Genomic DNA, 144,179 nt, shown 5'->3' with positions numbered 1-144,179 from the left:
CCCTGCTCTGTTCTTGGAGGTCGGCTTAGCCGAGGTGTGTTGCTCCCATGTTCCTTCTACTTCACTGAAAGAAGACCGCTTAATGATCTCTGTGATGTTAGTGGGCCGCGAAAATTTAAAAGCCTCTACAGCAGCTGTCCTACTCTTTGTCTTTATATACAATATATATTGCGAGGAAGGGCCAGCATCTTCACCTGGCCGGGATGCCTCCTTAAAGGAAGGACAGGGGGGAAATGGCTTTTGAAGGGCATTGTCTACTCCTAACTGTTACTTGGCAGACCCCCTGGGTTGCAATGGCATCTCGGATTCCCACAGGGCTGTATGGGAATTACTATTTGTCGGCACAGCACTGTTGTGTTCCGTGGATGTCACCAGGGGGAGCTGCAGAGCCCTACTTTGGGCTTCCTCCACACTTGGGAGTAATTCCAAACATCCAACGAGCCACCTGTAGTACTCCTAGGCGTGGCTTAAAAGGAGCCAACTGCCTTACAGAGAGGAGCCAGAGTCGGGAGGAAGAGTGATAAAGCTTGCTTGTGGAGGAGTGGCGACAGACAGACAGACAGAGAAGAGAGTAAAGTGCTGTGTGTTTTACACTGCGTTGCTATGGGGAGTGAGTGAGAAGCGCTTCCCCACTATAATAAATGTTTGTGTTGAGCAAATTTGTGTCTTTGCCTGTTGTGTTTGGGTGTTTGGAGAGCTGTGTGCCCCCCTGGTGGTCACAATATATATCTATATCTATCTTATTTTTTTCCAAGAAAGATAAAAAAAACTGCAACTATAATGCTTGTTTTGAGAGATTTTTTATGTGCAAAAGTATAAATGTTTCCAAAAAGGGATACTATGTTTCAGAACAGGGGGACACCTTGTGCCAAACAGTATAACGTTGCAGTGCTATGGGATATGACATCTAAACAAGGCACAATGATAGCTGACAGATTTGGGCACAAAAGAAACTTGATTCCAGGGTTGTGAATCATAAAATGTCTTATGCAAGTACTGTAAAATCCAGTTTATTGGAGAGAAATCTATAAAGCACCAGATTTTCTTTGTATTTTACTTAGAAGGTATTGGTGTAAACAAAGGTTTTAAATCATATACTGTAAATATGTTTTTTTTTTATTTATACTGTTGTCGCTACTTTTCAGCCATTTGCTGCTCCTTTATTACATCAGAATAGTAATAGGCATTTATTGTGGGGTTTATAATTTAGGTGCAATAATACCAAAAAAAAATTTGGGGTGGAGGGAGGAGGCTTGGCTTTTAGTTTCAAGGACTGCGATACACTAACATTTGACAGAGGAGTTGGGAGGGTGTGGTGGGGGTTTCATGGGTGTGGAATTTGTTCACTGGGTGTTTCTAGCAGAGTAAAATAATATTCAATCAAAGGATGGGGTTTTGTTGCTTCAATATACAGTATGTGATGTATGATGATAAATTTGAAAACACTTTCAGTACATACAAAACACTTCTAGTATGCAATTGCTACAAACTGAGAAATGGTACGTAATGGTTAATTTCAAGCCCTGATTTTAAATAAAATGGGGTTTAAACCAGAATAAGGAATGTTCAAAAGAGGTTGCTCCAGGAGGAAAACACATCTGATTTTCCTAATCAAGAGAGAGAAATCTGGGGTTTTTTTCTATTAAATTAGGCAATACTGTCTCCCTCCATAATAACTTTAATAAACTTCTGCCAGCTTCTCTTCACTAATCTTAATTTGACAGTTTAACTTTTTGTTGCTATTTTGAAGTTATGAATTGTTTGTAATACTGTTTGATATTTAATGCATTATTTGTAATACATGTATATATTTCAAAACATTTCACTGTATTATATTTATGGTTTGAGTTTATATTACTTATACATCACTGAATTTCCATAGTTTTAATTTAAAGTGATTTTGATTTGGGCCAGTTAAGGTTAGTTTGTATTGCCAACTATTAGATCTAAGTTTTAAATCCATCAAGTGTGGTGTTTTTTTCCAACAAAGAATAAGTCAGTTTTACAAGGAAAATAAAATCTGTAAATCTCAATGACACAGTTCACTATCCCCTATTATGTGAAGATATAAATCTTTTTTTTTATAAAAAAAAGATATGTGAAATTAGGATTCTCTGTGTTAAACTGACCATGCCTCCATACATTTTCTGAACATAATTATTCTATCCCAGTATAGGTTACCAGACTATTATACTCACACTTTCACACATTCCTACACTTTCACACCTTCACCACCTAATAGATAATGTGTGGAGAGTGCACTAGCACAAAAACGGTTGCTGTTGCATTGTGCAGATATATGTGTCATGTAGGTGGTGGTTGAAGTGGCTCCCCACTCTCTCAAAAAGTGCTTTGAGTAGTGAGAAAAACACTATTCCTCACTTCTACATGCACATTTAACCTCATTTTTATTTTCTTAATTATATTACTTAAAAACTTTGCATTTATACATCTACATCCATCTGAATAAGTCATTTCTCATGATCAGTCTTGATCACTATGCCACAGACTATTGTCTTCACAGGATAGGAAAAAACAATATCCATCCATCCATCCATCCATTTTCCAACCCGCTGAATCCGAACACAGGGTCACGGGGGTCTGCTGGAGCCAATCCCAGCCAACACAGGGCACAAGGCAGGAACCAATCCTGGGCAGGGTGCCAACCCACCGCAGGACACACACAAACACACCCACACACCAAGCACACACTAGGGCCAATTTAGAATCGCCAATCCACCTAACCTGCATGTCTTTGGACTCTGGGAGGAAACTGGAGCGCCCGGAGGAAACCCACGCAGACACGGGGAGAACATGCAAACTCCATGCAGGGAGGACCAGGGAAGCGAACCCAGGTCCCCAGATCACCCAACTGCGAGGCAGCAGCGCTACCCACTGCGCCACCGTGCCGCCAAAAAACAATATACACAGTAGTTTCAGAAAGTATTCAGACTTCCTCACTTTCTACACACTTTATTGTGATGTATATATGATGATTTCATTTTAACTAAAGTTTAAGTAACCCATAATGCTAAACTAAAAACATGTTTTCAGAAAGATCTGCAGATTTATTAAAAATCAAAAAGTGAAATCTGTCATTTATAGACAGCAAATATTAAGACCCTTTGCTGTGGTACTGTATATCATAGTCAGGTGCATCCTATTTACTTTAACTATCCCTGAGATGTGTCTAGAACTTGATTGGAGTCCACTTTTGGGAAACTAAATCAACTATGGCCTTGTGTATAAACGGTGCTTATTCTCAAAAATGTTGTGTACACCTATTTTCACGCTCACATCACAATGTATAAAAACTAAACTTGCCATAAAACCACAAACTTTTTCTTGGCAGTCCTTCCCTGCTTGCATAAACACTTTTCTGCTCAATTTTGCAAACTGCCGGAACCCAGTGTCAAAGCAGTGCTACTGTTTCTGTGTGGTCTCCCTTTTTTCAGATTTGCATCAGTGACGCAGGATTAATCAAATACACCATAATTAATTACATATTGTTTACAAATTTAATTCACTTGATTGTAATCATTCTGAAACAATATAATGGTGCATGCACTGGCCAAACTATTCCATATACCATAGCTGCTTTAGTGTTGTTACTCTCAGTGCACCACTCAGAGTATTTTAACCAATTTTACCTATGTGTGGTATCATAGCTGCACAGCAGCTGATCAGAAAGGTCTACAGTGCTTTCTCAAAATGTATTCACTTTGTCATTGGATCAAGGCCAAAATGACTGTTTTCTTGTTGCAGTTTTTTTCAGTGCTCCAGCTCTTAGTATTTTGTATGGACGTTTTCCTACATTCACTGACATGACAGCTTTAAAAAAATACTGCCTTTATTATGGCAAACTGTTGTTTGTTTTGATGTAGGCCACTAGGAAATATGATTCACATGCACAGATTGATTTTTCTTATATGAAGAGCAATTAAAATACGTTTCAAATCAGTTTTGCATATATTGTGTGGTGAATTTACATATATTTTTTTTGTATTTAAAGTTATTCTGCATATTTTTGTGTTGCTTTCCATGTTTTTTTCTTTTGGTGTTGATTATAGTGTGCAGCACTTAGGAATTATGAATGGTAATACTATAAATACTAGTGAAGAAATACATGTTTTTACTTTGTGTACAACTGCTATCTATATAATAACATATAAATACTATTTAATTAGCAAAAACAATCAAAGAATATTAAATAATAGTTTATCTTTTTCATATTATTTATTCAAAATATCACCTATTAAAAATCTGAGGGTCATAACACATCAATTTTGTCTTACATGCTACCTTAACAAGAAGCTTCAAAGGAGACTTTATTGTAATTAATGAGTCCGTTGTCTTTAAGTAGCTTAGACTCCCTCATTTAACTTCTACTGAGTGAAATGCCTGGAGCCAAGTTTTCATTTCCAAGAATAAGGCTGTTTCTGTGCGATAAAGCATAATGTGTTGCTTTAACTTGACTGCTTTTCCAGGCATAGTTTTTGTTTCCTTTTTTCATTGCCCATAACGTAAATGTTAGTAAATCATAATATTCTAGCAAGTCAAAAAAGTAAAAGGTTGAGGCATGCATACTAGGTCTGTTTTTAGTATGAACTTATCACAGAGATATTCACTTTGCAGAACTAGAATTAAAAGGTAATTCAGAATTATAGGTACTGGCTTAAATTAAAAAATATAGTAACAGGCAATGGTAATTTATTTCATGGTTTCTTTTGAAAATTTTGTAATTTAGGTGATGACTTTGAAACATTATATATTACACATAGATACACCCACTTTATGAAAGCAGAACTTCAGAAAATGACAGGAATTTAGTCTTAACGGCATATAAACTCTTTGCAGTGCACTCAGTCTTATCTAGAGACTTTCAGAATTTAGCATCATCAGCTAATCTAATTGGGTTGATAGACTCATTTGGGGGTGACCACACTGTTCAAAAATCTCACATAAGGGGACCAGATGAATGCCTTGCTAAAATTCAGTTAATTGTCATTACTCAATATATGCCTAAATACAATTTAATTATACTACTCAATTTATCATTGTTAAACAATCAGTATAGATATAATAAATTAATTATTGCTTTGTACCAGTAAACTTTATTTCTCTAAACATTGTATAAATCAACATATTGCTGAAGCCCCTTGAGTGGCAGCACTTGTGATTAGCAGACTACTGATTAAATAACAGTGTTTTTCAAGTTACTGCACATTTACTGTTAGTGAAAAAAGACTTCAGTAAAGCACACATAAAAAAAATACCTGGACTTATATGGCTAATAACCAGCTCATCAAAATCTGGAGTGAGTCTCTGAGCAACAACAACTTTCATTGTGTCATTCAAGTATCTTTGTGTTAGGGGAAAGCACAGTTTTGGTTTATTTATGTTCAAAACAGAAAATGCTTGCTCACAAATGTAGGTGCTTCCAAACATGTTGAAAATCACTGAGGCAAGAGTTGTCAGCTTTGGATATTTTAGTCCAAGATACAGATAAAATGTGTCCTTATGTTATGTTAGCAAAATTGTCCTTCAACACTGAATTGCACTGTAAATCAATCGATTACATTTGCAGGTTCTCTAGCACATCAGATTGGTTCATGGTGAATGGTGAAGTAAACACCCTAATTTTAGCTCAGGTTGATTCAGGACTTGCTGCTGAAACTCAGTCTTTGTCATGGAATGGATGGACTGGGCCAACAAGGATGCCAGGTGCAGTTCATTCCCTCACATAAGAGGTGGAAGTGTTTCTCTGGACTAATCACTGTTAGGGTGCCACCAGTGGGTGCTGCTGGGGGAGGACTGCCATAAATTCCACATGACCTGGAAGTGCTTTGGGCAACCTATGCCATGACACCAGAAGCAGTCACAGGTCCACTTTAAAAGAAGCCTCCCGCCTCACCTCAGGAAGTCAGAGTTGGCAGGCAGTAGATGACATTTACCAGGATTGCAGAAGGAAGGAAAGAAACTTATGATTTTGTGTTTATTTGCTGTGTCCATTGTGGGAACTGGTTGGCAACAAATAAAAATTCTTTTTGTGTGAGTGACATTGTGTCTGTGGTTTGGGGATCAGTGACACCCCCTTCTGGTTACATTATTAACTTCATCATATAAATAGAGTATATAATACGAAAAATATATAAAAAAATCCTCTTTACATACCCAAGCAATTTTAGCAAAAATGAACAAAGAAAATTAATTAGTTCCATGTACTTTGATTAGTTCCGCTTACAACATGAAAAATCAGGAAAGAATATTTGTAAAACCTAGCATTTCTTTCCTCTAAAAATATAAATCCACATGATTGCCACTGTATACTTGTTAATTGTTTTACAAATATAATTATGTTTATCATGCTGATAGTATTCTCAGTAATTTGTATATATTTACAAATTTTACTGATTTATTATATGATTAAAACATGAAACTGAGCAAATGCTTTACATTTTATCAAAAGGTATGAGTATCTTCACAGCCTTCTTTGCAGTCTGGTTATTTCACAATTTAGTAGCAATTAGATCTGAACGTTCTACACAAGCAGTAATTTAAGAAAGATTGTATGTTCTCATCAGGGTATGTTCTTATTTTGTGTTTAAATTCATAAAAAATGGATTTTCAGTTGGGCAAAAAACCATGGTAACCTAGCTAAAATATGCTATTTTAAAAATTTTTCCTATTATGATAGCCTGGCAGCCTGGTTAAGTATGCATCAATCAAAAGGTGGTGTATATCTTGTGTTTTAGCCTAGCCAGGTCTCCAGTAAAGTCAGTGAATATTGTTCTTGATTTCTGTCAAGCTGCTGTTGACAAAATGAGAAATTATTTGTATCAGGTTTTTGTCAGCCTGGTTTTGGTTGTGGGTGGCAGCTTATTGTCCATGTAATTTGAGCTTCTGGCTTTAAGCCCTGTTCTTTCCTGAACTGGATTCTGGATATCCTGTGCTGAAGATACTCTGTTGGCACCAGTGGTGGCTGCAGCTGAAGCAGCACGTATCTATTATATAATGCCGTTCACATATATTTATCTGTTATATAGTGCCTTTCACATCTGTTTATTATATAGTGCCTTTCATATCTCTCTATATATTTCTGGTCATCCCACATACTCTCGTCTTCATCATAGTGCCAGTTATCATCTTGGCCTGTCCAGTAGCAGACCCATAAGACAAATCCAGGCTAAAATGTATTATACTCTTCGGGCCACATCCTCAGAAAAATCTGAAAGCAACCAATTAAAGGGGACCCTAAGGTCACATGCTTGCCAAAATACCAAGGACCTACATAGACTCTCATTTGGCTGGCGTCTTTCACTCTGGAAATATAGGCATTCACAAAAAATTTTAACAATTACAAGTTGGAAACAGTTTTTAATAGATTTTGACACATGCTGACATCAAACATATAGTGCAAATAAACAAATTTATTTCATGATTATTTCGCATTACCTAATTAATATAATAAAAGTTTTTTAAATATTTGGAGAGGGATGTGAAGCCCCAACACGCCACTGGTTGGCACACACACACACAAATAATTCTGGCTGAAGCACAAAATATGTTGCTGAGTAATTTGTTGAACTTGTTGAATTTGTTTTTGTCAGAATTCACTTCTGTTTCATAGACTTTTGATACCCATCTGGCTTACCTGGGTAGATGAATTGACACATCCACAACAGCTCTGAAATTTGCACTCATCAGTAACCCACAAGTTTTACTCACCAGTGTACATCAATCAATTTACCTCATGCTCTGGATAATAATCTATATACTGTATAATGGTGACATAACACAAGACTTGTAAGAGTATTACATATAACAAGTGAATTCAGGCAGAATTGATAATTGTATGAGCAACCATCAGTACAGTTGAGGATATAGAAAAAAATACAATGGAGAGGTTCTTAAACTGAAAGTTTACACTAGGGGAGGTTTTGTATACTATACTTTTACAGTATATGAAACTCAGTCCAGGATAGACGGTCACTGCAATCAGTATGAAATTCACAGTCAAAACCAAGCTGAAATTTGTGCAGTTCTTTTCTGTTCCTTTTTGCTTTCCATTAGGTACAAAATGGTATTATGAAAAAATGGTTACAAATGATTTTTATATATTCTTTATTAATCCCTGTGGGGAAATTATCTTTTTGAATGCCTTTTAGGGCTCAGAGCACAGGGTCAGCCATCATATAGCACCCTGGAGCAATTTTCATGCTAAGGGTTTTGCTCAAGGGCCCAATGGAGTAGGATCCCTTCTAGCGGTTATGATGCCTACGGTGCCCCATGTGCAATGGTACTGATTCACAGTTTCAGACTCTGGGCAACTGGAACCATAACTGAACGACCAGGGGATGGGAGAACAGAGACATAGACAATGATGACTATACCAAAAAATCAGAATTCTGTTTTATTCTACATGTAATAATTATTTATTTATTTGCATTTATATAGCGCTTTTCTCACTACTCAAAGCGCTCAGCAATTGCAGGTTAAGGGCCTTGCTGAAGGGCCCAACAGAGCAGAGTTCCTTTTTGGCATTTATGGGATTCGAACCGGCAACCTTCCAATTGCCAGTGCAGATCTCTAGCCTCAGAGCCACCACTCCGCCACATGGGCCACTAAGTATTTCCAATAATGTCTTGCAAATATATACAGTTCATTGCAAGAACATTAACAAAAACAAGAAAAATAAGTGCAGGTGCTATATACAATAATTACAGTGACTACAAGGGAGAAGGGATGAGACAAATCCAATAAAAATAATCAAAAATGATTTTCTTCCTTCTTTTTCTTTCAAAGGCAGCTGAAAAAGGATGGACAGAAAATTAATCAAAAAATAAAAGTGAAAAATGTTATGCACAAAGACAATGATGAAAAAGTGAACACCCATAAATACAGATTACTTCCACCCAAAAAAGTATATAAAAATCAAAAGTAAAATGTCCTCAGTAATATAAGGGACGTTCAAAAGGTTTCTGCACTATTTTTTAACCCTATTTATTAAGAATTACAAAAACAAATGATGTCACTTTTCTACATAATCACCGTACTTTGCAATGCAATTTTCCCAGCGTCATACCAACTTTTTAATGCCCTATTACTACTCCTCCCACCTTCACCATTTCCAACAAAATTACGAAAGTGCGGAAACTTTTTGAAAGTCCCTCGTACATACAAACTTTAAACACTCTTTTTTTTGCTCTACCTACTCAGCAAAAAGTAGTGTCTACAAGTCTGAAGACATGTCAAAAGGTGACCACTGGTGGTCTGGACTTCAGATTTATACCACTAGCATGTTTGCTTATCCAATCATTATTTACATCTTCCAGGGATCTCCAATAGAAAATGATGCTGAATCATGCACCCCACATCCTCCTTTGATCAGGTGTGGTGTCACTAATTTAAACATTTCTTTCCCTGTGCATGCATATTTGTTTCCATCCACATTGTACACGCTGTTCGTTCACCTCTTCAGACAGGTAAGTAGCGTGGTGAACTTTTACCTATTTTGTTTTCTATGTGCACATTCTCTCTTTGCCGGCAGACTCTTAATTGCAGCACTCTGTTCTTGCCACGGCGGCTTCGGGCATGTGTTTGCCGTTGAGACACTTCAGCTCTTGAAAGTGCACCTAGATATAAAACAGCACACCTTTGCGTGGTGCCAGTTCAATCCAAGAGAAGCCCAGAAAGCCATGAGAAATCCTGAGATGTCCTCTGACTCACAGGTCTTTATGGTAGGGGGCAACTGGGAAGGGGAAACACTAAACACCAGTATAACATGCCCCACCACCATGTTCTCACTTGCTGAACTGCTAAAAATCGTGATTATAAGTGTCTGCTTTGCTTGGCTTATCACAATGTCAATAACAGCATTCTTTCAAAGCTACATCTGATAATGGCTAATCATTTCCTAATTGTATGAGTTATGATATTTAAAAATGTATTAATCCTTAGATCATTTTTCTCAGCTTTTGAAGATGATTTTGTTTTGTTAAGTTTATTTTGTTTTCCATTTCGATGTGTATTAACGCTAGAATTACCAAAGCCTGCGATAAAACTCATATACCCAGCCCACCTTAAATCTGTTCGCACCTCTCCGTCAGCATCTTTTCTGTTGTAAATGTGTCGATCAACACAAGCAGCAAGCAGCCTGCTATGCCATCCCCCCACCGCAAAAAAGCTCTCCCAGTTCAAGCCTTGTTTATCTGGGAGTGAGGTACAAGGAGCTGTAGAGGGTAAATAATATATCGTTATTTGGAACATATGCATTTCATGTGTGCTCTGTGTCTACAAAGATCTATGTAAGTGTAGCATGACCGAAATGTTGAACATATACCTAAAAGACAAACTTTTTTCATGTTTTAGTATTAACAACAAACTTTTGGCATAAAGTGTATAATGTGTGAAGTCCAAATATCAAATAAGCACTTTCACAAAAGGTACAAGTATAACAAAAAAAGTGTGCTTTTATTCAAGACTATAACCGAAAGAAAAAGAAATCGGGTTAGTGTACTTCATTGTCACAACTACTCTGGTAGTACAGTGGTAAGAACTGCTGACTCATAATCAATAGGTCGCGGGTTCGAGCCTTGCAGCAACACAAAATATACGTTTTAAGAAGTGAGCTGCTCTTATTCTCTCAGTCACGTTCACGCTCCCCCCTGATCTGACACTGCTGTTTTCAAATAAAGACGTGCTATAACAGAGGTGAACTCAGATGAGGATGAGGGTTCTACATAGGAGAAAGAGAGTCCTCCCTGCAAGAAACATTCATTCACATATAAGAAAAATGCAGTTGCACCAGGTGTAAAGGCTGTGGCACCCGGCTGGGGTTCATGCCCGGCCGGGATGCCCAGGAGGACAGGAGGAGGGCTTGTGCCTCCTCCAGAACACGAGGAGGCAACCGCCCTGGTTGCTTTGGGGACCACGGGTACAGAGCATGTAAGCTCTACCCTGTAGGGGCCTGTGGCCACCGCCAGGTGGCGCCCCAATGCCTTGGGAGCCCTGGACCTCAGCACTTCTGCCACACCCGGAAGTGCTGGGGGGAAGAGGAGCAGGGACACCCGGAGTCCTTCCGGTTGTGCAGCCAGCACTTCCGCCACACAGGGGAGTTTCGACGGAAGAGTGTCGGGAAGCACCTGGAGTCCATCCGGGGTGTATAAAAGGGGCCGCCTCCCTCCAGTCATTGGTAAGAGTCGGGTGGAAGAGGACAAAGCTTGGTGGAGAGGAGTGGAGGCAGACCAGAGACTGAAGGCATTGTGTTGTGTGACCAAGGACTTAAGGGGTGATTGGTGCTGCGGCACTGGGTTTGTGCTCACTAATAACTGTAAATAATGTATAATAAACGTGTGTGTGGTGAAACCATCGTGTCTACCTGTCTGTGTCCGGGCTGTTCCCCACAAGGCGAAAGATGGCACCGTTTGGATGCAGCAACAGGTTGGGCACCATTCTGCCAGTTAGTCTGCCCCACACCTGTCCTTCAACGAAATAGCATGGCTTACAGAGCTCGCCAAGTTATCGTGCAAAGCCCAGTTTGTGATTATGTTTTGTGATGGTCTTTATATAAAACATGTATATGTTACTTATATAAAAGTCAGATTGAATGTTATTAACCTTGATTTATTTACTTATCTTCCTACAGCATAAAGTCACAAGTAGACTGCAGAGCTTCCTCTGTTTGATCGACACAGGGATGCTGACAAAGTGCATGTGTACTGAAGTGACTTCAGCTACAGGTGGAAGCCCCTCCTTACCCCCAGATAAACAAGGCTTGAGCTGGGAGAGCTTTTTGTCCTTCCTGCAGCAGTGGGGGTGGGAGTGGGGGGGGGGGGGTTGAGGTGTTGATGGGATAGTAGGCTGCTTGCTGCTTTTGCTTATTGACTCATTTACAACACAAAAGACGCTGATGGACAGGTGCGAACAGATTTAAGGTCGGCCGGGTTTATGTGTTTTTTCGTAGGCTTTGGTAATTCTAGTGTTAATCAAAGTCAATTTTTATTTTGGATTCTGTAAATGATTACCACTCTGCCAGTTTATTTTCTGGTGGACACTGCCATTTTGGGACCATCATCACGACACAACTTTCCTGGGCGATGATTGTGCCATTAACATGACAGTGTTAAAGCCAGTGTCAAAAAAGCTTCATTAGAGTTTCTATAGTGCATTAGTTTATGATCTTGTGGTATTGAAAATGTTGTTGATTACTCTTAGATTTCAAGTTTGGTTAATGTTTGATGTAGCTCTTGTAATAAGGAGACAGAAACGTATAAAGGTTTGGGGTTTCCGGCCCCGTATACTGTACAGAAATTGCAATAAACAAAAAATTCGGTCAATGCTCTGACTTGCAGTCATTACAAAAAACACCCTTGTAGTGGATAGAGGGAACTTAAATAAGGAGGGACCAGAAACTGATGACTGGAATGTTGGGAGGAACCGAAGTGTATTATGGGAGTTGTGACGTCATCAAGGTGAGATCCGAGGAAGAGATGGAATGCGGAAGTGGCAGCGCGTGGCTGAGTGAGTCCAGGGAAAGTTATGGCGGCGTTGTTTCTGTCTTTCTGTGCGAACAAGAGAAAAGCCAAGCAAAATGACACCTTTAATTGGCTAACTAAAAAGATTACAATATGCAAGCTTTTCGAGGTAACTCAGGCCCCTTCTTCAGGCAAGATGTAATACAGAGACTGAAGTTCCCTATGTTTATATACTCACTCTAGGACAAGAATCAACATTGGTAAATCTTTAAATGAGAAATTTTAAATGTAAAAAATTGTGCGAGCAAGAGAAAGAAAGGTCAGTACCCTGCCTTAATTCCCTGGCACGATGTGTTACGCTACTCGTCGGGTCTTTTTGCAGCTCCCCAAGCGTGCGTGCGTGACACTCTCTTCACAACAACACAGACATAGGTCAGTTCTTTGAAATAGGTGTTTATTGCTTGTGCTTGTTTTACTCACGCTGTCATGCCTCCACGCCGTGAGAACTATAAGGTGAGTAATCAGTACTAAACACATTAGTGAATACACAGTAACTTGCGTGTACACAGGATGAAATACAAAACATTCAGTGCAACATGAAACAAAAGATGTTTTACAAATAAAATACCTGGTTGGCCGCTTGTCATGAAAAGAGGTCCTTAAATCACTTTGATTGTCTGTTTTAGCTTCAGACATTTATAGTTTGAAACCCTTAATGCAACATGGCAGAGCCTCGTGAGAGACATCCACCCACCTGCGGTCCATGGGGCAGGTTTTTCTCATGTTGTCCCGATAACTCCTAAGTGCATTCTCACGAGACACATTACTTTATATACAGTACATATTATCTTTAAGTCACTTAACAATAACAAACAAATTCTAACATATACATTTACTATACACATCACATTTTATTCTACAAATTTGATTCTGTTCATCTGGACATAGTTTTTTTCTGATACGTTTCATCACTCATCCAAGTGACTTCCTCAGTCTCAGCTGACTGCAGGTTTCTCCAACCTTATAAACAGTACCTTGGCCTAATGACCAATCTAGCACCATTGACTAACAATGGGCCGTGTGATCAATGATACGCAAATTGTCCATTGATCAATGGCCATGAGTACCATTCACAGAGAGTTGGGGAATGGCTGCAATTACTGCATTGTAAGATGGTGAAAGATGTACTCTTAGGCCCCCTCCTCGGTTCAGAGATGGTCGTTCCTTTTTCACGTAAATGGCCTCTTTGCCTCCTCGCTCAAACCAGCGTTCCTCCCTGTCCAGGATGTGCACATCTTCATCACTGAATGAGTGACCACTGCTTTGTAGATGTAAACAGACTGTGGAGTCCTGGCCTGACGAAGTATCGTTTAATTATCATTTAATTGTCAGTTTTAAAAAGCTTAATTAGTGACAAGTGAAAAAATGCAGAAAACCTCAGGTGGTGCAACCTAAACAAATTCCCAAACAGCAGAGCAGTTACTCAGGTTTTATAGTTGAATGAAGAAAGATTTGCTTCAATTATCTGTCACTACATGGGTAGTTCATAACAACTTTTTCTAAATTTGTAGATGAGATAATGGGACAACTTAGATATTAGCTAAGCAAATAAGCTCGACTGACTCAACATTCTCCTCTTGTTTATGAAACCTTTTATGTTGCTATGAGAAATGTGAATATCTGTCTAAACTTACACTACCTTCTACAGAGTAAACAAAAGACATTGCCATACTGTAACAGGTAACTACATTAAACAAATACACTAGAGCACAAAACAACAAAATCTTCTTAAAATGCTGAACAAATTATCATGAAAAACATTTTATACCTTTTTGAAATTTCAGATGCATTGGTAATGTGCTGGAAGACACAAACAATTTGTTAAGAGTATTCCATTTTTACACAAAGAAGACTAAAATGAAACCTTCCTCAAGCCCCATTGTACTGTGTATTTAATACTTCTTTGATACAGAATATCCAGGGCATTGAGAAATATTATATTGTAAAAGCATAACATTCTCATCTAAGCTAGTGAGTGTTATATGCACCTATGATACTCACTTCTCAACACAGTGACCATAGATATCATGTTCTAGGAGTCCAAAAGTATGTAAGTCCCAAAAGTTCTTCCAAAAATGCCCACTAGAGTTAGAAATCCTGTCAAAAACCCTAACTAGAGACAAAAGGGCCTTATAGAATATTTATAAAATAAAAGATTTATTCTTCACAAAAATGTTTTCCTATCACAATGAAGCTCTGGGGTGCAGAAAGGCAAAATTAGTAACAAGAAGGTAATGAAAATAAAACAAGTCCAAGTTCAAAACACAGGGCAAGAAGTCAAAATTCCAAAATCCAATAAATAATAAAGAACAATAAACATAACTAAATGCATTGACTTCCTTGCACATTCTGAAAGAACCACCAGTGACTGTGGGAGACTGTTTAGATTTATAAGGTGGAGGGCAGTTCCTGGCAGTGATTGTTAGGTGGCCACGCCACTTGGGGAAACCATCCACAAAATACATGGAACATAGGCAGGCTTAGATACAAATACGTAAAGAATACTGCAGATCTTAAACAAAAGAAACAGTAACACATACAAATAAAGCAAAAACTTGCAACAAAGACACAAAACAATCATTTGAATCCCAGCTAGGGGAGGAGTGCTGGAAGTGGTAAGGATGATAAACAACAGTAATGCCTCAGGTTAGCCACAGACTCTGTGCCCTATGTGGACATTTTAATTGAAAACTACTACTACTATTATTATTATTATTATTATTATTACTATTAATAGTAGTAGCAGCAGTAATAGTAGAAGTAGTAGTTTTGCAACATGAACAGAATAGAAGAGAATTGGTACTTACAACCAACATGCAACATGTCCACACTCCTAGACATCCTGATAAGGAAGGATGTATTAAAATTCATAACTTGTTATTACTCCAATAAATGAAATATGATCTCTGTTGAATTACATTTAATTTGTTTCCAGCACTGTCACAGATTAAAGCTAAAACAGCATGGCATCTAGAATTCAGATCTACATCAAGATTAATGGATGCAGTGAGAAGCTCAAGCTTAATTCTAGACAATATTTTTGTAGTTCAACTCTTCTATATAGTGCCAGTGAAAAAAAAACTTAAAAGAATATTGTTCCTTTCAAAACCAAACAAATTACAGCATAAAAAAAGTAAACTTAACTTAATGATGCAGCTTACAACGGAATACCAAAAATTAAAGTGTCTTCTGGAGGCAAGAAAATAACTGTATTATATTTCATAATAAGATAAAAATTTGTTTTATTTAAAAAGAGGATGTTGTAATGTGAGAAAAATTAAATTTTAGTGTTAGATGTACTTTAGATCATACAAAGTGATATACAGTATGAAAGATTTATGTAATGATACAAAGAGAAAGAAGAAATAGCTTTCTGTAATAAACCAAACTAACTAAAGTATCTGCAGTTGTGAAGCCTCGTCCTTCCAAGTTTAAAGATTTTCACCCTCCACAGATCCTGACATTAGTATTGTAGCAACCTCAGTCTCTTAACCTGTGAGGGACATGATACTCAGTTGACTGCAAACTGCCCGAGGAGGCAGGAATACCTGAAGAAGCTGGCATGAAGCAGCCCCATGAGGGGTAGAAAAAGGGGGGTGCGGAAACAGCATCTACAGAGCATTTTGATCATATCTCCTGGCTATTGCAGTGCTTCAGGCCAGACGCTTTACTGCCGGTGAGTCTCGGTTTGGACTTTTGGGTTTGCTCACAGAGAGACTAGGGAACACTGCAACATGCAGGTTGCCTCTGACCCACATAGTAAGGTGGAACCATGTGGCATACAAGAGGTTACAAAGGGACAAAGCAGCTGGAAGTATGCATCACCTCTGTAGACCTGAGTGGCATTGCAGAAACAGTGCTGTAGTGAAAAAGCCAAACAGTCCTTTTCAGAGCCACTCACCAGCAATCAGTGTATTTTCATTCCCCCATCTCTCACACCCCCTGGAACTTTATAGTATTACTGAGCATCCTCCAAAGCGTCAAAATCTGTAATCAGAGTGTTAACACAGTGAGAGTGTGTGTGTGAGAGAATTAATTTCTATTTTCTCTATAATTTTATTTTCTACATGTACTTGCATTTCAAATTATCTGTGTTTTATTGTATGTATTTCTGTTTTAGGTCATTAAATAAAAGCAATCTCTAAGGTTTGAAAGAAAGAAATATTACGTTGCTGTAAGCATGTGCTATGTGATTAGACATACCTGTTTTGCATCTGTACTGAACATGCACATACATTTTTTTCCTTGGCATTACTCCCTAAACAATACAGCACTGTCTAATAACTATTTACATAGAATTTACATTGTAAGTAGTTTACAGATGATTTAAATTGCACGGGAGGATGTGTGTAGATTACAGTATATGTAAATGCCACGTTGGTTTACTTTATCTCATGAGGGACTTGAGCATCTGTCATTTTGGGATTTTAATACAGAGGAGCAACTGTATAAACAAACAATAATACTGTAGGAACATGCATGTACTTTTACATGATAGTGTTGGAGCCATTTTGTATAGAAAGTGTGGTGGGCAGGGCTTGTCAGAACTTTGCTCACTGAAAGCAAAGAAAGAGAGACTCTTTTTGTGTGAGAAGTCATTTAGTGCTTGGAAAATATATAGACCTAAGGACAAAAAGTTAATAAGATAGCAAGGTTAAACAAGAATATCAGAACCCAAAGATTATAGAGCCTTTTTATGTGCATTCACATATGATGCACAAAGTATCTATTTTGAAAGCCCTTGTCTACCAGTCTGTCTGTCAGCATGAAATAACTTGGCCCCCCATGGACCAATTTGTAGAGATGTGATAAACTTATTGTTCAAAGAAATTTGTTGAGACAGTTCCATTTTCATTCAGATATCTCAAACAGATTGCGCTGTACAAACTTTTATATTTTCAAAATTTCTCTTTGAAAAGCATTGATGAATTTGAGAACTTGTTGATCTTAAAATGGAGACATGTTCTATATAGCTTCAACTAGGAATCAGTTCACTGTTTCATGTTTTACCTTAAGAGTGGATGCTTGAAATTGAATATTTTGTATATTTTCCCCTTTTACTCATCTGACAGCCTTTCGGATACCCGATGCAAGTGAGTCAAATGCCACGCAGAGTGCATGCGCAAACAGCGCACACAGCAGTTCCCTTCTCCTGCTGCTTTAGGTAAGTTAACTAACAGAATATAAAAAAGGGTCACCTCTGTGGAGACAAATGGAAGAGGAAAACAGTTATGTAAGCATTTATAAGACTGAATTGATTATCTGCAGATTATTATTGTAAAGTACCAATGTTATCAACCTGAAGCTAAATGGTGTTTGAACTAATTAATTACACAGGAAAGGCGCTGCTGCACTCACTGATATACACATAGAACAGGTTTAAAAAATGAACAGTGATGTCAGAAGGTGCAAGCCAGTCAAAGGATACTCTCATACATACTTACAGACACACATTCATTCTAAAGTGCTACTGATTATACAGAGTCCTTTCTGATGGTGGATACTAACTTTAAAGTTAGTTCTTCAACTATTGCACAGGAGGCAAAGATGGAAACTGTTCACATGTAATTTTTCTACATACTGGACAAAACCTCTCTTTATTTAGAAAGAGAACCATAAATATATTTCATTACTATTCAAATCCAGGTGATTTGGCTGTATAGCATGCCATATAAGGTCAATTTTGTATTCAAAAATAGCTCTGTATGTGTGAATGCTTATGAGGTTGTTTCGTTTATTGCTTTCCAGGATATGTTCTAACTTCCAAATTTCTGGTAAGAAAGTAAGTTGAGCAAGACCTGCATACATGAATGACTAAAAATAAAGCAATCATTTTTGAAGTGCCTGCAGTATTTCATGGCCTAGAATAAGATTGCAAACCTACCACTTTTACTCTTGTACCAGACGCCTGTGCCATACGTGTGCCCAGCATCATTGCAATAAATCTAAACACAGACGTAAACTCTCTGGTTTATACTAAATAGAAAAATAATTTTCAGTTGCTCATTGTAAGCAAAAATGTTAGTTATATGTTTGACATGTTCAATATTTTCCACATTGATACAGGCATGTTGCACGACTAGCTTGTTTTCCTCAAATCAGTGATGTCTTGTTTACTTTGCTTGTTTCAATGTAGTGACATTGCACAACTTATTAAGTTGAGTATCCAATATAAGCTGGCATATAATCAATGCATTTTCTGTGACAAGCTGAAAGCTGCCGGATTGAAGTGATTGACTGCTTTCTAACTTAATTTGCTTTTGTTTATTATGAAAGATTTTATAGAAAAAAAAATACTATTATTGTACCATTTATGCCTGGTGCTGAATAAGTATGGTATTTTTCTTATTGCTAAGGTGATTTTCAATACATCCTTTACATTTTTTTCCATAATAAACTATCTTCCAAAACACTCCCCAAAAAGATACTCAAAATCAGTAGAAGTTCATCATGAACAGACATACCCACAATTCAAAAAGTTGCTGAACATAAAAAAAAACAAAAAAAACAAAACAGTGCGAACCTTATCCAGGCTCTGTGGGTGTGGGCACAGCTGAGGAGCTAGGCAACCCTGAGGTGTTTGTTGTGGACAGCGAACTGATTGCTGGATTAGGTCAGATGTTCCACATCAGCTGTCTTTGGATAGTAATTAGGATGCGCCACAACCATATGGGTATAAGGGAGAGCCAGAGTAGATCAGGGAGAGAAATGAAAAGATGGAGAGAGAAGTTAAAGGAAAGGAGTGGGTCAGAAAATCAGAGAGACAGAATCTCAGCTGAGCTGGTACTGCTACAGCGAGGAGGTAGGTGGTTAGGAATGTTGCTCCAAACAGAGCAGTGGCACTCTGGGGTAGGGTCGCCTTCTACTGAGTACCTAAGGATCAATAGCAAACAACCCCTTCAAGTGGGCTCCCACTGAAGGCCCAGTGATGCTGGCAGGAGATAGCAGCAGGGCTTGCAGGGTTCCTTGATGAAGGCCATGGGATGGTGATGGGGACATGAGCCGGATAAGATGGCTGACTATGCCTATCAGAAGATGTCTCCTCTTTCTGAGGAGGCTGAAATAGGGGAAAAGAAGACACATCGGTTTTAGAAGGAAGCACAAAGGCTCAGGAGTGATTTGAAATTAACCATCATGCGCTATTAGCCTTTGAATTTAACCTGTTCATAGATCATTTATTTATTGTGATTTTAACCTCTATCATGGCACTGGATTTTATTAGGGTTCATTTTATGACTTAGTTATTGTGGAAACTGCACTGCACTTGCTTTGATTTTGGAAATAATTTTGTTAATAAAAAGCACTTAGCACTTGATGCATCAACCTTTATTGTGTGATATGTCCTCACTGCCCAAATCATCTTGGTTCAGGGCTATCAATGTCTCAGGTTCAAATGGGTGATGCCAGCTGCAGGCAACCCAACATCACATGTATTTGTAAGTATTTTATATATACATATTGCATATATTGTATATGTAGTAATAGAAAAAATGTATTACAAGTACATTGCTAAGTACTGTATACTTTTTATTTATTTTGTGTTTTATTTATGTCAACTATTCTGAAGAGCCAATCAAGTATGAATTTCATAGCAGTATTTTATAGCAGTAGTTGTTTTACAAAGATACATTACAATGATCAGCAATAGATAGGATGCTATCTAGCAACATGAAATCTGTGGCATATTTATAACTAATATGGCAAAATAACTACAGAGTGAGTGAAGGAGGAGGAGAAAGTAAAAAAGTGTCCTTGATGACAAGCAAAATTTTAATAAAAGGCTATATAACAGCAGCCCTCAATCAGAAATCAACAGTGGCACATAAAATCAGTTGAATGTTTGTAAGGAGCTGTGCTGCCACTAATTTCTCAAACTAAAAACCTCTGTTGCTTTAATGTGCCCTATAAGGCCCTAGCATCAATCGCATAGAGGCACTCCAAAAATGCACAGAATGTTGAGCTGTTGCATTTTTATACTAGAGAATTTCTGTGCTGTACAAAATCTGAGCATGCATTGCTAACATGTTCATGAACTTTTGGTAAATTAATGATATTTTAATTGAATAATTTTGTGTAGTGGCCTTTAGTTTTTGTGCTGTTAAAGACCTGGCAGTTAAAGACATGAAGTAGTGGAAAAAATCCAGATCTGCAATGGTACAGTGCCAAAAACATATTTCATCTTTATATCTCATTGCCTCCTGCAATTGCGTTCAAAGATTTTCTTTGGTTTCTTAATCTCTCAGTTTATATTTTCCATGCCTGATTTCCAGTAGTCACACTTGATGTAATGTGAACAACCTTAAAATAATCAGGCTGTGAGTAAAATACAAAGCCAAAAAAAAAAGAAAGAATATATTCCAATTTTGGTTTTCAGGTTTTTAGTATTGGAGATTTTGCTGGTGTTTACATCTCATTGTGTAGTGCATTTCCAGTTTCTCTGAGAATTTTTGTTTGTAGCTGTAGAACATTACATTAGCTTTTTACATTTCTCTTCTTGTTCTGTCTGAGATTCTGATGAAAACAAAATTAACAAGCAAGTAAAATTGACAAGCTAACATGTATTAACCCTTTCTCTGTGTATCTGTAGGCTGTTTAGTTAGCACAGATGGAAAACTGTAATCTTTAATGGACATAGTTCTTTCGTCTTGCCTTTCTGGTGTATTTGACTGTCCCAAACCATCCACTGGCTACTCAACACCAGTTAGTCTGTGGACCTCTCCCATTTATATACTGTAGGTATGAGCTGAAGCCATTTTGTTTAAGCAGACTGCCAATTCAGTTTTGTGACAGCCGTCAGAATTGTATAAAAATGTCCTTGGTCTGATTGAAATTCTGTTTCCCTTTAATAATCCCCTTTTCTTAATGTGCCTTGCCATAAAAGATTCCTGGTTTTGACCCCTCCTGCTAATGATCACAATTCTGATCCCCCAGCAGTTAAGACACTTTACATTGTTTGACCTTTGCTGACACCGAGTTTAATAATGGTGTGTTTCTGGAACTGTCTAGCTAAAAACTTGGTATGATTATTAATGATTCTATCTTCCACTTACATATTTGATACCTGCCCTCAAAAAAAAAAAAAAACAAACTTGTGAATATCCTAAAAATAAAAGTCGTGTTTCTGTTCTGTTCTTATTGGCCCAGCTGGACTGTGAAACATCCTATAAACAGTACAAAATAAAATCTGATATGTCTTAATTTGTTTGAAACAAAAGAAGCCTTCCTAGACTTGCATTATGCTTCATAATTGGATTGACTTTTATATTCCCTAGTCTAGTCCCTTAGCCTCCTATTCCTGGCAATGCTGTTAACTAGGTGGTGTGGTGGCTCTGAGGTTAAGGGTTTGTGCTGGTTGGAAGGTTGCTGGTTCAACTTCCATTACTGCCAGAAGGGATCCCACTCTGTTGGGTCCTTGAACAATGCCCTTAACCTAAAAATTGCTCTGGGGCACTGTACAATGGCTGACCCTGCACTCTGATATCCAAAGGTCATGTGAAAGACAATATCGCCTCGGGGATTAATACAGTGTACCAAAAACTATTCCACTGACCTGATGTTCGCTAATCATACTGTAAAATATTATAAACTGCACTTTTTACCTAAAATTATCCTATGCAGTTCAAGCATTGTGTACTGAAGAGAGACAGCTGTGGATCACGCTGAATTGACAAAGACAACTTCTTATTTTTAGTAAGTAAGTACAAATGACAAACTTTGAACATGTCGTTACTTCCCTTCTCCCCCAAGAATCCCTTGTTTTTGATTGTACAGCCACCTACCAAAGAACTTCACTCACTGAACAATTACTGAAAGGTCCTGACTTAACAAACAAACTTATTGGTGTCCTTACAAGATTCAGAGAGGTGCCAGTGGCATTAATGGCAGACATTAAATCAATGTTCTACCAATTTAAAGTCCCAGATAAAGACACTGATCTTTTACGCTTTTTGTGGTGTCCTGAAGGTAATCTAAGTAAAGACTTGGAAGCATTTAAAATGACAGAACATGTTTTTGGTGCTACTTCTTCACCCAGTTATGCTTCTCATGCTTTGCATAGAACAGGCAAGGAGAAACATTTCCTGAGGAGGCCGCTAACACCGTGCTTAGTAATTTCTATGTAGATGACTGCTTAAAGTCAGTTGCAACAGAAGAACAAGCTATAAAGTTGGCAAAAGATCTCCAAGTTCTATGCTCTAGAGGGGGATTTCACCTGACCAAGTGGGAGAGTAACAGCAGGGCAATTCTGTTGTCTATTCCTGAAGAATTCACAGCTCTTGAATAAAAGGACTTAGATTTGAGCCATAGTTTGCTCCGAACATAACGTGCCATGGGTGTCCAGTGGTGAATTGATATAGACAGTTTCAAGACAAGCTCACTACAAGGTGTGGTATTCTATCTGTTGTTACTTCAGTTTATGAACCCCTCTGATTTTTAGCACCCAGTATACTGCCAGCAAACCATATCTTAATAGACTTGTGCAAAGAGAAATGTAGTTAGAATGAAGAAGTGGACATATTCAGAGATGGAAAAAATGGATGGATGACTTACAGTTACTAGTGAGCTACAATGTGAGCAGATACATCACACCTGCATGATTTGGAACCATAAAGTTAGCACAAATGTACCATTTGCAGATGCCAGTGAAGATGAATATGGCACTTCCAAATATCTTTTCAAGTCCAACGAAAGAGGGGAAAAACACTGTTCACTCATCATGGAGAAATCAAGAGTGGCTCTACTGAAGCATTTCACAATTCCAAGACTGGATCTAACAGCAGTCATTGTAGCAGTCAAAATGGATAAGATGCTAAAATATGAACTTCCAATGCCCTTACAAGAATCTACATTTTGGACTGACAGCACCACAGTGCTAAAATGTATTTCAAATAAAAACACTTGATTCAATACCTTTATTGTCCAAAGAATGACAGTGATCAGAGATTACTCAAAGCCTTCACAATGGAAGTATGTCACATCTGTCCTAAATCCAGCAGACCAAGCATCAGAAAGATTTCTCAAAATAAACACATTGTCTCAAGGTCCAAGCTTCTTGTTAATGCCAGAACATGAATGGTCAAAAAGATCAGATCAACTGAATGATTCAATTTCTGAAGAGGATCCAGAAATTAAAATCTGTACAGTTAACATGACCAGTGCAAAAGAGAACATCGAACCTGTGAATTCACCTACTTCTCAGGATGGCATGCCTTAAGAACGCTGTGACATGGTTTATCAAGTTTAAAGATATACTGCTGTATTTAAAAACTGAAAAAAAGACATTTCAACTTGAAGTCAGTCAATCCGAAAAAGTAACGCAGAAAAATAAAAAACGCAGAGCACATGAAAAGATGCAAACTAACACTGAAACCAAACTCAATTTCTTCAGAAGGCTTGCCTAAAGCTGAATCAGAGCTTATCCACCTCAGTCAACTGTAAGAAGAAATAATGTCTTTAAACAAGAAATAATGTTTTTAAAGAGAAATTACCATGTGATAAAGAACAGGCAAATCTTTAAACTGGACCTGATCGTACAAGTTGGAATACTGAGAATCGAACACAGACTCAACAAAGCTGCAATGCCACAAGAAGTTAAACATCCTGGGATTCTCCATTAACATTCACATATTGTTTCTCTTATATTGCAGCACATTCACAAAGAAAGCAAGACATTGTGGGTGCAATTATATGCTTCTACAGTTGCACCAGAAATATTGAATATCTCAAGCTAACTAACTATCAGGAAAATCATTTCAAAGTGTGCAACATGCAGAGGATACAATGTGAAAACAGGTGAGCAAAAAATGGCAGATTTGTCAGAAGATCTTTTGTTACCAGACCAACTACCCTTCTCCGATGTTTGAGTTAAGTACTTTGGACCCTTTCAGGTTAAAAGAGGACGAAGTCTGGTCAAGAGGTATGGAGTAATTTCACCTGTCTAACAATAAGAGCTGTACACTTAGAGATTTCACACAGCTTGGACACTGATTTTTGTACCAATGCCATACGTTGATTCATTTGCAGAAGAGGACAAGTTAAAATCATGCGCTCAGATAAAAGAACAAAATTTATTGGAGCAGAAAGAGAGCTACGTGAAGCAGTTAAAAACCTTAATGAAGAAAAAATTTGTAATGCCGTGATGAAAAAAGATTTTCAATCCACCATCAGCCTTTCACCAAGGTGGTGTATGAGAAAGACAAATCCGAAGCAGATGAAAGATTCTAAATTCAATACTTAACCAGCAAACACTCAACAATGAAAGTCTTCAAACATTAAAGTGTGAAGTCAGATCAATTTCAATAACAGACCTCTCACAAAGACATCTAATGACACAAATGATTGGAAGGCACTCACATCCAATCACTTGCTGTTACTGAAGACAAAGCCCAACATGCCTCCTGGTCTCTTTTCTAAAAACGACCAGTATAGACGAAGATGCTGGAAGCAAGTTCAATATATGGTTGATTTGTTTTGGAAAAGATGGTCTAAAGAGGGGCGGCACAGTGGCGCAGTGGGTAGCGCTGCTGCCTCGCAGTTGGGAGATCTGGGGACCTGGGTTCGATTCCCGGGTCCTCCCTGTGTGGAGTTTGCATGTTCTCCCAGTGTCTGCGTGGGTTTCCTCCGGGCGCTCCGGTTTCCTCCCACATTCCAAAGACATGCAGGTTAGGTGGATTGGCAATTCTAAATTGGCCCTAGTGTGTGCTTGGTGTGTGGGTGTGTGTGTGTGTGTGTGTCCTGCGGTGGGTTGGCACCCTGCCCAGGATTGTTTCCTGCCCTGTGTTGGCTGGGATTGGCTCCAGCAGACCCCCGTGACCCTGTGTTCGGATTCAGCGGGTTGGAAAATGGATGGATGGTCTAAAGAGTATTTACCAATACTTCAAGAATATCACAAATGGATTGCACCAAGAAGAAATTTTGAACCATGGTACATTGTTTTAATAGTAGATGATGCGTCACCCTGTAATTCTTGGGTAATGGGTCAAGTCATCTAGACCAGGGGTCCCCAACCTTTTTGACAGCAAGGACCACTTTATTAGATGCAAATTTTTCCACGGACCGGTCGGGGGGGGGGGAGGGGGCAGTTTTATACACAATTTACATAACATTTCTATTATTATTAAGTTATTAAGCAGTTCGTATACGTTTGCAACCCGAGATTTTTCTTCTTTTTTTGCATATAACAAAGACATATGCTTTGTATTTGCCATTCCAACAGATTGCACATCACAAACATTAACACTGTTATCGTTTTTTTCGTGTCTGCCGTTTCTATAGGAGGGTGACAATGAGTTAAATTCCAATGGATGTTTTTCAAATGTTGACAAGCAATAAGCAAAAGGTATCACTGAAAACCACAGAAAACAAAAACAGCAAAAAAAAAAACAGTACGAGGAAAGTTCGAAGAAAGAATTTTTTTTTTACAATGTTTCTGTTTTGGGATCGTTGTGCAAACGTGCACATCTGAGCTGCGACCACAGATCTAACTGCTCTGTGGATGATTCATTCAGGCATTTCAAGGTCACTTCGTTGTAATGAAAGCATCTGCTGAATGTACTTCGTAGTAACGCGATTTCTATAGACTCGTGTCATATGGAGAAACTGACGGGACCGTAACAATACTGTGTTGTAATACTCTCTCCTCTCTCTGCGGCGCTGCAAAGCCCCGCCCGCCATGCGTTCTGAAAAGTCTGAGTGAGTCTCCGTTGCCGGCAGTTCTCTCGCGGCCCGGCTGTCAGACGGCTGCGGCCCGGTAGTGGGTCGCGGACCGGTGGTTGGGGACCCCTGATCTAGACAATGCCAGGTGCATTCAGAAGAGTTCGTGTGCAGACCAAAACCAGCACACTAGACAGAGAGGTGAATTAAGTGTGCCTTCTACACGAAACAGCCAACAAATGAAATAGGGAAATTCTTAAATGTTTGCTTGCAATTAATTATTTGAGACTAATACTTAGAATATAATAATAGAATGTAGCTCTTTTTGAAGTGAAATATAGTAATTGTCTCTTCTCCTGTATAAACAATTAGGGTCTGGAAATGTAAAAGTCAATCTTAAAATGTTTAATGGTAATGTTAGAATTGGTTAATTTCAATAATTGAATATCAGGTTCTTATAGCTACTTAGAACATGGTATAGTCTTTTACACTGTGTAAGTTAATATGAAACAGAAATTTCTTACTTAGGAAATAATCTCACTTCATTGCATGGATTGTTAGATAAGTTTGCAGTTTGCAAATAGGAGATGCAGTTTTCAGACCATGCTTACCATGCTTAATGTGACTAAAGTACGACTGTATGAGCAAACTTAGCGAAATGAAAGCCTTAAACAGAACTTTTATTAAATATTAATTTTTCCTTACTTTGTTATAAATTTGTTCTTTGTTTTTTGTGTGAACTATTTGGCTTTGAATTTTACTAAAAGATTTAAAATTAAGATATTTGATCTGTGGAATTATTTGGAACACATGCCAATCATCCTATGAAGCAAACTTTGGTAACTTTTGTAATTTGGGACAAACGCAGCTACAGTCAATATGCACAAATAATATTTATATGTCATACTATATATGTCACATAATGACATTATAAGAACATATATATTTTTTTTATAAAAAATAATTAATTACTCCATGCCAGTTTTACTCTTATGCTAGTTTTACTAACAAGAAGCCATAATCTCATGGCTACCACTGTTTTTATACTCCTTCCAGTGACCTTTATATTTCAAAATTGTGTTTTTCTTAATAGCTCATCTCTTCTTGCATCTGTCATAATTTGGCCCAGGTCCCAAACCTGGCTTTAGTTTATTTGTTTTCACTAATAGTTTTGTGCCTTTTGATAATGTATCTATTTGTGTATAGTACTTCCTTCATGATATAATCATGTTTAATGTAGTATGCTCATTTTGTTAATTATTTCATTATATTTCCTTTTGTGTTTTAATTGTTTTGTTTTATTTTACTTGCTTTCTTCACCTTTTTCAAGAGGCATGGCCTCCCAAGTATGCACGTGTGCAGGTAATTGGGCTGCCACTTGAGCTCTTAAGTAGGGCATGCCCCAAAAATTGAGTTAGAACATTAGAACACTCTAGACAAGAACAGGCCATTCAGCCCAACAAAGCTCGCCAGTCCTATCCACTTATTTCTTCCAAAAAACATCAAGTCTTACTGTCTACCACACTACTTGGTAGCCTATTCAATGTATCTATCATTCTTGGTGTAAAGAAAAACTTCCTAATGTTTGTGCGAAATTTACCCTTAACAAGTTTCCAACTGTGTCCCTGTGTTCTTGATGAACTCATTTTAAAATAACAGTCTCGATCCACTGTACTAATTCCCTTCATAAATTTAAACACTTCAATCATATCACCTCTTAATCGTCTTTTGCTTAAACTGTATAGGCTCAGCTCTTTTAATCTTTCCTCATAATTCCACCCCTATAGCCCTGGAATTAGCCTAGTTGCTCTTCTCTGGACCTTTTCTAGCGCTGCTATGTCCGTTTTGTAGCCTGGAGACCAAAACTGCACACAGTACTCAAGATGAGGCCTCACCAGTGCATTATAAAGGTTGAGCATAACCTCCTTGGACTTGTACTCCACACATTGTGCTATATAACCTAACATTCTGTTAGCCTTCTTAAAGGCTTCTGAACACTGTTTGGAAGTCGATAGCGTAGAGTCCACTACGACTCCTAAATCCTTCTCATAGGTTGTACTCTCAATTTTCCAACCGCCCATTGTGTATTCAAACCTAACATTTTTACTTCCTATGTGTAATACTTTACATTTACTGACATTAAATTTCATCTGCCACAAATCTGCCCAAGCCTGTATGCTATCCAAGTCCTTCTGTAATGATATAACGGATTCCAAATTATCTGCTGTTCCACCTGTCTTGGTATCATCTGCAAACTTAACCAGCTCGTTACTTATATTCCTATCTAAATCATTTACATATATTAAAAATAGAAGCGGCCCTAGCACTGACCCCCGTGGAACACCACTCTTAACATCAGCCAATTCTAATGAGGTTCCTCGCACCATCACCCTCTGCTTTATGTGTCTGAGCCAATTCTGCACCCTTCTAAAAACATCACCCTGTATTCCCACTTCTTTTAATTTGATGCCCAACCTCTCATGTGGCACCTTATCAAATGCTTTCTGCTTTCTGATTTAGTTTTCTCTTGCCAAACATCAGATCAATTAAATCACATTAACTAAAGATTAGTTTGTTTGTTTTCTTTTTTGTAGTAAAAGTAAACTGCATGAAATAAAAAGTATCTTCAAAGGAGGAAATCTTCAGATGTGATGAGTTTACATGACCAATGCACAGACGTTTGTAGTTTTGTAAATCTCCAGCAAAAATAAGAATAAACTCCACTTTCTAAATATAGCAGTGATATGCCTAAAAATGTACAGGTAGTTCCACTATTATGAGACTGTTTATTCCTCAGTAGATGCTGGAAGCAGAAATCAGAATCTGTAGGTAATAATTAGCAGTTGTCCAGTTTGCCTCACTCTACAACAACAACTACATTTATTTATATAGCACATTATCATACAAACAATGAGCTCAAAGTGCTTTTCAAAATGAGATAAAAGGAAGTTAATATAAAACATAAACAAACAAGATTGGGCAACTGACAACAGGCATCTAATAAGAGATCCAACCTACTATAAGGGCCCCAGTAAGTGTGTACTGAAAAATTTGATGAAAAAGATATGTGGGTTCCAAACTAGCTGGTGTTGCCAGGAAACCCTATGTTATATGTATTTTTGTTTCCTCAAGGGATAAAGTCATATCACATCTTATTGTATTATGGCACGTGAGGGAGATTTTTTAATTTAATTTATTACCTGATAACCTTGATTTTGTCAAAGCTAAATAGAAACAAAAGGGATAAACTTCTTAATGCAAAATTCAAAATAGATGAAATACTCTCAGCTGTGACTATTTAAAATCTTAAGTATAAATAAGATAAAAGAACATTACAATCTTTGCAGGCTCATCTATAGTCCCTACAGACTGATAATATAAATCCATCAAGGCTATATAATGGCACCTCTACCAGCAGTTCCATTAACAGTATTGCTGCTGAGGGGAAACTGCTTTTTACCTGTCTATAGAGACAAAGTGCCCTACATTTTCTGGCTCACCTGAGAGCATACTTACTGTGTACTGAGAAGTATGAGGAAAAGATGCAGGCCCAAGGTATTTGCTCAGAGCAACCTAACTCTATATTCCCGATTGTTTCTCCAAAAATCCAGTAATGTGGCTGTATTCGATACATGCAATAGAATGAGCAAGACATGTCATCTAAATGACTTTGACTACAGTATAATTGTTGGTCAATAGCATGCATCTCAGAAATAGCCAGTCTCCTGGTACAGCTTCTAGTGTTTCTAGAGCAGGACTATTCAATAACAAATTCAGCTGGGCCAGATTTTCAAAACAAGAAATTTAGCTGGGTCAGATGTTTTCAGCAGCCGGTAAGCAGCAGGAAATGACAAATTTTAAACCACCACAGACAAACGTATTGAAAAACAAATAATGCTTATTTATTGTTTTACTTTTAAATATGGTCACATCTGCCACAGAAACATCAAACAGTGCATAAAAAAACAATAAAAAGGCTATAACTGAACAGAATCTAAGGTAGTAGCAATATCTTTTTTCCACCTTTGAAATAAAAAATAAACATTTCATGGTCATGGTCATATCTGACCTAGGGACATTTTAAGTGCATATAAACAAAACAGTACACAGTATTAGTAATAACATTTGTTTCCCTTTTGAAATAAAATAAATATTTTGGTCAAATATGACCCAGGCACATCACAAAGTGCATTTAATACAATAAAAAAGAACTATCAATGCTATCAAAGCTATCAGTGCACATGCCCATAAATCATCACGTGTTATTAGCATTGCCATTTCTATAAATAAAATGGTGGCAGTATGCATATGTTGCATTTGGGTCAAGTTTGAGGTACTGTGAAGGTATATAAAGGCAAAAAATATAATGTTTAAAATTTGAAATTGGCAAATCGTCTAGTATAATAATAATTCTTTACATTTATATAGCGTTTTGCTCACTACTCAAAGCGCTTTGCAAACTTCATGCAGGGAGGACTTACTGCAAGGTGGTGGCACACTGTATACATAATATTGTGCATGATAGTTTAAAATTACAAGCACAGAATTTCCAAAATCAAAGAATATCAACGCAGGTTAATAACGAACTGTATATTATACAAAACATTGTTATGTAGTCCCTCAAAGCAAGCAGTGCTTAATTTGATTGAGTTTTAAAAATAATTCCAAACTGTTTGCATGTTTTCATCAAATGCAGTCTTCCTAATTTATTCTTTGCTTTGAGTGTCAATGACTGATTGTCATCCTTGTAACAGGCTTGAATCCACAGGACTGAAGCGTGATAAGTGGAGTGCCAACCAATCACATAGAGAAGTAGAGACAGTGTTTGTCAGTAACAAGGCTCTGATTGGAGTAACAATCAGACTCATTTGCAAAAACCCATGCGCTCTCTTGATGAAACTGGAATACAACTAAAACTCAGCACACAATTTATTATAGAATCACTTAATATGTAGTTGATGCCGCAATCAGCTGTCATGGCTGAGGTACCAGTACGACGTACCGGCATGTATCATCACAAAAAAAAACCAAAAAAACTGTTTCATTCGCTTCTGGGCTGCATGTGGCCCGTGGGCTACAATTTGAATAGACTGGTTCTAAACCAATAAACAAAAAACATCCAGTAACTGCCAGTTATGTCAGTAAAACAATCCTTATTAATGACAGATTCCAGAGTTTAATTACAAGAATAATTCAAGCTAGCAGATAGGCTGGAAATGCTCAAATTATAGCATTTTACAACAGTGGCATCTATAAATGCACAACATATCTTACGTTGAAGCAGATGGGCTACAGCAACAGATGAACACAATGGGTTCCACTCTTGCCTGCTGACAACTGGAAGATGAGACTCAAGCATTTGACTAACAGTCTGTTACTTGGTGTGAAAAACCCATATTTCTGCTGTGACATTTAGTTGCTAGGGTCACAGTTTTTGTAAAGGGTATGGATCGGTGCATCTATCCTTCCTTGTGTTTATACTACATGCTAGTTGTGGCAGTATAATGGTGTGGGGAATGTTTTCTTGAATGGATACTTTCAGCAGGATCATCAACTTGAGCGTGTTCCATAAACTGACAGTGGCCTCAAAGAATCAGCAGTTCTGCAGGCAAAATCAGGTTCTACTTAGTTACTACTAATCTTCATTATAAAACACTTAGTTCTTGGTGATCCTGAGGAAGATGCAATATCTCTGATAACATTTTGAGAAGAAATAATTAGTAAAAAACTGGCTAATTTTTGACATTATGTCAAAATATACACCACCTAACTCATTTGTTACAGTGGAACCACGTTTCACAACTATAATTCGTTCCAAAACTCTGGTCGTAAACCGATTTGGTCATGAACCGAAGCAATTTCCCCCATAGGATTGTATGTAAATACAATCAATCCGTTCCAGACCATACGAACTGGATGTAAATATATATATTTTTTAAGTTTTTAAGCACAAATATAGTTAATTAAACCATAGAATGCACAGCATAATAGTAAACTAAATGTAAAAACATTGAATAACACTGAGAAAACCTTGAACAACAGAGAAAACTAACACTGCAATAGTTTGTGCTATAGCGCTACCAACCGTTGGCTAAAAACACTTTTTTTTTAATGAGTTTTAAGCACAGGGAAAAAAATGAACATTTGAAAAAATCTAATTTAATAAACCACCAAGAAAAGTAACATTGCAACAATGCACACTACGAACCGATCGCTGTAAACAGAAGTGAAAACAAAATCAAGCCCAGTGCATTCTTTAACTGCCTTCCTACCTTATGCGTCCAGCTCTCTTTCTCACGCTGCCTGTGTGTGTGCGTCTGTCTTTCTCTGGTGCTGCCTGTGTGTGTGCGCATTTCTCTCTCTCTCGCGCTGCCTGTGTGTGTGCGTCTGCCCTCTTCTTTCTCTATATCTGTCTCTATTTGTATCAAAACACTCTGTTTCTCCCATTTGTCAAGTTACCATGCTCATTTGCTGTCTTTGAGCAAATTGTCTTGAGATGGCTTTAAACACCATTGTGGATCACAAAGCCTTGAAATGATTATGGTGTACGTACTACAATACTTTTGAAACAGGAATGCTGAATTACAGCTTTCCCAATAGTTCTGGTTGTTGAGCCCATATGAATATTCTAGGTCCATATTGACCTATAGCAGCTGGGAGATGTTAACAATCTGGCATTTACTTCCTCATTATCACTATAAGGATGGACAGTCAAGCATCTGTGGCATTTGGGTAGCCTGCTTGTTCTCCAGTAGTTCTCTAGTATTGACCATCTCTTACTAGGTCATGCTCTGCACTCTGTGTGGCTGCCCTCTCTCTATCCCATTAAGGCGTTCAATATTGTCACCACATACCACATTCCTGAAGTTAATGAGATGCTACGTAAATAAATATATATTATGTTAAGGTTACAAATGTTTACATAAATGTAACAATAATATATGATAACATGGCATAAAAAATTCTACACATAAAATTTTACATATATTGTAAAATAGTGGTGTGATCTTGGAAGTTCATTGCAAAAATTCCTATAAAGACAGGGTCACCTTTCATTAGCAAAATGATTGCTAATGCAAATTTAACAGTACCCTAATGCTGCATTTATTGTAAGTGCATGGCTTAGCAATAATTTTTCAGACCTGTCTCATTAACCTCTAATTGTTTCTTTACTTTAGGGTGTTAATATGCTCAGAGTATCTCATCTCACAGTTTCTTGTTTAGAGTGCAATTATTGAAAATGTACATTGCTGAAAAGATGCCCTTTTCGATGTCTTTTTTTAGACTTCTTTTTGACATCAGAAGTTTTAAGTAATAGTGTATATAATTTAGAAGTTGTTTTGTTTAATTTTTCCACTGTCACCTGGAAAGCTGTACAAAGGTAACTGCTATCTATTATTAATACTCTATTGACAACTTACATTTAATTTGCTGACACTATTTATCGGGAAATGAAAAGTACCAGCTTCTATGTAGTCTGCAATTCACAGAGTAGTGTGAAGATAGATAAAATTCAGTTAACAAAAAACACAAAATGAAGACAAAGGGACTTTGCTTATTACATTCATTTCAGTTCAATTCAGGTTACTTTTGTATAGCATTCAACAGTAAAATCTGTGCTTGGCATTATAATATTATGATAGAATCTTTCCATGCTCTGATTCCAATTCTCCTAGGACTTCAATAGCTTGGAAGTAGCCCAATGGCACCAAGTGCTACAGCAGGACACCTACAAGAGAAACAGAGTAGAGGAGGGTCAGCTCATAATTACAGTACAATCCTTCTTAACCAGCCACCTCGGGACTGGACCCATGGCTGGTTGCCATTTTGGCTGGTTAATCCGATGCATACCTATTTTCATGTAGAAAAATATTTCTAAGGTATGTACTGTACCTCTTCGACGTTCCTGAAGAAACCATATCCACAAGGCTTCATCCACGATTTCGCACATGGGTTTTTTCTCGTACAACGACTGGACAGTGTGGTGTAGCGGGTCCACAGCTCAAGTCAAAAAGGCCACTTTTTAAATAAATAATCGCGGCACTTGCGGCTTAGCGAGTATGTGTGGCCGATCGGCTCCCTGGGAATTCGTGATGCGGGCGATCCTAGCTTAATTGCACAGGTGAGGAGTTGTCCGCATCCGTAATTGTCCCCATGATAAATAGAAGTGCGAGGCGGCTAGGGGGAGAATAGGAAAGAATGGGCGGTCAATGGAGAAAGAAGCAGATAGAGGAAAGCCGGTGCAGGAGAACGAGCGAGCAAGAGCAGATTCGATGGAGCAAAGGCAGGCAGCTGGGAGGTGAACCCCTGCAGATGAGTGTTTAGCCGACACTCGGTGGGGCTGAAGAAAGCGGTCGCTCCAGCTGAGTGATCACGGAGCTGGAGTGACCGGTATTGAAGACGACTGGCCATCGAAAAGCAGCGGCAGTCGTGGAAGCTTTGGGCTGGTTTAGCCCCAGCGTGAGCGCCCTGGCCGCTGTGGAAAGAACCCAAGTTTTGATCCGGATGGAGCCCGATGTAGCCAGGGATTGGAGGTAGGGCGACTTCCCTGTTGTGAAGCCCGATGGGAGAAGCATGGGAGCCGCCAGGTAGAAAGAAGAAGGCAATGTGGAAAATTCATAAAGGATTATGTAAACGGAAATCACTCTGAAAGTAGGAGCCCTCTCACCTTCCAGGAAAGAAGGAAGTGCATACATACAGTACTGTGCAAAAGTTTTAGGCAGATGTGAAAAAATGCTGTAAACAAAGAATGCTTTCAAAAATGGAAGTGTTAATCATTTATTTTCATCAATCAAGAAAATGCAGTGAATGAACAAAAGAGAAATCTAAATCAAATCAATATTTGGTGTGACCACCCTTTGCCTTCAAAACAGCATCAATTCTTCTAGGTACACTTGCACACAGTTTTTGAAGGAACTCAGCTGGTAGGTTGTTCCAAACATCTTGGAGAACTAACCACAGATCTTCTGTGAATATAGGCTTCCTCACATCCTTCTGTCTCTTCATATAATCACAGACACATTCGATGTTGAGATCAGGGCTCTGTGGGGGCCATACCATCACTTCCAGGACTTCTTGTTCTTCTTAACGCTGAAGATAGTTCTTAATGACTTTGGCTGTATGTTTGGGGTCATTGTACTGCCTCAGAATAAATTTGGGGCCAATCATATGCCTCCCTGATGGTACTGCATGATGGATAAGTATCTGCCAGTATTTGTCAGCATTGAGAACACCATTAATCCTGACCAAATCTCCAACTCCATTTGCAGAAATGCAGCCCCAAACGTTCAAGGAACCTCCACCGTGCTTCACTGTTGCCTGCAGACACTCATTATTGTACTGCTCTCCAGCCCTTCGACGAACAAACTGCCTTCTCATCAGTCCAGAGCACCTGCTGCCATTTTTCTGCACCCCAGTTCCTATGTTTTCATGCATACTTGAGACGCTTGACCTTGTTTCCACGTTGGAGGTATGGCTTTTTGGCTGCAACTCTTCCATGAAGACCACTTCTGGCCAGACTTCTCCGGACAGTAGATGGGTGTACCTGGGTCCCATTGGTTTCTGCCAGTTCTGAGCTGATGGCACTGCTGGACATCTTCCTATTTCGAAGGGTAATAAGCTTGATGTGTCTTTCATCTGCTGCACTAAGTTTCCTTGGCCGACCACTGCGTCTACGATCCTCAACGTTGCCCGTTTCTTTGTGCTTCTTCAAAGAGCTTGAACAGCACATCTTGAAACCCCAGTCTGCTTTGAAATCTTTGTCTGGGAGAGACCTTGCTGATGCAGTATAACTACCTTGTGTCTTGTTGCTGTGCTCAATCTTGCCATGACATGAAACTGTCTTCCACAAGCTCACCTTGGTAGCAGAGTTTGGCTGTTCCTCACCCAGTTTTAAGCCTCCTACACAGCTGTTTCTGTTTCAGTTAATGACTGTGTTTCAACCTACGTGTGACATTGATGATCATTAGCACCTGTTTGGTATAATTGGTTGATCATACACCTGACTATAATCCTACAAAATCTCTGACTTTGTGCAAGTGTACCTATAAGAATTGATGCTGGTTTGAAGGCAAAAGGTAGTAACACCAAATATTGATTTGACTTAGGTTTTTCTTTTGTTCGCTCACTTTGCATTTTGTACATTGATAACAATAAACAATCATTATTTATATTTCTGAAAGCATTCTTTGTTTACAGCATTTTTTCACACCTGCCTAAAACATTTGCACAGTACTGTATAATATAAAGAAGGATTAAAAATTTCATCCATCCATCCATTTTCCAACCCGCTGAATCCGAACACAGGGTCACGGGGGTCTGCTGGAGCCAATCCCAGCCAACACAAGGCACAAGGCAGGAACCAATCCCGGGCAGGTTGCCAACCCATCGCAGAGGATTAAATTTTTTTTTTTAAATTTTATTTTAACAGGCCGGTTAATCCGTTGGTTTGTTAATGCGAGGCCAGTTACGAGGGATTGTACTGTATTGTATTGCGTATTATATTTTTATACAAATTACTTACAAAGACGCAATATACATGTCTAATCACCAAATCTAATCAGATTATGTTAGACTAACAATAGGACATCTCTGATAGTAGCAGGCAGTTTCAGCGCCCTGTAACTAAAAGCTCAACCTTCCACTGTTATTTTATAAATACCTGGAATACTTAATAAGGTGGCATTTTGAGATCCTTATGTGTACTCAGGTTTGTAAGTAATGATAAGTTAAGATTGGTACAGTAAGAAAGGCAGTGTAAAAAAGTATTTTGAAATCAGCTTTTAATGACTTAAGAACAGGAGTTTTGTGGTCTTACTTTTTAAGTTTTGTGATGACTATTGCACCACCATTTTCTATTAACTGAAAGCTGTCTAAACAATGGCTATTGCTGTTGAACTGATTTCTCAGTAGTCTCCATATTTAGAAGCAAACTAAATTGTCCAGTATTTTTCAGCTGGAAAAAAATCGTTTTTGTTATTTTTGTAATGTTTGTTTTAAAAGACATATTGTTGTCAAAGGCAGTGTCTAGGTTGCGTGCTGATTCAGTAAAACTAATGTTTACACCAATTTATTTAAATGTGATGGAATATTCTTCTTTTTTATGTAGAGACAATTCATTATAATCCATACTGTTTTAACTCACTGACGCAACTAACTAAGAACACTATCTGAGAAGTGCCATTTGGTCTAAATCAGTGGTCCCCAACCTTTTTGACAGCAAGGACCACTTTACTAGAAGCAAATTTTTCCAGGAACCAGTTTGAGGGGTGTTGAGGATTCGTGGCGGGTTCGTAGGGCAGTTTTATACACAATTTACATTACATTTTTATTATTATTAAGTTAAAAATCGTAATAGAAATTATACAACTTACCATAATGCAGAATCAGTGGGAGCCCTGAGCTTGTGTTCCTGCAACCAGACAATCCCATTTGGGGACGATGGAAGACAATGACACACGAAATGTGTTGCTTATGTTCAGTCTACTCCGTAATCTCATTTTGGTTGCTGTCACTGCAGAAAACACTGCCTTACAAAGATAGGATGTTGGAAATGGAAGCAGAGCTTCAGTGCTTTTGTGGCAACCTCAGGATATTCCGTCTTGACTTTAATCCAAAACGTATGGAGATTTGAAGTTGTCTCAAACATACTTTTAAGGCCACCATCATTTGCAACCTCAAGCAGTTGATCATCTTCAAGCACAGACAAAGTTGATTCACCTGGCTTATTCACAAATGGGTCACAGATCCATTCCTTCCCATTTCAGGGGTCTTTTGTGGTTGGGAATAATGCTCAAACTCTATTGAGAGCAGAGATAGGTGATCAGACACCAGCTGGGAGAAAGAAGGCCCTGGCTTGGTATCTTTAACAACCTCTGCTAACGTTTGAAACATACCAAAAATCCCAATGTTCACTTGTCGGACCCATAAGTCAAGTTTGGCTTTGAATGCAGCCACCTTATCTGCCAACTTGAACAACAGGTATCTTCTGCCTCTGCCCCACGTGATGCTGCTCCACCACTGCCTCAGATTTTCCTTCTCAGGCTCCTCCAGCACTCCTCCAGCCTGGCTGGATACTGAGTCTGCAGAGTGGGTAAAGGTGGGGATGCCCTAGTGCCTGAATGCCAGTTCATATTGTGAGTTTTCTGAACTCTTTTGGGATCCCCCCCACCCAACAGGAACATCATGCTGAAGTGCGCCTGAAGCTCGATTGCTTCACAATAGAGCTGTGAGCCTGCTGTTGCCCCAGCAACAGATAAACATTAAACAGACGCGGTGATCGCATTTCGGGATGCTCTTCGGCATGTTGTCCGTTGACGGAGGTCCCAAGAGAGTTTAGAAACCTCACATTTTCTTGAATGAGTGCTGCATTATTAGGAATGTTTCTTGAACGAGCATCACTGAACCACATAAAAACTGTCTTCAAATGCAGCAGTTCGCATACGTTTGCAACCTGAGATTTTTCTTCTTTTTTTTGCATATAACAAAGACATATGCATTGCATTTGTCATTCCAACAGATTGCACATCACAAACATTAACACTGTTATCGTTTTTTCATGTCTGCCTTTTCTATAAGAGGGTGACAATGAGTTAAATTCCAATGGATGTTTTTCAAATGTTGACAAGCAATAAGCAAAAGGTACCACTGAAAACCATGGAAAACAAAAACAGCATAAAAAAACAGTACTAATTATTTTTAATGTGAGAGTAATAGTGCACTTTGAAGGCTTTCTCATTTATATCCACATCAATTTCCTTATGTTTAATTTACAAAAATATACAGTTTAAAGCTTGCATTTCATTTGTGCCTGAGAGGTAGGCGGCACCATGGTTGGATTAACATTTGTTGGCTTTCAGGGATTTCAATGTGAGATTTTTAAGCAATGATATAAACATTGTGGTCTACTTTATTTACCTTTCATGTGTATGTGCTAAATTTATCAATTTACAAATTCTGCACATTAAATTAAAACTATGCATGTTTTAAATCGAACTTGTCATCATTAAGATAATTGTGACAGAAACTATAACAGCTTCTCTGTCTCTTTTTTACACAGTGGATTAATTACTGTCTCTCTGTTTTTACTACTGCCTTTTTTGTGTTCAATCGTGTATCACCCTGTAACTCCTCACATATCACCAGTGGTACAAGTACCATAGGTTGAGAACCACTTGTCTAAATGAAAGTTATAGCTAAGTATCTTTCTGCATACAAGAGAAAATGATTGTTATGTTTTCTAATGAGAGTTGCTAATGTAAGCATGTAAAGTAAAACGAGTAAAGGTCGGAGTACAGGGCCCTGTGGAAGACCATATTTAACTTCTGACTATAATAAAGCATATAATGAAATACTAAAATGAATATAATGACAGAGTACTGTCCGCATATTTTTGTTTACTGAAATTGATTTAATAAATATGCAGTAAACCATGCAAAGATGGTGCCTAAGAGTTTAATCTAATTTTCTAGTTTATGTAATAGAACAGAGCGCTTAATGGTGTCAATGGCTGTGCATAAATCTAATATAATTACTGTGGAAATTCCTTTATGAAGATGGTATTAGAATGTCATTTACAAAATGGGTTAGGGCTATTTGTCTGCTGTGACCAGTGTGGAGTGGAATTTCTTAAAATAAATTTTGAGAAATTTATTTGAATTTATATGAAGATCTTCTGCGGTGAGCTGGCGCCCTGCCCGGGGATTTGTTCTTGCCTTGCGCCCTGTGTTGGCTGGGATTGGCTCCAGCAGGCCCCCGTGACCCTGTGTTAGGATATAGCGGGTTGGAGAATGACTGACTGACTGACTGACTGAAGATCTTTCTTTGAGTTTACATTCTCCATATGGGAATCACATGATTTCAGATGATGGAAACATGCACAGCAGGCTTTCATAACAAAACACAATTTCTGGGATTCTCTCAGTCTGCTAACGTCTTAGGACTTAATAGTCACGTGACTAACTCCTGGTATGTAGGCAGGTATTAATTTCAGGGGGCACGAGAAAGTACATGAATCTTTATTCAGTCTATTTTCAATCATTGGAAACTCTCATAAAATATTCTGGTAGTTCAGACTTAAATCCCCACACCCCTTTCCCACAATGTCTGTGCCTTTTCATCCACATTAATTCATGGTGACTATGTTAATCCCAATTTGGTCACCATCTTTCAAAAACAAAGAAATGTAGGTCTGAGGTTTTTGGCAGTGCAGGCAACATTCTTTTATTTCATGGTTGTGCTTAAAAATACTAAAAATACTGTTGCACAATTTTTAATCTTGATTTTGATAGTGAATGCTATAACCTACTTCACAGCAAAATGTCTTCTCTTACACATGACTGAGTGTCAGTTTTGTCTTGTCTTCTTGAGTTTCCTTCTTACCCAATAATCTTTTTTTGACACATCTACTTTCTCTTTGTCCTTTCAAATAAACATTTTCAACTTGGGAACTATTCTTGCTAATCTCCTTATAGCTTCCAAGTGGAAATCGCCAGTGAATATCTTCCTTTCACAAACTAATCTATAAGGAACTTCTGGCAATATTAATCTACAATGCATTGGTCAAAACTTCTGGGATAGAATTGCTAACACTGGGAATACTCAGAGTTATCCATTAAACATTGGTAGTTTTTACCCTTCTCTATGATTTGATTGTTACAAGTCTATATATTATATATTTCAATAAAAAGCTGATTAAAAAAAGTCAATTTACACAAGGACACCAGGTAATCAGACTTCACTGTCATTTAGAAAGACATTTATGAGAGTATCTGGACAATATACATAGTCAAAGTCAAAGTGAACTTTATTGTCATCTCAAGCATATACAAGTATTCAGATAGACGAAATTGCGACGCTCAGGGTCCACAGAGTAACAACATGAAATGCAAATAAAAAATTTTAATTAAATTAAAAATAGAATTAAAATTTTAATTTAAAATTAAAACGCAAACAAGACAAGACATTGTGCAAAGACAAGATTGATGCAATATATGGTATTATGCAATCCATCCATCCATCCATTTTCCAACCCGCTGAATCCGAACACAGGGTCACGGGGGTCTGCTGGAGCCAATCCCAGCCAACACAGGGCACAAGGCAGGAAACAATCCTGGGCAGGGTGCCAACCCACCGCAGGACACACACAAACACACCCACACACCAAGCACACACTAGGGCCAATTTAGAAACGCCAATCCACCTAACCTGCATGTCTTTGGACTGTGGGAGGAAACCGGAGCGCCCGGAGGAAACCCACGCAGACAGGGAGAACATGCAAACTCCACGCAGGGAGGACCCGGGAAGCGAACCCGGGTCCCCAGGTCTCCCAACTGCGAGGCAGCAGATGTGTCAGGGAGAGGTGAAAGGCAGAGCATATGGCATCCTCAGTTGACCTGTTTGAGCAGTATGCAAACTGAAGAGGGTCAAGGGAGGCAGGGAGATTAGTCTTTATGTGTGACATGACTAGCCTTTCGAAGCACTTTATGATAATTGGCGTGAGTACAACTGGTCGGTAGTCATTCAAGCATATCACTGATGACTTCTTTGGCACTGGTATGATGGTGGTCAACTTGAAGCATGCTGGGACTGACGACTGGCTCAGAGATGTGTTGAAGATGTCTGTGAGGACACCAGCCAGTTGACTGGAGCATTCTTTGAGCTCATGGCCAGGTATGTTGTCAGGTCCTGCAGCTTTGTGTGGATTGACTCAGGATAGAGTCCTCCTCACGTCAGTTGTGGAGAGACAGAGTACCTGGTCAGTGGAGGAAGGTGTTGCTTTTCTCGCAGGCTCAGAAACCGTGCGAAGAAGTTGTTCAGCTCATCTGGTAGGGCGACATAGACACATTAGTTTCACTACTCTATGCTAACATTATCATGTACTTTAAAAGATGTAAGGGTAATAGTGTAGTAAAATCACCCAAAATATGTGCAGTAGACAGAGACAGAGAAAAGACATGAAATAACAAAGAAACAGAATTTTTGCATGTCAGAGTAGTAGCCAAGGAGCAGATTGGAGGGTGGATTTTTAGTTTGGAATCAAAAAGAAGTATCATAGAATTTAAATTTACAGGAGCAGCACAGTAAGAGATAAAAAAAGTTGCGCTCTCTGTATAAATTAAAGAAAATCCTCTAGAATGCTGAAGAGGTGCTGACCCTATACCTGCCAGTTCTGGCTGACTGTCTACTAAGAAAGAGGAAGATTACATTTTAGGATGGCAAATGGCCAAAAGGTGACAAAATGTGGCCCCTAGATGGAGAATCTAGACCATATTGTTTTTGTAAGATAGGGGCCATGGTTATGATACCCTGTGCTTTTTCACATCATGGCCAACCTTGAACACTGGGTATCATGTACTTCATCACTGAGACAAAAAGGTATAAGTAACAAAAACAGCGAGACTTTATTTACAGTGTTCCATATATATTTAGAAAAAGAAAAAACAAAACAAATTTCTAACCAGGATAGAAAAGGAAGGGGAAAGCCCAGATGGGCAACTGCATAGCAAAATAAGAACATTAGAGTCTGTAGTTTGAGAAACAAACGCCTGACCGGTCCTTGTGACGATGCGGGTTCGGCTGCATGCTCCCATCGGCTGTTAGGGAGCCCTTGAACCCAACACCGTCGGTAATGTCACTGATGAGCTAGACAGTGAGGCAATAACAATTGAGCAAGGGGATGATGTATAAAAGTGCTAAGTGCTTTTATTCAAACAAGTCAACGAAAACAAAGTGCAACAATGTTCAAAGTAAAGTGCAGTAATGCAATGTTCAATAAATAAATAATCCATTAAATGAAACGTGGAGATTAAAATCAATAAATAGAACATTCCTTTAAAACGAGGTTAAAACAATGCTGAAGGCAGTCTCTTTAAAACCAATCTAAAGCCCGGTGTCTTTTACCTGGCAGCTCTCCTGCTTCTCCCATCTGGGCCACGCAACAGGAGAGTCGCCTTTTCTGCAGCTGGCCTGCTCTCCACATGACTGATCTGGATGCTCCCCGATCCCTGGCTTTGGTTCCACTCTCCCGATCGAGACTTGGCTTTAATCCTAAGGGCCAGGACGCTCACTTTGGGACTCCTACTTCCAAGCCTCCCGACTCCTGCTGTCTTCTTGGCTTTACACGGCCAGTTGCCCTTCACTGGTCACCCCCACTACTCGTTCACTCAGCGGGAGCGACCACTACTACGACTCCTGGGTGTTGGCCTAACACCCAGGCTTCCACACAGCTGCCTGTGAGCGCTCGCGTGCTCATCCGCACCGGCTTTCTCTCTCTCTCTCCACTGCTTCCTGCCTCCTTCGGCAACATCTGTTTCTTTCCTTTTCTCTTCTACTTCTTTCTCTTTTTGTTTTTTCTTTTTCCTTTTTAACCTGCTTGTGCTTCTCTATATATGCGGAGAGGACATGGCAGCTGCAGCCCCATTAGCCACAGGAATGATCACGGATGTGGACAGTCTCTCACCTGTGCACTTAGGTGAGAAACGCCCACACCGCAGATCGCCCTGCGGCTCGCTACAGTCACCACGCCCCCTCGCTAAGCCACGAGTGTGGTGATTATTCATTTAAAAATGAACTGGCCTTTGCTGGGAGAGCTGTGGACCCATAACACCACAGTCCTCAATTGTCTTCTTCACTAAATTCACAAAAAATATTAGATCCAGTTTTTTTAGTTCGAGTTTGCTCTCGTCTCTCAAAACAGTAATAGACCCCTTCTTATGAAATCTTCAGTGTCTTGGTAATCTGTCACATGGAATAGCCTTCATTCTTGAAAAAATTAGTTTAACATGTTTCTTGAGAAAACTATTTCATTTTGGCCATTTTTGCATCCTGAACTGATTTTAGAGATACCAGTACCTTGTAACCCAAGTACAGTGGAACCTCTAGATACGAGTTTAATTCGTTCCAGCACTGAGCTTGTATAGCGAATTTCTCGTATCTAGAACAAACTTCCCCATTGAAAATAATGGAAATCCAGTTAATCCGTTCCGCACCCCAAATATATTAACATAAAAATCAATTTTCCTAACAAATAACACTGATAAATTATATATACTGTAGTCTACCTTTAATAAATAACACTGGTAAATAATATAACTGATTATTAAAAGAATCAAAACAGGTGTCCAAAGTGCAGTAGAGCATTCAATAAATCTTTAAATAAATAATCCTTAAAACAGTTGTGAAGTGGAGGTTTAAAATACACAAGAATAACAATCCTTTAACACGAGGTTAAAACGTCAAAAGGATGCAGTCTTTAAAAAACAGACGACAATCCCCGGTGCTTCTTCTCTGTTAGCGTCTCACCTGCGGGCTCTGCAACAGGCGAGACACTCTTAATGCAGCTGACCTTCTCTACACCGTCCTGCTTCAGCTGTTTGGCTCGCCTGTTCAGCTCACTGTTCAGCTACACGCGAGCCTGCACTCCTGCCTGCCTGCCTTCGCGCGCTCTCTCTCTCTCTCTCTCTCTTTTCTTTTACCTCTTCTCCCCCTTAACCGCTGCAGCCCATCAGCCACAGGAACAATCATGGATGTGGGCAGTTTCCCACCTGTGCACTTAAGTGAGAAACGCAGACACCGCAGATCGCGGCTCGCAACTGCTACCACGCCCCCTCGCTAAGCTGAGAGCTATACCCACAGCCTGGCTCGTGGCTCGTTACGCGAGCCAATGCTCGCATTTAGATCAGAAATTTTCGCTCATACTTTCCTCGTATTTTGAATTTCTCGTATACAGAGGTGATCGTATCTCGAGGTTCCACTGTACATATATAACAGGTTTCAGTCAAGTTAGTACAATTACAAAAGTTTCTCTAAAAACCAAGACTACTTTAGTATAAGCTAAGTGAGTATACCCTTAGGACACTGAAGGAACTGCTGCTAAAAAATAGGGCTTTGCAGTCATATGTGAATAATAGATTAAAAAACAACCATTTCAAGTAGTAATCACCATTATAAACAATAGCAATGCCTTGGTTATTATATTTGTAAATCCATTTAATGATATTTTGAAAATAAAAGGTACAGATTTCTGTCAAAATGATGAACATATTTTGATGACCCCAAACTTGAACAGTAAGTATAAGTTGTGTTTATGGTTCCTCTCTTGAATATCAAACCTTTTCTTAAGGATTTAGTTTTTTCATATTTTGAATAACTGTAAACATTTCATGGTGAAAGTGATACAGTACAACTTTAATAATGAGATTATAAGAAAAGTATGTCAATATTAAACCTTAATACACTTTAAAGGTTAGCTTAGCTTTGAGTTTCCTCAGATTCTAGTTTATTTTCTCCTTAATATTAACTTTTCTATGTTTTGGATTACACTTTTGGATTACAGTTTAAAACTGGTAACTAATGTTCTTTAACTTTTGATATATCAGCACAAGCTTAGTTAAATTCTTGCTCTTCAATTTATGTGCTTAATAGCACTTTTCTGATTTTATGAAATGTTTATTCAATTCATAAGTGACAGTCTATTAATATTATTGTTTTTATATTTATTTTGACGTGTTGCTTTACACCTCATGTAAGTTAGTGTATTATGTTTTGGGTATCCCCTAACAGTGACCACAGTATAAATCATCCAAATTATGAAGCAGAATGCAAAATTTAAACCATAGACAAGAAGTTACACTAAATTAAACTCTACATAAACACGCTACCAACTGAATTGTTTTACCAAAAAACAAAGCACAGTATTAGAACACTGAAGAATAAGCTGATTCCCTTTTTTATTTCCCTTCCCTCTCCCATTATGCAACTGTAGAAAAATAAGTACTCTCGGCCAACAGTTCTAGGTGGGTGAGACTAAAGGAAAAAGACACATGAAAGATATTGGCCTCATTCTGACAGCTGGGTGGTTTTAAGCCACCTAAGGGCAGACCAGTGATGTGCCTATAGTGTGAAGAATAATTGAGCTTCTTAGCAAAAAGATTAGAATGTAGGTTTGAGAGAGATAGCAGGTAAGAGTAGAAATGTTTTGTAGATGTACTTTCAAGATATAGGTAAACCATGTGTATAGAAAATCAGCTTGGACAGCAGGATTTTGTTTGTGTTTAATGTAGTTTTTGCTCATCTTCATGTACTTTATCGTTGAATAATAAAATATGATATATGTGTCAACTTGACATTATTCCCAATGTGGAGAGTTTTTTCCACCAGGAGATCCTGGCTGAAGTTCTGTTTTTGCAAATCCATAAAGCTTTTGAGACATCAATCCTTATTGTGTTACTCTGAAGTACAATAAATATTAACAGACATTTTCAAACTTTTAAAGCATATACTTTAAATACATTCTAACACTGTACAAACATATCTTTAATTATCAATTCCAGTTTTTAGTTCTAATTGAACACCTTAGATTTATTTACAACAACTGTGCATGGCATTCATGTTCAATATTGCCTGCTTTTAGATATATTTATTGTGTTAAGCAAAAACAAAAAGTAGGATGAGTACAAGATGGTAATTGTCTTTGTTACTTTTAACAGTAACATGTCTTCATTGGATTTCCTCAGGTGCGCCAGTTTTTCTTTCACATTTCCAAAGACTTTTATTTCTGGTTAATAGGCAGCTCTAAATTGGCCTAGTGCGACTGAGAGTAAGGGTTTGTGAATGTGAATGGAGCCGTACAATCAATTGGTACCTGATATATGGCTGTTTTCCTGCCTTGTGCTGAATGTGGCTGGGATTGGCTTTAATCCCTTGCAATTTTAAAAGACTTTAAATATGTTGCAAAGAATAAAAACAGACTAATAATATTAATTTAATATTTTATACAGATAAAAAGGTGTTAATATTTAATGGCAAGTCTTTAAGATATATACCTCAAATCCTTATTCAATAAATTAATTCTGAAAATTTCTTTTAACACAAGTTGTATGCCACAATGCAGACTTGTAAAGTAGCACAGTAAAACTTAACACAGTTTTCTAACATTTAATCCTAATTATCAACGCTAAATTACTGAATGCTGTCTTTTTGGATTATCCTACATAGCATGACACACTCAATGCCTTATTTGATTCCTCCCTAGCATATGAGATTAAACAACTAACTGTTTCTTGTTATCTATGTCATTTTAAAAGGACAGTTATCTGAAAGAAACTGACGAACAATATCTAAGTAAAATATACAGTCATTATTTACATAAACTTAGAGTTATTTCTAAATTACTCAAATTAGGAGTAACATCAAACCATAATTTCAAGTTCTTCAGATTTATGTACCTGAATTTGATCTTTGAAAAAAGACAGAGTTTGCTGTTACTATTGTAGGAATGCCTGTGTACAGTATGTCATTCCATCCATCCATTTTCCAACCCGCTGAACACAGGGTCACAGGGTGCAAGGCAGGGAACCAATCCCGGGCAGGGCGCCAACCCACTGCAGCAGTATGTCATTTTAGTGCATAAATAATAAAAAAAAAAAACTGTTAAAGCCCTTGCAAGAAAGAACTGGATCTGAAAAATGTAATTATGCCAAGCTACACTAAATCATCCATGGGCAGGATTCAATCATTTTGCATCCCACAGGCAATGTGCTGCATTATAATTTGTGTATTCAGTGATCAAACGCAGGTTGCAGATTTACCGAAGATCAGGACTATTTACATTGTAAAAAATTTAAAAAGCAGTATATACAAAATATTTTATGAGTTTCCTTGTTTATGTGCCTTGGCAGCACATTTAACCTAATTACAAAGTTTAATAAATTCCATAGATTAGACAAATCATTGCTACCTCATGATGCATTACACTTTGACTCAATTAATAATTGATTCCTTTTTGCATCGAATACCAAGAAAACTGTGATATTTGGAAGTGAAAGCTGGATCATTCAGTAATGGCCATTTGTGAGGATGCCAAGGCATGGATCTCAAACCTATAACTGTCCCAGTAAAATTGCAAATACTGTACTTAGAAAAAATAGTCACAAATAATAAAATCACCAATTTGCAAAGTGCAGCAAATATTTGGTAGATTCTTTTAGTTATGATTTTTCTATGAGGCCAACTGTTGTTAATAAATCATCAGAATTACTTTGTTAAGATGATACTCTAGAACATTGACTGACATGGTGTGCCACTAATAGTCACAAAAGTAATGATCTACCTTATCTTAACAGAAGAACATTAGAGAGCCTCACCTTAGTATTTGTGTGTTTTATTGCATACTTTAATTAGCTTGAAAACTGCTTTCATATGACCATCAGCAGGCTTTTATTACCTTTTTGATGTAGGTCACCCAATTACAAAGACATTGATTAACATAATTATATTAAAATAACATCCAGCAAGTTTCATTATTAAAACTTTAAATATTCATGCTTGCCTTTCTCTATAAATCTTGGTTATTATAATGATATATACTGATTTGACACTGGATCAGTTAGGTTAACAATTTATAGTGCAAGAGATCAAATAAGGCATTGAGTGTTTTATGCTATGTGGGATCAACGAAAAGGCAGAATACAGCAATGTGCACTAAAGACAGCCAACTATTGTTTATGTTCATATATATATTTAATCTCTTAGGATATTTTGTTATATAATAGATTTGTATTTGTATGTGCTTTCAAGTTCAAACGAATTGTTGTAAGAAATAATTTTCTCACAAATATTATTATATTATTACATCAACAATTTAATACAATATCTGAATAATGGTTTTACATTTTAACCATGTAATCATGGGTATGATAAAAAAAATAATAAAAAAGAAAAGATTATTAAAAGAGTTTTCCCATCTTCCTAGTAAATTGGAATCTATGAGTCGTTATTTAGTATGCTGTTTTGCACTTAACGGCTTTCCTAGCCATCAGTATTTTTTATTTTTGGATACTTTTTCTATCTCTGTTTTAGTTTGATAAATAGTCAGTGTTACCTAAACTTAAAGAAAATGTATAGTTAGAATATTGGAAATGAATGAATAACTTAACACTTCCATACCTATTTTCGTTGTTTTTGTAGGGGTAACCTTTGAAATGGACTTGCCAATATTCCTTTGCTTAGTTTATACTAATTAATCTGTTTAAAAAAATAAATATACCGTATATAATGCAAAGCTGACTCACTCACATACTCACTTATCAACAAAAACACTATTTCCTGTTTGCTAAAAAGTTGAAATTTGGCAGGTTGATACATCTAGGCCAGTTGGTATCACCTAAGAAAGGACACTTTAACATATCAATATTTAGGGTTAAGCCAACCCACACACAAAAAAAAAATTACAAAAATGTTTTGACTGATTTTATTGAAATTTGGTGACATTACAGAAAAAGGAAAATTAGCTAACCTGTGTGTTTTGGTTGATATTTGTTAATATTATGCAAATTTACGCACTCTGCACTGAGCTTAGTGGTAGCGTTATGCAAACATAGGATGCAGCAGAAGCAATTGACAGCACCACTGACCAATGGATGACTGAAGACAAGGTGGTGTACTGGACAGAAAAAAAGAGATGTAACCATGTTTGCCATATACAGTGAAGTGTGAAATGCAAAGAGAATTTTTGGAAAAGCTCAAGGAAGATGTGAAGCTCAATGGCCCAGTGAAAGTGCCAGTGTGTTGCTTCGCTAGAAGCAAAAAGGGAGAAAGAAGTTGAGGTAGAAGTGATGTCCTCAGAGCCAAGACAAGGGGGACTAACAGCATAAGTTTAAACATTTGCATCTACAAACTTTAACAGGGGACTGTGCTTCTGCCCTTCCCTCTGAATTAATTTATATTTACAAGCATGTCTACTTACTTTGAACTGACCTCTCCCACTGCCCTCAAAATTTTTGCATGTACATTCACATCTGCAGAATTTAAAAAGAACATTTAAAAAGCCTCCAAAACATAGTACCAACAGTAATTTAGTTCCACTTCAAGAACTACAGAAAACAACCCAAAAAGTAAAAATATTTTCATTGCTTGTTCAGCCTAAATGTGCTGCCTGAAAATGTCACTGGTGTTTGTAACAAGTTAAAGTGGAACATAATTTAGTGGTAGCACTTTATTTGTCTCCCTGTGGCTATGGATAAAAAAAAATTCAGTATGAACATACAACTGGTGGAAGGGCATGGAAGGAAAGGGGGTGGGAGGGGGAAGTTCTGGTGTAATGCTAGAGAGAAGTTGGGAAGGTAAAAGTTACACTCTCTTTTTTCATATAAAGTTTCTTTAAAAAGATCGAATCAATGTCATATCCCATAAATGTTAAAAAAATTATCTTTGAGTGGCACTAAAACCAAAATAAGTCTCTAGTATCTCTATATTTAACTTGCTGGTCTGTCAGGTCACTTACAATGCTAACTGCCCATATATAATGACAAAATTCTATTAAATAGAAGTGTAATGATTATTCCAGTTTGCAGTATCTTCACTAGTTTATGCAAAGAATGCAACAGAAACATCCAAGTAATGCACGGTGTCAGTTTTTAAGCAAGACAGCTGCTACATAGATCTTTAGTAGCATACAGTGTTATCCAACCATTTTCCTGTGGGGGCATAGTTTTGTAACCCAAAACATGCCAAGATACACCATGATTCTACAACTACAAAAGCATTAAATCTCATAGACATAAACTGTCCAAAGGGGCGTCGAAAATGAAACTCAGAGATTGAAATTCACATATACAGCACTTGTGTAGAATATAATTTTTAATCGTTGATGGTGATGAACAATTGAGATAGTATTTGCAGAGTTTTAACACAAGTTTTAATGTATGCCCATTTAAGAGATACATAATCTTTCAATTAAAACAGTCGTTAGCAGTGCATTCAAAGTTGTTTTGATTATTTTTTACTTTGACACATCTGTGTCTCATATGCTATGCCAATTTGAGAATTAATACATCGGCCTTGTTCTATTATTGCCTGCTTTTTAACTTGCCTTTTAGGAAGACATTCAAATTCATGTTCTACTTGCTCAAGTAGTATTTTGTTAAAAGTTCTGGTTTAAGATTATTGTTTAAGTTTAAGCTATGACATTATTTTTTTAAATTCGTTTATATTGATCCTACATTCATTTTGTGATTTAGTGTGTATTTACTTCATGATTTATGTGTGAATTTTATAATTATATTTTAATTACTCATGATTAATTACATACATTTATCCGATTAATTATTTTTTTTTAATCGATACCCTAGTCAATATATAAATTCATTCATAAACCATTTAAACTAAAAGATTACGAGCAATATATTATATAGGTACAGAAATACCATATCAAAGGATAAAATGGAAATAATCGTACATTCCATGACATAATGAGGTGGACAGAATGTGGGAAATCATTCACATTTTTGTCTAGTGCTGCTGGTAGCTTTACTGACTCACTGCTGTGTCCAAAAGAGAAAAACTGATAGAGAAAACAATTTCAAAAGAGACAAAAGGCAGGACATACCATTGTAATGAGCAGACAGATACCTGTGTGTCTTGGTTGCAAAGTGGAGGTAGTTATGTTCTGGCCCATATTGGGCATGTAAAGTGTTATTTTTGGCTCTCGATAAAAGAGAGTTTGACACCACTGATAATAGGGTGCAATATTATGTTCTCTAGGTTCCTCAAACATAGCTAACATTAACAGGGCTAATTTAACAGACTGCTTTTTATAAACTTTCAGCGAATAGCCATCTGCACTTGTAGCTTTCTCATCTCTGAAGAATTTAAAGTATCCTGAATTTCAATGAGCCTCAATGGTTCCACCAGTTCCTCTACAAGCAGTATATTAGGTTGTGGCAGTTGTACTTTATCCAGGAAGCTGTTAATGTGAGTTCTTCCTTCAATACCCTGTGATGTGTGTAGAGACTTATAATATTCCTTAAATATATTAGTTAATATTTAAGTTCACTAACTTTAGTTTATACAGCTCTGTTCATGTCTACAACTGCGGTTCATATCTTCTTTTAAAGTATTTGTTAGTCAAGAGTTTAATATACTGTTTCTTCATGCACATAATAAGAATACATTAAGTTAAAAACTATTTGCTCTGTTTCTTTGTAGTCAAAAAATTAAATTCTGTTTATGGTGATAATCTTTCATCTATACCATTCCATTAGGTGTATTTGGATAATATTTAGGAAAACTCAAATCAGATGTCCTTCTGATTGAAATTTAATTTTCAAAGAGATATGCAGGAAATAATTTGTCCTCTAACATATTCTTTCAGTGTTTTCTCTAAATATTTCATAGTTGCATTAGTCTCTATGAAAACATCAATGTGTGGAGAAATTAATTTAATTTGTTAATCTGCTAAAATGAATGGGTTTGATTAACAGTGATCAGTTGTCTTAGTAGTGTGTAGTAATTTAACTTCCAAAATAAGGAGCGTGATCTGAAACTGCAGTAGCATTATAAGATTTATGAAAATAACACTGTTATCAATAAAAAGTCAATTTGTGAATGTTAAAAAATACTTTCTTAAATATGGATACAGAAATTGCTATGGTTCTGATTGTTGATGATTCTTAATAAAATGTGATAACATTATAACATTTTTGTATATTGTGATCACAGCAATGAGGAATTAATGAACAAGCAAAATCTCCTACCATTGTAAGCTTAAGAAAACAGTCAGTCAGTCATTGTCCAACCCGCTATATCCTAACACAGGGTCATGGAGGTCTGCTGGAGCCAATTTCAGCCAACTCAGGGCGCAAGGCAGGAACAAATTCCGGGCAGGGCACCAGCCCACATACACGCACACACCAAGCACAATTTAGGAATCGCCAATGCACCTAACCTGCATGTCTTTGGACTGTGGGAGGAAACCAGAGCACCCGGAGGAAACCCAGGCAGAACATGCAAACTCCACGAAGGGGGACCCGGGAAGTGAACCCAGGTCTCCTTACTGCAAGGCAGCAGCGCCACGTAAAGAATTAACACAAAATCCTAGCTGTATTTTTTCCAAGCAAATTAGGTGCATATACCTAAATTAGTTTAGTTTTGTTTATTTTTTCTGACCAACTTAACACAGGAGAGTACCAAGGGGATTGCTATGTGAATTAGAATTCCCATTTTTTTCTCAGGTTTTTGTTATATGTGGAATAAAACACTTGACCAAAGCCAATATCTTTTGAACCTAATCAGGCATTCAAATGTTTGTCTTACAGAAATATTATATCAGACCTCAAAGAACTGACATGTGAGAGGACTTTTTCTTTTCAGATCACTACTGCGTCTTCTTAACATTCCAGTTAGCAAACACGTTTAAGGTATCAATTTTATTGTACTTTAGAATCTGCATTTTCCACAGTTGTGGAAAAGAAAATTTTTTTTTTCTACATTTCAGAATGCTGAGCTCTGCCAAAAATAATGCCTTCAACAAATTATTACAATTACAGTACAATAAGGACGTTAATAGAGAGATGTAAAGATTGCTCTTTCTTCCTTGCCCACCAAACCCCCAATCATCTCAACATTGCCTCCCCAAATGATGCTGAGATCACCCCTAATTTTATGGGGTGCCGTTTAGGACATAAATCATTCTTCGGCACCCCATATAATTTTACCTCCACAAATGAAAGTTAGATAAAAGTGATTACTAAACATTTCAGAGTTATAAACCCCTGGCCTACCCAGCAGCACCATGCCTGACACACCCAGTCCTCAACAGTGTCTGATAAGGTGTTGTTTATTGTAATTCATGATAACTATTGTTAGATATAATACAAAGAAAATGACTGATGAATGAAACAGCAAGAAATTAAACATTTAGAAACTAAAAGAAAAAGAATTATACAAGTAATAAGAAGAAATGAAAATAATAGTAGTAATAATATTTTAAACAGTAATTGTGATATGCTAAGGAGCCCCTTATGTGACAAGGGTGAGAAAAAAAATTAATAAGAATTTTTTTTTTGATGGGAGAAAAATTTTGGTGGATGAATCTAAAGTACCTCCAGTCTAGTGTTGGGGTGGGTGATTTAAGTTATAGGATATAAAGAGAAGATATGCATGCAGTTCACATAACAAGTTGACCAAAACATGGCACACTAATGACTTAGACTGTGATACTAATGCTCAATTATCTTTATCCAGTCCTCTTCACAGTCATTCCACGTATACCTTCCAGCAGTCTGCAGTTCGGAATGGAGCTGGATGTTGATGACTCTCAATCGCAGTCACATTTATTCTCACAGTAGATGCAGTGTTTCAGTCAACTTGATACTGTGTTTCAGTCTACTAGTCATTTAATAGTGCTGTGTGATTAACTCTCACATAATTTATTTCACTTTCATTTTTTTTAACCATGTCACTTAAGAGGCTCCATAAAATAAAACTCTCTTAATTAATTAAACATATTTTGAATGTGTGTATTATTTGTTCAGGAATTATATTAACTAATATTTGTTGGATTGATTAGGAGAAATATTCCCACATCTTTGTATATAAACTTAGATAATTGATATGAAAGCATTTTCAAAAGGATTTTAATGAGTTTAATTACTTGAATATTTTTGTAAATTCATTTTCTAGCTGTTCCATTTAATGATTGATATAAGTAAATAGCTTTTTTATTACTATGCATACTACAATATTTTCATCTTTTATTTTGGTTACATTTGAAAATTATTATGACAACATAGTACTTAAGTTTAAATAAACCTAAGGAAAAATTGGTCATCCTAAAAACATTCTTAACTTGTATAATGTAATGTATGCATTTACAATTTTATTTGTAAATTTGTGAATGACTGTTTTAATAATCAAGTTGAACATGAATGCACTTTTGCGACAAAGGAGCAGGGAAATTTTACTTAACACACACACAAATCAAAGTTAATACAGACTGGCTATCTACTCTGTATTATCCAAGTTTTGCTCATAATACAGGCAGTGTGGTGTAGTGGTTAAGGCTTTTGGATTTCAAACCCAGAGGTTGTAGATTCAAATCCAGCTACTGACACTGTGTGACCATGAACAAGTCACTTGACCTGCCTTGTTCCAATTGGAAAACAGTTAAAAGAAATGTAACCAATTGTTTTTTTAATTGAATTTATTAAGAGCATATAACATTCCGTAAACTCAAGTCAAACTTAGCAAAACTAAAATCAAATCAACCCCCACCCATGAACAAATTGTATCATAAATATTGTAAGTCACCTTGGATTAAGGTGTCGGCCAAATAAATAAGCGTAATGCTAATATCCACCTCAGAGGATGTCTAATTTCAGACTAAATACAATAGATTGAACTTCTTTTCTTAGAAAGTCCATTAGAAATAGTTTTCCTAGTATCTAGTCATCAATTTGGCTAGGTTGAAAGCTATAAGAGGTAAAAGGAGGACAGGACTATCATACCATTGGTGTTCTTCATTGACGGAACCAATAATGGTACAGTGAGTATTCCTCTGATGCATGGGCAAATGACTACTCACACTGAATGATGGCATTGCCGTTCGTGTATGTGCAACACTTTTGGTCTGATTGACATGCCCCGACATGGGTGTTCAGACTATATATGTTTTACCCATTAAAAAAAGGGCTGTATTTCCAAATCTTGTTGTACTGTGTGTGACAGTGCAGGTTGGCCCCACGCTACCGGGTCCCACCGGGAGCCTCTGGAGCCCACCACAGACAAAAATGCATAAGAAATATCCTTAAAAGTGAATGGTACATAGAGGACATTCTTGTAATCCTTGGAAAGAGCAGGAATTGAAAATTTACAATTGACAAGTATGATAGTAAGCCTATTAATGACCAAATATTGTGGGAATAATACAGTGATTTATAAAAAAATTAATTTTATTTATTAGCATGGGTTCAAATATGTGTTAGCTGTTCTTCATTTTGGTAATGATATGTTTATATTCTTTTTTTGATCTGATCAGCAACTAATCTACGTGTCTTATTACAAGATTCATAGTATTTATAGGCTTTGAATAGTACTTAGGGAATTCTGTTATTAGTTTACACTAGCATTAGCTGTTTTATCTTTTCATTGTAACAGTTTGAAGTGTACTGCCTCTGCCCTTAAACCTTACTTACCTCTTCTGATCTGCTTTATATGAGGAGTAAGAAATAATGTGCCTTTAAATGGATGCCTTAACAGTTTCACAGAACATTAATTTTATAACAGTCACAAACCAATTGTTAGACAATCATAAAATTTAGAATATTCAAGCAAGTGGTAGTTAATAGTGTTCACTTTGTGTTTCAAAATAATCTGACCTAGTGTGCTTATAGAGTTAGAATAACAGTTGGCCCAGAATTGATTACTGCAGTACATTGTATACAATATGGATTTCTGATGTACAATTATTATGACATATGAAGAATTTTCTACCTGTTAAATAAAATTAAAATCATTTTCAAGCACTACTAGAAACATCCCCCATTGACTAAGGTAGATGATGAAAATCCTGTGATCTGTGGTGTCAAACGCAACACTCAAATAAAGAGAACAAGACCAGATATGCTGTTTGCATCAGCATTGAGCCACAATCCATTAACTACTTTAAAGAAAGCAGTTTCTGCACTGTGACTTGATTTAAAGCATGACTGTCGCTTATCCAAAACAGAGTTTTTATTGAATTTATCATTTAACTGCAGTGAGAAGTCAAGCAAAATGACACCTTTTATTGGCTAACTAAAAAGATTACAATATGCAAGCTTTCGAGGCAACTCAGGCCCCTTCTTCAGGCAAGGTGTAATATAGAAACTGGAGTTCCCTGCGTTTATATACGCACTAGGACAAGTAACAACATTGGTATTAAATCTTTAAGTATTACATCTTGCCTGAAGAAAGTTTTTAATTTTAGAAAGACAGGTCAGTGATAGGTCTAAAATTAACCAAGACAGAAGAGTCAATATTTTTTTATTGAGTAAGGGTTTTACTGACTGCATCTTTAGATACTCTGGAAATTTTCCAGTATCTAATAAACAACCAATTCTAGTATGCTGGCAATTAGCATGTGACAAATGTCTTTGTAAAAGCAGGTTCTGACTGGATCAAGGACATAAAAGAATGTTTTTAATGGAGTAATTATTCTACAAAGATTAGGTAAACCTAATCTAGTAAAGGAGTTTAATTCACTGTATAAAGCGTGCTGAGGTTCAACAATATTTGCTTTTGAGGGCTATATTATATTACATTTTATGTTATTATCTTTAAAAAAATGCCACCGAATCCTCAATTTTATCCACTGAAGCTTTTGATTCCAAACCATTAGAGGAGTTGGGCTTAGTATACAATCAGTAGTTAAAAACAATACTCAAATTTTTTGTATTTTTGTGTATAAGTTTAGAAAGCCTAACTATTTCTCAAGTTGAACTACTGTCAGTCAGTCAGTCATTTTCCAACCAGCTATATCCTAACACAGGGTCACGGGGGTCTGCTGAAGCCAATCCCAGCCAACACAGGGCGCAAGGCAGGAACAAACCCCGGGCAGGGCGCCAGCCCACTGCAGGGTACACACACACACACCAACACACCAAGCACACACTAGGGACAATTTAGGATCGCCAATGCACCTAACCTGCATGTCTTTGGACTGTGGGAGGAAACCGGAGTACCCGGAGGAAACCCATGCAGTCACAGGGAGAACATGCAAACTCCACGCAGGGAGGACCCAGGAAGTGAACCCAGGTCTCCTTACTGCGAGGCAGCAGCGCTATCACTGCGTTGAACTACTGTGTACATATTTAATATATAGTTATACAAGCCATCAGAATTTCATAATGGATTGTTATTTTAGTTTTCCTCAATTTTCTCTCAACATTATGATACTCTCTTTTGAAGTTACAGACTGTTTGATATTTCCATTGTAATTTAATAGTAGAAGACTTCAACAGTTTCTTCAGAGGCACCTTTGTTGGCTGTATTAAAATAATCAATAAATTCAGATTGACTGTTCAGAATATTAGCCAATTAATAATAATAATTCATTACATTTATATAGCGCTTTTCTCAGTACTCAAAGCGCTATCCACACAGGGAGGAACCGGGAAGCGAACCCACAATCTTCCACAGTCTCCTTACTGCAAAGCAGCAGCATTAAGAAGTAGCGACAAAATAAATAATGTCTTTTATTAATGTACAGCTATAGTCTTATTTGCAGATAATACGTCAAAGAAAATACAGAAATTGTTAGATATCCTGATTTCCAGAACCTGTTTCATGTCAATGTTAAGCCCCTTTGAAAAAAAGCTAAATATAGCATATAACCACGCTTTTATATTGGCTGGGTGACTTGGTGACTGAAATCAAGAGAGTAGCAAGTTTAGTAAACTCCCTTCACACTGATTATCTACATGTAAATCGTAACAACCTGGCACCAGATCTTCTGAGCTGTAGGCCATCCCCTCATCCCATTTGCAAAAACATGTGTTTTTCCAATAAGAGCTCCTAGCTCTCTAAAACCAAAACAATGTATTGCCCCTCACGGAAGGCTGTCATTCAGGTGTTCGGGGTCAGAAGTCAGCTGTAGGGTTCGTTTAGTCTTCACAACATGGGCAAGATGTCTGGAAACAACAATCATAGTAGCAGGGGTCCTTGACATGAAGCTTGAACAAGTGAAGAGAAGACAATCTTCAGCACCTTTGTTTAGTTGCAATATGTTTCTCATTCTCTCATAAAGTAGTAACATCTCAAATGTCTAATTTTTGAGCTTCTCTTTTGCCACAGGTATAATTTCAGTGAAAACTTAACTTATAGTACATTAGGAAACAGAACATTCATCTTGTAATTTGTTATTATTATTTAGCTAGTTGCTGTCCCTGCTGTAAACATTATTTACAGAAATCTTCTCAGAGTCATAGATTTTCAAATTTCTCTTTTCTTGGCTCACTGTTTTGAAATACAATATCTTTAAATGATTTTGAAAAGCATAATGTGGGAAAAATAATATTAAATTTGACACACCACAACTGCACATCCACTACCAATTTATGAATCCATCATTGTATAGTGTGGTTAAAGTATACCAGATTCTATTGTAATACCTAATATTTAGAGATGAGCTGCAGAAACAAGTTGATAATATTTCAAATTATTTATATTGATAAAAACTTTTTGGATTAAAGTAACATATGGTTTATACACATAATTGTTATAGCTTTAACAGTTTCTTTTTCATTTAATAATGTGTGCTATACTTAGAAAAAAAGGAAATAGCTCATTACTTACAGATGTCTACACTTTCTGCGAATACAAATTATTGCTAAACTGTAAGGTGATCAATTCAGTATAATGAGAATTTATGTACAAGCCAGGATCATTCCCAGATGACCTAGTTCTCCTTCCTCGTGCATATTCACAAACATAGAATTTGCAGTGAAGCTCAAACAAGACCCGGAGCTATTTTTTTATTGTTTTGTTTAAAAATAGAAGGTGAGAGAAGTATGAAACCAAATAAATGAAGAAATTGCAATTATGATCCTAGTCTGTGAAAACATGAAATAAAACATTTCATAGTCAACATACTGTATGGGTGTTTTTCCACCTGGGTTGGCAATAATACTTTACTAATATATACTTTTAAAATAAGTTCCATTTTTTTTAATAAGAATTTGGTTCATGGTCTGTATAGTGTGAAGCATGTCATTGTGATTTATGCTTTATGTGGTCATGAAGATATATGTATATTTGAATGTATATACATATTATTTTTGGCTGTATTTATGTTTAGATTTTACTTGCATATAAACAACCATATTCAGGTATTTCAAATTGTACTTGGAATATTAGATGTTATTTGAACTGTAAAACAAATGCATTTTAAAATGTGAACATCCAGAGAATAACCAGACAACAATTTTAGAACTAAAAAATAGGCACAGCTTGCTGGAGTATTTTTGGTTATAGAAAAAAAGAGTGTGAAGAAGCGGTGTATAAGGAATTGATCAATTTATTGGTATAATAGATATTTAAATAAGATAATAAAAATGATGAATGCCACATCCTGAGGCTGCTGTTTGTCACAATGTTTTAATAGTTGTCAATGTCAATTTATTTATATAGCACATTAAAAACAGCATAGGAACGCTGTGGCCAAAGTGCTTTACAATAAAAGAAGAAAAAACATACAATTAACATAAATAGAAATAAAATAAATTAACATAAAAATATAAATAATAAATAGAAGTAAGATTACATAATCATAATGAGGAAACTATCAGTATTACTGAAGGTAACGGAAAGCAAGTGAATAGAAATGAGTCTTTAATCTTGTTTTGAACAGTTCAATTGTAGAAGACTCCTTTATGTAGTTGTGTATTGACAGTCATCAAGCCATCCATACTTTTGACTTATTCTCCTAACCAAGTCACCTGTACATAGCAAAAAACACAAACTCTGAGTCTCATCAAGAAGCATGCCCTTGTTTCTGATGTACCAGAGACTCTTCTTTTAAAAAATGGATGTGTTTCAGATTAGACCAGCATTAAAAGTGTCAAAATTTGACTGGCAACTTTAATTTTTTTTAACAAGTGTTCCTTGTTTTTTTCTTTTTCAAATATCATTTCCAGTGCTTTGAAAACCAGATAACTCAGTGAATATTTCTATTTTTTATTTCAAAGTATTTTTGACAATAGTGAAGATGAATTATATTCTTCTGTGGTGGTGTACTGTTTTTGATTTTTTTTTGTTGATGGTTGCTATATAATTACCAGGAAAGATGATTATGAGTGTGTGACGTGTCAGGTCATCAATTCCACTGTATAAGGGCCAGAGTTTGCATTCCTCTGATTATCTGAGATTTCAGACTCCTTAAAAAAAAAAAAAAAAAAACAATTTATTTTAGTATGTTCCGGTTATGAATTCTACCCTTCATTGACTTAGTTTAATGTCTGCTCAGTTTGGCTTTCATTAAGTGTTTTCAGTTTGGCTATGTAATACCTCACTGCATTTACATGATCTTTGATTCATGCTCTGAGCTTAGATGATTTACTTCACATCTTTATTTATTTAGGGGGTGGCAGGGTGTGCTGATTGTCTTTTTCAGTTCCTTGCAGACCATTCCCAGGAAATCCCACCAGGTTCCAGAAATGATGTCACTTCCGGTTCTGTCCACGATGACATCACTTCATTTAAGGTCCTTTAAAACCACCAACTTACCTTCAGTCTGGCAGTTTTGTTTTGGACTTAGTCTTGTGAATACCTCTGTTCAATTATTTTCAAACTTTTCCAGCCAGGATACAATATACAGGTGGCTGCCCCAAACCTTTATGATTCCCTGGAGAGTATTTCTTGTCATTATATATATATATATATACATATATATATATATATATATATATATATATATATATATATATATATATACACACACACACACACACAGATACAGTGGTGTGAAAAACTATTTGCCCCCTTCCTGATTTCTTATTCTTTTGCATGTTTGTCACACAAAATGTTTCTGATCATCAAACACATTTAACCATTAGTCAAATATAACACAAGTAAACACAAAATGCAGTTTTTAAATGATGGTGTTTATTATTTAGGGAGAAAAAAAATCCAAACCTACATGGCCCTGTGTGAAAAAGTAATTGCCCCCTTGTTAAAAAATAACCTAACTGTGGTGTATCACACCTGAGTTCAATTTCCGTAGCCACCCCCAGGCCTGATTACTGCCACACCTGTTTCAATCAAGAAATCACTTAAATAGGAGCTGCCTGACACAGAGAAGTAGACCAAAAGCACCTCAAAAGCTAGACATCATGCCAAGATCCAAAGAAATTCAGGAACAAATGAGAACAGAAGTAATTGAGATCTATCAGTCTGGTAAAGGTTATAAAGCCATTTCTAAAGCTTTGGGACTCCAGCGAACCACAGTGAGAGCCATTATCCACAAATGGCAAAAACATGGAACAGTGGTGAACCTTCCCAGGAGTGGCCGGCCGACCAAAATTACCCCAAGAGCGCAGAGACGACTCATCTGAGAGGTCACAAAAGACCCCAGGACAACGTCTAAAGAACTGCAGGCCTCACTTGCCTCAATTAAGGTCAGTGTTCACGACTCCACCATAAGAAAGAGACTGGGCACAAACGGCCTGCATGGCAGATTTCCAAGACGCAAACCACTGTTAAGCAAAAAGAACATTAGGGCTCGTCTCAATTTTGCTAAGAAACATCTCAATGATTGCCAAGACTTTTGGGAAAATACCTTGTGGACTGATGAGTCAAAAGTTGAACTTTTTGGAAGGCAAATGTCCCGTTACATCTGGCGTAAAAGGAACACAGCATTTCAGAAAAAGAACATCATACCAACAGTAAAATATGGTGGTGGTAGTGTGATGGTCTGGGGTTGTTTTGCTGCTTCAGGACCTGGAAGGCTTGCTGTGATAGATGGAACCATGAATTCTACTGTCTACCAAAAAATCCTGAAGGAGAATGTCCGGCCATCTGTTCGTCAACTCAAGCTGAAGCGATCTTGGGTGCTGCAACAGGACAATGACCCAAAACACACCAGCAAATCCACCTCTGAATGGCTGAAGAAAAACAAAATGAAGACTTTGGAGTGGCCTAGTCAAAGTCCTGACCTGAATCCAATTGAGATGCTATGGCATGACCTTAAAAAGGCGGTTCATGCTAGAAAACCCTCAAATAAAGCTGAATTACAACAATTTTGCAAAGATGAGTGGGCCAAAATTCCTCCAGAGCGCTGTAAAAGACTCATTACAAGTTATCGCAAACGCTTGATTTCAGTTATTGCTGCTAAGGGTGGCCCAACCAGTTATTAGGTTCAGGGGGCAATTACTTTTTCACATAGGGCCATGTAGGTTTGGATTTTTTTTTCTCCCTAAATAATAAAAACCACCATTTACAAACTGCATTTTGTGTTTACTTGTGTTATATTTGACTAATGGTTAAATGTGTTTGATGATCAGAAACATTTTGTGTGACAAACATGCAAAAGAATAAGAAATCAGGAAGGGGGCAAATAGTTTTTCACACCACTGTATATATATATATATACTCTTTGTAGTGATGGAACAAAACCCTGTATTGGCAATTTTGGATAAATGTAGAAATCATGTTATATGAGGAACAAGTATGAATACTAACTTGAAAAAAATCTACATTGTTTTCTTGTTGATCTCAGGGGTGTTAGCTGTTTTCCCATGTTTGAAAAGTGACATATACTGTATGTACACAGGAAAGTATTTGAAGCACAATGAATGAATGACAGAATGGTCTACATGCTGTATGCCAACAGAGCATCTCAAAGCAGTAAATACTGACAATATAAATCAAACATGGGTAAATAAAATATGAAAGACATATTCATTATGTGAATGACACCACTTTACAAATTGTTTCTTTTCATGTGTAAATGCCATTGATGCTGTAGAAAGACAACAGTATATTAAAAATGATTGCGAATGGCATTAAACATTTAAAGACTAAAGGTTGGTGTGATTCTGGTAAGCTAAGCAATGTATGTTAAGTAAATAAGGTAAAACAGTACCCACTATTTTTACATAAATACAAAATCACATCAACATTCATAACCTCATATAATGTTCTGTAATATACTCCATTTAATAAATCATACAAGGGATAGAGAAGGGAAAAACAAACTGAGTAACATAGATTAAAGAATACATATGTAGGCCTACAGAAAAGTCATATGTTCATTTAAAAACTGAAGTATGTGAAAAAAAATAGTAGACACCTCCTAGTCACATGCTACAGAGTGCATATTTAGCTCACTAGATGTCTTTCTCTCATATACTTCATCAAGCAGAAAGACACATCTTTTAGTTTTCTCAGGTGCATGTTTGTCCTGTAATTTAATGCCTCTCTGGTCCTTTGCTTTCTCACTAATGGTTAAATACTTTCACCAGGATGATAATAACACCAACCTAAAAACAGCAGATTATAAATACTTTAATTAGTAGTACTTCTTCTGTTTCATTTTTTATAATGTCTTTAACAAATTAAAGACACAGTTGTAATGGTTAACATAGTATTTATATAACGATTAGCCCCTGTTTTGCCTATACATCAGCAATTAAAAAACTTACAGGTGGATCAACAAAAGCTTGCTTGAGCAAAGTTGAACCAAGCTTGCCATCTCTCCTTTAGTTCTGTTGTTCCAGACCCTGGGTAACAGCTTCCTGTCTTTGCATTAAAATGACAATTTTTTTTACTAATGACTTTAAAGTTGTCACTCTATTTGGTTTCCTCAGTCACTTCAACAGTGGGTGTTTCCAGGGAACCCTATGTTTCTCCAGCAGAGCATTAATGTAATTATTTAATTTGAGTGCGTGTTGTTTGATTTTCTGTTACTGGCAGACATTACTTCACCTGCGGGCTTATGATTTACATAACTGACATTCCCCACCATCCAATGCTCCTGAGAATTAATTATTAATTAATAATTTCCCATGTTATATTTTCATTATGTTTGCCGACCATAAAATCCAGGTTCTACCAGGCCAGAATGCTTTTTAATTAATACATCTGCAACATCACACATTTGTGTACTGGATGGATATCCTACATTCTGATACATACTTTCTGGCAGTTTCTAAAGAATTACTAATGTCTGGGGCATTTGAGAAGACTGCCATTTTTTAGATAATTTTCATTAGCCATTTCCTAGATCAGCTCAGAATTGAAGGAAAACAAAAGTATTGGAGGCCAAACAGATCTATCTGAATTCCATTCAAGGAACACTGTGTTTGCAGAAGAACTATGCAATGAAAAAGAGCTAATACAATCTAGAAAAGTAGACAATCTGGAGATAGGGCTTCCATATCAAATGGACAGACATGGGACTGTAATATAGTACGAACAACTTGAATGCTGTCCTTGACTTGAATGAGGTCAGTGACAACTAAAGTAAAGTACTTCCAGATTTAGCATCCATGAACTGTAAGGCAAAATTCCCTCATAAAGTGAATGCCTCTTGAACTGCAGCAATACATTTTGAAAATGCTGATGGCGGAATTCCATAAGGCACTACTAATTTTCAAATATAGTGGTTCTGGCGAGAACTGTACAGAATTTATATCCAAGCAAATTGATTTTTTTTAGAGACAAATGCATCCTCATAGATTTCTGTAGGAATACTCTAGGAAACTCTGAAAGCATTTTTAAGAGGACAGATTATCTCATATCTTTCGGAAACCAAGAAGGCCTCAAAATTAATCAGTGAAAATACCAGAATAGATGAAGAAGATCCCAGGTCTCCAAATGATGCACTTTTTAGGAGAAGACAGGCCTTGCAATCAGAACTCAACCTTTTGACCATAAAAGAAATAGAACAACTCATTTTTAAATTGTGACAGCATTACTATGAACATGGAGAGAAGGTTAATAAGATCTTAGCTCAACAAATCCACAAGCAGGAAGTTTGCAATGGAATATCAGTAATCACCAACACAGACGGAGATAAAATCACTGGCCATGAAAATATAATGCACACATTTAGAGATTACTTTAAGTCCTTATATTCTACTCTGTTTAAAGAATACAAGGCACAATCTAATGCGTTTTAAAACATTACGGATACCACAGCTAGATACTCTCAGTGCAGAGAAATTAGATAAACCTCTGATACTAACAGAATTACTAGACACTATAAACTGACTTCAGAGTGGGAGAGCACCAGGTCCTACTGCAACCCTGCTGAATTTTATAAAAAAATATAAATCAACTTAGCTCCCCTTTTATTAGCAACTTTTATAGAAGTTAGAGACAATAAAATTCTACCTCAAACTTTTCACCAAGCATTAATTAATGTTTTTCCTAAGAAAATAAGGACTTATTACAATGTGCATCATACAGACCAATCTCACTTCTGAATAATGATGTTAAGATTCTGTCCAAAGTCCCAGCTAGAAGGATTAAGAAAGTGCTCCCTTCAGTAATATCACAAAACCAAACCGGATTTATTAAAGGCCGACATTTTGCTTCCAATCTTTGGCGTTTATATAATGTAATGTATTCACCCATAAAGTCCAACACTCCAGAGATCTTATTATCTTTAGATGCAGAAAAGGCATTTGATATGGTTGAATGGGATTACCTATTCAACTGTTTGCATAAATTTGTGTTTGGCCCTATCATATGTGCATGACTGCATACCTGTCCAGAAGCTTCAGTTTGTATTAACAACACTATCTCAGACAACTTCAAACTAGACCGTGGTACTTGACAAGGTCGCCCCTTGCCACCACTGCTATTTTCAATCACCATTGAACCATTGGCTGTTCACTTTCGATATGCATCAGAGATAAAAGGGATTTTCAGTGAAGGACTTGAACAGAAAATATCACTGTATGCTGATGATATGGTACTGTATATATCAGACTCACAAAAGCCAGCGCTTATGGTCCTAACTGTACTCACAGAATTTCAAAAGATATCTGAACTCAAAATTAATTTGAACAAAAGTGTGTTTTTTCCAGTGAATTCTCTAGCAAACAGCATTAGATTGGACACCTTACCTTTTATCATTGCAGAGTATCATCTAAATATCTAGGTCAGGGGTGTCCAAACTATTTTCAAGGAGGGCCAGATTTGATAATGTGAAAGTGCCCGAAGGCCAACAGCCCCTGATGACATTATTTTTAACAATAAAAGATGTATATGAATATTCTGTTATGTAATGTTGTCATTTTCACACAGCAAAAGAAAAAAAAATGCAAATTTAAGCATTTAGATATACAGATTACAGCATACAAGTTATCTGAATTTCTAGCAGAAATTGAAAACATTCAGAAACTCTGTAAAATACAGCTGTGTCTAATTCTGATAACAGAGCACCAGGGAAGCTATTGACACTAATGTGAAGGATGAAACAGATCTGGATTTCAGTACACAGGCCAGGTATGGTTCGAGAGCAGTAGTTGACATGCGTAAAATGTCACGTAGATAGATAGATAGATAGATAGAAACTTTCTAGATTTATCTTGGTTTAAGAAATGAGTAAGACACAACGCCGAGACTTAAATTAAACTCTTTTTATTCCAGAAAGGTTTTAAATCTAGAATACAACCTTGATTTTCTTAACAACTACGACATTTCAGTTTAACACTTGCCTAATTCAGTGGCCTTTCTCTGCAACTAGTATGATTTAACAGCTGGATTCCCTGCAAAGGGTAGAACTTTATTATATTCAAATGGTAACATTTTTTTCAAATCAAAATGGTTTCTACATTTTAAAATAAATGACTCTTGTATAAAATGTGGCTGGTGGTTTGATGCAAGAGTTTTGTCACTGTGTCAAATAAATGGCTTAATCCAAACAGTGTTGCTGGAATTTATTATCATAAAAAGAAAAGTTCAAGAATTTAGAAATCTTTAAAAGTTTTATATAGTTCAATGACATCCCCTTGGTAGTACTTCACAAGAATGTATATTTTGTTTTTCAGTCATATAGTCTCACAGGAATTAAAATCAACCAGCTTCATAGCATCAACAAAACAGGTATACTTATCCAGGTTAGGGATTTTAATTTCAAATGACAAAACATCTCTATCAAAGAACACAGCATCATGGACATGAAACTCCAAACAATATAGTGTGCAGTGTTGATATGGCTCAAAAGTTGTTTTAAACTCAAAGCCACAAACGAGCAGCTAATAAAACAACGCCAAATCATCTTTGGTGTTTAAACAGCAAAAGTAGGAGTGCTGATTGACGGTAGCCATTATGTGGTTTAATATACAGGATTGTTCCATTATTTTAGCAAAAGAATTTATTTATGTTTATGACATTGTTGAGTATATGAAAACCAAATGGTATAATTACTGTTTCTTTGAAGTGTCCAATTGTTTTGTTTTTTTTTACAAGTAAGGTTTTTTTCCCAATATACATAAATTTAGTTTTCCATCAACACAATTTTCCACTATCTCCAAATTAGAAACTTTGCTAAACAAAATTTGCCCAATTTTCCTCACCTCCCACCTATTTATATTCCAGAAGAGATATTGATCAGTCTTGAAGACTCAAGACAGTATTTCTATAATATATAAAGCCATTTTAAAGTCCATTCCTTTTAGAGAACTCAAAGTACAGTGGGAAAAGGATCTCTCACTCAATATTTCAGAAAAGGAGTGGAAGGCAGCCATGCACAGAATTCACTCTAGCTCCATATGCGCAAAGCATTCAATTATTCAACTTAAAATTTTTTATCAAGCACATCTATCTTGTTTAAAATTGTCCAAAATGTTTCCAGGGCAAGATCCAACCTGCAAACATTGTAATCAACCTCCTGCTTCAGTAGGGCACACGTTTTGTACTAAATTAACATCATTCCGGACAAAAAATTTTAAATGCCTATTAACATCATTCTGGACAAAAAATTTTAAATGCCTATCAAACAGCCTTGGTGTGTACACAATCACTACTAATTCATTAATAGCTGTGCTTGGTGTACTCCCAGATGGACGTAAAGAGGAGAAGGACAAACAAACTGTAATTGCCTTTACTTCACTATTAGCACCTAACCTTATCTTGTTCAATTGGAAGAATCCTAACCCACCTCTATTAAGTCAGTGGGTAACTGATGTTCTATACTATTTGAAATTGGAAAAAATAAAATTCTGTCTTAGAGGATCTTTTAAAAACTTTTAAAACCTGGCAGGATCTAATCAATAATATTTTAGAATAAACACTTATATTGGGGAGAAAATCTCCTTTCTCTCTATACTACTCTCAAAAGTTTTACTCTGGCTGTTGTCCTTTGTCTCTTTCTCCTGGGTGTGGGTTGAATTGAATTTAGTTTTGTTAAGTTTGACTTGATTAGATGGAATGTTACATGCTTTAAATAAATTCAATAAAAGATAAAAAAAAATACATATACAGTTGTGAGCAAATGTTTTGAGAATGACTGAAGAATTTGTTTTCACAAAGTTTGCTGCTTCATTGTTTTTAGATCTTTTTGTCAGATGTTTCTATGGTATACTGAAGTATAATTACAAACATTTCATAAGTTTCAAAGGCTTTTATTGATAATTACATTACGTTTATGCAAAGAGTCCATATTTGCAGTGTTGGCCCTTCTTTTTCAAGACCTCTGTAATTCTCACTGGCATGCTGTCAATCAACTTCTGGGCCAAATTCTGACTGATGGCAGCCCATTCTTGCATAATCAATGCTTGGAGTTTGTCAGAATTTGTGGGTTTTTGTTTGTCCACCCGCCTCTTGAGGACTGACCACAAGTTCTCAATTGAATTAAGGTCTGGTGAGTTTCCTGGCCATGGACCGAGAATTTTGATGTTTTGTTCTCCAAGCCACTTAGTTATCACTTTAGCCTTATAGCATGGTGCTCCATCATGCTGGAAAAGGCATTGTTCATCACCAAACTATTCTTGGATGGTTGGGAAAAGTTGCTATTGGAGGATGTTTTGGTACCATTCTTTATTGATAAGTGGTCATTGATTCACCTTGGAAAATCAACAAGCACTGTTATTGACATTATTAAATTTTGATACCCACATGTGAATTGCTGTCTGTTGTGTAGACAATAGTAAATAATAATTGAAAAAAGTCATGATTAGCTCCTCCTCTGCTTCACTATCTTGTGGGGTTCCGCAAGGCTCCATACTTGGTCCTCTGCTATGTTCTTTGTATCTCCTGCCTCTTGGCTCTATTCTTAGAAAGCATGATATTGCTTTCCATTGTTATGCAGACGATACTCAGGTTTATGTACCCCTCAAACGCAAGGATGCTTACTCCATACAAACTTTGGTTATGTGCCTAGAAGAGGTGAAAGCTTGGATGGCAGTGAACTTCTTAAATTTTAATGAAAATAAGACAGAGGTTATAGTTTTTGGTCCTGGGGGCACCAGTGGGTCTATTTCTACTTCTGCTCCTGTGGATTTGGGTCCCCTTGCACAATATGGTACGCCTGTTATTACAAATTTGGGTTTTAGGATAGATGAGGATTTTAGACTGGATGGTCAGATCAGTGCGGTGGTGAAATCTGTTTTTTTTCAGTTAAGACGTTTGGCGAAGATAAAAAACATTCTTTCCAAAGATCAATTTACAACAGTAAATCCATTAATCCTTCATTACAACCCGGTTGGACTATTGTAATTCGTTGTATGTTGGAGTTAGCCAGTCCACCCTGTCTCGGCTGCAGCTGGTGCAAAATGCTGCTGCACGCCTTTTAACTGGCACGCAAAAGAATGAGCACATTACACCTGTATTATCCTCACTGCACTGGCTGCCTGTTCAGTTTAGAGTTCATTTTAAGATTCTTTTATTTGTTTTTAAGTCCTTAAATGGGCTTGCTCCGCCCTACCTCGCTGAGCTGCTGCATATGCACTCTCCTTCCCGCTCACTCAGATCAGCTGGTCAGCTGTTTCTGCATGTGCCTAGGACTCAGCGAAAGCTCAGGGGGGAATAGGGCTTTTTCCGTTGTGGCTCCAAGGCTCTGGAATTCACTGCCGATCCACATTAGACAGGCCTCCTCACTGCCCATTTTTAAGTCTGCTCTTAAAACTTACCTTTTTGGTTTGGCGTTTGATCCTGTGTGAGCAATTGATTTTTCTCTGTTTTAACTCTGTTTAGTTGTTTTTACTGTTTTAAATTAGTTTTATTTATTGTATTTTATTTACTTATTTATTATTTTGTTTTTGTTTAAAATTAATTTTAGTCTATGTTCAGCACTTTGGTCAGCGGCTGTTGTATGTAAAGTGCTTTATAAATAAAGTTGACTTGACTTGACTTGACTCATATTCTTTCATTATATGGTAGCTTAGCAAAGATATTTCTGCTCCTGTTGATATGATAATGCATGCATGTGCTTCAGCGGTCTAACGAGAGAGACTGACAACATATGTAGCATGCAATCAAGTGACAATAACTGAACGGACATTACATGCATGCAATTAGTTTTAATCAGGCTGAAGTTTGGTAAATTTATGATAAATGTGTTAGCACAGAGCAGTCGTTTGTGCTTCACAGCCCCAGGGTCTGCATGTTCTCTCTGTATATTTACAATTGATGTCAGTGAGTATACTCACTCTAAAACATTGCCCTTAGTTTTTTTTAATACAATAATCTCAACAATAGCGACTCAGGATCCATATTACTAACCGAGAATGCTAAACCGGATGATGGACGCAGGCACATCCGGCCATGGGCCGTAGCTGCAAAAGGACGTACTGCGCAGGCGCAAAAAGAGTCCGCGAGAGGCGGATGAGGAGCCGCGAGAGGGGGACAAAAGAGGCCGCGAGAGGCAGATGAGGGGCCGCGACAGACGGACAAGACCACAGAAAAAAGGAGTGAGCTCAGAAAAAAGACAAAAAAGGAGAAATGACGCGCAAGGAGCACCGAAAAAAGGAAAAGGCACATAAAAAAGTAGTCAAATGCAGGCAAAGCACGAAACACATTTCACACGAAACTAGACCCAAAAAAAAAAAAAAAAAAAAAAAGAGGCTCGCGCACAACAGCAAGGCAACCCCCCCCCCCCCCCCACAGGCACCGGACAGGACACACACCAAGAGGGGGATTCAACAAGCCCATGGAACACAAAAAAAAGAACACAACAAAACCACCCCACAGACCCTACAAGCAACGGACGGGACACACACAAAGAGGGGGATTCAACAAGACACAGGAACACAAAAAGAAAGAAGACGCTCGCGCAACAACAATCCTCACCCCCCCCCCCCCCCCCCCACACACACACATCCATAAGAAGTGACACCCAAAGCCACATATTCTAAAGTGAACGTCAACACCTTCACACTAGACAGCATAGGTGTCAGCATAGGTGGATCTCCTTACAATAAAGCACTATTAACCGTTCATCTGCAGAAAAGGAAACATATTAACAGTGACTGCGATCCTCCTTATTACTTATCCATATTTCGCTAGCTGAGAAAGAAACAAGTCTTGAATACACGGTCACGGGTACAAAACGAAAAGGAAAGGATAACAGGAACAAACACACGAACACGAAAGAAACAACAAAATAGACGGCTATGCAGCATAGGTGGATCTCATTACAATAAGGCACTATTAACCGTTCAACCGCAGAAAAGGCTCCATATTAACAGTGAGTGCAATACTCCTTATTACTTATCCATATTTCTAAAAAAAAAAATGTCTCGACTCCAAAAACGCAAAGCTCAACTACAGCTTCTAACTAACGATGTACCTAAAAGTAAAAACTTTATGAACTGCATTAGATCCTACAATAGTTCATTTGCTTTTGCATCTAACGGAGTAAATATCAGGCCACCAAAAGGCAATGGCCCATACTGCTTTCGCATATGTGCACAAATACTGAATCGCATTGGAACAGTGCACCCTGAAACAAATCAACAACGCAAATATGCACAAATCTACAACCTAGATCCACATGACGCAAGCTATCAATCAAAGTGCTGCATCGCAACAGTCACGGATTCAAAACGAAACACCTCCCATCTCAGACATACGTTAACGGCAAGGAAGGCTACAACAGGCTTTTCACACAGCACAGGCAAATCGATTACAGCTCCAAAACAACACGTCCCAAATACTACACATGCAACAACGCGCCTCTCAAACGGCACAAGCAAAATATACACCAGGAAAATTCATTCGGATTAATGAATGTCATTTGCAATCATTGTCATTCAGTTCACTTCCCTGAAGAAACAACTGGCAATACAAGTAATACATTTACACGTTGTTGTCAAAAGGGTCAAATTAGACTGCCTTCTTTACATTCATATACTGAATATCTACAAAAGCTTCTAACTAACGATGTACCTGAAAGTGAAATCTTTATCAACTGCATTAGATCCTACAAATCGGTATCCACTATGAACATTAACGGTGGCACTGCACGTGACATCCGTCTTGAAAAAATGTTAATTATTGATGAATGTACAATGGCATGAAGTCACTTACTCAACACCATTCATAAACTTCTACAAACGTTTATGAATAATAATATTCGATTTGGATGAAAGGTACTTTTATGAGGAGGAGATTTTAGACAGTGCTTAGCTATTCTTCCAGATGCCTTGCACTCAGCTATTGTTCAGTGCACCTTAAAATACGCAGACAATTGGCATTGCTTTCAAAAGATACAGTTAGTAAAAAAGATACGATGTCCAGAACCAAATCATAACAATTGCTTATTACAACTGAGAGATGGTACACTCACCAATACAGATGGACTTCAGCCACATATTATTACAATTCCTCAAGCCTTTATCTGCGACAACTTAGTTACAGAGAGATTTGGAACAGCAATCTCATTAGACCAAATGCCCCTTTTAACACAACGCACTATATTAGGTCCAAAAAATATTAATGTGCAAAACGTAAATACCCAAGTCATTCCATTACTTCCTGGAGAGACACAACTCTTTCTAAGCTCTGACAAACTTGACTCTGATCACAACAATAACCATCTTCATTGACCTTACAAGTTCTGACCTGAAATTACCTTTTACACTTAAACGGCGTGTACAAAGAAATTTTCAAATAAACCTTTACACTGTGCCACACACTTTATTGTTTGCTTTCTATTTGCATCATCTACACCGTCACACTATTCTATATCTCATTCATACATCGCGCTCTTTGTCATTCCCAACACCAGGGGTTGGCGAGCGAAGCGAGCAGGGGGCGGAGCCCCCTAGTGTTCTATAGAATTTGAAAATTGTTTTGTGACACTTCAGTCTGTTTCATTATGGTTGGGCTCTATCACCCACAATGTCTTTTTCATTTTCTGTGTGTGTGTGTTGTTTGGTTGGTTTTTTTTTTTGTGTATGCACATGATACATCACAGAAAGTCCCTTGGCTTTTTCAAAAATCTATGGCTTTTATTAAAAATACACTGTTGTGTAATCAGTTGTTTTCAGATTTTTTATTTGTACAAAGTACATTGAAATTCTTATGTGCAATCTCCACCACGATGCTGCCCCTTGGTGTGAATCTCATTCTGTAGACTATGTAAAATAACAACACAGAATGTAACAGGCAAAAAGTAGGCCCTGCTGGTTTGAGCACACATCTGTGTTTTGTAACAAGCTATGGTAGAACATAACCACACTGAAAACAGAATTGCAGAAACAAAAACAGAATAATAAGCAGAATATGGTTTGGCGCAGGACAAAGTGTGGGAGTTGTAATAACTCCATTCACAAACCCTGCTTTTAGCAGGCAAATGAGCAAAAAATATATCCTTACCTTGAGAAAAAAGTACTAAGAATCTGTAAAATGTATTTTAAATTTACTTTTGTTGTCACAAGCAAGTCTTAGAAACACAGAAGGCTTGTTTTCTTAAATTGGAGCCCCTGCTACTTTAAATTCTACATATTAGGTACATTTTAAGTTTTTTTTTCCGATATCAAGACCGTGGTACGTATTATCTCAATTAAAACACAAGAGTAGGCAAATTACTTTTTAAATTTATAAAATATAATTCACTTTAGAATGTAATTTCATGTGGCAAATTAATATTTGCTGTGATTGTGAAGAAATAACTTCAACTTGAAAAATTCCAAATGTATCCTTTAATGCATTGTTTTAGTCTGACCATGTCCTTTCACTTTACAATATAGGCAGCCAGTGATTATATATCATCATATTCCACTCAATAAGCAAAACAACTCCAGAATCATCCAACTAAAATAACTGCAGGTGTTTAAAGTACCATGCAATCTGAACTTCTCTTACAAAAAAGGATATGGCTGTGGAGAATTATAAGGTGAATATTTTCAACAAAGTCTGGTAAAATTTTAGATTTAGACATTGCTGAGAAAAACTGATGCATTCTGATATTTTGCAATCCAGGTAACAAATGTACAGTATTTCTAAGGACAGGCGTCTGTCTGAGATGCCTGTTATTCTGGTCCAAGGGTTAAAAAAGCCCAGAAATGGCTGAAATTGGACATAAAGTCTAAGCAATCGAAAGATAAAGAGGAAGAAGTAATAAATAAAGAGTAGCTAAAAAATCATGGATATGTCTGAGCCAAAAGTCTTTTGAAACCAACAAAAACAACCCAAAATGCAAGATGACATTCACAGTTTAAAAATACAGAAACTGAGGTCTCTATCTAATTAGATGCTCTTTCCACAAGTAAATTAAAAAATGCATTCCTATAGATTTGTTTAGAATATCCAAAAGCTTGGATGCTAACAGCTACATGGTGCCAACTTACTACTGTATATAGCACAGTGATGTCATAGGCCACACCTACATGACTGGCAATGAACATCGTAAAGATGAACAATATGGTTGTTGCCATCAAAAAAAAAAACACCAAACAACAGTAAAACGGTTATCAAAGGCATAACAAAAAATAAACACAAGTAAATTCACCAATATCAATGACATCATATTTCTAATATCCAGAAAATGTTCAAGTCACCTGTATAGTCAAGACACAGGGTGCCCAATTACCCAAGAATGCATTTTAACTTAAATTCTGAATGCTGCTCATAGCAAAATCTTCAAATATACTGCCATGAAAAATAATTAAATGGGTGCCAAGTTTGTTAGCTGTTATGAAGTAGACAGTTTCTTTAATATGTTGGTCTAAACATGCAATATAATCTCTTTCTTGTTCCAGTATTGCATGGTGTTTGAAAACATTTTCATGACGATTTTTTTTTTGCATTGTCAGCTTCGCTAAGGGTTGCAAGGTGGATGGAGATGACTAAAAATCGAAACTTTAGCCAAAACATTTTTAACAGAATTAGTTTTAAAATTATTCACATAAAGAATAAGAGTTACTCTTAATTCATTTCTAGAATAAAAGTTATTTTCCCCATACTATTTTCTTCTTAAAAGGACAATATGCTACCTATTTTTGAATGTCCTGTAAAGACCTTCTCTATGTCTAATCTTTACTCAAAATATGTTAAGACATCAGAAATGGAACAATAGATTCACTTTTCCCTCAAATCTAGAATATATTCTGCATTTTCAGCAGGTTTAAAATTCTCTTTGAAATATGCCCTTACTTTGACTTCTCATCAAAGCACTTGAGTTTCTTTAAGTTCTCCTCATCAGCCATTCTTATAACTGATAGTGATCAATAAACAGTACTTTGGTTTGCCGTTTACTGGCAATTGAGTTCTAATTTACCTTGGCACAGATAAAGCATGTAACAGCACTCATGCTTTTCATGTGATATCAAATGTTGTTTTGACTGGTACTTTTATTCGGTTACTAAGAAATTGTTATTTACACAAAATAAGTATGCTGTGTGATGTGGCTTAGTTGCTGATGGTGGACTCTTTGACACACTGTAGGGTTTATGGAAAGTATACGGTTTATTACTGTGGTATCTACCAAAGTGTGATGTACAACAACAACAACAGCATTTATTTATATAGCACAGTTTCATACAAAAAAGTAGCTCAAAGTGCTTTACATAATGAAGAAAAGAAAAATAAAAGACAAAATAAGAAATTAAAATAAGACAACATTAGTTAACATAGAAAAAGAGTAAGGTCCGATGGCCAGGGGGGACAGAAAAAACAAAAAAAAACTCAAGACGGCTGGAGAAAAAAATAAAATCTGGAGGGGTTCCAGGCCATGAGACCGCCCAGTCCCCTCTGTAGTGGTCTTCCGTGCTGCAGAGCCAGAGCTTGTGACAGATGAACAAACATATGTATGCACAGATGCACTGAGAAAGTGAGAGATACACACATTTGGCTTTTCACTAGTAGCAAGAAATTAGATAGTTTTTCATCCTAGAAATAAGCATCATACTGTAGCTTTTTAAAATGGGTATCCTTTAAGTGCACTTTGTCCTGACAAAGTCTTCAGAGATGTCACCTTATCTTGATTTATACCACTGTTATCAGTACAATTCAGAAGACTAGCTGAGCATTGCTCTCTAAATTCTGGCTGATGGCTCAGTCTGCAGAAAATCCTAAATTTAGCCTGTCAACTGAAAGATAATTTTGCAGCTTTTTGTCATTATTGCAGATTGCAAAGAGGAGTGGGCACAGCTTCATTATTCTTAAAAATTAATGATTTAACAATCTCACAAAAGAAATACAAATATCAGATATTAAACTAAAATTAAAAGTTTTTTTATTAAATTATTATAAATCTTTTTGGTTATTTTTAAACATTAATTACAGCGGAGTGAACTAGTGTATTTTCATTTAGTCATTGAGAAATATAATTGTAAGAACATAATGAGTTAAGATACAATTGTAAGTGAAAAAGAACAGAAAAACTTGACATCCTTTGAAATAACATTTTCATTTTAGCTTGTGACAGTGGAGTATTGTGCTTTTCCTTAATTTGCTGTGAGAAGGCTCAGCAGGTGTGAACCCCATGGGCAGATATAGATCTGTCAAAAAGCAATAAAGCTTAGTCTTGATGCTTTTGGATCACCTCTGGCAAATGATCATGGGTTTGGTGTGCAACTGGTGTAAAATTAATGAGTGAAGGCTTATTATATTCTGTGACATCTCTTCAGGGATCTATCAGTGGCAATAGTTCTTACTTCTTACAGGCTGACTTAGGGAAGCTGCAGTTTAAATGTCCATAAATCCACCATTAATACAAATAATATCTTATAGAATTTTAGTAGATTATGATAATGTATGGAAAACAACAAAATATTATAGATAAAACAATTCTAATGTAACTAACACACAATGACTCTATTAAACTTTATAAGCAGTAAAAGTAAAAAAAACTATATGGTGTTGTTTATTAGGGAAGTAAATACCTATTGTGGATGATTATTATATTGCCATAAGTGAATTTATTTAAAAGGAATGGAATTAAATTCACAAATAAATGTATGTTGTTATTTCTATCAATCTGTACAAAGTTGACAGATACAGGCAGTCCCCGGGTTACGTACGAGATAGGGACTGTAGGTTTGTACTTAAGTTGAATTTGTATGTAAGTCGGAACAGGTACATTATTTTAATAAATGCTATTGTTGACCGACTGTAACCAAGTGTTCTGCCAGTGAATGATGGAGTTTCACCTCTCTCTGACCTTTTTATTATTTCTGCTTTATTTTCAATGGTGATGGTTTTTATCTTCTTTACTGTATTACCAGCACTTGCATCAGATTTGTGTTTCAGAGACATTCTTGAAGGGTGAAGATAAAAGATTAAGATGAGCTCTTCTGCACAGCACTGTACACGTTATCACAGCAGGAAGGCACCAGTCATCAACACATCTGATGTAATGACAAGAGACAACTTCCTGCTATGTGCATAACAGTACAAGCAGGCTTGCTATTGAGAATGAATGGGGGCGGTTGATCATCAGCCCACCTCACAGTCACCTCCACTACAGTATGCTGTAGAATGAACACGGTGCGGCCAAAGGCAAGTAGTGAATCGCCCAACCCCAATTCAACAGGCTGCCATCCGAGGCACACTACAATGCTACCCCGCCGCCCCGTTCAGCCACAACCGGGTCACCACCTGCAGCATTACCAGCCGTGTGTGCTGGGCGGGCAGTGAAACGCCCCCCTCCACTCTTATTCAGCCTGCATCCAGTCAGGAGCAGCAGCTGCGGCAGCGCAGTGGGCGGGCAGCGAACCATTGTCCTGCACACGAGTGATAGCTGTGGCCCCGGTGACTATGGACCATGGGTCACCGCTTGCCGCCAGGAGCCGCCCGAGGGACACTACACTACACGAGCAGCGAAATCGCCCTCCCTCCAGCCACTGCTTGCAGCATCCCCAGGCCGAAGATGACTTCGTTACTGAGGCTCATTCTTCACAGCTGTGTCCTTGTTCATAAGTCGTAGGTCGGGTGTCCGTAACCTGGGGACTACCTGTACAAGAAATGTTAAAGAAGACTTCAGGGTTATGGGATTGCCCAATTTGCTGACTAATCTCTAAAAAGCAGTCTAAAAGACATCACATTATTTTATATTTTGATTTCATAATAAAAGATATTACCAAGTCCTACATCTAAAATTTCCCTAGTTTTCGTTAGAAAGACACTGGTGAGCTAGCTTTTTTGAGCACCGTTTGCAAAACCAAAAAATGTTTTCTATGTGCTATTTATGTCTTTTTAGGCAGAAGCACAGTGTTTTAGATAAGTAGGCTTTACATATTAAGTTTTATCAAGAGAGACGTCAAATAATGAAAAGTGCAAATATACACTAGCATTCAAAAGATTTAATCACCCAGAAATTTTCAATATATTTGACAGAAATTGATACTTTTTTTTATCAAGTTACCATTTTCCAGTTTGAGATATGGCTTTTTTAACTCTAGCTCTAAGGCCAGCATCCTGAGCATCCTGGATTTGATTTTACATGGTTGCTGAAGAAACTGTATTTGGAGCATTTTGTTGACCAGAGGGTGGGGAGGAAGAACCTACTGACATTGAGAAGAGAAGAGAATGGGTAGTTTAATCAGGTGGAAAGTATCAACATTCTGAGGAGTGCAAGGAGAAAAGGGTGCCGTAGCAGGTAATTAAGTAATTTATTTTTGTAAATATTTTTGTTTTTATGGTTTTTCTTGGTTGTGTGCCATCTGTACTCAGCATATTTTTATAGATAACACAACACTAATTTTTGTTTTTGTTCAATTTTACCTCAACTAAAAACTCACTATTTTTTAACCTGGTCTTAAACTGGTTTTACTGATTTCACCCTGGTTTTAAACTGTTCTGTGTATCACACACCACTGGTCTAGTTCATGAACTATACGTTGCCCAGGGAGTGATTGTGCTGGGGTCAAAAGAGCACAAGGCAACACATTGGGCCTTCAGCTTTTATGAGTATTTGTACCCTGATCAGATATCAAGACAGTAGTGAACAACTTTGTATGAAATCTTCTTTTTGTTGGCAATCTGTCACAAGGAATAACCTTAATTTCACAGAACAATAATAGAGTGATTGTGATAGGACCAACTAAGAGAACCTTAGAACGAGCGAACGCTGGCGGTACTGGCTTCCGCTGCTCTGCTGTGGTTACCTGGTTGCTGGCGATCTGCTTTCTCCGGCTGGAATCCATGGTATAGATTGACAAGCTTCTTCTTGGGAGTGTGTTTGCATGGATTGTCCTGTTTTTAATGCTTTATTCAGTGACATTGATTTACAAGTATACGGCAGCAGAGCTTCTTCAACTTTGGTGTCGCCCATCTGAACCACCTTTGACATTGTGTCATCACTGGGATATTCTCCGTCTTTCCTGTAGAAAATACATTCACTGTGGTTCTCGTCGGAACTTCAACTATTATGACCACAGGCCAATACAGTCTTTTTGGTCTATTTTTCCTTGAACTTCACAAAGATCTAGATGGACTATTGACCTTATTGTGCTAGCTAACCTAACAAGGTTGGCTATAGCAACACATGGGAAAATCAAACTTGCCATTGGACTATTCAATGTCTGTTCACTCACCGGCAAGGGGCCTATACTCAACCCACTGATTTTTCACAGCTTAATCAAGCTATTCCCCCTGGATTTTTTTTTTTTTGTTCTTTATTTCGCCTTATACAATTTCTTGTATTAGGAATTTGGTAGTTTTCGCATACCCTTTGGGGTCAGAGCGCAGGGTCAGCCATCGTACAGCGCCCCTGGAGCAATTACAGGTTAAGGGCCTTGCTCAAGGGCCCAGCAGAGCAGTGGCCTTTTGGCAGTGACGGGGATTCGAACCGGCAACCTTCGGGATACCAGCGCAGATCCTTAGCCTCAGAGCCACCACTCCGCCTGGATTTGTTTACATTTGCTAACCCCTTGCCTCTGGTTGTGGTGGAGGTCTTGCGATAATCTACAGTATGCTCTAAAACTGTGCCTCAGTATCCATCATTTGTATCCATTGTCTTGCAAATCAATGGACCTACTCCCACTTTACCTGCCACTATTTATCAACCACCCAAGTTGAATAAGGAGTTTTTAAATGAACTGTCCGAGTTTGTAAATTCTCTTTGTTCTATATCATCTAATGTTATTTTGCTGGGTGATTTTAATATAATAATGATAATTCATTACATTTATATAGCGCTTTTCTCAGTACTCAATGCGCTATCCACACAGGGAGGAACTGGGAAGCGAACCCACAGTCTTCCACAGTCTCCTTACTACATATGGACACTATTACTGTTAATCTTACGAGGGATTTTATATCATGCCTCGATAGTATTGGTCTGCAGAAATTTATTGACTTTCCTACTCACTCTATAGGCCATATTCTTGATCTTATTTGTGACTCTGGTGTTACTCCTTATAATTGTACAGCATCTGACCTGTCAATATACGATCACAAACTGGTGTCTTTTAATGTCTACTTAATATTATCTAAATCAAATATTTTCCATTCTATCTCCATCTTCTATTCTATTCTATCATTTCGCAATATTGAGAATATTGATTTAATTTTCTTCTCCAATGGAATCGACAGTCTGTCCAGTAGTGACAATTTATTTACCACAGTTGAACTAAGTTCCAACTTAAAGCTAAGGGCCAACTTTTGGAACGCCTTTATAAAAAGACGGGCATTGATGTCCATAAGAATATGTATGCTGAACACAGGTGCTTCTATAAGGATGTTTTGTCTTCAGCAAAAACTACATATTATGCAACTCTAATTGAGTCAGCTGAAGGGAATGCTAGGGCTTTATTCTCAACTGTCTCAACTGTCAACAAAATCCTCCAGCCACTGACAGTTTTCCATCTCAATTTTACTGTACTGACCAATGAAACTCTTTTATGACCTTTTTTAATGTGTAAATTGGAAATATCCACCAGCAGTTGACTAGTTTTGGAAATTCCTTACATGGAGTATTTTATGATCCCCCTTCTTATTTTCTTACCAGTTTTAAACTCTAACTGTGGAGGAAATATTTGGTATTATTAGAAAATCCAAGCCCTCCACCTGTCAGCTGAATTAAATTCCTACTTATTTGGTTAAGTTCTGTTTGTCTTCTCTTTCCTCTCTAATAACTAACATCATACATTCTTCCCTTATCTCTGGACTTGTTCCTTTATCTTTTAAAACAAATGTAATAATTCCAATTCTCAAGAAATCTGGTGTGGATCACTACAACCTAAATAATTATCGTCCAAGCTCAACTTTACCTTTCCTTTCAAAAACACTTAAAAAACTGTTGCTGAGCAGGTTCACTCTTACCATATGTTGTATTTATTGTTGAAATAAATGGACCATGCAATGTAGTCAGTTCTTCCTTAACTTTATTCACACTTCCTCCTTCCCTCTCTCCTTTACCTTCCACCCCTTTCCCCACAGCGACCTCTACCTCCTGACTGATTACATCAATATCCCACATATACCCCCTTTTGAAGAAAAAAACAATCATTAATAATATTAAAACATTATAATAAGAGAAAACTGTAATCTCTAATTTTCACAATTATACTAACCAACTAATTAAACTATCCCATTCCTTTATAACTGTTAAGGTAACACGTGTAGCTTCCAAATGCTGTAAATCTTTATCTGACATAGTCCTTTGTCCACACCGGAGCCTGTCGCACTCTACCTCTCCGTATATTTGAAAAAGACTGCCCAGGCGTACCAGTAGAAATAGCAGCCGACTGAATTGGACGGGTTGGAACGTATGAATCCTCTGGTTGTGTGTCTGAAGTCAGACTGGATTGTACACCTGTAGCTGGGGCGAGATGAACTGCATTCCAGATCTTGCCATCTGACAACAGGTATGTGGCAGGGCCTTTCTGAGCAATTATCTGATAAGGGCGACTGAATTTGAAGTGATCATTTTGAACTATGCCCGGCTTCCTAATACGCACAAAACTCCCACAAGTGAAAGAAGGTGATTTTGCTCTGCGACGTATATCTGTATATTTTTTCATTTGTTCTTGTTTCCGTTGTACATGCTGCGCCACAGTAGTATGTTGCTTCAAAGTCGAAGTTGGAAGCAGGTCTCTAATGTTTAATTTAGTTATCATTGGGTGACCATGTAAGAGCTCAGCAGGTGACTTTTGTGTTACTGCATGTACAGTAGCACGATATATCTGTAAAAATTCAGTAACAAATGACTTCCAAGGCTTTCCTTCAATATTTGCTGTTTGCAAACAGTCCTTTAATACCCTGTTAAAACGCTCTATCTCACCATTTGCTTGTGGATAGTAAACAGAACTGCGAGTGTGTATGATGTCCCTATCGCTAAGAAATGCTTCAAAGTCAGAAGACGTAAACTGAGATCCATTGTCAGTAACAATTTCCAGTGGATTTCCTTCCCTACTGAAAATAGTGCACAAAAAATGTATAATGGTTTGCGAAGTCACAGCAGAAGCAAAAGCAACCTCTGGCCACTTACTGAAGTAGTCAATAAGTGTAATGGCATAGCGATAGCCATATGGTGCAGTTTGGAATGGCCCCACAATATCAATGGCAAGTTTGTTCCAAGCTGAATTTGGGATAGGCACTGGTTGTAATGGAGCTGTATTTGTTTTAGCGGTTTTATCGTGTTGTATGCAAGTTGTACATAACTTGATAGCATCTTCCACTTGGGAGTCCATGCCAGGCCACCAGTATAACTCCCTGAGTCTCTGTTTCGTTCGTACAATCCCTTGATGGGTAGAATGTGCCAGCTGAATCATCTTAGACTGTAATTCTAATGGGACAATGACCCTATGAGTGCCACGAATAATAAGTTCATTTTTTACCGCCAACTCTGTCTGAATTCTAAAATATGGAATAACATCAGATTCAAGTCCTTTTGAAGTACAAGGCCATCCTTTACTAATATAAGTCTTGACCTTTTGTAGAATAGGGCACGAGGCAGAAGCACTTTGAAACTGCTCTGCAGTCACTGCAGCAAAGTCAACAGACACCAGTGCAACCAATTCCAAGTCAGGGTCTTGTTCTGATACTGTCTCAGACAGTGGCAAGCGTGATAAGCAGTCAGCAGTGATATTTTCATGACCAGGTTTATACTCAATACTGTAGTTGAATGACATAAGTCGCGCTGACCACCTTGCAATTCTCATGCCTGCTCGTCCAAGCCCCTTGCTAGTAAGTAGTGTGGTTAATGGACAGTGATCAGTACGTAAGGTAAAATGACGTCCCCACAAGTAGGTACGCCATTTCTCTGTGGCCCACACGCAAGCAAGAGCCTCTTTTTCAATAGTAGAGTACTGTCTTTCACATTCTGACAATGTACGAGATGCAAAGGCAACGGTTTTCTCAAATCCACCATGATGCTGTGTAAGGACAGCACCAATACCATAATCCGAAGCATCTGTAGTTACAATTGCAGGCAATGAAGGGTCAAAAATTGCAAGCACTGGACTGGTAGCAATAAGGTTCTTAATACAATCATAGCTTTCTTGTGCCATATTTGTCCAAGAAAATTCTCCAGAATTCCTAAGCAGTTCACGAAGGGGTTCTACCACAGTGGCATAATTTGGAATGAACTTAGAATACCAAGCAGTCAGTCCAAGAAATGAGCGTAAAGAAGATACATCATGAGGTGGTGGAGCTTCAGTTACTGCTCTTATGTGTTCAACATTGGGCTGAAGGCCAGCAGAAGAAATTCTATGGCCTAAAAATGTCAGTTCAGTTTTTCTGAATTGACATTTCTCCATATTAAGCAGAAGCCCACTGTCATGAAGACAATGAAGTACTGCTTGTAACCTGTGTTCATGAACAGATGGTGAGTCCCCATATACTATAATGTCATCTAAGTAACACTGCACCCCATCCTGCCCTGCTAGTATCAAGGACATCATTCTCTGAAATGCACTTGGAGCTGATGCCAGACCATAAGGTACTCTTTTAAAACGAAAAAGTCCATCATGTGTTATAAATGCAGTAATATCTCTGCTATCCTCATGTAAAGGTACCTGATGGTAAGCATTTCGAAGATCAATGGTGGAGAACATTTTAGCTCCTCGAAGCTGTGTGAACACTTCTTCAATGTGTGGTAAAGGGAGGCTATCTATCACCACAGCTTTGTTTGGCTCACGAAGGTCTACACATAGTCGTATTGCACCTGATTTTTTTTTAATTACTACTAATGGTGACACCCAAGGAGATGAATCAGTTTTCTCTATAATGTCTTCCTGTTCAAGTCTCTTTAATTCTTTAGAGACAGCCTCACAGACAGAAAATGGTAGACGACGAAGTTTCTGTTGAACAGGTATTACCTCATGTCGTAGTTTAACCTTATGAATAAATCTATCAGTCACACCTAATGTATGAGCATTCTTAATATTCATTACTGTCATGTTGTATACGGGGTCATTGGGCATTTTCTTGGATGCAATTTGTCCATTTCTAATTTCTAAGTTAAGTGCCATAAAAAGGTCCATGCCTAACAAAGCTGCTCCCAGTGGCACAACGTAAAATGTAGCTTGTGTATGGTTTGTATCCCTTGTAATGAAAAGAGTAATACATCCCAGTACTGGAATTGGTTTCTGCATATAAGTCTTTAGTTGCACTTTTGACTGAACAAGTGGTACATTACTAAAATGTTGACGATAGAATACTTCTGGTAGAATTGAAACTGCTGAGCCAGTGTCCACAAGTAAGTTTGCTTGAACTGGTTGAGTGCAGGCCGCTTGAAGGAACACTGTGCACCAGAGACCCTTCCTCCGTTGTGCAACTGTAGTGTCATCAATGCTAAGAACAGTAAGGTCAGGCACAGTAACTTCTTGCACAGCACAAGTGGATGTGGCACCACGACATACTTTAGCAAAATGACCAAATTTACCGCAATGTCTGCATCTTACTGCTTTTGCTGGACAATTGGGGTTATTAGCCAGGTGCATTCGAGATCCACAGCGATAACATGTTTTCTGTTGCACCACAATTGAAGCCTGAGCTGCTGCTGCTGTTTGTTTTTCAGATGCACGCGCATTAAAAACAGGTTCCTGCCTCGCCCGTCCCGTACCTTGTGCATTTTTTTGTACCGCATTAACAGACGATTCGGTATTAGTAACCATAGCCTTAGCTTCAGTCACTGCACATTCAATTTGCCCAGCAATAGCAATCGCTTTTTGTAATGTAAGGTCCGTCTCTAGCAATAATCGTTCTCGAATGCGAGGCATATTTGTTTTCTCTATAATTTGATCTCTAAGCATGTCATCCGCTAGCACGCCGAAATCACAATTAGCAATGAGCTCGCGCAGTGCGGCAACATATTGCAAAGTAGATTCACCAGGCTTCTGCGCCCTTTGGCGAAATTTACTTCTTTCAGCCACAACGTTCACTTTTGGAATGAAAAAGTCTTTTAGTGCAGCAAGGGCAGCAGCGAATGTATCATCAGCAATAGCAAGAGTGTAGAAAATACGCTGAGCTTCAGTCCCTAGGCAATGAATCAATAGGGCACGTTTACGTTTATCCGATAGCGGCGTGTCAGTAAGAGCTAGCACATAGTTCTCAAACATCCTTAGCCAAGAATTAAACGGTATTGCAGGCTCACCCGGAGTTTCGAGAAACACAGGAGGAGGCGAAAGTCCAAAAGTTGACATCCTCGTCGCCAATATGTTGTATTTATTGTTGAAATAAATGGACCATGCAATGTAGTCAGTTCTTCCTTAACTTTATTCACACTTCCTCCTTCCCTCTCTCCTTTACCTTCCACCCCTTTCCCCACAGCGACCTCTACCTCCTGACTGATTACATCAATATCCCACACCTTACTGGCAATCATTTCTTTGAACACTTTCAGACTGGCTTTTGTCAGTTTCACAGTACAGAGACAGCCCTGGTTAAAATCACCAATGACCTGCTGATGGCGGCTGACTCAGGACTGTTAACTATACAGTACTTGTGGTCCTTGATCTGAGCTCTGCCTTCGATACAATCTCTCATGATATTCTTCTTGAGAGATTAAAATCAATTGGTATTACTGACACTCCACATGCCTGGTTTAAATCATATCTCTCTGATAGTACACAGTTTGTACAATTAAAAAATTTCAGATCACAAGTTTGCCCAGGTGTTACTGGTATGCCTATGTCTTGGGTGCCATTCTGTTTATTATTTATCTTCTGCCCCTTGGACATATCTTTAGAAATTTAATATTCATTTTCACTGTTATGCTGACGACACCCAGCTCTGTCTGTCTACTAAGCCTGATTCCACTCTTTCACCTTCTTCCCTCTCTGACTGCAGGAAGTTAAATCATGGCTGTCTGCTAATTCAGCACTACTTGCATACAGTTCTTTTTATTTAATGATGTGATGCTGTAGTATTATCATAAAAATATGAAATAAATAAAACATTGAAATATCTTGCATTTCTTTCAAAGTAGATTAAGATTATGTTGTGTTTATGTGAAAATTTTCAAGTAAATACTTTGTTTTTTATGGAGATGGCATACATATTGCACTGTAGCAATTTATCATTAGAGAGGTTTGAGCACTGTGGCAGAAGCAATTATTAAAACAGTAGGGTTACTGTACATTATCATTAATCTTTGTATATAAACAATCCCTTTTAGTCATCTATTAATGAACAACCAATTCTTAAAGAATACATTTTTTGTGTTTGTTTTATATTTCATATGATTCCTGGTCAGAAGGCTAGTTTATTTACTATGCCAAACGATGTTGACTTGAAATACAGAATTGTATTTGTAAAAATGTTTTCTGTTTTAATGTCATTCCTGCTGTAAATAGTCACATATACTTTTTTACAAATGACTGAAAAAATAATAAAGAGATAAATATTTGGTAGAATAAAAATATGAATGGACATTTCTAAAACAAAAAAAAATCAATTTGGAACATTTGACTAACTGAAAATAGTGAACAAATATATATATTTTCTAAAAATAAGATACATTATTAATTATAAGTAAACTAATAATAATAATAATAATAATACATTGTATTTATATAGCACCTTTCACATTCTCAAGGTGCTTAACAGAGTCTCAGAAAAAACAGCAGGTTATATATAACATTGGATACAAATAATATCCACATAGAAGACTAAAAACAGATAAATACAGGATATACAAAGCATTAAAAAGAATATGACAATAAACCAGAGTAAAATAATAAATTCAAACTAAAAAAAAGGTCTCAACATAATTTGTGATATAACACCCACACCCATATTATCCTGATCATCTGGACAGAGGGGTAAAACTAAAAGATGGGTCAGAATGTTAGGTTAAGTTAAATACCTTCCTGAATAGAAGAGTTTTAAGTTGTTTTTAAAAAGAATGAATTGAGTCAGCTGATCTTATTAATTTAGGGAGGTCATTCCAAAGTCTGGGCATTGTAGAGCTGAAGGCCCTGTCACCCATAAAGTACAGGTTAGTGTGTGGTACAATAAGATTACCAGAATCAGCGGACCATATTACTAACCGAGAATGGTAAACCGGATGGCATGGACGCAGGTACACGGCGATGGGACCATGAGACGTACTGCGCAGGCGCGTACAGCTCAACTAACGGAAATAGCAAATAAAACAACCGCCATATTGTGAGTGGCACTACTGCGGAGTGAAGTTAGGAATAATGTGCTGCTTGGGATTGTACAAACCGCTGAACGCTTTACACCAAATTCAAACACAATACATCTCAACGATACACACACAAGCCCACCTGGATAAGATCAATGAACGCAGGCACCTACAACACGCGTCTGAAACTGCGGAAGCAAAGCAGGCACAAGTTCAAAATGAACGAGCTCGACTGACGGATATACAAACACGAGCCCGCCTGGATAAACAACGTGCCCATAGCTAACAACTAACGACACAGCCACACAGAAAAGAGGATTCTGCACTGCACCCCAGAGTCAAACGTAACACACTACGGGGTCCGCAAAGGTCCACAAAGATAGAACGGAATATATAACAGCAAACCCATCAAAAAAAATCAATCGTGTAAAAGCACATAGTACACACAAATCATGTGCTCTCAGCGCATATAAAGCGTATAAGGACAATATGGAGAATAGAGACCCAAAGGCTTTGGAGAGAAACAAAGGCAGATAAGAGATTATGAAAGCAGTGGAATTCGAAAGGCTCAAACAAACGATGGCGTGATACACATGCAGACAAAGGTACAGAATATGAAAGCAGTAAAATTCGAAAGTATTGTAGCGTCCCAGCCAGGTTGAGGGCTTTTTGGTTTTAAGTGACTGTTAGGTCCGATTGAGGGAAGGCGGAGTACAACACGGAGGACTGATAGCGGGGTATTGATTTCATGCGGTAAGGGGGGGCGTTGGAGAGGGTGCTAGAAAGTTGTGTTTGGGGTTATGAAGTCAGCGATTGTTCAGGTAAAACTTTTGTGACACTTTATCATGTCAGTCACTACAGTATCAAAGAAAAGATAGAAACGATTGCATTACCGCAAACAAAAGGTGATTAATCATCAGAACCAGGTGTAATTGAAAAAATACCAGGACAAACAGAGGTCTGAAAAAAAGAGTAGACAACAAAGTCTTTTCGCATTCGCATCATTCAATGGACAAAACGTGGATTTACACAATAATGGACCATATGCTATGAGAATCTGTGGTCCCACAACAGTTAAAGGAACGACAAGTTACATTTCAAAGAGTACACAATTCGGTCGGGTGTATATTGATGATCTCGGAGAAGCAATACAAATTTTAACAGGCAAAAAGAAAGGTGATGTATATATTCCGCAAGTAACATTACACACCAAAGGAGATCGTGATATGCCATTCGTAGTAAAATGTTTACAGTTTACCGTGAGAATAGCTTTTGCTATGACAATCAATAAATCACAGGGACAAACAGAAAAACTCGGATTATTTATTACAGAAACAGAAACAATATTCACTCACGGGCAGTTATACATTGCGTTGTCACAATGTGTCTCCAAAAAATATTGCTTTTAATGAAGCTTTAAAGTAAAAGTGAAAATAATGAAATTGAGACAATTCCAAAAAAAAACATGTAAAATTGTATATCCAATTAACCAAACACGGGGGTTGGCGAGCGAAGCGAGCAGGGGGCGAAGTCCCCTAGTAGTATTAGAGAATGTTGCTAATGTATTCTGGTGCAAAGCCATTTAAAGCTTTATGCGTTATTAATAGAAGTTTATTTTCAGTCCTGTATGACACAGTGAAGGTGGAGCAGGATGGGTGTTATATTGTCACTGTTGCTGGTTCATGTAAGGACTCTTGCGGCAGAGTTTTGAATAACCTGGAGCTGTTATATAACGTTAGAAGGGGCACCAGCCAGTATGGAGTTAACAATAAATCGACACGGGATTTGATAAAAACATGGACAAGTTTCTCAGCATTAGAAAAGGAGAGAGATGAGTGAATGCTGGATATCTTATGGAGGTGGAAGTAAGAAAGTTTCTTAATGTGGTTTTATGTGGGTGGAATAAGAAAGGGAGGAATTAAAAAGGACAACAAGATTTATTGCATTAGAAGGTTTGATGAGATCATCACCAGGAGTGATTGAAAATGAGTTCATTTTCTTATGCTCTGTATAAAGAAAATGTTGCGACTATATTAAGAACAGATTCTTCCAGAATATACAGTACCTGTTGAATAAAAACAGTAAATGATTGTTTTTGTAATGGATTTTCTCATAGTGTTTATAGTTATTTGTTTCAATAAAATTTTATTAAGGTTTTTTTTTGGAGATATAAAATGTAAATATGAACTCACACATATTGCCAAAATTGAGATAAAAGTGATCTTTCTTAGTACAATGGAAATTTTTTATGTTAATTGATTTTTAAAGCAAAACAGAACACAATCTTATTGCTAGTACAATAAATAATCATTAAGAATGATTTTTCATTATCCATAAATGCAACCTACACTTTGTTAAATGGCACTACAGCACCCTAATTTTTTGACAAGGAGAAACGTAGTTAATATATATCCGTGGACACTTTCTGACCTCAACAATTGCACAGTGGAGCACAAATTAGATTCATTATGGTTAAAAATTGCTACTGCACTGTTGCAAACCACAAGGCCCTGCAACTAATGGTTAAGACTATTCCATTCATAAGTGGAGCCACATTCCCATTCATACAGGAGAAAAAGTGTTGCTGAAGAGCACCTGTGTTCAAAGAATCTGTCCATTCACATATCTTTGTTAGAATTTATTTGTGTTTCTCTTGGGTATATTTTACAAAAGACTTACATTTCTAAACTTAGTAAGATATTACAATATTATTTTTATAAAAGTCACTGTTTATTCTTTGCTTTCTTTGAATGGTTCTGCTTTTATTTGCATAACCATCCATTCAACATTGAACATTGAACATTGTCTCTCTGGACAGCATGTATCAGTTGCAATACAGAAAACAGCCCAGGATAAGTGTGTTGTTGCACTGTAAGACACACAAACCTGGATACACACACTCTCTCTTATTAGTTTAAAAATCAGGTGACCTGATATTCTATACCATTTAAAAATAGGAAAAAATTTAATTCTTACTTAAAGGATCTGTTCAAAACATTTTTAAAATATCACAAGATCTAATAAAATTTTAGAATAAGCTTTTATATTGGGGGAAAGGATATTCTCCTTTCTTTGCTGTTTTCTAAAGATTTGTTCTTGCTGTTGGCTCTCCTCTCTCTCTCTCCAGTGTGGGTTGAATACAGGTTTGTTAAATTTGACTCGATTGTATGTAATGTTATTTTCTTTGTTGTAAAAGTAAGTCTTGATTGTATGGAATGTTATTTTTTAAATAAAATCTGTAAAATATATATATATCAGTCAACCTAATATGCATATCTTTAGTATAGGGGAGGAAGCAGGGAAATACCTACATGAAAGTAGAAAGGGCATAGAAACTCCAAATAGAAAGTGACCAGACTCGAATTAAATACGGTTTGGTGGAGATGAGGCAGCAGAGCAAACTACTGTCACTTTGTTTACATTTCTAATGTAATAAGAAAAATAAACACATTACATTACATTCTTTAAGAACAATGTCAAATATTTTGGACCAACAATATTATTTCATTAAAAATCACTTTTCTTCTGGCATTTGTTTTGTATTGGATAATCTTTCTAACATTAAAGTTTACCTTATATGTCTTCTGGCTTATTGATTAAAGGATGAAACTGCACTCATATTTCTTCTATACATAAGAAAATTAAACTTTGATTTGGTAAAGTACAAGTATTATAACATTTACAATTATTTTGTTACCTGATTAATAAAGGCAACATTTCAGTTATGTACATAATTTCACTGTACTCTGTACATGGAACAGTACCACAAGTAATACTATTACTACTAATTTTATAATTATCAGCATCATTTTCAGTTCTAGGGCGGCACGGTGGCGCAGTGGGTAGCGCTGCTGCCTCGCAGTTGGGTGACCTGGGGACCCGGGTTCGCTTCCCGGGTCCTCCCTGCGTGGATTTTGCATGTTCTCCCCGTGTCTGCGTGGGTTTCCTCCGGGCGCTCCGGTTTCCTCCCACAGTCCAAAGACATGCAGGTTAGGTAGATTGGCGATTCTAAATTGGCCCTAGTGTGTGCTTGGTGTGTGGGTGTGTTTGTGTGTGTCCTGCGGTGGGTTGGCACCCTGCCCAGGATTGGTTCCGTGCCCTGTGTTGGCTGGGATTGGCTCCAGCAGACCCCCGTGACCCTGTGTTTGGATTCAGCGGGTTGGAAAATGAATGGATGGATGGATTTTCAGTTCTGGTTCAATTCTGAAAATTATTGTTTAGCAATGCTGTCAAGTTATTTTGCAATTCTGTTCCATTTAGAAAATCTAGGGGGCTTCGCTCGCCAGCCCTCCCCCCTGCGCTATGAGCCAACAACTTCGCATCTCTACCGCTCGCGTATGTGGATTTCACTTTCACCAAACAACAAAACTTTTAATTCTCACAGATTGGCCTATTCATTGGGAAGAAACACTACTATTCCCTGATGGCAACATGAATTAGACGATCTACAAGTCTCCGACTTAAAGTTTAAAGGCAAACAATATCTACATACTTCTGACATATCACCTATGTCCATATATTCAATCTCTTTTTGCTGTTCTGTTATTTCACTGAGTAATAATTTCAGTTTGTTTGCGCTAATGCGATCTTCACTATCCTTTTTTGAGACTTTCAAATTTTTGTACTTCAATTATCTCTAACCTGCGCTGCATGTGTACTGCACTAATGTTTTTGGAATCTTTTAATTCTTGCGGATACGCCTCCTCATTGGGAAGAAACACTACTTTTTTTCCCTGATGGCAACACGAATTAGGCAATCTACAAGTCTCTGACTTAAAGCTTAAATCCAAACAATATATTCGATCTCTTTTCGCTGTTCCGTTATTTCACAGAGTAATAATTTCCATTTGTTTGCGCAAATACGACCTTTACTATCCTTTTTTTGAGACGTTCGAATTTTCATACTTCCATTATTTCTAACCTGCACTGCAAGTGTACCGCGTCAATGTTTTTGAATTCTTTACGACGTTCTACTTTGTCATCTACTCTTTGTCTTTTATTTCCGGCCCCAGGCATGGTTAAATCTCTCGGCACAAAGACTCGTCTCTCGCAGAACGTGAAAGTGTCCTTGAAATCCTTCCAAGATTTTTTTTTTTATAATAGAGCGATAACTTACTGTAAATAGATCCAAGACTGGTGTTAGGAAACTGTGTAAGGGACTAATTATTTTTAAAATTGTGTGTATTTTTTTCCTTTTCTGCCTAGCATTCTTTAACATTGAACTCGGTTACTTTAGTCCACATTTGTTTTCTGAATTTGTCTGTTTTGCAACTGTATTGTCTATTAGAAAATGATGCCTTTTTTAAATAAGTAACATTATTCTGACTTGTTGGAGGTAATTAGACCACATACAACTCTGAAATTTTGCCAAAAACGTATAAACTTATACACAAATTACATTTCAATAATTTCAGCCCAACAGAGCTTTTCAGTCCTGTTCACCTAATGCAGGGAAGGAGCACTGACTACAAGAAGTGTTTAATTGGGCAAAGTCTGTGCTTCTCCCATTAATTTTATATCCTGACAAACCTTCAATGGACTTAAACACCTTAAGCATATGGGAAAGTTCAGAAGGAGCATTGCCTAGAAATAATAAGATATTATCTGCATATAATAATATTTTATGAGGAGAACTGTAATTGAGGTCATTAACTTGTCGGAATGAAGGGCAATTGCCAGAGTCTCCAGAGATAGGTTAAAAAGAAGAGGAGAGAGAGGGCATCCCTGTCTGGCACCTTTAAAAATCAGAATAGGATGAGATATATTTGAATTTTTGAGAATAATACCAGTGGACAAAGAGTACAATGTTTTAAGTCATACTAATAAAAGATTCACCAAATCCTGTTTATGGTGTCAAGAGCCAATGAAACTGCCAGACTAGATAAAAATGGAGCTACACCAATTATGTGAAAGAGACAGCGCATATAATCAGCAGCTGAATGGGAGTGATGGGTCATATGGTGGGATTTTCTTAACAGATTTAGAACTTAAGCGTTGTGCATTTATGCTTTCATCTATTTGTTGCTGGTTAGAATCCTGTGATATCCATCCATCCTAACTTTTGGCTTAACAAAGTTTTTGATGATTCACAGCTCCAATGATTCCAATGACCAGGACTAGGTTCTCTAAACATCTTATTTTTTTCATTTCCAAGTATTCTTAAGCCTCAAATTGTCTCTGTTATCTTGTCTCCTCTTTTCTCCCATTATTTGTTGTGTATTATCAGAAATATATACAGCATGGACTAACAGTATATCCAGTTTTTTCCATCTGTTCTTCTCCACAACCCCATTTTGTTCCTTGGGCATTTTCCCTTCATGACTATTCTTGTCAACACAGGGCTAGTTCTGGGTTGGTGCAGGAATCTGGACAGGTGGTGGACGTTGTGGGGAAACATTCTTTACTATTATTTCATTATTATTATTATTTTGATCGTATTTAATTAATAAAAATTATACACAAAAAAGGATTTCAATTTTGTTAAATTCAGTTTATTTCCAATGCCACTTCACAGCTGGGTAATTCAGAGGTCTGACAATGAAATAGCATTGCAAAAGTAACACAAATATATGTGGTCTTTTTCACAAATATTTGACTACATATTATATAACATGGTAAATAATTTTAGAATATCATGCAAAAGTTATTTAAAAAATCATAATTTGCACTGTATGTCTCAGTGTCAACTGAGATAAGCAATGCAAATGACTGAAAGTGTTGTTATTTAAATGAAAACCTATTTATCAAAAGTTGGAATTGCTTTACATTATAGAAACAAGGGTAAAATACCAGTTTTTATCATGATACCAAATTCCAGAGTGAATATTGCACAATATTGTAACGACTAACTAGAAAGTCGAAGGGAAACTTGCACTAAGATGAAGATTAAGAAAACAGAATGCTTAGGTTGTTTATTTAAGTGCAACTGAAATAGAACATAAAATGACAATGAAACAAAATTTTCAGGACACAGGAATTGTTTATCTACTCCCAACTGCCCTATTTACTGTCTGGTGTTGTAACCCCAGAACATGGCATCAATTCCTTGCTACAGTAATTGTACAAACTGGAACCATGCTGGTGTCACAGCCCCAGATCACTCGCTACACTACAGCTGCTCTGTTCCCTTAAGCCATCTCAGTATTATGGCTGTGGGACACTCCATGCAGATCACTTTCACTCATGCCATACTCTAAGTGCTTCAACAGCTTCCCGGTCACACATCACACACACACACTTGCATGGTTCCAACCTCCCTTTTTATGCCCTGTTCTGGAAAGTGCGACTCCAAGCTGCACTCTTTACATCCTGAATCCTCTTCCCACTGATCCTGTAAGTTTGATTGGTCTGCTTCTATTTAAAACTTGGTGGTCTCATTTGGCATATTATAGTGCTCTGACATAGTAGATGCAATTTCTTCCCATGACTGATTTCATAGTCCAACTGACTACAAATCCTGTAACTTTCTTTTTCTGTCAGATCATTACAATATTTTACTGTTACACTGCTTTTTACCCAGGTGTTTTACATGACATGATTTATAATGCAACTGAGGAAGAATTTCAGAATCCTTGATGATGTGAAAAGTAAATCCAAAATGTTATTAGTCTAAAGTGTAAATTTTAAGCAAATTTGGAGAGTAAGTTAAAAAAAAATTATATACTACAAAAGAAATGTGTGATACCAATATGATATAAAACAAATGTGATTCCTATGATGTTACTATACATGTTTAGTTACTATCAAATATTCAGCACAGAAGTAACTATGCAATAAAAAAAAAAATAATTCAAACCACTTCCACCACAATATTGAGATATGCAAAGAAAAAATAATAAATGTGGCTGGGGCAGCAGATAACTTTTTACATGTTTAACAATGTTGCACACTCTACTTAAATTAGCTGTTCTGGGAGAATAGCAATTCCTTTGTTGCTCATTCATCATCTGGGATTGAAATGACTAATTATGTTTATCAGTATTTTGCTGAATGCATGTAAGTCTCACAGCGTTATGAAAACTAATATGCTTTTTCAATCTAAGGAGGGTAAATTTCATGAAACTTGTCTGCCAATGACTAGAAATAAGCAATAGATAATTTTTTTTCTGCTGGTATCACCAAGAGAGAGAAATCAATAAAGAAGATAATGATTATTTTGCTCTCTTAAATCATTTTCTTATGGACATTTTCATGATGTAAACATAATATATTAAAATGTGCTGACTGGTAATATTGGAAAAAAATAATAAAAACAATGATCTACTATCAATGATCTAGTAAGAGAACTGCAAAAGTGTGGTCTCACTGTATGGAAACCTGAAGTACCACAGAAGCCTGTGTATTTTATTCCAATAAAAGATATAAAGGCTAGTATTTTCAATGAGCCATTCTATACAAATATCAGAACTGTAGTCTACATGATTATGAATTATTACATTTAATTAGGAATGAAAAGTTAAAAACAAACAATGGCAAAATAATTTGCACACTATTAAGATAGTCCAATTGACTGTTTGATGTACTTTAAGAGAATCACGTGCTTTAATAATTTTGAAGAAAAAAAATAATATATTTTAGAAAAATTACGTAACCAAGCTTTGTGAACCAACTTCTATGAATTTTAGTTTCTTACAATATTTTTGTTAAACCCCTTGAAGTAAAGCTGAAGGTCTATACTTCAGTCACATCTTGATTGCTTTGTTTCAGATCCATTGTAGTGGTGTACAGAGCAAAAATTATGAAAATTGTGTCACTATCCAAATACTTATGGACCTGACTGTATTTCATAGATTGTAAACTAGAGTACAGAGTAGTAAGTACTTTTATAATACAACATAAATTGCAAAAATATGTGAAAAACGTAATATTTTACATGAACACATTGTTTACTTTTAAACATTACCATTAATAATAAATAATAATTCATTACATTTATATAGCGCTTTTCTCAGTACTCAAAGCGCTATCCACACAGGGAGGAACCGGGAAGCGAACCCACAATCTTCCACAGTCTCCTTACTGCAAAGCAGCAGCACTACCACTGCGCCACCTGTGAGGACAAACTGAAACTATGTTATGATTAAGGACTAACTCTAACTGTAAAGCACTTTGTGATAGTATACACTGTGAAAGGTGCTATCAAATGTAATGTCTGATTGATTAATTCAATGCTGCCAGAACTGTAAATAAGAAATCCGCTGAAGCCAGCTGTTTAACCGAAAGTTGCAATTCATTAAACAGAGTTTAAGAGTGCTTTATAGTCTGTTCAGATCCATATGATAACTCTACTCGAAGGTTGTATTGCTAGGATCTGGGGTTGGTTGGGTGGGGTGTGCATGAGGAAAAATATCCATTACTCAAACACCAGGAAAACAGAGAACATTAAAATCCTTCTGAGTCTCACATTTTAAGACATAATCCAGGTTTCTAATTATAGAGAGATCAATAACATAAACTAGGCTACCTGAAGCCCGTACTACAGTTGAAACACACAGATCAGAAGGTGAGTCCTGCGCAGAAAGTCTGTTGAATGTACTGTAGTAAAAGCTATCAGACAAAAGCACTCCTCAAACACATGAAGGCAAGTATTTGCAGAGGTCTATGTGTGTGCCTCTGTCGTTTCTGTCACCATGATCTTTACTATATACTGTAAAAATTAATCATTAACCTTCATTACCTTGCTCTATTGAATTCCTGAATTGATAACTGCAATATAACTTTATATTTTCTCTCAATGTCAAATCTTTTCAGTTTCTCTTTCTGTGTTCCTGTTGTTCCTATGTTTCTAATACATCAGTAGAAATGGGACACTGTAATGGCAGCCATTTAAAGTGAATGAACTAGAGAAAACTGGGTGTAGGTTTTTAGGAAGAAACCCTGAGGATCAGTGGCAGATTTCTCCACTATCCAGTAGAAACATTTAGTCTTTCCAACATTCTGTTACATCAGATTACACATTGGTATTCAAAGACATCAGTGGACTTACTTGTTTGCTCTCCGTTTTTCACAGTACGACGATAATGTAGGATTTAATGTAAGACTGAAAGAACTAGCAGCTGTGTTTGTGAAAATATGAATTGCATTTGAAGTAAATGATGCGTCACACCTTATCAAATGGATCTTTTTAAGAACACTAGTAACTGGGAGCCACAAGAGATGCAGATTTCAGTACTGAAAACATCTGAATAAACAAATCTGCCTAACTACTCCAGTAGAAGCAAAAATGAAGCTGCTCAACAGCAACTTTTTGACTAAGCGAATAACTAAAATAAGTTAACATTACATTCTAATTGGAAATGCAAACATGCCATGGCAGAATATAACTGCAGTGTTTTCATACATTGTATAACCATAGATTCTCTAAACTCTCACAGCTGTTGTTATGCCATATAGTGATGCAATATTCAAAATGACAGAAAGATATTATGGCAGACAGAAGCCCTTCTCAAACGGCAAATAGCTGTGGTGGTCCACTTGAACGTGCATCGGTCTCCTCTGTTGCAGAGCTCATTACAATGTACAAATTAATCATTATGCTTCGGTTACCTTGCACTACTGAGCTCCTGAATTGGTAACATTTTAGTAATTTTAGTTTTTTATTTTCTTTCAGCATCAAGTCTTTTGTTCTGTTTGTTTTACTCTCTCCCTGAAACACCAGTGGTTTGAAGTGGTCAGACTGGAGAAATTGGTGGCAGGTGTTTCATCTTAAACCTTTTAACGAGTTGTCCCCAGATGTGTGTTCTCATCTGTCAATTATGTCTGACCCTGCAAAACTAAATATGCTGATAATTTTTTAAAATGAAAATGAGCTTTAAATTGAAAGATTGACTCATTTTGAAAATCAGTTATTTGCCTCACTACTCTAAGTACTATGTTTCAGTACAGTTGGCGTAAATTCATCTGAAAGGGAACAGTTGAAAGATGCTTGAGACAAGTATAAAATTAAGCATAAATATATACATGGGACATTACACTGAATGTTAAGTAATGTTTTATTAGCTTTAGGTTGAACTAATTAGCTACAGAAGAAAAAATGCTTTTCTAGGCAAACTCTTGGAACATGCAAGAAACTCTCAGCTGGTTTGCCATCATGCGTGACTGCTCATTATGTAAAAAACGGTCTCAGGAGTAATTGACTGCGTTAAGTAAATGACAAGAAAATGACAAGTGTGAGAATGAGTTTTAAACAATGTGAGAAATACTAATAAAAATAACTTAAAATTAAGAGAGCATATTTTTTCCATTTATGTATTTTTTAATTGATGTAGTTAGTTTTATTTGTTTGATTTTAAGCAAGCTTGTAAAACTTTAAGGCATATCTAAAAGAATGGAGATTTTTAAACTTATGGATAAAAATCTATATAAAATATATGTTACAGTATATAGAAGTAAGTGATACTGGAATTTCTGAAGTGTGTATGTAGTACATCTGAGCAGAAAAAGCAGCGCAGTGGTATACTATTTAGGACTAATTATTTATAGCAATTGCTGTAAAAATACAATATATTATAAAATAAAAATAATCAGTATCCGTAAAGCCAATCTGATAAATTGGCCTTGCCTTTAATTTATTTTTACAGTGTTTTGATAAAAAAGGTCAACCATCGGTTATTTCCGTGGCTTTGCCTATCAGGACAAATGGTGTAAATCCTAAAATTAGAGTTAGAAAGACTACATAAAAGATTTTAATTAATTTATTTATTTATTTTTTCAAATTTTAATTTGAAGTATTTATTATGGCAGATTGTATTCAATACTGTAATGGATTAGTGGAAAGTATTACTAAAGTTAAATACAAACTCTTTAAGTTAAATGCAAACTTTCAATTTTTCTATTTGGACAGTAAGAACTATGAAAAACAGAAATTAATGTTCCCTTGCTGATAAATTAAAAATACTTTAAAAGTAGAAGACAGGATATGTGAGTTTAGCATTGGCTATCCTGTCTTGTCATTAATCTTATAACCAAGTGTGTCATATTCTTCTATAAAGTTGTTCTAAATATTTGATTAGGTGTTCATTCTGTATAGAGAAATGAGCCGATACAAGTTTAAACAAAAACTTGTTTTGTTAAGTAATATTGTGGCTGGGTGGCACGGTGGTGCAGTGGTAGTGCTGCTGCCTCGCAGTTAAGAGACCTGGGTTCGCTTCTTCAGTCCTCCCTGCGTGGAGTTTGCATGTTCTCCCCGAGTCTGCGTGGGTTTCCTCCCACAGTCCAAAGACATGCAGGTTTGGTGCATTGGCGATCCTACATTGTCCCTAGCATGTGCTTGGTGTGTGTGTGTGTGTACCCTGCGGTGGGCTGGCGCTCTGCCTGGGGTTTGTTCCTGTCTTGAGCCTTGTGTTGGCTGGGATTGGCTCCAGCAGAACCCCGTGACTCTGTAGTTAGTATATAGCGGGTTGGATAATGGATGGATGGATATTGTGACTTATTTTTTTTCTCCCACAAGAGTCCTCCTGCAACTGAACCCAGGCCTGCTGAAATCAATGGCCTTCTGTTATGGTACAGCCAGAGTTGGTGCAGAGTATATGCTGTGATGCTGAAGGATCATGGTAGTCTTCTCCCAGTGTATGGTCTCTGCCACAAAACAATGTCCCTCTAGGTAGTACTTATAAAAAAGTTTCCAAAAAGGTAATAGTGGCCCAGTTGCAATGACTTTTATATGTGCAAAGAACACAAAATAAATTTATTTTTACAGTGCTTATTCACTTCAAGAAATTGAGGCACAATAAATAAATAAATATATCCAAATAATAAAGACAAATAAACTATAAAAAACAAATAGCAGTACAAATAACAAAAATAAATACTTAACAAATAAAAAATAACAAACAAATGTAGCTAGCAATTTACACCCACTTCTCTTGGTTCCACTATATGGTAGCTTCTCTAGTTTCTCTATAACTGCCAATTATCCTGAGGACAGTTTCTTTACATAGTTTTAACTCCTCCCATCTTTTGGAAACTAACATTATTTCTCACTCACATTAGAATTCATATTTGTTAAATATCCATCCGATCTTAATAATATATTCTAAGTCAGTCAGTCATTATCCAACCCGCTATATCCTAACACAGGGCCACGGGGGTCTGCTGGAGACAATCTCAGTCAACACAGGGCACAAGGTAGGAACAAATCCCCGGGCAAGGTGCCAGCTCACCACAGTATATTCTAAGTATATTCCTATAATAACATGCTATCATAAATAACCACCCTTTTCATAAATACACATTCATATGAATGTACACAGCATATTGCTTGTTTCTGGCTGTGTGTTGTTATTTAACACATTTTTTTTATTTCTGGCAAGTGTAATTGCCTGTTAAAGTGATCCTTTGTTTAACACCTGTGCACAAAAATGCAGGCACTACATAGCTCAAAATAGGAAGGAGGCATGGCCACCCATTAAAGCAACGGCAGACAGAAATTTACATAAACAAGAAACAGAACAAAGAAACATGCTACAAAGGAAAGGTAAAAAAAAACAGAAACAGACTAAACCAGCGGTTCTCAAACTGTGGGGCACGCCCCCTAAGAAAAAAGGGGGCGCGAATGTTGCCATATGTGGCGTAATTTTGCTATTTGTAGGAAATTTTTAAAGTTGTAGCAGTGTATCGGCAGCAAAAAATATAGGAATAAATTTTATTAGGGTTTTAAAAAAAGCGATTAAAACTGTTATAAAAACTCGGGTCGCAAATACTTAAAGGCTGAGAAATGCTGGACTAAACAATACTGTTAAATGTAACTGTGTATATGAAATGGCAAACCAATCAGTTGGTGGAGTGTGCATAGTATGTTTATGATTGCAGGTTCAGGAGAGGTTTCTGTACTGTATTGCACTTTTATATCCTGCTTTATTTACATGTAACTAGATGCCTTTTTTATTTTTTTGGTTGATATTTTAATGTGTTTTCATATTTTAGTATCAATTCTGTTCTAATTCTAATTTTGGTTTAGTCTAGTCTTGGCTTACAAGCCTTTTTGTGCTTCATTATGACAGGAGAGCATAACACCTTTCTGCTTGGAGAAATATCCATCCATCCATCCATCCATCCATTTTCCAACCCGCTGAATCCGAACACAGGGTCACGGGGGTCTGCTGGAGCCAATCCCAGCCAACACAGGGCACAAGGCAGGAACCAATCCTGGACAGGGTGCCAACCCACCGCAGGACACACACAAACACAGACACACACCAAGCACACACTAGGGCCAATTTAGAGTCGCCAATCCACCTAACCTGCATGTCTTTGGACTGTGGGAGGAAACCGGAGCGCCCAGAGGAAACCCACACAGACACGGGGAGAACATGCAAACTCCACGCAGGGAGGACACGGGAAGCGAACCCAGGTCTTCTAACTGCGAGGCAGCAGCGCTACCCACTGTGCCACCATGCCGCCTACTGTTAACTTAAGTGTAGGAATTTGAGAAATAGAAGTAATTTTGCAGCAAAAAACAACTCATAGAACAGTAATAATAATTATCTCAGTAGTTCAATAATTATATAGAAATGTTATAGAGTGAGTAGAATACAGCACAGTCATAACGTACAACTGAGTGCTGAAAGGCACATTAGGGTCAAGTGGCAAATATCCCCTCCACCTCCCTGAGCAGTGCTCCAGGTGGATCCGCACAAAGTGTCTGCTCCCTCTCACTCCTGTCACCTCAAAAGACTTTTGTTAGTCCAGTTCTAGCATAGATCTTGTCACAAATGGATCATTTGCTTGCTTGTTATTTAATTGAATATGACTTTTATTGCTCATCGTAAAATGAGTATTCAGAAAACAGGAAAGAGATTTTTGATACAATTGGCTACTAAAGAGTTATTCAGCAACAAATGTAAAAATCTTTTATTTTAAAGCTATCAATATTTTTTGTGATCCACATAAACACCTGAAAACTGGTGTTTTGTTATGCAATAGTTTTTCATTCTTCTGAAGTGAGTATCATAGATAGATAGATAGATAGATAGATAGATAGATAGATAGATAGATAGATAGATAGATAGATAGATAGATAGATAGATAGATAGATAGATAGATAGATAGATAGATAGATACTTTATTAATCCCAAGGAGAAATTCACATACTCCAGCAGCAGCATACTGATACAAAAAACAATATTAAATTAAAGATTGATAACAATGCAGGTAAAAACAGACAATAACTTTGTATAATGTTAACGTTTACGCCCCTGGGTGGAATTGAAGAGTCGCATAGTTTGGGGGAGGAACGATCTTCTCAGTCTGTCAGTGGAGCAGGACGGTGACAGCAGTCTGTCGCTGAAGCTGCTCTTCTGTCTGGAGATGACACTGTTTAGTGGATGCAGTGGATTCTCCATAATTGATAGGAGCCTGCTGAGCACCCGTCGCTCTGCCATAGATGTCAAACTGTCCAGCTCCATGCCAACAATAGAGCCTGCCTTCCTCACCAGTTTGTCCAGGCGTGAGGCGTCCTTTATCTTAATGCTGCCTCCCCAGCACACCACCGCGTAGAAGAGGGCGCTCGCCACAACCGTCTGATAGAACATCTGCAGCATCTTATTGCAGATGTTGAAGGATTCCAGCCTTCTAAGGAAGTATAACCGGCTCTGTCCTTTCTTACACAGAGCATCAGTATTGGCAGTCCAGTCTAATTTATCATCCAGCTGCACTCCCAGGTATTTATAGGTCTGCACCATCTGCACACAGTCACCTCTGATGATCACGGGGTCCATGAGGGGTCTGGGCCTCCTAAAATCCACCAACAGCTCCTTGGTTTTGCTGGTGTTCAGGTGTAGGTGGTTTGAGTCACACCATTTAACAAAGTCCTTGATTAGGTCCCTATACTCCTCCTCCTGCCCCTCCTGATGCAGCCCACGATAGCAGTGTCGTCAGCGAACTTTTGCACGTGGCAGGACTCCGAGTTGTATTGGAAGTCCGATGTATATAAGCTGAACAGGACCGGAGAAAGTACAGTCCCCTGTGGCGCTCCTGTGTTGGTGACCACAATGTCAGACCTGCAGTTCCCGAGACGTACATACTGAGGTCTGTCTTTAAGATAGTCCACGATCCATGCCACCAGGTATGAATCTATTCCCATCTCTGTCAGCTTGTCCCTAAGGAGCAGAGGTTGGATTGTGTTGATATCATGTTGTATTCTGGAGATGTTGAGGTTAAAAGGCACAAATGTTAAGCAAAAATGGAGTCTTCTAGTGACTTTTCATTTTTTTCTAAATATTTATACTTAGAAATATTTATATTTAAATATTTATACTTAGAAAATGTAAAGTTTTATTAGCCTATATTCAAAGTTAAATTATGCCAGAAAAAATACAAAGTTTTATATAAAATAGGTGCAGTGGTTTTGATGCTCTAAAAGAGAGACAGTCAGAAACAAATTCAGTTTAACTATATATATATATATATATGTATACTGTATATCTGGGGTCTCCAACATGTTGCTCGTGAGCTACTGGTAGCTTGCAACCCCTTTCCAAGTAGCTCACCAAAGGGTTAATGAATCCTACATAAATTTGAAAACTTGAATAGTCAAATTAGGGATGGGGGATCTTTCCAAAAAATCATATCACGATCCTTTTAACACAAAATCACGATCCACAATCTGAATTTCAATCTATCGTTTCAATGTGGCATACACTTAACTCATCAAGACCTAAGTAACAATTTATTTTAAATATCAAACAAAGTTGAATTCAATTGTTCTCTCGTTTGCTAGCTAAGCAGAGTTAAGGAACACACCCTGAAGCTAGCTAGTGAGTGAGGAAGGCCCCTCCCCCGACCCATTGCGTGGATAAATCGGTACCGCAAGCGAACTATGATACACAGTGAAATGAGAGAAGTCACAAAATCAACTGGAATGTTCAAGCAAATTATAGAAAAAAACCCGATCTAAATCCATTAAGTAGTTCTCTTGTGAAAAGCGGACAGACATACAAATAGAGAGACATTGGATTTTATATATTATATATTTGTAAACCTTCAAAATAATGTGCAGTTAAAGTCTCAACAGCATTCTCAGCATTTCTGGAGCTTAGTAGAGCCAGATAACTATAAGAATCTTCACCAAGCAGCTCTGAAAATGTCTGCTTTGTTTGGGTCTACATACCTCTGTGAGTCTGCCTTTTCTGATATGAATGTCATGAAATCAAAGTTCAGAACAAGACTGACAGATGAACATTTAAATGACTCCATAAGAGTGAACCTAAGTGGCTATAATCCACCATACATCTCTCTTGTTGACTCCATGCAGTGCCAGTCATCTCACTAACTAAAAAACACATCACACATGCAACTGGACATGTGAATACTCTTGTGAAGTGAAACAGTGACATGTACCAAAATGACAAATGAATAAGTAATATCTGTGTATTTGTAATTGCATTGTTTTGTTTTGACAGCATTCATGTTTTAATTCAATAGTGTGAGATACACTAGAAAATGCATACAGACATACAAAATGCACTTGCAGGTGACCTAAATATTTTTTGTGATGTTTTAATGCAAAATGTGAGTTGTGGACACCAACATTTTGTAAATGTTCAGGCAAAACAAGCTTATTCAGTTTGTTTGGAAATAAGCTATGAGAATAAACGTTAGAAAACATGAGTAACTCTCGGCCATTTTCATTTTGTAAAAGTAGCTCTCAGGGGAAAAAAGGTTGGAGACTCCTGCTGTATATATATATATATATATCTTATATATAAACGTCTACTCATGGAGTGTGTGTGTCTGTCCGGCCCGGAAGTGAGAGATGGAGTCGGGGTAAGGGCTCCGCCTCCGAGGAAACAGAAAACTCGCTTAGCTGCTAATAACACAAGCGAGACCAGCATGTCAGCAAAATGAAACCTCAGAAGAAAGACAAAAGTCACTTAAACAGTATCCCTTTTACTTTTCCTCCCGCCGCTAATACACAAGCGAGATGAGCTTGTGTATACATATATATATATACAGTATGTATATATATATATATATATATATACACATACACGCTGTATATTATCTCTATTAGGGACTTGTTTGCCTGACATACTCATTTGCTTAATAAATGCTAACAATGCTTCTAAGTAGCATTGCTTTCAGTGAAGAGCACTTAGTGCTCGTTGTAGTCAAGGATTCAAAAACTTTCTAACACCTCCATGTACCCACCTGAAAAAGGCAACATCAACTGTAAATTTCTTTATTTTCTTCTGTTCAGAATGTGCTGTTATATTTAATTGTTTATTGTTACATGAATGTAATTTCTCAACAGGATACTCTCAATATATTAATGCATGACAAAAACTCTTGATGAATATTGTAACTGAAAGTTTGTGACTGTGGAGATTATAAATTAAGAAACTATTCTGTTGTGAATCATGGTTTTGTTGAGTTTTTTTGTGGTTTAATTGAAAGTTGTGCAGAGTGAATTCATATGGATGTTAGCGTGCTTGGGAAATGGTCCCCACCATGGAATGTTACTAGAGAAACTGGGTCCAGAAAGTGGATGGTTGAATTAAAAAAATATTTTAAATATTGTTGCAGTCAAAATTGATTTAATACACTTAAGGTTACACACTGTTTCAAAAGCAAAATAGATTCAACTGTACATGAAGCAGGAAAGAACTCTGGACAGGGCATCAGGGCAGGTTTACATGTATCCTACAGACTTACACTCTTTTTAACACAGTGAACAAACACAAAATCACACCAGAACGACATAACAAAACTGCTTGATCCAGGTATCTATTACAGGGCAGGAGCTAATCCCAGCACCATTAGCTGAAAAGCAGAAATTAAGCCCAAATGTTGCTCCAGTTCATCGCAGAGCTCTAACAAACTGAAATTATAGTTACCCATTAAAATAAATAAACCTTCAAATACACATCTCCATACAAAGAGTGACTTTGCATGGGATTGTAACCAGGCCAATAGATCCAGGAGGTTACAGTGATAGCCTCTGCATTACGTACCTCCTACAGAAACAAACAATGTAATCTTAAAGTAAGGCAGCAGTTCTTAAACTATAACTCTATCTTTCAATTTCTTTCTATCTTTCAATTTCACAAAAATATTTCCTTTACTCAGTAAAATTTTGAAAAAAACACTGAATGTTGGCTCTCAGGATTATCAAGCATGAGCAATTTGTCATCTCATCAGATATAAAGAAATTTTAAGCACAGGTGCAGCAGGCAATCCAGAGTCAAAAACCTCTAGTAACAGTCGTGTGTGCCAGCCTATCACTGGATACAGGAGAATGTGCAAACTACACACTGAGAGCATTCAGTCTGTATAGTCTTACTCTTTGTAAAAACCCCAAATCAGTATTATGCCCTGACTAAAAAAATACTTTTTAACCTCCTATTTTTTACAAGTAGTATAAAATTTTAATCAAATATTTTTAATCAATACATGATCATTTTTACAATTTAATACAAGTATAAATGAATGCAACAATGGAGTATTAAAAGCATAAGAAAAATGACTGAAGCTAACTAAAGTGTTAACTAAATGTGGCTTAAAGCTTAGGCACATGAGGGTTTTGCTTCATCTAGAGGAGCCACTGAGATAGTTGCTCAGGTTAAAATGAAGTAGATGTGTGATGAACACCCACTTAAAAAGTGAAAACAAACTAGTGAGGAAGCCCAAACAACCCTATTATGAAGCTATGATAAGATCAATGGGAAAACTCATAGGACAACCCTATTAATGAAGCAATGTTTAGAATAATGAAAGAATTGACATGTATACAAAGTTACTGGTGGCTGTAGTTAATTGGCTAAGATGATAGAATTCTACATAATAAGAGTCAGTTGACATGATGTATTAGATAAGGTAATAGTAATAGGAAAGTATAAAAGACAATTAATTGTTTTCTTGATTGCTCACTCCATGCAATGAGACATTTGTGCATATCTATGTGCAAATAAAGAATCACTCTGCATTTTCATCTGATCTCTGAGAATGATTTATTTGAAAATAGAGGAAAGTTTTTTCCACAACAGTAGCTATTTCTATCACACTAAACAGATGTCATCTGAAAAACATTGTGCGGATTTCATCCAAGTATGTTTTCTTATTATAAGAGGAGCAACAGAATTCAACAATTTAAGCAATGTTCTATTCAGATTATGTGTGAGATTACCAAGGGAATCAAAATTAGTACTACATGCATGAAGGGTATCAGGCAGACGCTCAGATAGTATAGACTTAGCATTATTGTCAATACAGTGATAAGTATATGTACCAGGCTCGGGACATTTACTTGGAGTACAGAGAGATCTATTGAAAAAGACACAAAAATAATCAGAAACTGGAATCTGTAAAACTGATGAAACATCAATGTCAATACCCTTTGTGAAGATTAGGTCCAGTGTGATTAAGTCCTTGTTCTGACTCAGCAGGAAAACAGATAACAAATTTTGTGAGTAAACTAGGAGAAGCAGGAAAAGGCAAAACAAAAATAAATAAAAATAAACCAAAGTGACCAAAACGCAGACAAGAGGCAAAAATCAAAGGAGGAGGTTAGGAGGAAAATAGGGATTTTATCCACAGATCAGATAAAGCTCTGAGCAAAAGGCTGACCTTTTATGCTGTCTGCTGATTAAGTCAAGGTCATGACCCCAGAGACCGTGCCACTAGAAATGCAGGACAAGACCCTGAAAACAGTACACAATATGACTTCTCTAGCCTCAAAACATCCATGTTCAGGCGGAGTAGTGGCTCTGAGGCTGGTATCCCGAAGGTTGTCGGTTCGAATCCCCGTCACTGCCAAAACAGATCCTACTCTGCTGGGCCCTTGAGCAAGGTTCTTAACCAGTAATTGCTCCAGGGGTGCTGTACAATGGCTGACCCTGCGCTCTGACCCCAAGGGGTATGCGAAAACTACCAAATTCCTAATACAAGAAATTGTATACGGCGAAATAAAGAACAAAACAAAAAAATGTTCAGCCTAAACCACGACAGTCCTTGGTTGCTCTCTGACCAGCACTGCACACAATAACCTCCAGATGCAGTCTTACTAACACATTATAAATTCAACAGTTTTTATGATATAACCTAACATTTTTTTGCCTTTCAATTGCTTCTGTTCATTGCTTAGTCAATGAAAATGTTATGTCAACATATATCCCTAAATCCTTTTCAAAAGTCGCTTCCTCTATGACAGTGTCTCCCATCTTCTATTTACAATTGATGTTCCTTTTGCCCATGCATAGCACTTTGCACTTTTCTACATTAAACTGCATTTTCCAAGTTTTCACCCCTTTTCTGAAGGCTGTCTCAGTGTCTGTCATCCTTCCAATTTTAGTGTAATCTCCGAATTTCACTGGATTACTAACTATACCAGAACAAATGTCATTAATATAAATCAGAGAAAGTAATGGTCAAAATACAGACCCCTGAAGGATTCCACTGATGACTTTGCTCCATGTGGAGCATTCTACTCTTATTTGTATTATTTGTCTCTTGCTGGTCAATCAAATAAAGATCCAGTTTTGTAGATTACCTCTGATGCCTATGTTCTCAGACGTTACAAGGAAAAGCAACCAACATTGCTATGAAGAAAAAAGTATGTTTGGTCTTGTCCATTGGACATCTGGATCTGAGCTCTGTTAGCAGCAGTGTTATTTTACCTTTTTTTTATTAACATTTCGAGGTATCCCGTATTTAAATTATATGTGAGTATAAATAAGCATGAGCAGCAATCAAAGGCTTCAGAAAGAAAAGAAAATGATGGGGCAGATAAAGTTTCATCAAACTCAAAACCAGACTCAAGTTCACGGTATGACCTACTAGAAACTGACCAGAAACAGACGTGCAAAGAAACAGATATTCCAGGACCTGACAATGCAGCATCGGCTCCAGCCAAAAGTGAAAATGGGAGTGAAGGTGATGATTGCCGCACTTGGGGGGAGGGGACATAAATTATTTAAAGAGTAATATAAAGAAGGATATAAGGGATATAAAGAAATAAATCAAGAACAGCATCACGATATAGAAGACCTGGGGCCTCATGTATAAATGGTGCGTATGCACAAAAATTTTATGTAAGCCCGTTTCCACGCTCACAACGCGATGTATAAAACCTAAACTTGGCATAAAGCCACACATATTTTCATGCCAGGTAAATGCTTGGCGTACGCAAGGTGTCAGCTCAGTTTTGCAAACTGGTGGCACCCAGCGTCAAAGTAGTGCTTTTGTTCCAGTGTGGTTTCCCTTTCCTTTTTGAATCCACATCCCTGACACGGCTTTATCAAATACACTAAAATTAACCTCATATTGTTTATTAGTTTAAGGCATCTGATTGTAATTAACCTGCAACAATATAATGGTCCAGGGAATGGGCAAACTATTTCAAATACCATAGCTGCTTTGGCGTTGTTTCTCTCAATGCACCACTCAGAGTATTTATCCCACTGTATCTGAGTGTGGAATCACAGTTCTACAGTAGCTGATCGGAAAGAGAATTATCGGTATACAGCATCAAGCACACACTGCCTCAGCCATGCGCAAAGGTCACGCACAATGCAGCAAACATCTTACGGGAGGCAGGAACAATCTCTGGACGAGGCGCCATCTCGTCAATATCATTGTGCCACCATGCCCCGATGTATAATACATACTTTAATTCCTATCATCATGAAAATGATATCAAGTATACATCTTATCTCATGAATGTAATGTATTCTGTGTCTTGTCGGTGTAAGAGAAAGCCCATTTAAGAAGCATGTAGCTGATTCTCACACAAATAGTGTACATAGGAGAACACATAGAATATGAAGCATTTAACATGCTACATTAGTTAGATGGGATTTGAGAAACTAGTAAATTAAATGATTTTATGATGAAGTGTATGACTTTCTGCTTTAATGACAAAATAAACTACATGATTAAAATGGAAATTTCGAGATTGAGTTGACATTTTGACTTTTTTTTTCACTTTGTCTCAGTTTTTTTTTCTTTTCTCTGTATCCTAATACTCATCCATATGACACTCAGACGGTGGGCTATGACTCGCCTTTTCATGGCGACTTAGATATCTGACCACTTCTTATTTATTTCGGCAACTGTGCAACTTTCTGAACTTGAACTTTCAAGTTTCTCCTCCACTCAATGTCAATCAATCAGCTTCCTTTTGTTGTTTGTAACACTGCTTAAACCAACAAATAGTATGTTTTTCCTTTCCTCCACTTAGTATTTGCTGAAATTCTTCTACTGTATTTTTCCCCTGCTTTTGCCATTGTATTTTCACACAACGCTGAACTTAAGGGTCTATTTATATTGATTTTCATATTCAAAGAGGCATAATTCTGGGAGCAGTCAGGGTGGGGTGGCAGGAGCCTATACGTGCATTACATTTCACACTGACCGGGATTTATGTATCGGAAGAATATGGAAGTTGGCGTACACACAAATTTATGCATCTGGATTTTTTTGTGTGTACGCACATTTCTGTTTTTGACCGTACACCATGTTTTAGTATGAATTCTATGCACAGCGTTATACATGAAGCCCCTGGACAGCAATACAAATTAATGAATGTACAAAAGTCTGGTCTGCATTGAATTAAAATCTTGAAGTCCATCCATCCATTATCCAACCCTCTATATCCTAACTACAGGGTAATGGGGGTCTGCTGGAGCCAATCCCAGCCAACACAGGGCGCAAGGCAGGAAACAAACCACGGGCAGGGTGCCAGCCCACCACAGGGCGAAAATCTTGAAGTACTTCTTTATATTTCCTACTCTGTGTTCCAGTAAATACAAACTGTCATTAACAACAACAACAACATTTATTTATATAGCACATTTTCATACAAAAAGTAGCTCAAAGTGCTTTACATAATGAAGAAAAGAAAAATAACAGACAAAATACAAAATTAAAATAAGACAACATTAGTTAACATAGAAAAGGAGTAAGGTCCAATGGCCAGGGTGGACAGAAAAAACAAAAAAAAAAAAACTCCAGAAGGCTGGAGAAAAAAAATAAAATCTGTAGGGGTTCCAGGCCACGAGACCGCCCAGTCCCCTCTGGGCAATCTACCTAACATAAATGAAATAGTCCTCTTTGTAGTTAGGGTTCTCACGGAGTCACTTGATGCTGATGGTCATACAGACTTCTGGCTTTTAATCCATCCATCATTGTTGGAACATCATGGTGCTTTGGGTAGATGGTGGTGGCCCAAGCCACCACAAACAGGACACCGGAAAAGGAAACAGAAGAGAGAGTAGGGGTTAGTACAGATTTTGAATGAATGGTTATTATAATGAATTGGATATACAGAGTATCAGGATTAAATTACAGTGAAGTTATGAGAAGGCCATGTTAAAATAATGTGTTTTCAGTAGTTTTTTAAAGTGCTCCACTGTATTAGCCTGGCGAATTCCTACTGGCAGGCTATTCCAGATTTTAGGTGCATAACAGCAGAAGGCCGCCTCACCACTTCTTTTAAGACACTAACAATCCAATTACCCTTCATTCATTCAGAATATGGTACCAATTTAGGAAGTACTTTAATACAGACAAGCTCTTATATGTTACAGCTCTACACGACAACCACTTTTTTCCACCCTCTCAAACATACACAGTATTTAATGTCTAGAAAATGTTTGGGGTTAAAAAATTTAGAGACTTGTACATTGACAATGTTTTTGCATCCTACAAGCAATTAAGCTTCAAATTTAACTTTTTAACACAGTTTTCCCACCACTTACAAGTTAGAAACTTTGCTAAACAAAACCAGCCAAATTTTCCTCACATTCCACCTCATTCTGTTCCAGAAGAAATAGTGATCATTAAGTCTTGAAGACTCAGATAGCATCTCTACAATTTCTAAAAACATTTTAAAGTCCCTTCCTTTCAAAGACCCCAGGGTTCAATGGGGAAAGGATCATTCACTTACTTTTTTAGAAAAGGAGTAGAAGGCAGCCATGTACAGAATATACTCCAGTGTAATATGTGCAGATCACTCAATCATTCAACATAAAATCTATCATGCTCATTTATTGTATCTTGTTTAAAACTATCCAAAATGTTTACATGGCAAGTTTCATCCTGTGAATGTTGCAGTCTAGCTCCAGCCTCCCTGGGCAACATATTTTGGGAGTGCACCAAATTAAGATCATTTTGGACATCAGATAGCCTTGGTGTCATAATCACTCCTAACCCATTAACAGCTGTGTTTGGTGTATTCCTAGACGGGCTTAAAGTGGAAAAGGGCAAACAAATTGTAATTGCCTTTACCAGCACATAGACTTATCTTGGTCAACTGAAAGAATCCCACCCCACCACTTTTAAGTTAGTGGATAACTGATATCTTATACTATTTGAAATTTGAAAAAATCTAATTATCACTCAGAGGACCTGGTGAAAACTTTTTTTAAAAACATGTCAGGATCTAATCAATAATATTTTAGAAAAAGCTTCTATACTAGGGAAAAGGATACTCTTCCTTCATTGTTGCTTTTAAAGAACTGCTTTATTGGTTGGCTCTTCTCTCTTTCATTTGGGTGGGGGTTGAATTTTGGATTGTTAAGTTTGATTTTATTGTATGGATTGCTATTTGCTTTTAACTAAAATAAAAAAAAGGTTCAATTTGATTGTTTGGTGAGATCACTCTTACTTCATAACACTTTGTGAAAGTGTTAAAACAAACAGAATTATTTTTTTCTTTAGTTTATTCTAATATATTATTTTGTTTAGATATTCCTATACAGTGGTGCCTTGTACTTCGAGCGATTCTAACTTTGAATGTTAAATTTGAGACAAATTTAATCCGGAGTTTGACTGATGCCTCTATGTTCGAACTGTGAGTGCAGTAAAAAAATGCAGCAACAGATGGCACTAACGCAATGAGCGTAAACGTCATCTGTTGTGCGCCAAAGCTGTCTCTTGCACTTGCTGTGAAAGCATCTGTTGCATTAACCTTGTGCGTTTTCAGTGCTGTTTTCACTTTATTTTTTGTGTGTTCGGTTATATATATTCTATTAACCATGGCATCCAAGAAGAGTGGGGAAGCAATGAAGCCTAAGAGGAAGGCTGTAGTATAGACGATTGAGATGAAAAAGAAACTTATTGCGAAGCATGTTTATGGAAGGTAACTCCCCTTTCAAACAGTAACCTTTCTCTTCCTCTCCACCAGTCACGCAGGACATCAACACTCCTTACTAAGGTGCAGTAAATGCAATTTTTTTTTATTGTTTTCATGTTTGAGTTTATTATTTAGGACATTTAATTGTGTTATTTTTAGTTTAAATTACAGTATGTGTATTTGCTGCTTAAGTTTGTGGAAATGGGTATTGTTTAGGGTCTGGGAACAGATTAATTCACTTTCCCTTATTTCTAATGGGGAAAAAATTGATTCGGACTTTGAACAATTCAGAGTTCAAACAGTCTCCTGAAACAAATTAAGTTTGAAGTATAAGGCACCACTGTATATGTATCTGTTTATGATATGAATTGAAATTCTCAATACATTTGGCTTTAATACATAGTATTTAAGGTGTGTATAGTTATATTATTTTCCTCCTTAGCATCCTAGAATTCAACTTTGGTTGTTTTGTAGCTCAATTTGTCAGAAGTGGAGATAGTTGACTGTTACAACATGAATGAACCTAACATTATTTTTCCATTAACATTAGCACTGAAGTATGACCAGTGACAATGAAAGAGAGGAAAGCAGAAACTGCAGTCATTATTTTTTCTGGAAAAATCCCGCAGTCAGTTTAAATAGAGAAAATCAGACACGGTCACAGTCATGAAGACTTTGCCCAACTGACTGCCACCAAGTTACTTGACACAATGAACTAAAATCTTTATCATAGAAATGTAATTTGATCTAAAATAAAAGCATAGACCCCTCCTTTAACCGTCACCTTATCGTGGTGGAGGGGTTTGCGTGTCCCAATGATCCTAGGAGCTCTGTTGTCCGGGGCTTTATGCCCCTGGTAGGGCCACCCAAGGCAAACTGGTCCTAGGTGAGGGATGAGACAAAGAGCGGTTAAACAAACCTCCTATGAAGAAAAACAATTTTGGACGGCGTTTTCCCTTGCCCAGACGCGGGTCACCGGGGCCCCACTCTGGAGCCAGGCCTGGAGGTGGGGCTCGATGGCGAGTGCCTGGTGGCCGGGCCTGCACCCATGGGGCTCGGCCGGGCACAGCCCGAAGAGGCAACGTGGGTCCCCCTTCCCATGGGCTCACCACCTATGGGAGGGGCCAAGGAGGTCGGGTGCAGTGTGAGTTGGGTGGTGGCCAAAGGCGGGGACCTTGGCGGTCCGATCCTCGGCTACAGAAACTGGCTCTTGGGATGTGGAATGTCACCTCTCTGAAGGGGAAGGAGCCTGAGCTAGTGCGCGAAGTTGAGAGGTTCCGGTTAGATATAGTCGGACTCACCTCGACGCACAGCTTGGACTCTGGAACCAATCTCCTTGAGAGGGGCTGGACTCTCTACCACTCTGGAGTTGCCCCCGGTGAGAGGCGCCGAGCAGGTGTGGGGTATACTTATTGCCCCCCAACTTGGAGCCTGTACATTGGGGTTTACCCCGGTGGACGAGAGGGTAGCCTCCCTTCGCCTTCGGGTGGGGGGACGGGTCCTAACTGTTGTTTGTGCGTATGCACCGAACAGCAGTTCGGAGTACCCACCCTTTTTGGAGTCCCTGGAGGGGGTGCTAGAGGGCATACCTTCTGGGGACTCCCTCGTTCTGCTGGGAGACTTCAATGCTCACGTGGGCAATGACAGTGAGACCTGGAAGGGCGTGATTGGGAGGAATGGCCCCCCTGATCTGAACCCGAGCGGTGTTTTGTTATTGGACTTCTGTGCTCGTCACGGATTGTCCATAACGAACACCATGTTCAAGCATAGGGGTGTTCATATGTGCACTTGGCACCAGGACACCCTAGACCTCAGTTCGATGATCGACTTTGTGGTCGTGTCGTCGGACTTGCGGCCACATGTCTTGGACACTCGGGTGAAGAGAGGGGCGGAGCTGTCAACTGATCACCACCTGGTGGTGAGTTGGCTTCGATGGTGGGGGAGGATGCCGGTCAGGCGTGGTAGGCCCAAACGTGTTGTGAGGGTCTGCTGGGAACGTCTGGCAGAGCCCCCTGTCAGAAGTAGCTTCAACTCCCACCTCCGGCAGAACTTCGACCACATCCCGAGGGAGGTGGGGGACATTGAGTCCGAATGGGCCATGTTCCGTGCCTCTATTGTTGAGGCAGCTGACCGGAGCTGTGGCCGTAAGGTGGTCGGTGCCTGTCGTGGCGGCAATCCCCGAACCCGCTGGTGGACACCGGCGGTGAAGGATGCCGTCAAGCTGAAGAAGGAGTCCTACAGGACCCTTTTGTCCTGTGGGACCCCGGAGGCAGCTGATAGGTACCGGCAGGCCAAGCGGAATGCGGCTTTGGTGGTTGCTGAGGCAAAAACTCGGGCGTGGGAGGAGTTTGGGGAGGCCATGGAGAATGACTTTCGGACGGCTTCGAGGAGATTCTGGTCCACCATCCGGCGTCTCAGGAAGGGGAAGCAGTGCAGTGTCAACACTGTATATGGTGGGGATGGTGCGCTGCTGACCTCGACTCGGGACGTTGTGGGTCGGTGGGGGGAATACTTCGAAGACCTCCTCAATCCCATTAACATGCCTTCCAATGAGGAAGCAGAGCCTGGGGACTCAGAGGTGGGCTCCCCCATCTCTGAGACTGAGGTCACCGAGGTGGTCAAAAAACTCCTTGGTGGCAGGGCCCCGGGGGTGGATGAGATACGCCCGGAGTTCCTCAAGACTCTGGATGTTGTAGGACTGTCTTGGCTGACACGCCTCTGCAACATCGCATGGACATCAGGGACAGTGCCTCTGGATTGGCAGACCGGGGTGGTGGTCCCCCTCTTTAAGAAGGGGGATCGGAGGGTGTGTTCCAACTACAGAGGGATCACACTCCTCAGCCTCCCTGGAAAAGTCTATTCAGGGGTCCTGGAGAGGAGGGTCCGTCGGATAGTCGAGCCTCGGATTCAGGAGGAACAGTGTGGTTTTCGTCCTGGTCGCGGAACAGTGGACCAGCTCTATACCCTTAGCAGGGTCCTGGAGGGTGCATGGGAGTTTGCCCAACCAGTCTACATGTGTTTTGTGGACTTAGAAAAGGCATTCGACCGTGTCCCTCGGGGAATCCTGTGGGGGGTACTCCGAGAGTATGGGGTACCGGCCCCCCTGATAAGGGCTGTTCAGTCCCTGTACGATCGGTGCCAGAGCTTGGTCCGCATTGCCGGCAGTAAGTCGAACCCGTTTCCAGTGAGAGTTGGACTCCGCCAGGGCTGCCCTTTGTCACCGATTCTGTTCATAACTTTTATGGACAGAATTTCTAGGCGCAGCCAGGGTGTTGAGGGGGTCCGGTTTGGTGGGCTCAGGATTGAGTCACTGCTTTTTGCAGATGATGTTGTCCTGTTTGCTTCATCAGGCCGTGATCTTCAGCTCTCTCTGGATCGGTTCGCAGCCGAGTGTGAAGCGGCTGGGATGAGAATCAGCACCTCCAAATCCGAGACCATGGTCCTCAGCCGGAAAAGGGTGGAGTGCCCTCTCAGGGTTGGTAGCGAGATCCTGCCCAAGTGGAGGAGTTCAAGTATCTCGGGGTCTTGTTCACGAGTGAGGGAAGAATGGAGCGTGAGATCGACAGGCGGATCAGTGTGGCATCCGCAGTAATGCGGGCGTTGCATCGGTCTGTCGTGGTGAAAAAGGAGCTGAGCCGCAAGGCGAAGCTCTCAATTTACCAGTCGATCTATGTTCCTACCCTCACCTATGGTCATGAGCTATGGGTAGTGACCGAAAGAACGAGATCGCGAATACAAGCGGCTGAAATGAGTTTCCTCCGCAGGGTGTCTGGGCTTTCCCTTAAAGATAGGGTGAGAAGCTCAGTCATCCGGGAGGGGCTCAGAGTAGAGCCGCTGCTCCTCCGCATCGAGAGGAGTCAGATGAGGTGGCTCGGGCATCTGATCAGGATGCCTCCTGGACGCCTCCCTGGTGAGGTGTTCCGGGCACGTCCAACCGGGAGGAGGCCCCGGGGAAGACCCAGGACACGCTGGAGGGACTATGTCTCTCGACTGGCCTGGGAACGCCTTGGGATTCTCCCGGAGAAGCTAGAAGAAGTGGCCGGGGAGAGGGAAGTCTGGGCATCTCTGCTCAAGCTGCTGCCCCCGCGACCCGACCTCGGATAAGCGGGAGACAATGGATGGATGGATGGATAAAAGCATAGATTTCATAATGTAATTTACATTTAAAAAGTGACCACTCCCATTGTCTAGTACAAGTAGTTTGTTAAGTACATGGCAATTCAGCCAATGTTTTTTTGGTATAATACTTATATTATATCTGTAAGTAGTACTTTTGTTTTTTATTCATGACATATGAAGGGAAGCATGCACTTTATACATATGAGATGCTCCAATAAATCAAGTACAATTATTAATTCATGACAAAGTCATGAAGATTTACTTGCAGTGATTCATGATAGATAGATAGATAGATAGATAGATAGATAGATAGATAGATAGATAGATAGATAGATAGATAGATAGATAGAATTGTATTTGTCCCAAGGAATACACATATTTCAAGATGCAACCATGGTATAAATACAAATAATAAATGAACACCCACTCAACTATGTAAGAAATATATATTGCCACTAACAATATTCGTAGTGAATTTCCCTTTAGGCAGTACAATTTAGAGGTTCTTCTGAAACCGCATGGCAGGCTCCTTAACCACTAATGATAAAGATAAGCAGTTCCCAGCAGCTGTTAGACCACCTCAAGTCAACCTCAGTCTGCATCAACAAGAGTCAGTCATTCATGCAGTTCAAATCTTTATGATTTAAAGATAATGTACCAGATATGCAGAAACTAAAAACCATTTAGTTGCTTAACACGTACATGTAGAATAAGATACTGTCAAAAATGTAACATTATTATGATGCCTAAAAATTACCTGAAGATACAATTTACTTATAGAATTAGACATGTTAATTAAACATTATTTTTTATTTCATTTTTGTATAAAGATGACTAGAAAACTGTCTCAGGTATTTTCTTGAAGTTTTTGACAAACATGGAATTCTCTAAAGAAATAAACTGTTGGCACGCGTAGTAAAAACTAAAATTTGTAACAATAATGATATACTGTAGTTGCTGTATGCTATTTCAACATAAAGCAGTCAGAATGGTAATTTTACAGGCCATGCCATATCAAAAGCCGATACCCATAGAACTACAGGCACCTCACACCCAGATAAACAGACTTTAGCTGGGAGAACTTTATGTCCTAGTTGAGCTGTGGCAATGGGAGGATGGGATAGCAGTCTGGTTGCTGCATGTGCTGATCGACACAAAAGACGCTAATGGAGAGGTGTGAAGGAGTTTAAGGTGGCCCGGGATTACAAGGTTTTTCATAGACTTTAGAGATTCTAGTGTTTAAGGAATGCAATTCTAAGGAAACTAAGTTGTTTAAAAGTAGAAAAAAACAATGATACTATTTTTATGGTTTTATTTAACTGTTATAATACTCTGGATCCATACAATATTTCTCCCTCTACACTGTGTTGATCAGTTTATTACTTGTATTTAAAGACATTTGTAGTCTGTTTTTGTCACAATTGAAAGACCCCATCTGTTTCCAAGAATCTACAAACATCCCAGTGCCCAAGAAGTAAAGGATTTTCTGTCTTAATAATAATAGACTAGTTGATTTGGCCTTTTAAATAATGTTATGTCACTGATTCCCTCCTTGATCCACTTCAGTTTCCATACTGTATCATCAGGTTAATTGAAGATGCAGTAAAAGTGACTATCAGCTATGTTTTTAACATTTAGACTCCTCAGATACTTTTCGTTCACCATTCAACACAATCATTCCAGAGTTTCTTAATGGCAGAGTCCATAGTATGAACTTGGACTGTGCCACATATCTCTGGATCTCTCACTTACTGAGAAACAGATGTCAGGCAGTGAAGCTGGACAAAAATTAGTCATGACCCCTGATTCTAATTTCCGGGTCATCTTAGGGATGTGTTCTCTCCATTTCACTGTCTGTGCCATTGAATGCACCTTCAACGACTCAACTGTAAAACTACTGAAGACTGGTGGTGACAACCATTTCATCAGTCTGATCACAGATGGAGACAAGCTGCAATCGAGAAAAGAGGTTGATCAGCTGATAAGTTGGTGCTCCCTCAACAATCTGAACTTGAATATTTTAAAAACACTGGAAATGGTTGTGGATTTAAGGAGACACTCATAACCTTTTGACTCCCCTAGGCATAAATGGTGTCACTGTCAGCTGTTTTTAATTATCATCACTTAAAGTCTGAAGTGGATTGAAAACATATAATTTATTTTGTCTAAAAAAAAAAAATCAGTGTTACTACATTTTTTCTCTGCCAACTAAAAAAAATCTCCTGTCCCAATCAGTGCTGTTTTTACTTTTATAGAAGAATCATTAAAAGCATCTTTCTGGTATGGTAATTCATCTGCTGTTTCAAAACATAAAATACAGCATGTTTTTTAGACAGCATGCGGGCCTAAAACTATTTTCTGTTGGAAGACTTGAATACAACAAAAATAACTTTCAGTTATTACCATCATAAAAACGTTTCTGGTCATTAAAAGCAAACACTATTAGACACAAAGAGTTTCTATTCTGCTGGCGTCACTCTGGCTAAACACTTTTTCTGATTCATTTCGGTCTTTTCCTTCAGTCTCCTTCATCCAACTTAAATTATATTTAGTTTTAAAGACTTTTCTGATATGTTATTATTTACTATTGCTATATATAATGTCATATATTACATATTGCACTGTTAATTTCATTTAATTTTCTCTCTGTGTGGAAGTAACACCAAGAAAAATTCTTAACTACACATCTGGCAATAAAGTTCAAGATCAAGAGGTACATTAGGAAGTAAATTAACTAACTCTGTGACACAGGCATATGCCCATTTACTAAGAATTCTGGGATAGAATTCTCTTCTGGAGGACTCATAACAGTTGAGTCAGAGTGATGGTTTAATTGTGCTGAAAATGAATTTTTGAACTGAAGCAAATGTCTTCCTCTATGTCTATTTTCACACTATGTCTTACAAAGCATTCAAAAGTATCTTTTCAGTAACAATGTTGACATAACTCTTTTCTAAGGAAAACTCAACATCCATATTTATGTAACACCACTTATATCTTAGCCAGCATTTAATTTTTAAAACAATAATAATAAAGAATTTACATATGTAGTACATTTAATACACTTAATGCTGTTCAAAATGCTCTACAAAAATTTCAATTTATTTATATATATATTGTCACAAAAATGAGACATACACAGATAAAGGTTTAGGGCAGCCACCTGTATAATCTGGTATCCTGGCTGCAAAGTCATTTTTTAATCAATAAAGAGCACTGATGTGCATACAACGGAGTCCAGAACAAGACTGACAAATAGGGAAAAGGTGTAGACTTTTAAAGGGGAAGACAGGAAGTGAGGTCATAGGGATCTGGCTCATGTTCTCCAGCCATTGGTTCAAGCCCGGAGGTGACATCACAGGGGCCGGAGCCGGTAAGGTCTTCTTCCATTGGCTCGGTGCCGGAAGTGATGTCAAGAGATCCAGGTGAAATCTCCCGGGACTGGTCTACAGGTAAGGGAAAAAAGAGTCAGTGCACTCTGCCACATCCCGGCATGCCTCAGAACTGCCTTCACTCAAGCCCTTTAGCTGCCTCCCATGCGCACGTGTGTGACAATATATACATATATATATATATATAATATAATATATATAGGGCGGCACGGTGGCGCAGTGGGTAGCGCTGCTGCCTCACAGTTGGGAGACCTGGGGACCTGGGTTCGCTTCCCGGGTCCTCCCTGCGTGGAGTTTGCATGTTCTCCCCGTGTCTGCGTGGGTTTCCTCCGGGCGCTCCGGTTTCCTCCCACAGTCCAAAAACATGCAGATTAGGTGGATTGGCGATTCTAAATTGGCCCTAGTGTGTGCTTGGTGTGTGGGTGTGTTTGTGTGTGTCCTGCGGTGGGTTGGCACCCTGCCCAGGATTGGTTCCCTGCCTTGTGCCCTGTGTTGGCTGGGATTGGCTCCGGCAGACCCCCGTGACCCTGTGTTCGGATTCAGCGGGTTGGAAAATGGATGGATGGATAATATATATATATATATATATACAGTAATCCCTCGCTATATCGCGCTTCACCTTTCGCGGCTTCACTCCATCGCGGATTTTATATGTAAGCATATTTAAATATATATCGCGGATTTTTCGCTGCTTCACGGGTTTCTGCGGACAATGGGTCTTTTAATTTCTGGTACATGCTTCCTCAGTTGGTTTGCCCAGTTGATTTCATACAAGGGACGCTATTGGCAGATGGCTGAGAAGCTACCCAGCTTACTTTTCTCTTTCTCTTGCACTGACTTTCTCTGATCCTGACGTAGGGGGATTGAGCAGGGGGACTGTTCGCACACCTAGACGATACGGACGCTCGTCTAAAAATGCTGAAAGATTATCTTCACGTTGCTATCTTTTGTGCAGCTGCTTCCTGAAACGACATGCTGCACGGTGCTTCGCATACTTAAAAGCTCGAAGGGCACGTATTGATTTGTGCTTGAAAAACAAACTCTGTCTCTCTCTATCTCTCTCTCTCTTTGTCTGCTCCTGACAGAGGGGGTGTGAGCTGCCGCCTTCAACAGCTTTGTGCCGCGGTGCTTCGCATACTTAAGCCAAACAGCCCTATTGATTTGTTTGCTTTTCTCTCTATCTCTGTGACAGTCACTGCTCCTGACACGCACTCCTTTGAAGAGGAAGATATGTTTACATTCTTTTAATTGTGAGACGGAACTGTCATCTCTGTCTTGTCATGGAGCACAGTTTAAACTTTTGAAAAAGAGACAAATGTTTGTTTGCAGTGTTTGAATAACGTTCCTGTCTCTCTACAACCTCCTGTGTTTCTGCGCAAATCTGTGACCCAAGCATGACAATATAAAAATAACCATATAAACATATGGTTCCTACTTCGTGGATTTTCTTATTTCGTGGGTGGCTCTGGAACGCAACCCCCGCGATGGAGGAGGGATTACTGTATATCTATACTAATAAAAGGCAATGCCCTCACTGACTTACTCATCACTAATTCTCCAACTTCCCGTGTAGGTGGAAGGCTGAAATTTGGCAGGCTCATTCCTTACAGCTTACTTACAAAAGTTAGGCAGGTTTCATTTCGAAATTCTATGCGTAATGGTCATAACTGGAACCTCTTTTTTGTCCATATACTGTAATGGAGGAGGCGGAGTCGCGTATCGCGTCATCACGCCTCCTACGTAATCACGTGAACTGAAAACAAGGAACAGCCCCAAAGAGCGCTGAAGAAAACATTCATTACACAATTGAGACGGCACAAGAGAGCGGCTCACGTGAACTGACTGAATGCAGCACGAGTGATCACTTCGATACTGCGGAAACAAAGCACGGTAAAAAACGTAAGTTTAAATTAAGTTTATAACTTTTATTAAGATTGCTGGGAAGTTTTAACAGTGGTGCAAAGTGACACAACAGAAGAAGCAAGGGTTATTAGCTAATATTAATGTGAATCATCAAAAATTTCATTACAGAGTTGAATGACTAGCAAATGCATAGCATGAACAACCAAACCAGCTGTGCCAGTCAAACTTTAAAATAATTTCAATATTTTAAAGAAGACCTAATGTTGAAAATGTATCTTATCTTTTTTTTTTTTATTTTGTGCCATGAATGCCTAATATACATATCTCTATAGTTAAAACGTCCAAATGATAGTCCCTTAAGGATTGGATTCCATAAAAATGTCACACAACTAGATTACATTGGAAAGTTTTCCCTGTTTGCAGGTGAATCAAAAGTAACACAATTTATCCATTCTAAGGCTGCAACTTTTCCATATTTTCATCAAATTCCCTGGAAATCCACATTCCATTACTTCATTCACATTTTTACATAAAATGAATACCTTTTCGATTGCTTACTGCAGTGTTTCTCAACCTTTATGCTCTCAGGACCTAGTTTTCCCTTCTTAAGTTTACTTACTTACTATTAGAAACCAGGCAGGAGAAGAACTGTTCTATGCGCCTTTAATAGCACTTCATGAAGAGGGAGCATTCTTCACAAGCAGTTTATTACAGCATGGTCAGAATGGTCAAAAAATTAAATGCTGAGGTCTGTTTTATAAGCAAATGAATTTACATAACAGTGTCACAATTACTGTGGTTGGTTCATCAGCTTATACCCAAATGACATATAAAATAAAAGTACATTTTATTATTTTTCTGGCTCTTCTTATACCTTTCAGTTGAACTACCATCCTTGAATTAAACCCTGAAATTTCTGTGCATATAGCAACTGTCCATTCTGTTTGTTTATAGGACATCTGCTGACTTCTTAGTCATCTCTTAGTCATCCTTCAGTACATTTTGTATGTTACATCAACCTTTCTTCTGGTACATTCTTTATTTATTTGACCATCTCAGTATTTTTCCTAAACCAGTTCTTACTGTATATTTCAATATACACACTGCAAACCAAAATACTTACTGTTACATCTAAATTATATTATGTTACATCTAAATTATTATCTCACAAGACCTCTGTTAGATTGCTGGTTGCTTTAAACAGGACACCATAGGTGTCTAAAGGAAATCATATTGTAGAAGGAAATATATATACATTGATTTGCAATTTGCTATCAATTTTGTTTTTGTTTTTTTAACTATATAAATCATGTCATATATCCATATTGATTTTCTTCATAGTCTTTCACTACCACCACATTTAGATGACTTTAAATTTTATTTTAGTACACCCAATAATTATGTCCTAATCTGTTCATGGTAAATAGTAAGTTCCCTATTTCTAATAACACATTTACTGGAGAAGACAGAAAAGCACCTAAACATGTTCTACAAGTTTTATACTTTATTCTCTGTAATGATGCTTAGGTTTGGTACTGTTGTTTCATAACTTGACTTCCAGAATCCACTATAATCTAAATACATTCTTAGCAAATTCTCCAGATACATGTGTAATTAAATGTAAAATATTACTATATTGTATGATATTGAATTAGGCTGCATTATCATCATTTAAACAAACCAGATTTAAATTATCTTGCAAATATTTAAAACATTCTCCCATTTGTCAACCCACTTTAATGTACTTTGTTCATTAAAAACACCACAAAAGTTAATCTTATGAAGAATTATTCCTTTTCCAGGATTGTAAAAATTAAGAATCAACTCCTTCCCTTCAATACTTGTTATCACTGTCATATAGCATTGTATACAATGCATTTTGCATTCTTTGTATAAAACATCGCTCCTAAAAACTGCAACACCTTTCACCTGGAAATAAACTACAAATTAGTCTCAAGTCACTTGTACGCAAGCAAAAAATAGAAATATTGCCATTATAGGCATGGCCACAATTGTGGTCCGAGATGTGAGGCAGCAGTGCTAACCACTGTGCAACTGTGACACAAACTGCAAAAGATGCAGGCGGGACAATAACCATAAACAAAATACAACACATGCCAAAAACTAGCATTAAGTAAGTTAACAAAAAAATCAAGGTGCCAACAGAGTTCCAGTCTGCACCACACAGTAACAGCATGGGTCTGGCTCATTTGATTTTCTTTTTTACAGTCAAGGCTCAATGAAACCCAGCCACAGGGGATGAACAAACCAGTGTGCTTCTTCATGCAGGTCCCAAGCCCGGATAAATGGGGAGGGTTACGTCAAGAAGGGCATCCGGTGTAAAATTTTGCCAAATCAATATGCAGACAACAATACGAATTTCCATACTGGACCAATCAAGCCCCGGGTTAACAACGACCGCCACCAGTACTGTTAACCAACAGGGTGCTGGCAGAAATTGGGCTACTGTTGGCCAAAGAAGAAGATGGAGAAGAGAGGGCAGAGACATGTCTGGAGGCAGGAGGAGTGGAGGAAAGTAAAGACAGTGGAACTAAGGGTAGGAACTTTGAATGTTGGCAGTATGACTGGTAATGGGAGAGAGTTAGCAGATATATAATGGAGAGAAGGAAGGTTGATATATTGTGCGTGCAAGAGACTAAATGGAAGGGGAGTAAGGCCAGGTGGATCGGAGGTAGATTCAAATTGTTCTATCATGGTGTGGATGGGAGGAGAAGTGGGGTAGGGGTTATTGTGAAGGAACAGTATGTCAATAGTGTTTTGGAGGTGAAAAGAGTGACAGACAGAGTAATGATTATGAAGCTGGAAATTGGAGGTGTGATGATGAATGTTGTTAGTGCATATGCCCCACAAGTTGGGTGTGCGATAGAGGAGAAAGAAGATTTTTGGAGTGAGTTGGATAAAGTGATAAACAGTGTACCCAAGGGACAGAAAGTGGTGATTGGAGCGGATTTCAATGGACATTTTGGTGAAGACAGCAGAGGAGACAAGGAGGTGATGGGTAGGTATGGTGTCATGTAGAGGAATGAAGAAGGTCAGATGATTGTGGATTTTGCCAAAAGGATGGACATGGCTGAGGTGAATACATATTTTAAGAAGAGGGAAGAACATAGGGCTACGTACAAGAGTGGAGGAAGATGCACACAGGTAGTTTACATCCTATACAGAAAAGTCAGTCTGAAGGATATTATAGTCATTAGGAAGGAGTATAGGTACTTAATCAAGGACTTTGTTAAATGGTGCGACTCAAACCACCTACAACTGAACACCAGCAAAACCAAGGAGCTGATGGTGGATTTTAGGAGGACCAGGCCCTTCATGGACCCCGTGATCATCAGAGGTGACTGTGTGCAGAGGGTGCAAACCTATAAATACCTGGGAGTGCAGCTGGATGATAAATTGGACTGGACTGCCAATACTGATGCTCTGTGTAAGAAAGGACAGAGCCGACTATACTTCCTTAGAAGGCTGGCATCCTTCAACATCTGCAATAAGATGCTGCAGATGTTCTATCAGACGGTTGTGGTGAGCACCCTTTTCTACGCAGTGGTTTGCTGGGGAGGCAGCATAAAGAAGAGGAACGCCTCACGCCTGGACAAACTGGTGAGGAAGGCAGGCTCTATTGTAGGCACGGAGCTGGACAGTTTGACATCTGTGGCAGAGCGATGGGTGCTGAGCAAGCTCCTGTCAATCATGGAGAATCCACTGCATCCACTGAACAAGATCATCTCCAGACAGAGGAGCAGCTTCAGCGACAGACTGCTGTCAATGTCCTGCTCCACTGACAGACTGAATAGATCGTTCCTCCCCCACACTATGCGACTCTTCAATTTCACCCGGGGGGGTGGGGCCCGGTTAAACGTTAAAATTATACAAAGTTATTGTCTGTCTGTATACCTGCATTGTTACTGGCATTGTTATCACTCTTTAATTTAATATTGTTCTTTATCAGTATGCTGCTGGAGTATGTGAATTTGCCCTTGGGATTAATAAAGTATCTATCTAGTGAAGACTGCAAAGTGGTGGCAGGGGAAAGTGTAGTTAAACAGCATAGTATGGTGGTCTGTAGGATGATGTTAGAGATCAAGAAGAGGAAGAGAGTGAGGGCAGAGCCAAGGATCAAATGGTGGAAGTTGAAAAAGGAAGCCTGAAAGGTTGAGTTTAGGGAGAAGGTGAGACAGGCACTCTGTGGTAGTGAAGAGTTACCAGACAGTTGAGAAACTACAGCAGAAGTAGTAAGGGTGACAGCAAGCAGAGTGCTTGGTGTGACATTTGGATAGAAGAAGGAGGAAAAGGAAACCTGGTCAGGAGAGTATACCGAGGAAGAACGTAGCAAAGAAGAAATGGGATAGTCAGAGAGATGAAGAAAGTAGACAAGAGTACAAGGAGATAAGGCGCAGGGTGAAGAGAGAGGTTGCGAAGGCTAAAGAAAAGGCGTATGATGAGTTGTATGAAAGGTTGGACACTAAGGAGAGAGAAAAGGACCTGTACCGATTGCCTAGACAGAGAGACCGAGCTGGGAAAGATGTGCAGCAGTTTAGGGTGATAAAGGATAAAGATGGAAACATACTCACAAGCGAGGAGAGTGTGTTGCGCAGATGGAAAGAGTACTTTGAGAGGCTGATGAATGAAGAGAACGAGAGAGAGAAGAGGTTGGATGATGTGGAGATAGTGAATCAGGAAGTGCAACGGATTAGCAAGGAGGAAATAAGGACAGCTATGAAGAGGATGAAAAATGGAAAGGCCGTTGGTCCAGATAACATACCTATGGAAGCATGGAGGTGTTTAGGAGAGATGGCAGAGGAGTTTTTAACCAGATTGTTTAATGGAATCTTGGAAAGTGAGAGGATGCCTGAGGAGTGGAGAAGAAGTGTACTGGTGCCGATATTTAAGAATAAGGGGGATGTGCAGGACTGCAGTAACTACACGGGAATGAAATTGATGAGCCACAGCATGAAGTTATGGGAAAGAGTAGTGGAAGCTAGGTTAAGAAGTGAGGTGATGATTAGTGAGCAGCAGTATGGTTTCATGCCAAGAAAGAGCACCACAGATGTGATGTTTGCTCTGAGGATGCTGATGGAGAAGTATAGAAAAGGCCAGAAGGAGTTGCATTGCGTCTTGTGGGCCTGGAGGAAGTATATGACAAGGTGCCTCGAGAGGAGCTGTGGTATTGTATGAAGAAGTCGGGAGTGGCAGAGAAGTACGTAAAAGTTGTACAGGATATGTATGAGGGAAGTGTGACAGTGGTGAGGTCTGCGGTAGGAGTGACGGGTGCATTCAAGGTGAAGGTGGGATTACATCAGAGATCAGCTCTGAGCCCTTTCTTATTTGCAATGATGATGGACAGTTTGATAGACGAGATTGCACAGGAGTCCTCATGGACTATGATGTTTGCTGATGACATTGTGATTTGTAACAATAGTAGGGAGCAGGTTGAGGAGACCCTGGAGAGGTGGAGATATGCTCTAGAGAGGAGAGGAATGAAGGACAGTAGAAACAAGACAGAATACATGTGTGTAAATGAGAGGGAGGTCAGTGGAATGGTGAGGATGCAAGGAATAGAGTTGGTGAAGGTGGATGAGTTTAAATACTTGGGATCAACAGTACAGAATAATGGGAATTGTGGAAGAGAGGTGAAAAAGAGAGTGCAGGCAGGGTGGAATAGGTGGAGAAGAGTGTCAGGAGTAATTTGTGACAGACGGGTATCAGCAGGAGTGAAAGGGAAGGTCTACAGGACAGTAGTGAGACCAGCTTTGTTATGTGGGTTGGAGACGGTGGCACTGACCAGAAAGCAGGAGACAGAGCTGGAGGTGGCAGACTTAAAGATGCTAAGATTTGCACTGGGCGTGACGAGGATGGATAGGATTAGAAATGAGTACATTATAGGGTCAGCTCAAGTTGGACGGTTGGGAGACAAAGTCAGAGAGGCGAGATTGCGTTGGTTTGGACATGTGCAGAGGAGAGATGCTGAGTATATTGGGAAAAGGATGCTAAGGATAGAGCTGCCAGGGAAGAGTAAAAGAGGAAGGCCTAAGCGAAGGTTTATGGATGTGGTGACAGAGGACATGCAGGTGATGGGTGTAACAGAACAAGATACATGCTCTGAGATTCTTTTGCACCTCCTCAACAATACATGGTAAGTTCATATGTTTGTCCTATTATTTTGTATCTGTTATTTAGTTGGCATTATGCAGAAGTTTAATCCCCCTGACCCAAACCCGGCCTGTGTTTGGTATATTATCGTTTGCTAATGCATAATTTCTTTTTCTATCAGTGACGTGTATGTGGCAGTGCAAACATTGTGTCACCAGAGAGAGAAGTAGGTACAAATTACTTCAGCATTATAAACTACATCATCATTATGGAATAGGCCAACATTATCTGTGCATATATGTAAATTGTCCGTGCACATTCAAGACGTGGAGTGGACTGAACACTCATGTCTATAAAGCTCATTCATCTCAGTTTACGCAGACAGCTTCCAGTTCAGTAACTTTTAAATGTGAGTTATGTGAATGCAGTGACATCTTCTCGGAGAAAGATTTTTTTGTCCATACTGGAACACATCTGCAAAGTAACGAGACAGTTAGTTGTGTGTTTCTTGGTTGCCCTTTCAAGACAAATATTTACAATACATTTTATACACACAAAAAGAGGAAGCATCATCCACACACACTTAAAGATTTTAAAGCCAGTGTAGTTACACTTGTGTACCCGGTTCAAGTGTCAGAGGCCTCTGATAACGTAAGGGCTAGCAGGCCCGGCCTTAGGCATAGGCGAAGTAGGCAACCGACTAGGGCCCCGGCGCCCGGGGGGCCCCGGATCAACGGCGGCCAGGCCCCCGGCCTGCCCCTCCCCTCGCATGTTTAAATCACGTGGGCCAGCAGGGTGATGACCTCGTAACGTTACAAGAAAACGTCTCCTTGGTCTAATTTTCACGCATTTCGCAGAGCTTCCAGGGGGCCCCTGGACCCCCCTTTCACCTAGGGCCCCATAATACCTAAGACCGGGCCTGGGGCTAGCTATTCTGCAGATGTATCCTATGGTGAATTTGAAAGTGAGTCAGTGACAGAAAGTGATTATAGTGCTGTTGAAAATCAGCCAGAACTAATTGAACGGAAAATAGCAGTAATATTGTTGAACTTAGAACATATATTTCATGTTCCAGCAAAAGGAGTAGATGAGTTATTAGAGGAGTTACATTTTCTATTAAGTTCAGCTAGTGCGCCTCTCACAAAGCGTACAATTACAGATATTTTCAAAAGCCATAACCTCCATATTGGTCAGGCTGTTATTGAAGAACTTGCAGATTCTGTGTGTGTTTCTAACCCTGTGGCTAAAATTTTGGGAAATTGTGGTCCTCTTGCCATTTCTTATAAAAGAAAACTATACTACACACTAAATTTTGGGGTTGTAGAGCCTGTTGAATATTTTTTATCTAAAGACCAAAGGAAGTCATTTCAGTACATCCCTTTATTACAGTTATTGCAGGAAATACTGAGTCACAATAAATTATTGGATATAGTAATTGAAGAACAAATAACTCAAGAAAACGGAGAGAATCTGAATCAGCGGGTTTACAGATCTTTTCGAGATGGTGAGCATTATAAAAGAAATAGCTTTCTAGCTGTTGAGAAGTTGAGAATTTCCATAAACTTTTATATTGACGATTTTGAGGTTTGTAATCCTCTTGGGACCTCACGCAAAAAGCATAAGCTTTGTGGTGTATATTGGGTCTTGGGCAGTTTACCTCCTGGCTCTCATTCAGCCCTCTCATCCATTTATCTGGCAGTCCTTTGTAAAAGTGAAGATTTGAGGACATTTGGGTTTGAAAAAGTCTTGGATACACTTTTGAAAGATCTGGTGATTTTGGAGCAACATGGTGTGTTCATCAGTCAGTTGAATGAGTGTATTAAAGGAACTGTGAGTTGCGCCATAGCTGACAACCTAGGAGCCCATGGGCTGGGAGGTTTTGTGGAAATTTTTTTCTGCTGAATACATCTGCAGATTCTGTACAGCTAAAAAATCTGAAATAAAGTCAGTGACTGCTGGTGTTTTTGAGCGTAGAACACTGGAACTTCATGAAGCCCATTTGAAACGTGCACTAGTAACAGCAAGTGCGTGTTGTGGAGTTAAACTGGATTGTATTTTGAGTAAGAATCTGAGCCATTTTCATGTCACTGCAGGCTACCCTCCAGATGTAGCACATGATCTGTTAGAGGGCATAATACCCGTGGAGCTTGCTCATTGTTTTTCTCTTTTAATCTCTAAAAAGTATTTAACCTTAGAAAAACTTAACAACTTGATCCAAAATTTTGAGTACAAATGGGCAGATAAAACCAATCGGCCTCACGCAATACCACAGGCTTTCTCAGTAAAAAAAAACATTGGTGGAAATGCACACGAAAATTGGTCTCTACTTCGATTGTTGCCTCTAATTATTGGTCCACTTGTTCCAGAGGATGAACCTGCATGGCATATTATTTTGGATCTGAAGGACATTGTGGAGCTTGTTGTAGCCCCTGTCCAGTCTGATGAGTCGATTTCATACCTTGAGTGTAAAATCAGTGAACATCACCAGAGATACCAAGAACTTTTTCCAAACAACAGTCTTCTCCCTAAACATCATTATTTGGAGCACTACCCTGCTCTGATTCGGCTCTTTGGGCCTCTTGTCCACAAATGGACAATGAGATTTGAGGCGAAACATAGTTTTTTTAAACAGATTGCTCGCCATACCAACTGTTTTAAAAACATACCCCTCACACTTGCCAGAAAACATCAGCTCATGATTGCCTCTGACTTGCACTCTTCTGACCATAGGACACCTTTAATGGTAACTGCTGTCTCATCAGTACCAATTGATATTCTGCAAAGTGACATTGCAATAGCTATTAAGCAAAGATTACCAGATGAAACTGATGTCCGTATTACAAAAAGTGTGTCATACAATGGCATGAACTACAACAAAGGAATGATAGTTGTCCATGGGCAATTATTTGGTCTGCCAGAGTTTGCAGAAATTCTGCAGATTTTTATTTTGACTGGCAGGATATACTTTTTTGTGAAAAAGTTCTCTGCTTGGTATCGAGAGCACTTCAGAGCTTTTGAACTTGACATGTCACATGTGAGAGAGGTGTCTCTGATTGAGCATAGGGAACTACACGATGACTACCCGTTATCTGCCTATTCAGTGGGAGGCCTGCGTCTGGTTACTCTGAAGAGACACACTAACTTGCAGGGTAAACAGGAGTAATGTTTGTAAGTATTTTCCTACTGTATCACCTGGTACTGTAAATAATAAATCATGCTTTGCAGACCAGCTGCTACTTAATTTATTGAGAATTGACTGTTGATTTTTTTAAACTAATGTCATTAACTAAAAGAATCCAAGACAAATCTGGAAAATGCACTATTCACCTGTCCTTTTCCAGTTACAATTTCCTAGGTGACATCATCAAATTATTGTTGATTGCCTTAATTGTTGACATTAGAATTTGACCCATATATACACACACTTACACAATATTCGATGAGTGCATCTTTATTTATTTTTTAAATAATTTTCCAGGTCAACATGATGGCCCAGCCCATAAGACTGAGGATCATACTTGGAGAAGATGATGCCAGGAAACTAATTTTACCAGCGGGGATATCAGACTCCATTGACGAATTGTGCCAGGAAATAAAGACTAATTTTGGAGTGGAACAGGATTTTCGCCTTCAATATCAAGATCCTGATTTCGGAAATGAGTTCATAAATCTGACTTCGATCTCTGAAATCAATGATAAAGCAACTTTAAAGGTTGTATACTTGTATACTCTACAGTTACAAAGTTTTACAGAAGATGAAGCAGTAACAGGTCAACCTGTTGCAGTCCATAGTCCAACACATTCCTTTTCAAGCTCTTCAGCAGACACGGATAATACAAAGCCTGCTTCATCGTCAGGTTCATCGCCTTCTACAAGACTGTCAGTGTGGCCAAGTGTCTTCACAGTCCCTCGTTTTAGCTATGAGGCCGAACTGCAACTTGAAAAGGCCAACGCTGAGTTCAGTGCTGGTGGAACTCATTTGACCCCCTCACCAAAACTGAAATCCCACCTTTTAGAAAGACTGGCTGAAGAAATAATTAAATTTAAAGTCTATCCAACTGACAATGACCTGAATGAAGTTGCAGAAGCCTTTGTGAAAAAGCATCCTTGTATGATGGAGCAGGGATCCTTCAATGGCTGTTATGGTTGGAAGATTAGCCTCAAGTATAAAATGGCCAATCTCCGGACCAAACTCAGAGGCCTGGGCTGTGCTGAGGTGATGGTAAATTCACTAAAGAACAAGGCCCAAGAAAAAAGTCAGGCAGCGTTGAATGTGAAAAAACCTAGAAGGGCAGAAGTCAATTATTGTCCGCAGTATCCAAAAGGAGAAACCACTGACAGTCTGGAAAAGGAGAGAATTGCACTGTTTTCAGAGATTCAGAAGAGAAACAATGACCATATAGTGACAATGAAAATGGAGAAGACTTTCTCATACAGAAGGCAAGAAGTTATTCAAGGACAGCCCTTGATTGCAGACTTCAAAAGCAGATGGCCAACTCTGTTCACTCAGAAAGAGGTGCATGTCCTATATGTAAGGCTTTATGCCCCAAGAATGTGTTATATAGTGATGACCAGTTGTTTGTTTCTTCACTAATATTGATATAATATTGTGATCAAACAGCTAATAATTCCTGGTATGTCCTTTCTCTGTTGCATGTTATGTTCTAACAGTGTAAGTCATAAGTGCATTGTTCATGTTTTTCAGATCGACAAGGAATTCCTGTGCATATCGACTGTACCACTGCTATCTACGTTTTTTTCTGAGATAGACAGGTACACTCCACGCATGATGGAGATCTTTCGATGCAAAGGTGGGGTGGCTGGAAGAAAAATGAGACACATCATGATGGCCGTCTCCAAGGTTTGTGTTAAAATGGTTACACCTGTGCTTATGAAGTACTTTTTAGGCCCATATCACGAAAATTTCATGAGCAAAAATATCTATACATATGATAGGCAAAAGTCCTAAGATGTTTTTACCTAATCAAACACTTAATCATATTGTTATACCAATTGCATAAGCGTCAGTCTGAGATTAATAAGTAATTGATAAAATCATATGGTTAATTTTAAAACAGTAGTGTGTGTGGTTGCCTTATTTTGTGTCTGATGTGGTTGAGATAGATGAGTACTTGCCTTTTGGTCTCCTCCGACCTAAGTATTGTCTACCATAGTTCTTTTTTCAAACTGCTGCCTAAAAGCTAAATATTCTCATAATGGATTCCCTTTTTACCCCAGGATGACACAATACATTCAAGACGAGCATGCATCCTCAAGTCCTTGTGCGTCTACCTGAACGAAGACCACGAGAAACTTGTGAAGGAATACACAGTGAGTTACATTCACAACGTGTGACAAAGATGTAGACTTACAGCACATTTCATTCACACATTTACTTGTGTGTTATGTAATTAACTGCAGGAGTTATGGGTAATAAATTTGAAACAGCAAAATGTGACACCCTGTACGACTAAAACATAATGTAATTTGTCCTTGTTTTTGTTTCATGTCAAATTTATGAGGTTGGAAATTAGAGACATAGAATTTACTATTTGGTAAACATATCAGTTTCTAAAACAATATTATTTTAATATATTTTGTACAGAGCTGGGCAAGTGTTGTAAATAATTCATGCATATGGATAAAATACCCCACCTAGTTCCTCTAGGAAATTGCAGATGGGCTTTGAATGTTGTGTAGGCAATGGTAGGCCACTTATATGCAATTGTCTTGATGTGGTTGACTGAGCTCTTTTATAGCGATCATTGGTCTCTGTTACTTCCTTCTTTATTTCTACAGTTAATTCTCTCATTGCGCACTGGGATGTCCAAGCTTAGATTTCACTTTTTACTATTTGGTGCATCTGTGTTATTCTTGTACATGTCTAATTGAACTGAGTAAATTTTTTTTAGTCATAAAATTGGAAATGTTTTTATAATGTTATGATCAGCAATCAGCATTTTTTTTGCACCAATATCTAGTCTCAAACAAATGTATTTATTATCATATTTTACTTCACAGAACACTGAGGCCACACAGAACACTGAAGCCATGGAGCAAACTGTGATGGGAGTGTATGTCGTACAGCAGGAGGGTGCAGAGCCTGGATATGACCCAGAGAATATTGGTGTCCTGATTGAAGGTGTGGAGGTTCTCACTGGTTTGAGGAGCATCGCGATTGCTTGTGCTCTGGTATTTGGACTGATATACTGTCTGAACCTAAGCTACCCACCGGAGCGCAAATGCACTTTTGAAGTCTTGCAAAAAATTATCATGAATTTGGATGGGCAGAGGTTGTCATCCAAGGCACAGTTCCTAAAAAACAAGCTAATGGGGTGAATGAGCTTGAAACAGACTCATGGAAGCCATATATTTTTCCATATCTCTGCAATGCAGATTGTTTTGTGTTTAACTTTGAAAAGTTCAAAATTACAAAATTATAAAAATGTTTAGAAGCACTATTTGGTTTGCTCAGTAAACTTGAGACAAAGATTGTTGGCTCATAAGTTAAAGTCTCATACACTTACAGTGTAAACAGTGATTTTACCACATCAACAATTGTTACAAAGTCAAATGTACACACTGGTTTTCAAAAATTGTTTCTAAGTGGAGCAGTCATACTCGAACACACATTGAATGCTTTCTGCACATGTAAATAGACTACATTAATGGATACAGCCTGATTAAAACAGAGCACTAATTTACAAAGATTTGACATCTCAAGTTAGCAAAAGGTATGCAAGCAACATTACAGTAATGTTTCATTTCTTTTGATTTATTTTTTGCAATTCAAGTGTTGAATGTTATAACAGTGCTTAAAATGGTGTTAAAATGCATATTGTTGGTTCCAATGCATATTTTATTACATTTTTACAAGTAAGTTTAATCTGAATTGTTGCACTTGGAATTTTTAAACTTAAAATGACAAGTTGCGCACAAATCCCAAAAGATTGCTTTAGGGCTGTTATTTTTTGTTGGCAAAATATTCTGCATCTGTTGAACGTTAAACCTTATATGACAGAAGTGCCCACATTTTGAAGGACTATTTCTGAACTGTTATTTCCCACACATTTCCATAATATGGCAGCATTGACATGACGATGATAGTTAAGATCTGGTGTAATGTTTAGTCCACGGGAAGTCAGCATGTCTTCATTGTTCTGGAAGTTCTGTAATCTCCTACATGCATTGCTGTTAATGAAAGATTCTAAATGTACCCGTTATTTACTCAGCTCAGCTTGATCTCTTAGCTTTGAACCACCCCTAAGAAGAGTGTGGTTGCAATTTGGACTATTGATTTAAATTCTTGGGTGGTATGAAGAAAGTTATTGAGCCCAGTGGGTTGGTGCTAATAAGTTTAGTATGAGATGGTTGAAGGGGAGAAAGCTGGGCTGAACTGGGATCCTTACAGTTGTTTTAAGAATATTAGAGCAAAATAAAAGAGATGGTTTTGCAAGCTATCCTTTATGTATGTTTCAGTAATTGAATTAAAATTGTTTACATAAGCAATAAAAAACACTAATTGAAACAAGTTTGATGTGAGTATTACAGACAAAAGCTACATTACTTCATTCAACAAGATTAACATTGGTGTAACAGACAAAACATTTACTAGTTCATATAACATGGCTGACTTTTGTTGTGCCAAAGTGTTTAATCAATATAAAATCAATTTAAATGAATTTAATTAGACTAACTTGGTACAAACATGTTAATTTAATAAAAGCAAAATTAATTGAATGTAAATGTTAATATCTGCGGTGGGTTGGCACCCTGCCCAGGATTGTTTCCTGCCTTGTGCCCTGTGTTGGCTGGGATTGGCTCCAGCAGACCCCCGTGACCCTGTGTTCGGATTCAGCGGGTTGGAGAATGGATGGATGGATGTTAATATTATGTTACACTTACAAACATGGGTGGTGTTGAAACAACACTATCAAGATGGATTCATATAACATGATTTATTTAGATCAGGGATGTGCAAAGCCATTCCTGGAGGGCCGCAGTGGCCGCGGGTTTTTATTCCAACCCAGTTGTTTAATTAGAAAACAATCCTTGCCAATAATTACATTTCATGGCTTTTTAGTGCTTTAACTCTGCTATGTCAAGTCATTCTCAAATCCTAGATTTTTTTTTCCATTCTAAAGATATCCAAATATTTTGAAGTGTAAAACGGATGGGTAATTCTCAATCCTTGACTTTTTTGTCTTCTCTTTCCTTCCAAGTATTTAATTAAACCAAATAGTGCATGATAAATACACACAGGTGTAAAGGGTAACAAGCAAAATGGATAACTGCTGGTTTCTTTTGTCATTTGCATCTTATTGCTAATAAGGAGCAATTAAAAACCAAGAATGCAGCTGTTTAAGACTTAAATAAGCAATAAGGGTTCAAAATCTTAACGAGGGAGATAACTAAAATGAAGCAGAAGTGTTTCTAGAGCAATTAGTGCTTCTTATTAAGCAATTGGGTTGGAACAAAAGCCTGCAGCCACTGCGGCCCTCCAGGAATGACTTTGCACATCCCTGATTTAGATGGAATATAAGTGGCAAGATAAAATTACGTTCATCCAATGAATTATTTTTTTGAGTGTAGGACAGAAAAAACAAAAAAAAACTCCAGATAGCTAGAGAAAAAAAATAAAATCTGCAGGGGTTCCTAGGCCACGAGACCACCCAGCCCCCTCTAGGCATTCTGCCTAACATAAATGATCTCAATCAGTCCTCAGGCTATTCAGGGTTCACATGGAAGAACTTGATGATGACGGTCATGTGTACTTCTGGCCTTTAATCCATCAATGTAGGGACATTACGGCGCCTTGACCAGGTGGTGGTGGTGGCACAGATCGCCACCACAGAAAACCGGAAAAAGAACAGAAGAGAAAGTAGGGGTTAGTACAGATTTCGGAACCATCAGAAATGATATTGATAAATAAATGCATATACAGAGTATCAGGATTAAACTAAAATGAAGCAATGAGAAAGCCATGTTAAAATAATGAGTCTTTAGCAGTTTTTTAAAGTGATCCAATATATTAGCCTGGCGAATTCCTATTGGCAAGCTATTCCAGATTTTAGATGCATAACAGCAGAAGGCTCCCTCACCACTTCTTTTAAGTTTAGCTCTCGGAATAATAAGCAGACACTCATTTGAAGATCTAAGGTTACAATTTGGAGTGTAAATTGAAAGACATTCTGAAATATAGGATGGAGCAATATAGGATGGAGCGAGATTATTTAAGGCTTTGTAAACTATAAGCAGTTTTTTAAAGTCAATTCTAAATGACACAGGTAACCAATGTAGTGACATCAAAACTGGAGAGATGTGCTCGGATCTTCTTTTCCTAGTTAAGATTCTAGCAGCTGCATTCTGCACTAGTTGCAATCGATTGATGTCTTTTTTAGGTAGTTCCGAGAGAAGTGCGTTACAGTAATCTAGCCAACTGAAGACAAAAGCATGAGCTAATTTCTCAGCATCTTGCAATGTCTAACTTTTGCTATATTTCTTAGGTGAAAAAATGCTGCCCTAGTAATCTGATTAATATGTGATTTAAAATTCAGGCCAGAGCCAATACTGTAGTTACCCCTAAATTCTTTACCTCCATATTGACTTTTAATCCTAATGCATCAAGTTTATTTCTAATAACCTCATTATATCCATTTTTGACAATCACTAAAATTTCTGTTTTTTCCTTATTTAGTTTGAGAAAATTACTGCTCATCCATTCAGAAACACAAGTAAGACATGGTGTTAGTGAATCAAGAGTGTCGGGGTTGTCAGGCGCTATTGATAAATACAGTTGTGTGTCATCAGCATAGCTGTGGTAGCTCATGTTATGCCCCGATATAATCTGACCTAAGGGAAGCATGTAAATCGAAAAGAGCAGCGGACCCAGGATAGAGCCTTGTGGAACACCATATAGGATATCATATGTCTTTGAAGTTAGTTGTTACCACAACTAACAAAGAATTTTCTACCTGCCAGGTAGGACTCAAACCAATTTTAGACACTGCCAGAGAGGCCCACCCATTGACTAAGGCAATTTCTAAGAATATTGTGGTCAATGGTATCAAAAAGAAAACCAATGATATCTAAAGAAACCATCTCGCAGTTGTGCAAAGGCATCACAGCTACCTTCCATGTCATTACTTCATACTAAATAGCACAACAAGCACAGAAATATTTTTATTCTGTTTATTACAATGTGTAAAAACACACTTGTGCTCAGAAGTGATTAATTAGATCCCTCTGGTAAATGGAGAAATGGGCAATTGGGAAAATAAGGGGAAAACGGAAAAGGCTTGAGGCACTGAGGTCGCTCTTCTGTGTATGTCTCTGAATTTGATTTCTAGCCAAGAGATTGGGTTGGTGTCTCAAAAGCTTTACACTGGTAAGAGTCCTGTGAGATTCTCACTGACTTTCTCTAATGCATGTTGCACCATGGCCTTCCAAAAGAATTGAATGGTTTACTCTATACAACTCTCATAATATTGACAGGTGGAAAATGGCTACTTTAATGAGTGCCATGTTTCAATAACACTAAAGTAATTGTCAGCAGAGAAGAACACACAAAACAGAATCAAATGAAAGGTAAGGAATAATTTTAAATATACAGTATTTGGAATAGATAGTGTGGAGGACTTAATAAAAATTAGCATTTATAAAAGCTAGATATTGTTCAGCTTTTTGATACACTCCAAACCTCAGTGCAGAAAAAAACAAGACGGCAGTACACCCTGACCACAGAAGTGCAAAGCCTGGTTTCTTGGAAATGCCTTGATAGCAGTTCTAAGAGAGACACCTGGAATTGAGTACTCTCTAAGCAACTGAATGGACTATGTGTGCAGTGTCATGGACAGAGAAAAGAAGATAATCAAAGAAGGCTTTTAAGCAATTTGTGGCCTTGCCAGCGTGATTGTTGCTATTGATTGCACACCATCAATAAGTCTCAGAAGTTTGTTTGCAGAAAAGGGTAGTCTTCCCTAAATGTGCAAATCATTTGTGACTACAACCTCATTAAAAAGATCAGTGTGGCAAAATAGGAAAAAACTACACACTATGCTGCAATATCATCTAAATGTAATGCAAAGAACCTGGCAGAAACGGGTGAGTTTCAAGTTTGATACTCCCATTGTACTATTTCTGTATGTTAGAGATGAAATTGAATCCTCTTCTTGTTTGGAACCTTATTAAGGGCCAGCACGTGGAGCAAACAGTATAAAAGACTTGGACAGCAGCCAAAAGCCTTGAAGCCGATGGACGGATGGGTGATAATGTCATCCGTCCTGAAAATCCTTCCATCACAGCAATGAAAAATGGCAGACTGTATATATCCAAGATCCCACCTTGGTAATGTTTTGCTATGGCTTCCTTTCGTCATTAAAGAAAGCTAAGTTATTTTCTGGTATGTGATTTTATACCACCATATCACTATGGGAGGGATATCACCTTTTAATATTATATCTATTTATTCTATCTACTTATTTAGGTTCAGGTTACTTAAAACGCCGAAATTAAAAAAGAACTTATTCCAACTAGGGAGCTATTGCCCCTACAGCAAATAAATGGCATCACGAACAGGATTGTGGCTAAATTAATAACCGTATTATATTTATAATGTATCATATATATAAAAATATGCTTCTGATAATGACAGCATGGAGGGTCTCAGTCAGATACTGAGTGCATCGAGATGGTCGCGTGCACTGTCATGGACTCCCGTGACCGAGTTATACTGCCTTAAATGCCTGGCCCTAACTGGAGTAGGGATATTAATTAATTCCGTACAAGAGGCGGGCTTGTATAACATTGGACCACAGTGCATGGGGCAATAATAATAATTAAAAAAAAAAAACAGATAGCTGCCGGTGAGTTGTGGTAGCCTCTGCTAATTACATTATATGAGTTGGATTTAAAAGTCCAAAGCATGATTCTAAAATGTGGGAATAAATGACGAAACTAAACTGGACACGATAAATTGTAAAACAACAGTTTTAAACTTATAGACACGAGACTGGTTGTCCAAAATAAAGTGAAACGGCACCTGAGTGGACAACACAGATTAATCAGATGCCGTACGCATGTCCAAAACCTGCCAGAGAAGTAAATGCCGTGTTGGGGAACACTGTTATTAAATAAGTTACATCGTTAGCCATTAGAAATAGTATTTTGTAAAGCTATGAAGAACTGCATGTTAATAAGAGTTGATGCATGCAGGCATGCATTTACCTTGTCTGACGAGTCACTCATCCAGCGGGTTTGGTAGTCAGGCAATTAAAGATAAATAATGTCAATGGTGATAAAATCTATAAAGTCTTGATCGTGCTCACTAAAATAATTGTAGAAATCTTTAATGGCATAATAGCTGCCCGATATAATCCAAAATACATGATTCGTCCGCCTGTTAAAAACGCAGTTTATGAGTTGTGCAGCTGTTGCTGTGCCCAAAAGTTTATAAGGTTAAAGGTTTTGGCAAACCCCCCACCAATACTGCTAAAATATCGTGACATGTGTTAAAATGCTGATAATTGCATAAGGAAAGACAAAGCTCTTAATTCATTACCCTGCAAATCACATTTTGTAATATGTATACTACTGGTCAGAAGTTTTGGAACACCTCAGTTTTTATGGAAATGCATGTAGTTTAATGTCTTAATGTTTCATGAAATCCTGCGGTGGGTTGGCGCCCTGCCCGGGATTGGTTCCCTGCCTTGCGCCCTGTGTTGGCTGGGATTGGCTCCAGGAGACCCCCGTGACCCTGTGTTCGGATTCAGCGGGTTGGAAAATGGATGGATGGATGTTTCATGAAATCAAGGCATAGAATAAATAATTGCAAATAAAAAATAGGTCAAGGGATCATACAGTGTACAAAATTGTATTTAAAATTTTTATTCATCAAAGTAGCCACATTTTGCTGATATAACAAACTGTGGTAACCCTTTTGATTCAGAATGCCAGTCGCTTTACACAAGTCACCAACTCTGTCTCAAGCAAAAGAACCCCAGACCATCACACTTCCTCTTTCATGTTTGACAGTTGGTGTCACCCACTGAGGAACCATCCTTTTACCAACTCAACGGCATACAAACACCCTACATGATGAACCGAAGATTTCACATTTTGATTCATCGGTTCATAAGACTTTTTTCCAGTCTGCAGCAGTCCATAGCCGGTATTTCAATGCAATATTTTGTCCTTTAAGCAATGTCTTTTTTACAGCCACTTATCCTGTGAAACCTGCAGCACAAAGTCTCCTCTTCACAGTAGAAATTGAGGCTTGCTTTTTTCAACCACTGTTAAGCTGTGCTTGAAGCTGTTGTGCTGTGAGGTGCATATCGCACAATCCGGTTACCCTCAGAAAATTGTCATCTGATTGGGTTGTGACTTTGGGTCTTCCATACCTATCAGAGTTTCTTCCAGTTTCCAATTGCCTTTGGATTGTGTAGGACACCATACTCACTGACACTTTTTAAAAAAATTTCTCTAAATGAAAGGCATACACTTCTAAGGGTCATAATATTCTGTCTCATTTTTTATATGCCATTATCACTGGAATTTACAACTTTCTACAGTAATACTGTCCAAGTAGTACTTCAGGGGGTGTAGTAACACAGTATGTTCCAATTCTGCTTTAAGACAGACAGAGGGTTTTGAAGTATTCAGCAGAAGTTAGGACACTTGTGCAAATTGTTTGCTTCAACTTGCAAGGCTTACATTACTTTAACTACTGCAGAACATCGGTAGGTTGTAACCTATTAGTTGTTCTGTGAAGAAGGCCTATTTGTAATATTCTGAAATTTCCTTTTTTTCATTTTTTGCTAACCTAAACTTTAACTTTAAACCTCTGGCAATTTACTGCTTACCTTTTCACCATTTTAGGACATTCATTTCATTTCAACTGATTTAATTTGAAGAGAAACTGGAAAAACTTAGGTGTTCTAAAACTTTTGACCGGCAGTGTACATATACAGTATATATTGTACATGTTTTTTATGATTTACATCATTTGTAATGGTTACAAATTATATATTTACACTAGGAGGTTCCCCCCTGCTCGCTTCGTTTGCCAACCTCCCCAGCCTGTGCTATGCGCCAGCCACTTCGCCTCTCTGCCACTCACGTTGTGAAGAGGTTGGCTTAAACGGTGATACAATGGGAAACAAATACAGTTTTTTTTTAACCCCTCTTTGCTTGATCAGCTGCTG

The sequence above is a fragment of the Erpetoichthys calabaricus genome, chromosome 8, assembly GCF_900747795.2.
Source record: "Erpetoichthys calabaricus chromosome 8, fErpCal1.3, whole genome shotgun sequence".
Lineage (NCBI taxonomy): Eukaryota > Metazoa > Chordata > Cladistia > Polypteriformes > Polypteridae > Erpetoichthys > Erpetoichthys calabaricus.
Note: the sequence above shows the minus strand (reverse complement) of the source record.